This window comes from Molossus molossus, unplaced genomic scaffold (assembly GCF_014108415.1).
Source record: "Molossus molossus isolate mMolMol1 unplaced genomic scaffold, mMolMol1.p scaffold_m16_p_6, whole genome shotgun sequence".
NCBI lineage: Eukaryota > Metazoa > Chordata > Mammalia > Chiroptera > Molossidae > Molossus > Molossus molossus.
Window position 1 is genome coordinate 109,375,748 of NW_023425399.1, and position 116,647 is coordinate 109,492,394.

Below are 116,647 nucleotides of genomic sequence, written 5' to 3' on the forward strand. Positions count from 1 at the left end.
TCGAGTGGCTGCCACCCGCACAACCGACCAGGGCCGGGGACAAACTGCAACAGAGGTACGTGCCCTTAGCGGGAACCGAACCTGGGTCTCTCAGGACCGCAGGCCGATGCTCTAACCACTCAGCCAAACTGGCCAGGGCTCACATTTGTTTTTCAATTTTAAACTGTAAGTTTGATGGTCCTGGCCTTGCATGGGACCATGTGACCTGAAACTTACTGATTTCTATGGTATGAATACTCCTGTGGTGGATTTCAAGCTACCAACTCGGAGGCGGGAAGACAGGTGCACAGTTGGTTCTCGAGGGCACCTGACTTCAGCTCCCCATAACCAGGCTGGGAGTTACGACTTCACTGGACCAGGGAGGACAAAGCTGCTTCACATGATCTATTTTAGCCTCACAGACAATCCAGGAAGTAGATACACGTAACTGCCTTCTTTCAAGCCTTTATGAAGTACCTAAGAAATGTCTAGCACTGTGCTAACTGCAAGGGGAAAATGTAACTCTTTGAAGAGCTTATAATCTAAATGAGCTAAACAAGATTAATAGAATGCCTGAAATTTGGAGAAAACTCTTCAGATGGTAGCAGCAACTTAGTGCTAAAGAAACCCAAAGGTTGGATGGGGAGAGTTTAGGATTCTTCCTAGATTATAGGGGTTATGAACTAAATCTTAGTGGAAAGCCTGGCCAGTGTGGCTCAGTGGACTGAGCATTGTCCCACGGACTGAGAGGTTCAGGTTCGATTCCCGGTCAGGACACATGCCCGGGTTGTGAGCTTGATCCCCAGCAGGGGGCGTGCAGAAGGCAGCTGACCAATGTTTCTCTGTCTAAAAAATCAATTAAAAAAAAATCTTAATGGAAAAAATGTGACTTGCTCTAGCAGAGAAAAGAAAGGACACTCAGTGCATCAGAGTAACAGAATGACATAAACGAAGGTATGAAGGCAGCAAGCACGTGGCATCTGCTGGCTCACAAAGCTGACAACACCAGTGCCACGCTGGACACTCCACGTCCCTTCATTTGCAAGGTTGAGCGACAGTCATGGAAGCAACATTAGGGAGGTAGGCCCCCATTTCGTAACTAGACAAGTGGCAAGTGGCTACTAAACAGTACGTCACCGTAATAATCAAATACACGAATATATCAAATAGACTCATTCTGTTTTTCTGCACGTAGATGACGATGAATTCAGAAGTCAATTTCCTATAGAAATAATTCCTAATTAAGGTCCCCATAGTTTTCAGGCTGAAATGAAAAATGTCCAAAAACCACAGTATAGCTCATAAAGATGCCCAAGTAGGTTTTATTTGCTGGCTCAGAAAACAACTACCCAAATTTCATAATGGTCAAAGTCAAGGTAAAGTAAAGACAAAGAGCCGGGACATTCAGTTTCCTGTTTACCTGTCCATAAAGAACACATGGAAATGGCCTGTGTTGTACCATTCTAGAGTAAGTCTAAAATTATTACATTCCAGAAGTAGTTTCAGAACCAGAAATGCGGGAAATAGAGCTATGGCTAGGAGTGACAGGATACTGAGATAGTTCTCAAAGCACATGTTAAGAATCAAGTGTGATCAATTATCATCACACTATACTAACATACTATTTGCTCAGCTGTTTGATCAATTTAAGTAAAATACCTCCTCAAAAAAAATTCTGGATTCATAAAACTTCTGGATTTCAACTACTATATACTTATAACAATGAAATTATGTTGAGTCTCCTAATGACATAATAGCAATATTACACAATTCTGAAGCTGATAAAGTATATATACTATCTTATAAGACATCCATAAACAATGCATTGTTGGTCCACCAAGTTAATTCCCAACCCTCACATAAAAGTTGTTGAAAAAAGGATTTTCATGTACATTCTTAATAATTTAAAATTATTATTTTTTATTTAATCAATGTAGGTATTATTTTCTTATACAGAAGACCCCTCAAAAAAGAAGCATACATAGAACAGAGGCAATACTAGGTTATATCTATTTACTACACATAAGAACAGTATGGTTCAGGTCTATGATTTCCATTTAATATCAACAAAAACAATCTGTACAGAAAACCCTAAGGCAACCATATAGCATAACTTGTAAATGTGCAAATATACTTTTAAATGCAAGTCATTCCATAGTATTTGCATGGTAGAACTTCATAGTGACAAAGGCATCCATCTGATTCTAGCTAACTGAACAACCCTTTGCATATAGAGCCAATGCAAATGTACAAGGCACAACTTAGTGTTGGTGCTCAAGTGTATAACACACCCTCAGATTTTTTATTTGAAAATATTAAAATAACATAATGTCGTGTTTATATTTTATTATTGAATAAAACATCAGCTCATTTCTAAAGCTTCACAAAGCGTCACACAGATAACATATGCGGGGCAGGACACACTGTTCCCTGGACGCAAAAAGGTAAACGACCCTTGCTACCCTATATTAAAAAAATTATATATATGTATGTACACAGACACACCCACATCACGCACAAGACCCTACCCATAATCCAAAGGGAGGCCACTCTTCTTCGCACAGTTTCCCATTACAGTATTTTACAGCAGGATTATTTATAAAGGACATTTACTGACTACCAGTTTAGGTCAATCCAGCTACAAAAGTACACATTTGAAATAGACAATTTCCTTCTTCAAGATAGACAATGCCTAATTTAGAAAGTCTTTCTCTTAAGACTGCACAGTGAAAGGTATTATTTAGTTAAATATAAAAGCTTGCAGCTCTTAAAGAAATTTTAAAAATCTACACAAAGAAAAATATCAACCTATCAAAAAAATCAGAGCCTTGGCTAGAACCAAGTTCAAAATCTTTTAAGCCCAATCAGTGCTCTTTGTTGTTTTATTTCCCATCCCTGAGAGTAAAGATTCTATCATTTTTAATTCTTAATAAAGTACATAAATTTACATTGATGAAAATACTTAGAAATTTTACAAAATATGAAATAAGCCCTATTTTATTTTAGTAAAAAAAGAAAAGAAGATAAATGTTCTTTACAAAGACCACTATTCATAACGATTTAAAATATTTGTATCTCAATCAATTTAGTCCTCTTTTCACTGGGTAATTTCTTTTTGCCCGTCATGTATCACTCACTTCCTCAGAGCCATTAAAAAAAATTTTTTTTTTATTGATTTTAGAGACAGAGAAAGGGAGAGGAAGAAACATCGATGAGAGAGAACATCAATTGGCCACTTCCCGCACCCCCACTGGGGATCAGGCCCACAACCTGGGCATGTGCCCTGACCGGGAATCGAACCGGCGACCTCCTGGTGCCTGGGTCGATGCTCAACCAAGCCACACCAGACGGCTTCAGAGCCCGTTGTTTTATAATTTTGTTAATAAGAGCATGTAATAGGTAAGAGAGCACACAGACATGTACAATGCAGAGGAGCACTGACGTGAGCCCTGCCTCCCTGCACAGAAGGGTCACTGGAGGACGACCTGAGTGCCGCCCAGGAAAGGCGACGATGCCGACGACAGAGAGAACACACGTGGCAAACGTCTTCCTGGTCTTTGGTTTAGCCTTCTTGGCCAAAATCTTCTGAAAACTTCTTTAATTTCAGCAAGTCGTGTTCATTGACTGTGGGTTTTGTGCTAGCTAGTGACCGCAACATGTCCGCCTGCCAGAGAAGGGAGGGAGGAGTATCAGTGACAGATTCAATCACTGCATTATCATCACATTGCTGTCTTTCAACTAAGGTTAAATCGGAGTATTTGCAGGATACCATAAGCTACTGAGAATAAACTCTTATTCTTTTTCTTTCTTTTTATTGAGTTTTAGAGAGAGAGGAAGGAAGACGGAGAGAGAGATAGAAACATCAATAAGAGAGAACATTGATTGGCCGCCTCCTGCATGCCCCCCACTGGAGATCAGGCCCACAACCTGGGCATGTGCCCTGACCGGGAATCGAACCGGTGACCTCCTGGTGCCTGGATTGATGCTCAACCGCTGAGCCACACTGGCTGGGCTAAACTCTTATTCTTACAAAGAACCGCTTTGACCGTGTTATTCCTTTGCACAGAAACCTTCGATTGCTAGCCTGTGCTCATCACTGCCTTCAAGAGCCCCTCCCCCACCCAGCAGAGCAGTCCGCTCTCATAGCCTGAGGCTCAACACCTCCACAATATGCCCAACCTCTCTTCCAGTCTTAACAGTATCTTCTTAATAAGAGCGGTTTTCCAAGTGCAACTCAAAAATATACTCATTCACGTATACTTATGTGAAACAGAATACTATTTGATTAAAATCAACAAATCAGAATTTTTAACTATTAGTTAAAGTTAAGATAAAAATGATAAGAAAATAGGATAATATTAGGGATTCATTTAAAAATTAAGTTCTAGGCTATGGCTTTGTCTCCTATAAAAAAATAGTACGAAAATGGTCAAAAGAACCAAAATTAATAAATAAATCAAGGACTGAAACAAAAAAAAAAGAGTTTCTGAATAACTTCTCAGATAAGCACTATGATTAATTAACACAAATAAATGTGTGTGTGTACACACACTTATACATATATTTATATACATATACATGTTCACATATATCTTTATATCTATGTCTCCATATCATGTAAAAGTTTCTCCTGGGAAGTTAGTTTGTTCTGACATAAAGCTCTTTGAATATCTGTAACAGAGGCAGAAGATTTAAAAAACTGAGTGTTTATCAATAAGAAATATAAATATAACAAATGTACCTTTCCATTACAATAAGTTCCCTAAAAAGTTATATATCTTACAAAATAAAGCCTTATTATTTTAACTCCTTCAGTACAAATAGAAATTTAATATTAATTTTTATAATAAAAATTATTTCAGAATATTTTTTAGCACTGCAGTATTTAAATAAGTGACAGTATTAAATTAGTGTGCCTAATCATGCTAGCACTTTCTAGCTAGTCTTATATAACTGAAAATATTTATCTTTGACAAATTACAAAGATAAGTTTAAATAATTTTTTAAAAATAAAACAAAATATCGAACCATGGAGACAATCGGCTCCAGGAGCTTGTCGCCAGGGACATCCACCCACGTCATTTCAATGGCGCCCGGGTCCCCAGGAGAGCAGGGCGTTAACAGGTCATCCACTATGTTGTTAGGATCAGCTCGTGAAGGTCCTTGAACCTGGGATAAAGTGTAATTGAGAATATTTATTTGAACAAATTAAATAAATATTAAGATTTAGGCCATGATCAGGAAATTTCAACATATTCTATTATTTCATGTTTCATTAAGATGTTTACTTCTCAAAATAAACAGACTATACAATAAAAAGTGGTTATCTCTGGGTGACGAGATAGATTTTGTTTCATTTAAATTTTTTCTTGATCTTTTTCTATATTTTGAAATTTTTTACAATGATCAAAGAGGGAAAATGAATTAAGATAAAAAATTAAATAAAAAGAAAAAAGAAACAGTTACCTTTAGCTAAGATTTTTCTTTTTTTTCTAATGCTTATTAAGTGGTAATAACCCTTGAGAGCAAAATAGAAATACCTATTCTCACCTTGTCACTGTCTGTCTTTCCTCACAAACATTTCACTGCAGGGATTTCTGTGGTTTTTGACTGTTGTGCTTTATGACTTACCTTTGGGCCTAGATTAGCACTTTAGATACTTGATAAATAAACAAGCAAACTTGGTGACTGAGAGATGGGGAAAGGATGGAGCTGCAGAGAGATGCACTTCACCTTCATCCCTAACAGGGCGTGAACTCAGGGTCACGGAAGCTGTCCCTGCTGGTCTGCACTACAGACAATCAATGAGAAGTTCTGGGTGGGAAAGGAAATGCCAAAGGGAACTGAAGAAAACAATGGCTGTAGCATAACTTGATCCTAAGTTACTATATTCTCTCAGCAATGAGATGGCTAAAGAAGGGGAGATGAGCACTATTCACAGGTTAATGAGGTACCACGATGGGTGTTTTATGAGTAGGACTTCCCTTCACTCTCACGACAGCACTTTGAAGTGTTACCATCCCTATTCTACAGATGATAAAAGTGAACCTTAAACAATGTAGTAATTTGCTCAGAAGATATAACAAATTGTGGAGTCAGGCTTCAAATTCAGGTTCTAATTCAAGGTCATCATTAAAAAATACTTATTTTTGCCCTGGCTGGTTTGGCTCAGCGGTTAGATCATCAGCCCGTGGACCAATGAGTCGCGGGTTCGATTCCGGTCAAGGGCACATACCTAGGTTGCGGTTTGTCCCTGGTCCTGGTCAGGGTTGTGTGAAAGGCAACCAGTCGGTGTGTCTCTCTCACATCAATGTTTCTCTCTCTCTCCCTCCCACTCTGTCTGAAGATAAATCGAAAAATATTCTCAGGTAAGGATTTAAAAAAAAAAGGAACATACAAATGTACCTCAGTCATGATATATTAGTCTTGTCATATGTTGCTGGACTACATGTGCTAATAGCTTTTCAGGATTTTCACATCTATGTTCCTGAGTAACATTGGACATTGCTGTCCTCAGCAAGAGGTCCAAATTACCTCCTCCACTGCTCCTTAAATTGCATATCCAAACACGCCATAGTCTTTTACCCACCTCCACCTCAACCATCTATGCTGAACTCTTCATGCAGAGAAAACAGTGCACTAGGTAGGGGCAGGAGAGCAGAATGTTGAGGCTTCAGATTCTGAAGTGCACCTTACCTGGGGGAAAATCACATTTCTGCCCCTATCTAGTTGCACCTTGGCAACCATGTTACCCTCCCAGTCCCAGTTTAATCATGCCCAGGTAATCTATGCCTCAGATTAACTATCAGCAGATGGCTGTATGTGCCTCTTGCAGTTTGGGTAAAGACCCAATGAAACTGTAAGATAAAAGAACATAGTGCTATGAGGTATCACCTCACAAATCATCAAACAAGTGTCGGTGACGGTGTGGAGAATAGAGGACTCTAGTACACTGCTGGTGGGAATGCAGACGGATGCAACTACCATGGAAAACAATATGGTGTTACCTCAAAAAATTAAAAATTGAACTTCCATTTGACCCAGTGATCCCACTTCTAGGAATATACCCTAAGAAGCCTGAAACACCAATCAGAAAAAATATATGGTCCCCCATGTTCATAGCAGCACTATTTACAATAGCTAAGATCTGTATCCATCAGTAGACGAATGGATAAAAAAGCTGTGGTACATATACGCAATGGAGTACTATGCAGCTAAGAAAGAAAGATCTTTTATCCTTTGAGATGACACGGAGGGACCTGGAGAGTATTATCCTAAGTGAAACAAGCCAAGCAGAGAAAGACAAATATCACATGATCTCACTTATTGGTGGAATATAATGAACATAACAATCTGAGGAACAGGGTAGACCCAGAGACTTGGAAGTGGGGTACAGACTGACAATCCTCAGAAGAGGGGGTGGGGGGGAGATAAACCACAGAACTTATATGCATGGACACATAACCAATGGACATGGACAACAAAGCTGGGACGGGGTGGGGGTGGGGAAGGGGAGGAGGCTGTCAATGGGGACAAAAGGAGAAACATCTGTAACAAAAATAAATAACACACACACACACACACACACATATTTTTTAAAGAGTTAACTGAAAAAAAAAAAAGAACATAGTGCTGCCCCGGCCAGTGTGGCTCAGTGGTGAAAGCATGGGCCTATGCACTGAGGGTCTTGGGTTCGATTCCTGGTCAAGGGAATGTACCTGAATTGCAGGTTTGACCCCAGACCTGGCTGAGGTACATGCAGGAGTAACTAATCAATGAGTCTCTCCCACATCAATGTTTCTCTCTCTCCCCTCCCACTTCCTTCATTCCCTTCCACTCTCTCTAAAAAAACCAATGGAAGAAACATCCTTGGGTGAAGATTAACAATAACAAAAAATAAACACAGTGCCAGGCCTGTCAATATTTAAACAACATTAGCTATTATTATTTTCATTGTGTTAATGAGGTACAAATACAGCTTCTGCTCTCAGATTTTCTACTTACAGAGAGGTAACTATATATTTAAGTTTCTACACTTACATCAAATAAGTGCTTCAAAAATCATCACCCAGAAAATTTTAAAATACTTTTAGACTATTAGTAATGGCTAATTAATAAACAAATTTTATGGAAAAAAATGTTCATTGCTACAGTATTTTTTTTTTTTTTTATCCTCACCCGAGGACATTTTTCCATTTTTTGTACAGATAGAGTGGGAGGGAGAGAGAGGAAGAGATAGAGAGAGAGAAACATCGATGTGAAAGGGACACATCTAGTGGCTGCCACCGCACGACCAACCAGGGCCGGGGACAAACTGCAACCGAAGTACGTGCCCTTAGTGGGAACCGAACCCGGGTCTCTCTGGACCGCAGGCCGACGCTCTAACCGCTGAGCCAAACTGGCCAGGGCTGCTACAGTATTTTTAAAAAATTTTATTATTAAGGTGACATTGGTTAATAAGCTTAGTAAGTTTCAAGTGTACAATTCTACAATGCATTATCTATATAATGCACTGTGATTCAGTACCCAAAGTCAAGTCTCCTTTGAGAACTTATTTTCAATGAAATGGAAGCATGTCTATTATGTAAATCCACTTATTTATTATACAAAACTAAAGCCTTCCTAAAATTCTTTGAAGACAAATCTATGATGGTCTTGGAATTTGGTTTTAAACACACGAGAGGCTGGATAAAAGTCCCTTACCTTTTTAAAATGGGTGGCCGACTGTACTTTCCTGACAGGCTGCATGAGTGCGTCTCGCACAATGACACTTATGTCTGCCCCCGAGTAGCCCTCCGTCTTCTTCCCGAGCTCTCGGAAGTCCGTTTCCGTCAGAGTGTTCTGAGTGGTCCCCAAGTGCAGTTTGAACATTGCGGCTCGGGCATGGGCCTCTGGCAGAGGAATATAAATCCGTTTCTCAAATCTTAAAGTGAAAAAAAAAAAAAAGTTGCAGTAAGAATATTACTACATATATTTCATTTCTATTGAAAATTAGAATATTTTCAAGAACAAACAAGATATTTAGATATTCTCATTTGTACCAAGTTAAGTTGAATAAGTTAAAGGCCCATATGTGCCAGAGTTAAACATATATTTAGGTTAAATGAAGTTAAAATGTCCAGGACACAAAACAAATAAAACCAGAATAGCCAGGGAAGTGGCTGAAATGGGTTAGTCTTTCTCACATGGTTTCTGGGTTATCTCGCCACAGTGTTTATATGTCTGGAATTCAGGACATGACATGTCCTCCAGGACTACAGTTTCCCACAGAATTATATGCGGAACTTCAGATCAGAAGATTAGTACAATCAACACCATGAAATAAGAGATGACAAAATAACTCTCTAAATTCAAAATAGGAAACTTAGTCAAAATATGTCAGAATAAATATATATTTATTACACAAAATGTCCACTTTATTATAATGGGTATCCAGAACAAGTAATTCTACTGTATTATAATTCAAGCCCATGTTTTAGTAACAATAATTTTGCTTGCCCTCTTAGGATCTCCATATCTGCGGACAGGAGGAAAGCAATGAGAAAGATGTGAGAGGTCTGTGAAGACACTTTCCCTCAGGTCATGCTCTGTGGCAGTGAGAGGAGTCTGGAAATTTGCATCATCTCTAGAGACGCCTTCAGAGTTAGTCCATCTTCAAAAACAACTAGTACGTTTCCTTTCTTGGTACTGGGTGGTAATCTAGCATCCTGGCAAACCAAGTGGACAGGATCAGGCAGCAGTAAAGGAATGAAACAGGGAACTGCAGAGCAGTAAGAACCATCAGAGTGGACACCTTTCCTGTAGTTCAAGTTTCATATGCAATTTAAAAATTACAGACATATGTTTTTTTAACTGAAAATACATCTTGGTTATCATTTAACTTATGACTGTTATTTTGCTAAAATTTTATATGAAGGTCCTTCACTGAAATATCAAACTACATATTTATAAATTTCTGAAGCACCAGTGGCTACTAAGTTTAATCAAAACTAAAGGTGTTAGATATTACCTTTCCCAACATGAAAGATGCCAGTGTGTGAAAATCTTGTATCTTCAGTATGTATAGGAAACAAGCAAACACACACCTGCCTCTCTTCCCCCAAGGCAGGGGGACAACAGGGTTAGGGCACATCAAAAAAGATTCTGAAACGTATCAGAATGACCCCTCACAGGACAGAATGGGAATTAGTATTCACTTGTTACAAATGTAATTAGAAATAAGATATTTACAGCTGCATCATACCTTCGCCTAATGGCAGAATCCAGAACCCAGGGTATATTTGTAGCTCCCAGAACCAAAATTCCCTCATTGTCCACACCAACACCTGCATCAAAATAGGTAATATTTTCAATAATTTGTCATTTAGTGTTCGTGAAACCTTATCCCTATGGCCTGTTAACAATGTGATGCTTTAATATCAAAGTATCTCATTTTGAGAGTCTCTCTCTGAAAAAAACTGTACTTAATCATCAAATTACTAAAACATGATACAAATATTCCCAAGAGTCAAATCTCCTAGGCTGTAGACAAACACTATTAATATTCTTTTCAAAATATTTCTTGGGAGATTTCATTTCAAGTCCACATATTCCTTCTACTGATCCTGCCCCAGATACAAGTGAATATGTGGATCCTTCACTGACTACTCCAGCGAGTCCTGCACAAGGATCACAACCAGACGAAAGGCAATCGGAATGAAACACGGCACAATAAGCAGCCTGTCAGAATGAACACATTCTGCTGGAGCATTCTGTGTTTTGATCTAATAACGGCTGCACCCCAAGCAGGAAGTACTGCAGAAGTCAGCGCCAGCACCTTGCATCTGGACCAGGAACTCCGTCTTAATCCTGCGCGCTGCTTCACTCTCGTTTTCGCTCCTCGAGCCGCACAGAGAATCGATCTCATCGACGAAGATAATGGAAGGTTTATTCTCTCTGGCAAGCTGGAATAAGTTCTTAACTAGCCTGAAAATAAACAGCAGCTTTCAGATTCTAAAAATAGTATACGACACATGGCATAAAAGTCGGAAACAATATACAGTAAGGACAGGAACTCTATAGATTAAAAAACCTTATCACGTCGTGGTCCAGAAAATAAGAATGCTCCATGTGGATAATGCATTTCATGATTTACTAAACTATATACACATATTATCTTTCCACAATGAAATAAATTCCAAACTGGGGACTGATTTGACAGAGAAATGAACACCTGTATGATGTCACTCCTCTGAATGTCTATTACTGATGTAAGAAACCTATTCCTTTGTAGAGTCCTATAGTGACTACCAGGCAAAGAAACACTCAGAACCCAAGTCCATTTATTACTCACTTTTCGCTTTCACCCAGCCACTTAGAAACCAGGTGGGAGGAATGTATCGAGAAGAAGGTGGAGTTGTTTGCTTCTGTGGCTACAGCTTTGGCTAAATAGGACTTTCCTGTTCCAGGAGGCCCAAATAAGAGGATTCCCCTCCAAGGTGTTCTCTTACCTAAAATTTGCATAAGAAAAACAACAAGAGAATTTCAAAACTTGATTTCAGTGATCACAGACATCATCCATCCTGAAGAATACTGTGAGGAGGTTTATATTCTAAAGCTACTAATAACTTTTTTTAATAAATCAAAGGTAAATCTTAAATGTATTTTATCTGCTTTTAGAGACCCTTTGTCAAAGGTGAATATAACCCTTCCAACAGGAAGTCCATTTGCTCGCTCACTCATTCATTCAACCACTATGATTACAAACGACGATGTGCAGACAGAGAAGTACGAATACAAAAGGATCTTTGCCCTCCAGGGGCTCATGGTCTAGTGGGGAAAGGAGTTCAGTTAAAAGGCACTTCTGACCAGGTACCGGGTACACTGCTTGGTATCAGAATACTGTCTGAGAAACTATATCCACAGGGGAAAAGCAGCTGAAAATATTTTCTTTTAAATATTTATGACCTTTGGAGCATAGAACTACAGTTTGGTCGACCCCTTGTGAAGTTCTGCTCAATCCTGATTCCAGCAGGAAGCACAGGTTATTATTATAGGTAGCATACTCTCACTCAAATAGGTGGGTAATGATAGGGGAATCTACCCTTAAATCCTAGTTTTCCCAAAATATAACATGTGAACCAATCAGCCCCTTGTATCTCAATTTTGCCAGTGAGAAATTATAATGCTGCCTAAAATAAATCAGGCTGGGCTACACCTGGCAATAAAATATCAAGTATACATTGAAAAATGCTAAGTGCAAATTGTGGACGGGCACAGTGTCCACAAAGGAATGATATGCAGACGACTAATGGCAAAACTAAATATTGTTATATTTGTTTCAAAAGCCTCAACTTTTACTTGAATTCTCTTTTCCTGTTTTAATGTCTGCAACATGTTAGTGTTCCTTAAGTGTAGCACCTAAGACATTGGTGGCATTTAAAGTGCCTTTAGGTGGAATACAAACACTTTTTATTTAAATGATTATCTTTTTAATGTGTATTAGACAAACAGTAAAATTTCCATTTGTGGTAAACACAAAGCAGTCTTTTAAAATAAAATGACTAAGTAAAATAAGATGATTTAAAAGTTCAAATATGGGCAAAACAATCTACGGTGTTCCGAGTAGAGAGTGATTATGGCTGGGGAGGGAAGAGGCAGAGGGATTTCCGGGTTACAGGTTGACCTTTTTGATCTGGTTGACGATTACGCTGGTATATTTACTTATTGATAATTTATGAAGCTGAACATTTTCAGGTTCCTGCATGTCTCTGTATATCTATGCTGTGCTTTCATTAAGATCTGCTCTCGAAGTGAGTGATTTAAAGAAAAGTATTTTTTATATAATGGCACGAGTATGAAAATAATTCATGAAGATGATACATAAATGACTCACGTTTGAGAAGCGCTGGTATAAGTAAAACAAAATGAGGTCAACTCAACTGCAAGTGTACCTCTCTAGGACTGTGATGTCAACTTCTATACTGTTAGTTCCATGTTCCTGAGTGAGGCTGTAAGTCGCACCGCGAAGCTCGGTGACGACGGTGGCCCACGTGCTCTCTGCTCGTCATCACTGCTCTACATGACATCACTTCCCAACCTGTTCAGTTTGAGGCCAACACCACAGATTTGCTCTCTACGTAAACCAGCTTGTTTAAAAAAAACAGAAAACCTCTGTGTCACTGTTAGACTATGGGTATAGCCAAATCACAAACACAGGCTACCAGTCACAAAAAGGACAACAAGAAACGGTCTGGCACAGACGACTCGCCCACTGCTGGGGCTGTAACTTCAACCATCCCGGATGGCGGGTCAGCAACATCCTCCCAGTCGACAGGCTGCCCCCACGCCACTAGGGGATGCGCACTTTACCTGAAAATGGTGAATAATTCTTACTCCTCTTTTTAAGAAGTGAAAACACTCCTATAAAACTAGTATATGTCCATTACAAAAAAACTCAAAAAAGTATTTCAGATGAAAGTCAAAAGAAAAAGTAAAAATCACCCATCTTATTTACGTCAATCCATCTACACCTACTTCTCAGCACACACGTTTATTTAACAAACATGGAATCATGCTACATGTATTTTATAACTTGTGTTTTGATCTTTATAAGAATAAACGTGGACGTTCTCCACGTAACTGCAACGCAGATCTAAGATTCTGAATGCGGACGTTCACTCTGTGTGATGAGTGCACAGCGTCCCACTGCGGGTGATTTACCCTATGCCCCACTGGCTGACATTTAGATTATTTTGCAGCATGTATATTAAAAATGCATATGTATATAAAATAAATACTTTTGTATAAAGGCATAACACCGCCTCAGAGTTTATCTAAGGTAGTAACTCATGGCATGGTGACAAGAATTCACTCTACTCTCTTAGTCATCAATGTGGTTTTGAAAAATCATAAAAGAAAATTACTAAAAAGTCACCTCACCTGTAAAAAGATGAGGAAATTTAATAGGCAATATCACAGCCTCTTTAAGTGCTTCTTTGGCTCCTTCAAGACCAGCAACATCACTCCATTTCACATCAGGTCGCTCCATAATAATGGCACCTAAAAATATTATGTCATCTTTAAATTGAGGAAGACTATTTCATCAAATTTAGAAGACAGCATGAAATAATGATGTTAAAGAAATATATTATAAAATTGTCTGGATAAAGTTAAGGTCCTAAAAATCTCTTTGAAAGAGCGTGATGAGGAAGTAGCTGGGAGCAGGGAGTGGTCAGCAGGAGTCAGGTCCTGGGGTGGATGGCGAGATAACCCAGGTTGAGTCACTTTCCTATGACCGTTTCCTCACTGCGAAATGAACATACCATCATCTGTCCAAACTACTCAGACAGGCTAGTGTAAGGGTCAAATGACATAATAAATATCAGAGCACTTGGAAAAGCACCAAACATTACATTACAGCACTAATTCTGGAGTACCGGAAGTACTCGCTCAACGGGGGTTCATCTACTATTTCTCTTTTTAACCAAACAACCACACACACACAAAAATGGTGATCTAATACTCTCCTTTAACCACAGAAAGAAAATACACTTAACAAACGGAACTGAAGGTAGACAGACAGATGGACAGACAGACAGAAGAGATGGGAGGGGGAGGGAAATAAGAGAAGTGGATAATGATGGGGAGAGAAAATACACTCTTGTAGATTTGCAATCCTTTCCTGAGATATGCCAAATTTTTGATTTGGCTTCTACACAGACCTATTTATAATTTGTACCATTAACAAGGTTATTTAAATAATTTAGTTTTTGAACATCATATATTCGAAAGCCATAGCAATTATTGCAGTAAGAGTCAACAAAATATTTCTTTTAATATAGGTATTGGCAAAACTTTTTAGTTTATCTTTCATCAAAAGCTTTTCCAGTTTTCCAGGATATAGAAAGTGCTCAACGACAAGCCACTGAACAGTCTGTTCCAAGTGACGTGCAGCTGAGTAGGTTCAGTAATACACCACCACTTACACAATCTGCTGTTTGCCAAGGAAGTTAGTTTTATGGTTATTTCTTCTCATGAGGAAATACCTATTATTCTAGGAGTAGTTATCCTCTGCAACTTCCCTAAATTATGAAAATCTTTAGCGATAGATTAAAATTAAATAAAACCACAAACACTTTTTGCATTCTAAAAGTTCAGACTAAGTATGAATTAAGAAAGCCAACTCACTTTTTCCTTTTCTGTTCTATTCAGATTAGTAATCCTACATGAGGAAATGATTTACGTCATCAGATAGGAAGGGGCTGTGTTAAACAAAAATAAGTTTACTTTATATATAAGTTTCATGCCATGTATTCCCTAAACATGCCATAATTAATCTTCACATTTAATACTTTTTTCTTAAAGTTTAAAGGTGGCTTTGGAATATTCAGTGATAAAAATGTATTTTTATTTTATTTTATTTTTTATCCTCACCCGAGGACATTTTTCCATTTTTTGTTCAGATAGAGTGGGAGGGAGAGAGAGAGAAACATCGATGTAAAAGGGACACATCGAGTGGCTGCCACCCACACGACCAACCAGGGCCGGGGACAAACCCTTAGCGGGAACCGACGGGTCTCTCCGGACCGCAGGCCGACGCTCTAACCACTGGGAAAACTGGACAGGGCTCATTACTGATTTTTAAAGAAAAATTCTCAATTAAAAACTGAGTTGTATCATTTTCAAAACTAAAGATACAATCCAATTTTTACCTGGGGTGAGTGGGCAGGACTGAAGAGAGGGAAAACAAACCAAACCCCCAAAAAAAACACAGAAAAAAGCTTTCGCCTTACAACTGAAAGGTCACTGGGCACGGACCACGGGGCTGCCCAGCCAAACTCACTGGGTCTGAAGTGTGTCCCCGCTTGCCCTGCACAGTGGGTGGCAGTGAAGACTCAGCCTGTCTTCGGACTACATCTACCACTGAGGTTCTAGGCATACAAAAATATCCTCATTAACTGTAGTGTTAAGATACTCTCCTTATAGTATCCTTCTACACATCCAGTGGAGCTGAGAGACAGATAAAGTATTACCAAAATGGAGAGACTGTTCACCAATCACTAACCAAGCTGAGCCTATATAATGAAAATATGTCCCAGTTATGCATTCAAATGCAAGATTCGCAAGATTCAAATGAACAATACATAAAATTCAGCTTGAAAAATCACTAACATATTAAAAAACAATCTAATCTGAGTAACTAAAGAAGCCAGCAATGAAATAGATTATTATATACAGAGCTATCATTTATTGAGTTCCTAGAATTTATTAAATATAATATTAGGCAGTTTTTACATTGTCAGAAATCTTTTACTAGCCCTGAAAGGAAAATATTATTCATTTCTATTTTAGAGCTGGGCTCTCAGACTCTGAGATGTTAGGGAACTTGACCAAGATTTAAGTAGCCGACCTGGGGTGGAATCCAGATCTGAAGGGAGCCAAAATCCACACTCCCCCCATCATGCCATTAGACTATAGTCGAGGAGAATTAAAGGGTTTGCTTCTGTGTGGAAGGTAAAAATGAAAGTGGAAAGAGAAAAATAAGGGTCGGGGCTGAAACAGAATGAAAAAGCAGATGAGGAAGAGCAGGTAGGAACATAAAATAAACCATCGATAAATAAACTACAGCAATAGCAATAAAAGCCAAGTGTAAGACCTCATTCTTTCTGTTCCTCTGATTTGGTAGTATGCTATTGGTCTAAATGTCACCTTCTCTAACGGGGCAAAGAAGACAAAATGAAAGAGAGTAAGTCAACTGACAGGCTTTTTAAGGCAGATAAAAAACAAACAAACAAACAATATTTTTACTGCATTAAAAATAAAACCACCAGAGACCCCAAAGAGAAAAACCCTGTGGAAACCAGCATGTGATCACTGGGAATGAAAGCCAGTTCTTCAACTGCATTTAAATGATGGGCGGGGAATTCAAATAGACAATTCACTATGAGATTTTTAAATAAGAGAGTAAATTTAAAAATGAAATCTAAAGCAACCTTGAAGTTGATTCTGTAGTTTCTTTGTTTCAGGATCATCAGATTCTCCTTCCCCATCACTGTCATTCCTAATAAAAAGAATTTAATATATTCAAATGATCATTCATTGCTACCAAAATAAGGCAAAAATGAAGAAAAGATTAACATATTTGTAAGTAGTAAAATAAGACATTTACGTTACAAGTTATGCTTATTTTATTACTTTTAAGATCATATTAAATAAACTACTAAGCAGGCATATCATCTATCAATGTGGAACCATGAACAGGAAAGGGGCAAATAGATCAGAATGAAGTCTGGAACTAGCTTCCAAGGCCTATGATGTACCTATGCATGTGCTAATTCACAAATGCATGCCCCACACCCAGCCCACAAAGGGTTTTGGATGACTTACAGGAGAGTTGTAAACAATAATAAAGACACCAGAAACAGGCAAATTATGTATTAGAACAAGAAGCCATGACTAGGAGGAAAACCCCCAATATTCATTATTTAAGGTACAAATCTCTATAACCCTTAATCTGTGGGTTCCGAAGGATAAATAAATTTTCTGATGAAAATGAACTAAGTTCCAGGAACAAGCAGATTAACCTAGAGATTTCATAACCAAGAATTTACTCTCAGGAAATAATTTAAAATAAGTTATAAGGATAATCATGCCCACACGGTTTGCAATCGGGAAAACAGAATTACATATGTTCCATTAATTATAGAAATTAGCACAGGATAGAATACATTGCAATCTTGATAAAAATGACATTGTCAAAACAGTTTACTGGAAAGATGCTCATGATACATGTTCAGTGAAAAGGCAATAAAGTGCCCGGCCAGTGTGGCTCAGTGGTTGAGTGCACCAAGTTGAGTGACCCATGCACCAAGAGGTCACCAGTTTGATTCCTGGTCAGGGCACATGCCCAGGTTGTGGGCCAAATCCCCAGCAGGGGGCATGCAGGAGGCAGCCAATCGATGTTCTCTCATCGATGTTTCTGTCTCCCTTTCTCTTCCTCTCTCTCTGGAATCAATAAAGAAACACTGCCCTTTCTAGGCTCCCTTGCAGCTAGGTTTCTACATGAGACCAGAGTTTCTCCAAGGGGGAGGTGGGGTCTGCATGAAGGTCACTCCTGCAGGTGAAAGCACCGGCTTTGCTGAGGGAGCTGTGGTGGAGGTCTTACTCCCGCTCCCTGGCATCGGAAGGGGAGTTGGCAGCAGTGGATCCCTGCCAGAATGACCCTGGTGGAGCCGGGCATTTCTCCCAGCTATATGGAATCCAATCTTGATTCCCTGGCCCCTAAATTCTGTGAGGTAATACACTCTGATAAACCCCTTAAATTAGCTAAAGTGGGTCCTGCTGTCCAATTCAGAGCTGGCACCCCTTGCCAGGCAGCCATCTCAGCAGAGAGCATTACACAGCATCTTCAAGCAAGACCGAAGAGCCCCAACTCTCAGGGAGGAAAGGGCGTTTCTGCGGGGGAGGGAGTGTCAGGGTGAGTCGGGGGTCCTGGCTCTTGAAGTCAACTGAATTCTTCTCAACAGTTTCACTTCAAGTTTGGAGTCCCAGTCTTCCATAAATGCCCCACCTTTTACATAAGAAACCCGGTGAAGTTGAGTCTGTGTTGAAATTTAATAATCCACAAGATCAGTGGGGTCTGACTTTAGTTATGTCAGTGCTACAGCTGCAGAAGGTAAAATATCCTTCAGTGTTCCAGAAAACCCCTGGTTCCCTGACCATGTCTTGAACAGAGAATATAAAACCTTGAGCTTATCATTTTCTTCAAACTCTCCCATGTAGTTTGAAGCAGCAAGTTAACTCTAGTTCTTATATTGCTCATGTCCTTCAAACTGGACTATGGTAGTAGCCCCCAAGCCCCCAAAGCACTGCCTTCAAGGTGCTTCATTCCTGGTCACCACAGGGGCCTGGCTAAGTAACCTGTGCCCCTGCAAACCATGAACTATGAGTATCACATCCTCTAACCCTAACCAGAACCTCCAGCCTGCAGCCCCAACAGGCCAAATAACCCCATCCCAGAATCTCGTTTTCTTAGTGTGTTTTCTCATCTGGAACCACTTCCGGTACCAATTAATAGAATGGTCAGGGGATGTGAAGAGAACACGTTCCCACTGCTCAGCGCAGAGCTTGGCATGAACATACTGAATAATAAACTGCATCTGTAAGTGATTCATCTCCCATCTGGGAAGACATTTCAAAACTGGGTTTAGATGTTTATAAATTATGCTGTGTTGACTTCTTTACAATGACAAAATAAAATAAAATCTAAAGCAAATTCACATCAAAAATTTTTACATGAGCCCTGGCCAGTTTGGTTTAGCGGTTAGAGCATCGGCCTGCGGTCCCGAGAGACCTGGGTTCGGTTCCCACTGGGGGTGCGTACCTCGGTTGCAGTTTGTCCCTGGCCCTGGTTGGTTGTGCGGGTGGCAGCCACTTGATGTGTCCCTTTCACATCGATGTTTCTCTCTCTCTCTCTGTTCCTCTCTCTCTCTCTCCCACTCTACCTGAACAAAAAATGGAAAAATGTCCTCAGGTGAGGATAAAAAAAAATTTTTACATGAGATATCAAACAAATTATTCACATTATTGGAGTCATTTTTCATTTTTTCCATGTGCTTAGTACAGACTGAGAGTCAATAATACTAATCAAAGATTTAATTCACAGATCATTCCTATAATTTTAAATTTCAATGTTACACAATGGCCAGAGATAAAGAACATAATGCCTACAAATGCTTTTTCCTATTACTACCAAGTGGTCATGAAGGGTCATTTGAGGTACATCATGCCCTGAACTTGGTCAATGAGGGGTTGGGAAACATCCTATGTACAGGACCAGACAGTAAATATTTTAGGAATTATGGATCATACAGTCTCTGCTGCAACTATTCAAACTTTTTGGTAGAGCACAAAAGCAGCCATAGACAACAGGCAAATGATTGGGGGAAGCTCTGTTCCAATAAAACTTTATTTATAAAAACAGGCTGTAGGTCAGATTTGGCCCAGGAGCAACTGTTTGCCAACACCTAGTTTAAACAAAAGAAATTTATTTCACAGAAAAAAATTTTTTAAATCCTCACCCGAGGATACTTTTCCATTTATCTTCCGATTGAGTGAGAGGTGGAGAGAGAGAGAGAGAGAGAAACATCGACGTGAGAGAGACACATTGACTGGTTGCCTCCTGCAAGACTCAGACCAGGGCTAAGCACTGGACCACAACTAAAGTGCATGCCCTTGACTGGAATCAAACCCGCGACTCTTTGGTTCTCAGGCTGACGCTTTAATCACTGAGCCACACTGGCCAAGGCTTCACAGATAAAATTTAATTTAATCTTCTAATTAGTTACAATAAAATCTAACACTCTAAAATACATACCCCTTCTCGTCAGCTGGACTCGGATGTCCCTCTTTCACGGGCTTCTGTGGTTTTTTCTCTTTCTTTTTCAGGTATTCCTTTAGTTTTTCTGCTCTATCAAGATATTCTGTACACTTTGCCCTGATACTTTGCTTGGCTTTATCACCCTGTGCTTCATCTATTAAAGGGAAATGAGAGATCGTCCCATTAGTGTTATACCCAGATACGGTCAAGCTCTTAGATATCCTTCTAAACAAGGACAATCTATTTTGGGGGAGGAAGATCATCTCTAGCTGGTTGTAACCAAGGATTATCAATCTTTTCTATTCCTTCAGCAAAGTCAGAGGCCAACAGTGGGTCTGAGTCAGAAAGATCTGAGCAAGGCACTAGGATGTTTTAAGTTAATGTTGGATAATAAGAGATTATTTAACAGTCTGTGGGTTTCATACTCCCGACATTCTGTGCAGCTAGCTGAACGCAGCTTATGTCATACACACCAGTTATAAGGCAAACAGAAGTAAAGCCATATCGACCATTTCCATTAATGCCTACGTAAGCTTTATTTCAGAGTATAACAGAGTATACATATAGTAATTTTACTACATATACGCAGACCTCTGTGAGAGCTATCTGAAAAGTAGACTTCAGCAATATACGCAATTCATGGGATTAGCCCCACATCTTATATGTTAGAATTCATTCTTAGTTTCACTTTAATTTGACAGAAAAATCTCCAAAGTTAAATGGGAAGTTTAAAAGCTAAAATTTTTTATTTAAAAACAACTTAAAGTTGACCAGAAAGATGTTTTCTTTAACATCTTACTATACCCATGTTCAGCATTAGGTTTCACAGTCGAAGCAGGAGTCTGTGCCCTGTCCCCCCGCTGCTGCATCCCGGGGCCTACAAAGGGCCTGGCACACGGCGAACACCCACTATTCGGAAAATGCACAAAAAAGTTTCCCAGCCTAAGTTTAAAACAGCGTATTTTCAAAGAGATGGCTCGAATATAAGAAGGTTCAGATTACATAATCTGGGTATATTAAAATAAAAACGTATTTCCACTGACTATGACATTTTCATATGTTCAGGCATGCAAAGTAATAACTATAATAGCTGTGCAGATTTGTTAGCTGAGTATCTAAAACCTGTCTAGATGCATACTAGAAAGCTAGTAGGCTGTGTGTGGATGCAAATTGACGGTTTAGAATTTTCTGGCATTGTATTACAATTTTCATAAATGAAATATAATAAATATTTTTTTCTTTTAGTATTTTTAAATACAGAAACCAGGCCTTACATTTAACTACGTGGAGAAAATACTGCACAGCGTGCTGGTAGAGTTGAAGGGCTTCCTCATAGTTCCCAGCTTTGTCTTCCTGGGCTGCTTTGCTAGCAAGATCTATCGCTTTCTGTTTGAAGAGAAACAAATTCATACCATCAAAATCATACCACCAAAATCAAAGCATAAGTGTAAGTTTGAAATAATCATATGAAAAGTTGTTTTTTTAAATATAAAAACATCCTTAAAACAAATCTTTTTTTCTAAATCACAAAAACATTTTCTTACAAATTATAACTATTTATAAAATGCAAATTAAATGTTATATGGGTTAATGCTATCTGAATACAAGTTTATTTAGTATCAATCACTAAGATTTGCACACAATTTGCACTCAATGAAAGTTAAGGTTAAGGCTAGTACAGAATAATCAAAAAATAATCTGAAAACTCTCAAAATCAAATATCGCTTTATCTAAAGCATATAACAGTCAAATGTAAATGGGTAAAACCCCTTCAGAAGCAATGGGGCAATGAAGCATCAAGAATCAAAAAAATACCCACATCTTTAACCCAGTAATTAACTAAAGGACAGTAACCAGAAAGGTCTTTTGAAAAACAAAAACAAACCTTAGTAACTAAAATTTTAAACAGCAAAAAGATGCCACACAATGGAAAATTATAGAATGATTAAAATAATACTAAGAAACATTTGTAACAACATGGAAGGTATTTATAATTAAAGTTTTTTGGAAAGATACAAGTTCAACTGTTTCAAACAACCAAAAGAAAACAAGCACAGGAAAAAATCGGGAAGGAAATTAACAACTTATCTTTGATAAAACTTAATTTTTCATTTTCTACTTCCACATCTTCTAAAAATGGCCATAATGTACACAGACTACTTTAGAAGTATTTAAAACAAAACTCCCCAAAATAAATCCATACAAATAATGTCCAAGTGAGTGACAACAATGCAAAAGCAAGTAAATGGTAGAACAACAAGCTTTTCAAGAAATGGTGTGAGAGCAACTGGATACACATAAGCGAGCGAGAGTGAGAGAGAGAGAGAGAGAGAGAGCGCGCGCACGTGCTTCAACCTAACCACCACACTTCAGACAAAAATTAACTCAACATAGATTATAAATATAAATTAACTCAACATAGATTATAAATATAAAATGTAAAACTATAAAATCTTAGTTCTCAGATGACACCAAAGCACAATATCTAAAAGGAAAAAATAAATATTTTCATCAAACTTAAAAACTTTCGGTCTGTAAAAGATCCTGTTCAAGGATGAAAAGACAAGCTACAGACTGGGAGAAATATTTGCAAACCACATACCCAGTAAAAGACTAGTATCCAGAATATATAAAGAACTCTCAAAACTCAACAGTTAAAAAAAGAATCCAAGTAGAAAATGGGGTAAAGACAAGAGACATTTCACCAAAGAGGATATACAGATGTAAGCATACGATTAAATGTTCAACATCATTAGCCATTAGGGAAATTCAAATTAAAACCACAATGAGATGTCACTGCACATCTATCAGAATGGCTACAATAAAAGTTACTGACAATACCAACTGGCGGTGAGGAGACAGAGAAATTGTGGTGAGCATATGGAGAAATTGACCACTCACATATTACAGGTAGGATGTAAAATGACAAAGTCACTCTGGGAAACTGTTTTTTACAAATCTAAATATGTAAAACTACCATATGAACCAGCAACTGCACTCCTGGGCATTTCTTCCAGAGAAATGAAGACTTTGTTCATGCAGAAACTTGAACATGAATGTATCAGATGTTCATCAACAATGGCATGGTAAACAAACTGTGATACACTCGGCCCTGGTTTATCACGGTTAATCAGTTCCAGACTCTACCGCGGTAAACGAATTTCTGCAAAGTAGGATTCTTCATTTATACAGTCGTCCCTCACCACTTCTGCGGCTTCACTCTATGGCGGTTTTTCCAAATATAGTCTAGTATTTGGAAAAAACCACGATAGAGTGAAGCTGCGAAAGTCGAAGCGTGAGGTGGCGAGGGACAACTGAACACCACCACCATGGAGTGTTACCCAGTACCAAGAAGGAAGGAACTACTGATACAGGGATTGGGGGGTGGGAGAGAGGACTGGTTACAAAGGTCAGGAAGGACACCCTATGGATCGAACTGCTCTGAATCACAACAGTCACGTGAACCTACATGTGAAGGTACTCTGCACATACACAAATGCACACTAGTACTAGACCGGGGAAACTGAACACGACTGGTGGCATGTATCAGTGCGACCATCCTGGCTACTACACTTTTACAAGATGCCACCATGTGAGGCAATGGGTAGAGAGTACACGGGATCCCTGTATTATTTCTCACAGTGAGTGTGACATCTAAAATTATGTCAAAAGGAAATTTTCATTAAACTATCTTTAATTTTTAAAAATATGCACACACATATAAGCATGGTTTATTAAAACATTCCAACTGGATTAACTTAGGTAGTACAACTGTATTCAATAGAAATAAGAGTTAGCAGAGAAAACATGATCCTGGTTATACTGTATTAAAAATAAGCATATAATTCACATAAGAAAAAATTATTCAAACAGCCCCCAAATCAATCACACATAAGAGTACTGCACTCTGAAGCAGCTGCTCCTGGACTGCAGAGAAGGGATGAAAGCTGTCAGTGGGAGAAGAGGCCTTCCCTGGGCACATGCGCCCCGTGCTGTAGCAGGAGGAACCTAAATCATATGCTTGAGAACTGACAGAATGTAGAAGTCATGTTTCACAGCTCAGCTAGCCTGAACATAAAGCTAAATTTTCAAAAGTTTGGTAAACGAGGCAGGAGGTAAAGGGTAGAGTCGTAGCACGTGGTCACCTGGTGGGCCCATGTGCCGGGTCATGGAAAAATGCATCAGGAAGGTGCAGTGGCTGAGCCATGTGCAGAGATAAGTTCTTTCTTATTCTGGCTGTAATTTTCTTCTCATGTTATTTTGAATCACTGTGCCACTCACCAGTTCAGTCACGCAATCCCCTCCTTCGCGGTCAGCCCTCTTTTAGGCTGACCTTTGTTAAAGTAAAACGTTACAATCAGAATTTAATAACCTAGCTCCAAATATGGTGCCCATGACTTTAAACCAGCCGTTCTCTAATGACGGACGTGTATCTGCACTGCCCAATATAGGAACCGCTAGACACATATGGCTTCTGAGCACCTGTGGTTAGCGTGACTGAGTTTCAATGTCCTTGAAGTAAATTTAAACAGCCACATGTAGCTCCTGTACTGGACACCACACGCCAACCCTTTACCCGAGGATGAGGATTTGAGATGATACATATCTGTTCTCTCTGCTGAATGCCCCACTTCACCCATTCCTGTTAGCATTTTTCCTTTGAAATGAAGTTAACTGTGTGGTTCGGGAGTGCTAGTAATTCTTTCGGAATATAACCTGACCATCTTCCTCGCTCCCACCCTGGTTCGATCCTACCGTCCAGTCTCCTCGGCTTCCACCCTTGCCACCTCCAGTCCACAGAGCAGCCAGTGCAGGGCGCCCTTAGATGGATTCCCACCGCGGCCAAGGAACCCAGTGCTGGGTCATGATCTACAAGAACTAAAGGCCCTGGCCCTGGCTCCATCTGGGCCCACCTGCAATGCTGCGGTCCTCCTTCCTCCTTCGCTCTGCAGCCCGGCCGCCAGGCACTGCTGATCCCCCCAGAATGCTCTTCCCTGCTCTTCCCCAGACCGACACCTGAGGGTCTCTTTCAGTCAGTTCCAATGGCATCCCTCAGAGAGGCCCTCCCTGTTCTCCTATCCAAGCGCACGCTCCTCTTTCAGCCCCTCACCCCTGCACTCCTACCCCGTCACCGTTTAGCATTATATTTACCTGGACCCCTCTCACTGGCTGTCTCCTCAGTGTACAGGTAAAATGAAGTCTGTGATGGCAGGGACTTCATCTGGAGCTCCGCTCCCCCGCCCCCGAGCCTAGAACACATGGATGCTCAATAAAATTGTTGAATAAATGGGGGGAAAATCCCCCATCACGTTCTCAGAATCTTCCTTTTGGTAATTCCACGTGTCACCTACAACAATTTCTCTCCACTCCACACTGCTGTCCGCAGGCGACAGCCCTCCGCCAGAAATCCTCCTTTGACACTGAAACGCCCTTCGGCTTAGCTGTCTCTGCTCCTTTGGGGCCAGCATCTCAGAGTAGCCTCTACTCGTGCCAGTTCCTTCTCCACCACTTACCCTTCCGCTCAGCCGGTCTGGGCTCCTGCCCCTCATCACATCAACACAACGGCTCCCGCAAGGTCTCTGTGATGCCAGATCCAAAGGCCGGCTGCATCGCCAACGTGACTGCGACATCTAGCACTCCCTTCCTGAACACAGCCTCTGCGGAGCTCCGGGGAGCCACCTGCCAGGTCTTCCTCCTACTCTGCCGCTCCCACTCTATCTCCTTTGCTGATTCTTCCTCTGGCACCAGATGCTAAATTCAGAATTCCTGGGGGGGGGGGGGGGAGGGTTTGGGCGGGGCTCACTTCTCTCTGATTACTCCCTATGTAATCTGTTTTTGATCATTTAAGCTGATTATCTTTATGCTGATGACTCCCAAATTTATTCAATTTTAAAACACATCACTCTTCTGTTTAAAACTCTTCCAGTGGCCCTGGCCTTTGTGGCTCAGCTGGCTGGAGTGTCAACCTGTACACCAAAAGCTGGCGGGTTCAATTACTGATCAGGGCACATACCCAGGTTGGGAGTTCAACCCCAGGCCGGGGCGTGAGGGAGGCAGCGGATCAAAGTTTCTCTTTCATATCGACGTTTCTCTTTCTCTCTCTCCCACTTCCTCTCTCTGAAATCACTTAAAAAGTAAAATCCTTCCAGTGGCTCATCCCTGTGCATGTGGGTTTCGTGTTTCTGCCTGACTTGTCCCACTGAACAGAAACTCCATGAGGATGGGAGTTCATCTACTGAGTTCACTCTTTCATATTCCAGAGTCTAGCACAGAAGCTGGCAAGAGACTGAGTGAAAACGTTACCCCAGGGCGAGCCAGGATCCAGTCCTCAGTACTGAAGTATAGGGTTGGGAACCTCTGGGGCTGTCCTTTTCAGATCAGGAGACCATGACGTGTCCACGCTAGAAAACCCTGGGACACTGGGTAAATTCTAGCATCACCTATCTCAGGAGGAAAGATGTCCCAGCCCGTGTGTCAAGGCTAATTCTTTCCCCTGTGTTCTTGAGCTCATCCCCACCTGCCTTCTGGGACATTTATTCCACCAATGACATGTCACTCGACTCCTCAAACGCAAACACCCGGCTACTAGGTTCCCCTGAAGCTACTATCTCACTACCTTTTCATCTCCACAGCCAAGTCCCAAGGAGAACCCCAAGTTCATCTCGGTTTCTTAAGTCCTCCCACATCAATGATTCCTGCTCCCTGAATGCCAACTGTCTCCCTCCCCACCCTCCCCTCAGCAGCATTTAACCCTAGTAACAGACCCCAGACATGGCCTCCTCTGGCCCCATGGTACCCTCTCTCCTGCTTTTACTCTGGACTATGTTAAGGATCCTTTTTCAGGAGCACCTTCTCTCTTCTTAAAGTGCTGCTATTCCTCAGGGTTTCTCCCCTGGTCCTGTTTCCCTCATTCCATGAACTCTCTAGACACCCCCGCCCCCCACACACACACACTACCACCTGCGTGCCAGCAACTCCCAAATCCACACCTTCAGCCCAGTCCTCTCTCTCCAGCTCTACACACACGTCTCCAACTGCTCACTGGACATTTATTCTCGATGCATGTCAAACTCAAGAAGTTCAGGACCACCCTGGTCCCAAACATGCCCCTCGTCCTGTAATCCCAGAACCAATTCCTACCCACTCAGATCTCCTGGAAAAACACTTGGCCTCCCCCTCCTCCCTCGCTTTCTGAAAGAAGAACCATGCCTGGCTCTTCGTCTTCAATTTGTGTCTGACTAATCCCTTCTTCTTTATTCTAACAGGAAATATACTTCTTCAGGTGTCCGTATCTCCCACCACACAGAACCCTGCCTAACTGGCTCCCTGCCCCAGGCTTGCTACCAGACAAGTTGTGCCCTATACACCTGATAGTTTCACCCTAAAACAAAAACCTGAGCCTATTACCATCTAGACCTGGATGAGGATCAGTCACCTATGTGACATGGTCTACTTAGGCTCGTCCTCCCACCTTGCACTCAGTTCCAGTCATACCTAATTATGGGGACAACCCAGACAACTCAGACTCCATGCCTCCGAGCACTCTCCACCTGGAAAACCTGATCCAACTGTCTGCCTGTAAACTCCAGCTTCTCCTGGACCCGGCAGTCAAGGTCCTCCTGCAGCAAAGCCCTTCCCAGCACACCAGGTGGCCTATTCCTGTGCTTCCTCTAGATTTCTCTGCCTCCTAGACAGACTTCCAGTGATCACACAGTATCCTAGCAGTCACTTTACATGTCTGTTTTCACATCAACATATAAGCCCTTGGAAGTCAAGAATGATATATTTATTTCTTTTATGATTCCCCAAGACTTAGCAAAATAGCATGGCACAGTTGACACTCCAAGAAATATTCATACCTGAGTAAACTTTGCTCTATGCATACTTCATTACTTGCCATTTTTCCTGACCCTCTCCAAAGTTTATCACATTTATAGACTGAGGAAATGTTGTTTTTCTCTGCCTGGAACGAGTCCCACTTTCCTGTCCAAGGATGCATAAACTTGTAATGACAAAAGCACAAACTTGTAAGCAGACAGACCTGGATTCAAAACTATCTTCAACATTAATTAACTGTATGCCTTTGGGAAAACTGAACCTGATATGTTTCGATTACTTATACTGTGAAATTGGAATAATATTCACCTTGAAGAGCTGTTTTGAGGATTAAATGAGATCACATCAAACACCAAGTGGACAATTAGTGTCACTTTATCTAAGCTCATGATTATCTCCTCTGTGGAACGTTTCCCATCTGTCCTTAAGTGTTAGACGTGCCTTCCTTTCTGCCCTCCCACACTAACCTCTAATTCTATTATACTATTTACTGTATTCTTTTATAATTTTTCTTTAGTTATCTGCATTCGTCCATTAGATTATAAGTATACGGCTACAGGGATTTTTGCCTTGTCTGGTGGGAAAGTTATTCGTTATTTGAGTATTTTTTATCCATGTTTCCTAGGTTAGGAGGTTGAAAGGTTTGAATGAGAAAGCGCATCTGTGAACCAACCACTAATAGGATTATAACTCAGTCCCCCTCCCTGTTTAATAGTAACAATGCTTTTAAAGTGGATCGATCTCCAGCTGACTTAAGAACATCCAACAATCCAATTTAAATAACACAAACTGATTATAGAATGAAACTGCGTATTTTCCAAAAGAAAAACACTGTCAATGCATAAATTAAAATCATGTTATAGAATGCCCAAATCACATGCAAAGTCTGACAAATGAAGACCTGGTGGAATAAAACTAGTTAACTGACAAACCAAAAGGTATGATGACAAGACGGGCATTTTAAAATAAACCATCTTCCATGCTCAAAGAACAATATGTACTTTCATCAAATGACCATATTTTATACAAGTACATTTACTAAACACTATCAATAAATGAAGATTGTTCTATTTTAGTTTAATGCAATCTTTTTGTTTTTTAATCCTCACCCAAAGGTATTTTTTCCACTGATTTTCAGAGCAAATGGGAGGGAGAGGGAGAGAGAGAGAAACATAGATGTGAGAGAGACACATCCATTGGTTGCCTCCCGCATGTACACGGACCAGGGTTGGGGATGAACCAGCCCTTGACCAGGAATCTAACTGGGATCCTTCAGTCCACAGGCCGACGCTCTAACCACTGTGCAATGCTGGCCAGGACAGTTGAATGAAATCTTGCTGGAAAAGATACAGGAACCAACATGTGACTTATTCTTTGTTCTAAGAAATAAGTTGTAGCTATGATTTTAATATTTCACAAAAGATATGTTCATTTTCATAATCTTTCTGGTCCATTTTCAAGACAGAAGTCTCAAGCAAGCCCCTTCCCCCTCTACTCTTTTCTGTGGAATTGTGGCCTCTATTTATTTAAAATATGTTTTTATAGACTTTTAGAGAGAGGAAAGGAGAGGGAGAGGAGAAAGAAACATGGGTCAGAAACATGGATCAGCAGCCTCCGCAGCCTCCTACACGCCCAGTACTGGAGATGTAGTCCACAACGGGGGCATGTGCCCTGACCAGGAATCAAACTGGTGACATGGGTCCATGCTCAACCACTGAGCCATACCGGAGGGCTGGCTTCTATTTAAATGGGTCTACTTTTTGAGGTCTTTCTTCAGGATCAATGATCCTGCGTTCAGTAGGTCCTCCATTGGCCTGTACCAGGCGCTCAATAAATGCCCATTTAACCAGCTACTGCAAGACCAAGACAAGTATTCAATATAAGTATTTCATTTTCTTTTGTCCCCAAATGACCTAGTGGACTGGGGTATCCTCGATGCCAAGTCACATTCTAAACCCTACTGAAGCCTCAGATCCATTCTGAAGATGGGAGACAGTTTTCAGAAATTTCTCCATGTCCAATCCACAGAGGTCCAACGATTTAGTCGAAAACTTTAGATTTCATGATTTGTGTGTGAAATACCGCGATCACTTCGGCAGGGGTGAGGCGGTGGAGCCACAGAGTAACTAAAAAACATCCCCGATCTTACGGTGCTACATTTTGGGAGCCACAGAAGAATGCACACCAACGCCCGTGCTCAGGGAACCCACGGGTTCCTCGGAGTCCAGTTCTGCTCTCTCGTTCCCATCCCCCTGCCAGCCCGAAACGGGCCCTGCCGGCCCCGCTGGAGGAGCTGCCGAGAGCTGGGACCGCCCCACTGTCAACGGGTCCAGAGCAGGCAGGGCTTTGCAAACAGGACGCGCTTCCCACGCTCGCTGACCCTGATGGAAGCGTCCGTCCACCGTTCTGCCCAGTTCGGTTCGCATTCGGCTGGTGTGAAGGCAAAAGAAAAGCCTCAACTTAAGCCAAGAGTCTCAGAAAGCAGGGCGCTCGGGAGACCCCGGAAGCGGGCAGAAAGCACGGACTCGCCCACCTGCGGCTGGGCACCGCCCTCCTCCCAGAGCGCACCGGGGGCGCGGCCGCTTCTTCCCTCCCCCCCCCCCCCCCGGCTCCCGCTCCCCAGGGGCAGGGAGGCCGGTGATACCTGGAGGTTGGACGAAGTGGATGCCATGGCGGAGACCCGAAGCGGTTCCCTGGGGAGGAACGAAGGCACAGGACCAACAGCGGCGACGTCGAGCCCCGCCTGGTGTAACCCCAAAAGAGTGCGCAGGCTGATGACTCCCCGACCCCTAGCAGCACCCTCCCTTCCGGACGGGATCCTAATCTACACAGAGCTCCAAGAGCCGCCGGACCCTCCTCACAAAACTTCCGCAATCCCGAGCCCCTCCGGGCTCTCGTCCCGCCTCTCGCCCGGGCACTTCCGCTTTCGTCATCATCACGCGCGCTGCCCAGCTCTCAGTCCTCTAGGTCTCGCCTCCGCCCGCGGCATCGCGAGACCGGGAGGGGCGTCCTCGCGACCAGCCGAGGTTTGGCGGAAGTCAGGCCCAGCGCGGGCGCAGTGCGACTCCGGCGGGTTTAATTCTCTTCTTTTTTCCGGAAGCCTTGCGCTTGAAGATGAGTTATTGGCTCTGGCTCCTTCCACCCCTCGTCGTGGAGCATCCTCCATCCCTCTAGAGCTTTGAGGTGAAAAAAGCCTCCCCGTCTCCAAAACCCCCGGTTGTGGACTGTGGGGCCTCATTCCTTCTGACGCCCCCCCCGTAAAGTGGGGGTGACTGTAGTGCCTGCCTCGGGGTTGTGAAGAATGCGAGTCGGGCTCAGCCAGGAGCAGATGCAGGGGCGGGCGAGCGTGAGGATGCGAGTGCGTGTTCTTGCTGGCACTTCACCCCTCCCCCAGCGGCATTTTCCAGATGTTTCTGCCGCGGTGCAGGGGCCTTGAGCCCGGGCAGCTGCATGGCCGCTGCCCTCGGCCTGCGCGCTGCTGAACGCTCGTCTTGTGACCTGGTAGAGCGGATGCTGCTGCTGTCAACGGGGTTAACAGCGCGACAGGTTAAGGGCTTTGTAGGAGAGCACAAGACCTTGCCTGTGCCTTTCTGTTGCTTGCAGTCACAGTCCAATTTTTCTTCTTCTTCCTTTCATGGTTAAGTGTGGGGGTTCAGAACCGGGCACCCGAAGATGTGTCACTGGGGTGTGCAGATTGTGTCAGCTAAAGGCAACTGGAGTGGAAGGCTTAAGAGAAACCAATGCCCCTCCCTTACTAGCTGGAAGAACTTGAATTAGGGGCCTGGTCCGTACGAAGCAATTATCAGAGGTAACATCTTTTGACCTATCTACAGGGCAGGGCATGCGTCTACTTACTAAATATCTGCTGTTCTTGCCCTTTGGGTCTCCTCATCCCCAGCTCAGAATGTCATGTATGTACTCATGTCCCCTTTCTGTCTCTGACCCTCCCGTGCACGGGGGAGGGGCCTGTCTCCGACTCTCAGGTGCAGGGTTCCCATGCATAGGTATGCATTAAATGTGGTTATTTTCTCTTGCTAATTGGCCTCGTGTCTATTTGGTTATTAGACCAGCCCAAAAGAAACGTAAGGGTAGAGGGTAGTTTCTTCCCCCACGTAAGCTCAAAGGAAAGGGAATAGATGTTTAATCACTTCATTATATTTCCCATGCACTCCCCAATTCTTTCAAATCACCTGCCATCTCCTAAGTAATTAAAGCACTTTCTCCCCCTTGATATGTAATACTGTGAACTACCCAGTTTTAGAAATCTCACTTGTATAGAGTTCTGTATTCCTTCTCTATCTCCTTCACTGTCTCCCCTTCTTACTCCTGTCTATGTGCAGAATTTCCTCCAGTCTGATGTTGTCTTCTCCCTCAGCAGTGCATCTCTGCTCACCTATCCCCAACCTGGCCTTCGGGTATCAACACAATAGAAACAGCTTCAAATCTAGATCTCTGTGCCCATCTGTCCTATGCCCTGCATTTACTTCTAACTCCAGAGATCTCAAAACAAACAAACAAACCAAAAAACAGGTTTTTCCCACACATTTGAAGCCAAATTATCTTCTACCCCCAAACTTTTTTCCCCCGGGTCCCTCCTAAGAATGATGTCACCAAATCTCCATCATCCAGACTCAAAACTCCAAGCTCAGAGCTTTGTCTCCACCTGCCAGAGCTCCTTTCCACCCTCGGTTCCCTTCCCCGTACAGATAGAGACTGACTCCGGTCCCTAGATCGTTAATGTGCAAAAGACACAATAAATATTAAACCATTTAATGGAGCTGCTTAAAATAAGTTGCTGATTCCTTATTAACTGTCAAATTAACTTGATTTTGCCTGGAGATGCAATCATACTCCAGTTTACCTTTCAATTCATTCCCTCAACAGTCACTGAACGCCCACGAGACACAAGTCTACTAGGCATGAGGAAAGCTATGAAGACTAATAACCTGCAGCCTTTGCTGTTTATGAGTTACAATTTAATGGAAGACACAGACACATACCAGTAAAAAGAGTTCATTGAATCTGTAACTAACTACATAAATAAGTAAATGAGAGAGTTCATTGAGATATTGGATACCATTATGTGCCAGGCTATTTTAACTGCCAAATGCGAACCAAACAATCACAAATCTCTCTTGTATCAGCAACAGTAAGTCATACTGAGGTCATGTATCCCCTAACACACAATGAGAAGGGTCAGTAGGCTGGTGGGTGACATTTGTGGATTAGTTTGCAACAGGGTGTCCGGTCCAGCCCATCCAGGACTGAACCCATCTCCCTCACACCATCTTAAAGGAAATGAATCATGTGAAAGCCCTCACAGCATACCAGCCACTATGTCCACCCAGGAGCCAGGTCTCTGCTTGCTGAATCACCAGCTTCCTCCCTGTCCTGAAACACAACCACGAGGAAGGTGACAGGCAGACAATGCTGATCATGTGAAGGAAGTGACTCAGGCAGGAAACCTGTTCTCCACCGGGGCAGCACACCATTCTGAACAACTCTGGAGGTCCAGTCCTGTCTCCCTTATTGCTGTTTGTTTTACTCCTTTGACGCCACAGAGAGCTTCTGGACTGATAAGTGGGTTTGAGAACTGACCCGTCAACTGTCGGTCAGCCTTGCAATGGAGGGCGTGTTGACGGAAGCAGCCATCCGTCATTGTTGATGACCTCCGGGCAAGTGTGATGTACCTCATCAGCACAGAAGAAAAGATGAGGTCCCTGCCCTCAAGATGTTTGTAGCCTAACCCCATCACCCCCAGACTGTGAATACCAAGAACACGGTAATGCACCTACAAGAGTCGATTTCAAACATCTTTCCCCGCTCTTGCTCAATCCAGGTCTTTTCCTTTGTAGGTGCATAAACTTACATCTTCAAGCATTTTCAAAAAGGTATCGTGTCAGAAAAAAAAAAATGAATTGGTTGTGATTTTGTGTAGAACACATAATTACTAGCAACGTATTTAGTGAATGACACTATGGCAAATTCTGAGTAATGCATGGGACTAAGAATCTGGGGGGAGGGGGTGTGGGACAGGGGGACAGGACTTGGGAGCCCTGAGTACAAGATCAGCCTGGCCATCTTAAGACTGAATATCAGCTGGCAATTTTCTTCTTTTGATATATCAGTTTCCCTATTTAGTATTTAAAAACAGATTTGAAAATGATGTATCTCAATGGTGAAATGAAAAACCCTAATTCACCAAACCTAAAAAATGTTTCATTGGAAGCTGCGGTTTCAATGCTTGAGGTCAATCTTTTAACTAGGAAAGACATTTAATACTCCCGTTACTACTCTATTTGTTGGACTTTGGAATCAAATCATGTGGGATGGAATTCTTACTTATATGTGTAAATAGGTGTAAACCCTGGGACTCTTAGAAGACACAATACAGTTGATGACACACTTGTACTTGAACTAATCAATACAGGCACACTCATTTTATTGCATTTCACAGTTGTTTTTTAAACAAATTGAAAGCAAGACCCTCCACCAGCAAAAAGATTATTACTTGCTTTATTGCAATACTCACTTTGTGGCAGTAGTCTGGAACCAAACCTGCAAAATCTCTGAAGCCTGCCTGTTACACTTTATATATGTTTTTATTGATTTTTTAGAGAGAGAAACATCAATGTGAGAGAAACATTGATCATTGATTAGCTGCCTCCTACATGCCTCCTACTGGGGATTGAGCCTGCAATCCGGGCATGTGCCCTGACGGAATCAAACCTGGACCTCTCAGTCCATGAGACCACACTCATTCCACTAAGCCACACAGGCCAGGTAGCCTGTTAAGCTTTTTAATCATGCAACCAACTGGTGTAGCTCCTGTTAGATATGTAGCCCCTGACTCTGATGTTTAAATGTATCCAAATGAGAAGTCAAACAAGGCCTCTGCTAGAACTTCTAATATAGTTGGAAAAAGCAAGCAGTTGCAAACAGAAAGCTGTCTTGACTGTGAACATGAATGACAAATACAATGTATGCCTTATGAGTTAAAAACAAGTGGTGAGAAATGTTGGCTACACCGATCATGGAAAAGATTGGGGCTGCGTTGTGTCTAGAGAGGAAACTTCAGAGACAGCGAAGGAACTTCCATGTGTTCATATAAAGACACTCTGTGCTACTGAGGAGAGTTTTCCTTTCATATTATTCAAATTATAATTACAAAATGGAAGTCTTGAAAGCTCAAGTGTGTATTCATAATCTTGGCCAAAGTCCATGTTGGAAGATGAAGGATACATTAAAAACCATGGCCAATTCAATTATTTAATTTCACTGTATTAAAGCTCAAGGTTGCCAAATGATCTCATTACCAAATTATATCCTAAGGTCATGCTGCGAAAATGGGATAGTGTATGCCAGACAAACGACTCCCAAGGGCAACTCCTGGCCAATGATACCTTTGAAGTTGCAAAATAGCTGTGTTTTTCATTGGAAAATTCCATCCTCCACCCCTGGTAGTCTTGGAGAGTTCCTTGGCTTACCTCACCTAGTGCAACAAAGCACTGGGCTAAACATTGATCACGTAGAGGACACTTAGTGACATGTGAATGACAACTAGTAGCAGTCTCAAAAGCAATTTTGTAATACATTTTATAAAGAGGCAACCTGGCCCAGCTGTTGTGGCTCAGTGGTTGAGCATCGACCCATGCACCAAGAGGTCACCGGTTCGATTCCCAGTCAGGGCATATGCCCAGGTTGTGGGCCAAATCCCCAATGGGGGGCATGCAGAAGGTGGCCAATTGATGTTCTCTCTCACCAATGTTTCTGTCTCTATCTCCCTCTCTGTTCCTCTCTCTCTCGAATCAATAAAGAGAAAAAAATTTTTTTTTTTAAATTAAGAGGCAATCTGAGTTTATAAAAGTCATGCAGAGAAGGCAGCAAATTGTGGTGTCAATGACACGGGCCTTCCACGTATCATTATGATCAGGTGTTCACAGGTCGTTACAACATTCTCATAAGAGATGTCATGCTTGGGGAAATTGTAAATAAAGACATGAAAAGACTGAAATGCTCAGCTTTCATTCTTTATATTTTTTAGGACCTATTTTGAAAATGGTGAGTTTTGTAGAAGCAAAAAATTCAGGTTCCCTCTTGAAAGAGAAAGTGTACTACCCCTATCAAGGCAAGGGATACCCCCAAAGAAAGTGGTTTTATTGTGCCAGTGAGAAATTCCAGGAAAGGGATATTATAAAAGCCCCTAAGGGGTAGATTTAGGTCAGGAGAAATATATACCTTGGAGAGAGATGGAGACATTAACTTATTTAGAAGTTGGCTCTCTTCAAAGACCCCGGACTGTAAAGTATCATGTAATTGATCCAAGTGGACAATGTGTCAATTAACAAATCTAAATTGAGTTGACCATTATGCGAAAGACATCCAACCTTCCAAGCTCCTTCTACATTTTCCGAATGAAAAAGGCCAGCATTGTGCATTCATTGTTAACTAAAGGGTATTACAACACAAATATATTCTAAAAGTGCCAACAGGGGTGTTGTAATTTCACCGTGTTGTGTCTGCACGTTGCAGCGTGGTGGAAAGGGCTTTCTCTGGGAGTCTTGACATCCTAGGTTCTAATCTCGACTCTCCCACTCCACAGCTTCATGGCCCTTCTTAGAGAGCTAAGAGAGGAGTTTAGATAAAACACTGTGTGATTTCATCAGAAGAGCCCAGTTCTATACTCAAGCAATGCAGGTACCTTGCTTTTTGACCTTAGGAATGTCATTAGCTGCTCGTGTCTTTCATTTGCTTGTCTGGGAAGGGGATGAGCTAGGTCACCTCTGAAATTTCTCACTGCTTTAAACCAACGCCTTGCAGAAAGGCATAATTACATTACTTAAATTTACTGTTGATGCTTACATTGCTTTTCTGTTTTGATGCCGGATTGTGGAGGCACTATTGTATAACAAAGTATTCGAGATGCTGAAATGAGACCCAAGGACGGGCACTTAACTGCTCTGAAACAGTTTTATCTTTAAAACTGGACTAATAATCCCTGCTTTACAAGGTTACTGCAAAGATGAGAGATAGTGAACTACGATGTCTGGCCCAGAGTGGACCTTCAATACATGGTGGTGCTTTTTATTTTTACCTCTACGGATGACTTAGTGCCAAGGTGTAGCATTATTCCTCTGGGAATATAAAACAGACTTCATAACAATCTACAGTTTCTAAGGCATCACTGTGGCAGACACAGCATAATGCCATCTTTTGTAATGTAGATGGCGATCAAGTCTGACATGTTAGGAAAACTTACTAATGGACTCCAGTCCATTACTCTGCGAAGGTATTGGATGATGCCTTTGTAACGTCTTACACTCCGATCGTACAGTTAACTCCGACACCTAATGCCCGTGGTTTGCACAGGTAGCCGGGGCAGCTGTGCAGACCCCGCATCCACTGGAGGGGCAGAAACACAGACAGGATGCGGCGTCGTCTCAGCTTGGCATTGTCCTTATCTGTTCTTCTCAGTCTCCGCCTTTTCATCACGGCCCCTGGCACGGTGTGTCCCCACTGTCCCAGGCTTCTGCATCTTCGCCGCATCTGGATGCTATCGGATGCTTCCTCTTTCTCTCTGGCAAATGCAGACCAGCACGCAGGTTCCTGCCAGCTGCGGCCTCTTCCTTCCTTCTGTCGTTTGCACCCACAGCAACCACCATAAGGTGCAAAGTTGGAAACCCTTTACATTGTACACCGCAACGCTTGATTCTGGAATCAACTTCGACTTCATTAATTTATCCTCTTCGTTGTTCTTGGACTTGGGACTCACAAGGGGGCATTGATCTGTGGTGTGTTCAGCTTCGTGGCCTTTCTTAGAGAGTTAAGACTGGTTGAGATAAAATGCTGTGTGATTTAATCAGAAGAACCCAGTTCTACCCTCTAGCTGCCTTGCTTTTTGACCCTAGGAAGTTACTAGCTGCTCTTGTCTTTAGTTTTCTTGTCCAGGGCGGGATGGGCTAGGTCATTTCTGAAATCTCTTGCTGCATTCAGCCAAAAAATGCTTTGACTGTCTGGCTGGCAGCTGCCTGGATAAGGCACGAACTCTGATCTCAAAGAGCGTAGATTCCATTCCTGTGTCGAGAGAGGGGCAGGGAGGAGCAGTGGATGGTCCTGGAGACAGTGTGAGCCGAGCGTTCCCGGCCCCAGGGGCTGCAGGAAGAAGACGTTGCTGGGGGCTGGCTGGCTGCTAAGTGGAAGGACTCCTGAGCTGGCTGGAGAGAGGCTGGGGCCCGGTGTGGGCAGGACGCTGCCCACCGTGCGCTCGGTGCAGATTCTTCTGCAGAGAAGTGTCACAGACCTTTCTCATTTCCCGGTCAGTTCGTCAGCGTATCCCTGTCGTGGACATTCCTTATAGCTTTCCACAGGGAAGGGAAGTGGGCGTCAGGTACTGGATGTGTGCACTTGGCCAGACCACATGTCATGTTAATTCCGGTTACCACTGATATCAAGGTCATTGTGACCATGGGAACCATGTTATTGGGAGGGAGCAGCCCCTTGAGAAGTGTGAGACACCCCCTCTCCATCTGCTCCGTGCGTGTGTGTGTGTGTGTGTGTGTGTGTGTGAGACAGGTGGGATGGGGTCATGTTTATTTCTACATTTTATTGATTTTATATAGAAATTTATTCACAAATTTATTCACATACTTAGGTGAATAAAATCAAATGTAGTAGATCTGTAGATGTCCTAACTCTGTTATTTCTGAACTATTTCTATGATTAATGGAAAGACTCAGAAAAAGATACTTTTAAAAAGATACTTTTAAAAAGATACTTTAAAAGAAATCTTGTCAACTGTATTAATGCAGAAAGCAGAAGATTGTGTCTGGGGCGTTTGGTAGGCCAGCTCACAGTCCCCTCTTTCTTATTCAGGGGACCGGGTGTTTCAGTTTTGTGTGGTTGCTGGGACAAGCCCCCCAAACTTGCTCAGCAACAGAAAGGGATCCTCTCGCAGCTCTCGGGGACGGAAGTGCCCAGTCAGTGCCCGAGGCTCCCGCCTCCTCGCTTCTGCTGGTGCCCGGAATGCTCTGCGTTCCTGTCTGTACGGGTGACTCCGGTCTCCGTCTCCGTTGTCACACTGTGCTCTCCTGTGTCTCAGCCTCTGGGGACAGCAGCCAGCTTGGCGTTAGGGTCCACCCAAACCCAGTGTGATCTCACCTTAATTCTATTTTTATTGAGATGTAATTGACATATAACACTATATTAGTTTCAGGTGTGCAACATGGTCATTTGCTATGTATATATATTGGGAAATGGGATAAACCACAGTAAGTATAATTGTCACCCATCACCACACACAGTTATGGTTTTTTTCCTTGTATACCTCATCTTGACTTGGTTACACTTGCAAAGACCCTATTTCCAAATAAGGTCCCGTTCACAGGTACTGGCGGTTAGGACTTGAACATGTCTATTTTGGGAGAACACAGTTCAACCACAGCACCCAGATCGCCCAAGCACAGGAGGGAGGCAGGACCCTCAGTGTGGAGACTGGGGAGGGGAGGCGGTCTCTCTGGGTCACAGAGCATGAACTCACAGCTTGGGTGTTCTTGTCTGAATTTCTGAATCCTGCATAAGTGGCCCAGAGTTTTAGGGAGAGTGTAGTTGGACCCCACAGCCTGGCCCTGGGTGTGGCGGTGAGGTGGGTGGCAGAGTGGGGTGATTTCTGCCCTCCCTTGGTTCCTACCTGATTCCTGACCTCGATTCTCGGGCCTTCCTAGTTCTGTCGTTGTCCCAAGAGCCTCTCAGCTAATTCCCTCTCCTTTGTTTAAATTAGACACAGTCCGGTTTTCTTGTCTGCAAGAGAAACCTCTGAGTAATGGCAATATCGAATTAAACTAATTTATTACTCACATATAACCAGAAGTTTCCAAAGAGCAGCAGAACCTGAGGACAATGAGCTTCCAAAGAGTAACTGCCATTGAGGACATTAATTATGACAGGACATTAAATATTGACTACCAAGTCACCCTTTTGTTGTAAATATTTTATACAAATGACAAAGGATAAGGCTCTTTTATAGATAAAGTAGTTAGTTACATCAGGAAGTTTTGGAATTTTACTCTTTAGTATCTAAAGGCCCAAAAGGGGCATTCAAATTATTTAAATTTTTAATTAAAAGAGTTTTAGGAAAAAAAATTAAAAGAGGAGCAATTCAAATATTATTTCTTCTTTTGAGTATTTTTGGTCTAGTAAAGCTGTTCCCAAATAGCAGTTCCATCTTCTAATTTTAAGGAAAGTCTTCCACTCAATATGAGTTCATTAATTTTCTTATTTCAATCAATCTGTTACTTAATTATCAATGTTATGAGGAATTTATATTCCACTGTTTTTTCAGTCCTAAGTGTGGTAAGGGCTCCCTCTCCTGGCTAATCTGAGAAACTACAGTTCTTTGCTAATGTAGCTGTCTCACAGGGATTCAAAAAGAAGCAGTTACTTTTTCTTTTTTTAAAATTAATTAATTAATTTTTTATTAATTAATTTTTGTTACAGATGTTCCTCCTTCCCCCCCCCACTGATTCCCCCTCCCCCTCCCTCAGTTACTTTTTCTTATACCCTCCACCCCCTTGAAAATGATCAGAGGTAGTAGTAGCCTCAGGGAAGGAAGAAGGGACACAGGGTAGGAAATCCGCTGTGAAGTAAATATTGGCCTACAGGTCTCTAGAGTAGAGCTCTTGATTGAAAAATGCTTCTCTACAGAATAATGCTGTTCAATAAAAATAATAATGCAAGGCACAAGTGTGAGCCACAAATGTCATTTCAAATTTCCCCGTGGACACATTAAAACAAAACAAGCACGATGATTATAAGTATGTATCTTTGTTTAACCCAATATATCCAGCATATTATCACTTCAGCATGTAATCAATCTAAAAACATGAATGAGTTATTTTACATTCCTTTCTTGCGCCAAGTCTTTGAAATCCGGAATGTACTTTCCACGTGTCGCACCTTCCAATTCAACTAGTCACATTTCAGGTGCTCAGTGGCCCCTCGGTACCAGTGGGTGTTTCTTAAATAGTGGGACTAGTGGAACTCCAGAAGCGAGGACAGGACAGAGGCATGTGTCATTAGCGGTGTTGTAATTTGCACTTCATAGCATCGCACAGTGATGTAAAATCCATTGGGAAAAGGATCATTACACATGACTAGATTGGCTTGCAGGAGCCTAGAGGTTCAGGTTTTTTGGAATCATTGTTGGTGGAGTGTAACTTTGTACAGGGTTTTGGAGAGTGCTTGGATGTTTCATACCCAGAGCTTTGCAACACTTAGACCTTCTGGGCAAACACTGCTGGGAACGTAGCAGGGAATCTGAGCATGACTGTCGGACAGTCGGTAACGGCCCTTCGTCTCTCCAGCTAGTTCTGGCAAGTCGGCCTTGAGGATGGCTGCTGTCCTCCAGGGGAGAGCCAAACCAGGGCCCACGGGTCTGACCAGAGTGATGGGCACCTGCTTTGTCTGAGCCCAGGAATAGCAGACGTACTTTGACACTGGCGGTCATACACTTAGCTGGCTCCCCACCCCCCCTTCTGGTGGGGTCTGAGGCTGGGGGTAGCTAGTTAAACATAAGATGCATACATAAAATTGAACTAATGAATGAGCATGTATAATTTAATTAAAATAAGTATAAAACTAAACAGATTAAATTCATTATTGATTATGAAGGTCTTTGTCATCAAGGGCATTAAAACATTTTTTTCTTTATTGATTTTAGAGAGAGAGGAAGGGAGAGGGAGAGAGAGATAGAAACATTGATGAGAGAGAACATCTATTGGCTGCCTCCTGCATGCCCCCCACTGGGGATTGGGCCCACAACCTGGGCATGTGTCCTGACCAGGAATCAAACTGGGACCTCTCAGTCCGTGGGACAATGCTCAATCCACTGAGCCACACAGCTGGGCTTCTTTGTTTATGTATATAGAGTGGAAGGGAGGGAGGGAGGGAGGGAGAGAGAGAGGGAGAGAAACATCCATGTGAGAGACACACATTGATTAGTTGACTCTCACAAGACCCTAACTGGGGCTGGGGGTCGAACCTGCAACCCAGGTACGTGCCCTTGACTGGAAATTGAACCTCTGACCCTTTGATCTGCGGGCTGACTCTCTAACCGCTGAGCCAAACCTGCCAGGGCAAAATGCAACTTTTTAAAAAAATCTGCACTCGTGGACATTTTTGCATTTATCTTCAGATAGAGCAGGAGGGAGAGAGGGAGAAAAAGAGAGACATGGATGTGAGAGAGGCATATCGACTGTTTGCCACCCACACAACCTCAACTGGGGCTGGGGACAAACTGCAACCGAGGTACGTGCCCTTAGAGGGAACCAAGCCCAGGACTCTCTGGACCGCGGGCCAATGCTCTAACCGCTGAGCCAAACTGGCCAGGGCAACATTTAGGCTACATTCAGTAATCTGGAGAGGGCATTCCTGATTTAAAACTGTTGCACTTAGAACACACTCAGTCATATTCCCGATTATCATTTGGGTGCTATTCATTTCCTGGGGAGATGTTAGGAGCTGATGGTTTTGCATCCCTGCCACATGAGTCCTCGAAAGGGGGTGGCAGCATCACGTTCTGATGCCCCCACCCCATGTCTACACACTCGGATTGCCATGTTCCTTGTAGGGTTGCCACAGCCTGGAAACCTTGGGGACAACTTGTCCTTAGGCCGCACTGTCCCCGGGGCCTCCTCCAGGACTGGACTGTTCTTGAATTTGGACACTTACAAGGGGCTTTGTCATGCGCACTTTCTCATGTCACTTCCATCCAGACGTGCCCAGGGCCTGGCAGAGTGTGGCTCCCACAGCCAGCATTGCCTTCTTGCTTCCTTCCCCAAACCGCCCTCCTCCTCCGTGCCACACGCCAGGGTCTTTCACTTCACCAGAGTGGGAGCGGCCTAGGGGAACCTGGTCTCCTATGAGCCCCTCCTTCCTCGTCCTCTGTGCCTACTCCTTCCCATGTGATTGCTCACGGATTCTGGTCGTACTGGGGCTGGTGGGCGGCCTGAGCACCGAGGAGAGGTGCATACGGAGGGTGGGAGCCCCCCAGTAACATCTCACAAGACACCCGCGGTGTTCCCGAGAGAACAGGGATCGCAGTGGCCCAGTGTGGACGGTGGTGGGTGTGGGAGCCCGAGACTTGATCAGGACGGAGAAGCGAGCCGGGGAAGACGCGGGCTCTCAGGTTTGCAGCAGGAATCACTGAGGGTAGGCACAGCGTTGGAATCGGGGAGCTGGGGGGGGGGGGTCGCTAGTGCAGGTGAAGGAATCGGACCAGAGGGAGTAATCTACAGTCCAGGAACCATTCAGACCGCGGTTCTAAAACAATCGCCTGACGTTTTAAACATATATTTGCTGTGATTGGAAACAAGATAGTTTATTTCTTAGGCATTAAAACTTTCTCTTTTTTTGACCTTAAGTAAATGCTTAGACGTTTGACAATGCAATACATTAAAAGCACGTGGTAGCTTATAGAAACATCACACCCGCAACACGCCCAGTGTGTCTGAGTGGGTCACCCTAGTGTCTTCAGAGGCTGCCGTCACAGGGAGGCAGCGATGGTGTCCTCTTTGACAGTAACCTCCAGGGGGCGACAGAAAGTGAGAAAATCGGTCCCCAGGAAACGGTTTGCTCTGCTCCGGGTCCTTCAGATGTGACTGTGTCTCTGCAAATGGGAGGTGTCTGTGGGATTCCCTCTCACCTCCTCCGTCCTCAGCCTCCCCGAAGTTTCGGTTCAGGAGCCCATTCCTGGGGTGACCATAAGTGTTCTCCACATTCCTCCCCCGTCCTTCCTCAGAGTGTTGACCTGAAATCCGGTGAGCACAGGGCTTGCCCCACGCCCTGATGAGACATTCTTGTCCAATGTGTCACAGAGGGCCGTGCATTTCTAGAAACTGGGACCTGGAGATTGTCTCCAGGGCCTGCCCGGGCAGGCCTCCTCCCTGGGACAGGGCCACTGGGAGAGCGCCGGGCCGCGGAGAGCCCACGAATCACATCGCACCCTGAAGCCACTAGCTCCTCTTCGGGGGCGGAGGGTGGTGCTCCTCCTAGGGGAGCAGCCGAGGGGGCTGACGGAGGCGAGAGAGGGAGGAAGGCCTGGGCAGAGAGGGCAGACCCTGAGGGTGAGTCGTTTGGGACCATTAGGGAAAATTGAATTTGACTAAGGGAAAATTCTGAATTACGGAATACTTGAAACATATATTATTTAAAAATATTATATATAGTAAGTGCATATGGTTATTAGTCAACTATATGAGAGATATTTTTAGTCCTACATTATATATTAATAGATATAGAAAAGCTAAGTTATTTTGAACTTTTAAGCAAAAACCAATCACAGCTCTCTGTATGCATGAGAATACATTTTAAGTTAGGAAAGTCAAAATCAATGGAGATATTTGACGTATTACTGATATGAAAGTAAAATTATTGCTCATTAAAACGCAAACTGCTCTGAGGTCTCTGGAAGGCCACGCGAGGGGTGTTCTCCTTTCCAGAGCGCGACTTGAACTCGCAGGTCTGCAGGGATATAGTATTCCGCTGTTATCAGACCGGCGCAGCTGCAGCTGGTCTGGAGGTGGACTTGTGCCCGGGGCCAGGTCAACCAGGACATTTCCCGGAGGGTTTTCTGAGTGGACCTGGCAGGAGAGAGCAGGGTGTTCTCTGGTGAGGACATGTCACGTGTGGCTGAAGCGGCTCGAGTCCGGGTCCCGTCTGCCGGGAGGCCACCTGCAAGCAGCCGGAGGTGAGGCCGGCAGGCAGCAGACACAGACGAGATGCGGCAGAAAATGATCCGAAGGGCCCCCGTCCCCTCCGCTCTGGCCCTGCCACCACTTGGCTGAGACGAACCTGTACCACCCCCTTTTCAATTTAGTTTTCAGGCAAGTTTGCTTTTCTGTCATTTGCCACCCAGAGGATTTGCCCAATCTAATAATACACATTAGCATTATTTCTCTGGCGGAGGAAGGAGAAATGAAATATTCCAGGCACACCCGCAGACATGGCCCAACGACCAACCATCCAAAGGGTGTATTCAGGACACAGGGCATTCCCTTCGGTCAACTTGCCAAAAGCTGCAGGATCAGTTCACTGAAAAAGTATTCTTGAATACTGTAAATTCAATGAGTATATGTGTGTACATATATGTGTGTGTGTGTGTATTTGTGTGTATATACGAGTTTCTATGTGCATGTAATTGTGTGTCTGTATGTCCGTACACATGTATATGTAATCTTAATGGCTATATTAGTGAATATATTCTTCTGGACTAAGTGTGTTATTTTTAGGCTTTTTCTCTCCCTGAGCTAGAGAACAAGTTCAAAAGAGGCAGGGAAGGTCAGGCATCCCAACACATTAGCTTGCACCCCCCCCCCCCCATTGACTAGGTATCTGTGTCTCCTACTCTGTCTTTCATGTTGCGATGACAAGTCAATTGGTTTAGGAATGTCCTCATCCTGGAGGCAGATTTCGGAGCCGCTGTCATGCAGTTTGTCCTTTACACCTGAATGACGGAGGTGGTGGCAGTCTCCGTGAGCGAGCTCCACATTTCAGACACTCGAAGCGATGGACAAAAAGGTCCTCTTTTCTCGGAGTGGGGCTCAGAGAACTGTCTTTTCCACCAGATTCAGGAAGCCATTGTCACCCCTCCTGGTCTTGAATTTTTTTTTATCCTCACCCGAGGACATTTTTCCATTTTTTGTTTAGATAGAGTGGGAGGGAGAGAGAAGGAGAGAGAGAGAAACATCGACGTGAAAGGGACACATCGAGTGGCTGCCACCTGCATGACCCAACCAGGGCCGGGGACAAACTGCAACCGAGGTACATGCCCTTAGCGGGAACCGAACCCGGGTCTCTCCGGACCGCAGGCCAACGCTCAAACCACTGAGCCAAACTGGCCAGGGCTTGAATTTTAATATACATTCTAATTATCTAGAAAAGTTGTTTAAAATGGAGATGAGAGGACTCTCCCCAGAAATTCTGACCCAATAGGCGTAGGGTGGGGCCCTGCCCTAGAATTCTTGTTTTACAATCAACCCTGGTGAGTGTGTTGAGTCAGATTCCTAGATCACAGCTGGAGAACACACCTATCCAGTGATCCTCAACCCTGGCTGCTGTTGAGAATTTCCGGGGAGATTTTGAAAATACCGATGCCTGGGCCCCATCCCAGATCCATGACATGGGAATTTCTGGGGGTCGAACTTGGGAACCATCTGTGGTAACTGCTCCCAGGCCCCTCAGATGTGTGGCTTGAACCAGGAGAACCCTTGGTGGACAGCTGGCATTTCATGGCACACCGGGGCAGTGGGGTTAGCTTCCAGCGTAAGGTGTTCATTAAAGGCTGATACCAATTCTATGCGTTTGGTATAATTATTCCCAGTTTATAGATGAAAAAACTGAGGCTCAGAAAAGTCGTACGATTAATCTGAGGCTATCTATTTTATGAAAGTTGGAACCAGCATTGGATTCTGGGGCCTAAGACCTAACAAGTCTTGCTGTCTCCTTCCACAGAGAAATGCTATGAAAAACAAGAACAAATTGGATTCGGTTTTAGAATTCAAACGAACTGATGATCAAAATGCCTTTGTGTAGGCATAGCTAATATTTTACAAGCTGAGGTAGATCACATGCATGTCGTGTGATGAATGATTAACCCATTGGACACGATCTTTTCCATTTCTGACTTACTGGAGTCTCGGTCGTGAGAAAAACCACGAGGTCTTGTTTTCCCCTTATCTACCAATAATCCCACTCCCTGTGGCCAGAGACCCCTTCCACGAAGCACCAGCTCCTCCCAGACAGGGCTGCCTGCTGCTTCTCTCAGTTCAATATTGTTTTGAATCTCAGTGCAACAGTAATTCACATATAAACATCGAAAGAGAATAAATTCTTATCTCTCATCCCCTTATCTGCAGTGTTTCAGGTCTGATCCGACACAATTTCCGGGGAGGAGTGGCCCACGGCAGTGATCTGTCCTCTGCACCTCGCAGGTGAGGTCACTGGAGCCAGACCAATGGGCTGGGCCGTGACTTGGGCAGATTCCTGCTTACTCACCAGGAGAGCTCCCAGTAGCCTGGGGCACTGGACACTGCCATTAGCTGCCCCACCCACTGCTCCATTAACTCCTGTATTGGGGGGGGGGGCTCTGCATATTGCTCTTTTCAATTCCGTATGGGACTCTCACGGATTTTCTGCATCCATAGGGTTTGATTAGGTGCATTTTTCCAAGTAGTTTACAACACTAAACAGATAGGATGAGACTGGAGATATGATTCACCCCACAGTCTCCAGCTGTGCTTTCAAAACATAATGGACAGGCAGAGGACAGACACTCCCACTCCAAAAGGAAGACAGGAAAGAAGAAAGGGTGATGGGTTCCAGCAAGCTCAACACCTAGTACGGTGAATTTCATCCAGCTGTGAAGGCTTATAAATAACAAAAAAAATTACTTTGTACTGTTCCGGAGTCTGGACGTTCAAGCGCCGGCAGATTTGGGGTTTGGTGAGGGCCTGCTTTCTGGTCCACAGATGGCTGTCTTTTGACTGTGTCTCCACGTGACGGGCAGGGCCAGGAGCTCTGTGGGAGCTTTGATAAAGCAGCCATTCATTCATGAGGGCTCCACACTCATGACCTGAGCACCTCCTCATACCATCACATTGGGCATTAGGTTTTAGCATATGACTTGGCGGGGGCGAGGGGGGCTGGGGGAGGGGGCATATTTAGATGCAGTCCATGGCAACTGGTTCACTCCAGGTCTTCTGCGTGTGGCAGACAATTCCGATACACACAATGTTTTTTCTTCATCACTCTAGGATTTTCTTTCACACGTGAACGTTATTTAGTCCTATGAATTGCTGCACATTTTGGCTCCAGGTAAGATTATCCAAAGGTACCACAACCCTTGGTGAAAATCACAGCTTACACAAAGGGGGTTTGGGGTGTCACCAAACCTTCTAGAACAGAGAGATACTGAGAACCTCCGAGTAATCACAATAGCTGCCTCCTCCTCTCTTACACGTGCTTAGAGTTGATTTATGACATCATTCTCTCACAACTGTTCAACATTCTAACCACAGCCCCGTAGAAGATGAGGCCGAGATTTTGTTTCACGTATGGGTTCAACTCCATACGTAATCATTTGTATTTGTCTCAGAGAATTCTGTAAAAACTTACGGCCACCTGCATACGGGATTACTGTAGGTATGTGTTCTAGCTTTACACAATTAAAACATTTTTATAGCACATTTAGGTATTATGTTGATCAAAATCATAATTAGTAATTGTAATACAGAAGTTTTTATCGAGAATATTTCTTGAAAGGCAAGAGCATTGGTTTCCCTTCTTGTCACTTGTGCTCTGGGGGCTTAAAAAATTACAAAACTACTATATGTGTTAACTGAAGTACATCTGGAGCTATAAGAAAATGAAGAGAAAACAGAAATATTCTATAAAGAGTGAATCCTCTTGACCTTCCTAAAATTGCCTTGCTTTCGTTGCTGTCCCCTGAGTAATCAGCCAGTTTCCAGAGCTGCCCTCGGACACTTCTGTGGGGTAAGAAGAGCAGGAATGGGGGCTGGAAAAGGAAGCTGGACTCCTCCTGAGCTGGACTCGGGATGGACATGACCAGCCTCTGAGTTGGCCACACCCCGATTTGGTTCACTGGAGTCTTCGGACCCTGATCCCTAGACTTTCCTGGTTTCTTCTGGACGAGGTGGGACCCCTTAATGCTTTCTAAGGCCAGTTCTGGGGTGCTACTAATTTGAATATTCTATATTTAAATTTTATATTCTCAGGTTTGAAGATGTTGCAGTCTCAGGTTTCAGTTGTTTGGTTTGATGTTCCGAATTCAATTGCGTTGCTGGTCACAGCTCAGGTTAGAAAATGCCACCTACTTTAAAATTGCTCAAATGGATTGTTTTTTAACTTTTCAGACTCAGAAAAATTACAACACTAAGACATAGAATTCCACTGTATTCCTCACCCAAACTTCCCAAATGTCACTGCTTTCTCTGATTCCTCAGTTCTTCCTCTTCTTTTTCTCTACCACTCGGGACAGTCCCAGACATGCTGCTCCGTCGTCTAATTATTTCCACATACATTTCCTCAAAACAAGGACAATTTATATATTCATAGTAGAGTGATCAAAATCAGGGACTTACCACTGATATAATACTGTTATTGAATCCACAGACCTCTTTTTAAATGTTCCCAGTTGTCCCGATGTCTTCATGATGTCTCAAAAGGAGCTGAAAAAGGAAGTATTTTCCCCTCCTTCCTTCTTTTTTTCTGGTTCAGGATCCAATATAGAATCACACATTTGTTTCGTTAGCTGACTGAATTTTTATAAACCCACTTAATTGAGATATAATAAAATTTACCCACTCTTGAGTGTATAGTTTTAAGCTTTCTTTTTTTAATCTTCACCTGAGGATATTTTTCTATTTCTCTTCAGATAGAGTGGGAGAGAGGGATAGAGAGAGAAACATTGACTGGTTGCCTCCTGCACAACCAGGACCAGGGCAGGGGACTGAACCGCAACCGAGGTACGTGCCCTTGACCGGAATCAAACCCACGACTTTCTAATCCACAGGCTGATCCTCTAACCACTGAGCAACCAGCCATGGCTACAGTTTTAAGTGTATATGTTTTGACAAATGCATGCTTCCATGTCTTCACCACTACAATAAAGATATGAAGTGTCCCAGCACCCCAAAAGGTTCTCTTTGCTTCTTCCCCATCAATGCCCCATGCCTGGTTCCAGGCAACCACTGATCTCTGTCATTAGAGTTTAGATTTATCTTTTCGATAGTTTTGTGCAAGGGAAATACTATCGTATGTACACGTTTGGTATCCAGCTCGGTTATGTTTTGAGTTTCATCCATGTTGCTGCACGTTTTTATTGTTCATTAAAAAAAATTACATAATAGTATTCCTTTGCATTAATATTCTGAAATGTGTTTACTTATCTACTGATGCGCATTTGGGTTGTTTCCTTTTGTTTGTTTGCTATTACAAATAAAACCGTTATGAATATTTTTATACAAGGCTTTGTGTGGATATATGTTTTCATTTCTCTTGGATGCAATTTCTGGATCACATGCTGAGTGTATATTTTTCTTCATAAGAAATGGCCAAATTGTTTTCCAAAGTAACTATGACATTTCACTTCCCAGGAGCAACGTCTGAGAGGCCCCTGTCTTCACATTCTTGCCAACTTTGATGTGCCCCGTTCTTTTAAGTGGAGCAATCCTATAGTTGTACAGTGCTATCTCATGTGGTTTCAATCCATATTTCTCTGATAATCAATGATGTTGAATATCAGCTGATTTGCTTTTCAAACGTGCACACAAACAGGAACAAGACAAGGATGCCCACTTTTGCCACTCTTATTTAACATAGTACTGGAAGTCTTAGCCACAGCAATCAGACAGAAAGAAAAAAATAAAAGGGATCCAAATGGGAAAGGAGGAAGTGAAACTGTCATTATTCGCAGATGACATGATACTATACGTAGAAAACCCCAAAGACTCCATCAAAAATTCACTAGACTTAATAAATAAATTTGGCAAAGTAGCAGGATACAAAATTAATGTCAAGAAATTGATGGCATTCTTACACACCAATGATGAACTCACAGAAAAAGAAACTAAGAAAACAATCTTATTTACCACCGTGGCAAAAAAATTAAGATACCTAGGAATAAACTTAACCAAAGAAATAAAGGACCTATTCGCAGAAAACAACAGGTCATTGGAAAAAGAAACAGAGGAAGGTATAAAAAAGTAGAAGCACATACCTTGTTCATGGATTGGAATAATTAACATCATTAAAATGTCCATACTACTCAAAGCAATCTATAGATTCAGTGCAATCCCCATCAAAATACCAATGACATACTTCACAGAACTAGAACAAATACTTCAAAAGTTCATATGGAACCAAAAAAGACCTTGAATAGCCACAGCAATCTTGAAAAAGAAGAACAAAGTTAGAGGGATCACATTACCAGATTTCAGGTTATACTACAAAGCCACTGTAATCAAAACAGCCTGGTACTGGCACAAGAACAGGTATATAGATCAGTGGAACAGAACAGAGAACCCAAGTTAATATGCTCAATTAATATTTGACAAAGGTGGCAAGAGCATACAGTGGAGCAAAAACAGCCTCTTTAATAAATGGTGTTGGGAAAACTAGACAGCTACATGCAAAAAATAAAAATAAATAAATAAAATAAAACTAGCCCATCAACTCACACCATACACAAAAATAAACTCAAAATGGATAAAAGACTTAAATGTGACTCATGAATTTATAAAAATCCTAGAAGAAACTGTAGGCAACAAAATTTCAGACATCATATGCAGCAGAATTTTCATTGATAACATCACCTAAGGCAACAGAAACAAAGGAGAAAATGAACACATGGGACTACATCAAACTCAAAAGCGTCTGCACAGCAAAAGATACAATCATCAAAATGGAAAGGTAACCCACTGTATGGGAGACCATAATTGCCAATGATATATCAGATAAGGGGTTAATTTCCAAAATATATAGAGTGCTCATACAACTCAACAAAAGGAAAACAAAGAACCCAATTAAGAAATGGGCAGAGGAACTAAATAGACACCTCTCCAAACAGGACATACAAATGGCTAAGAGACATATGAAGAAATGCTCAACATCACTGATCCTCAGAGAGATGAAAATTAAAACAACAATGAGGTATCACTTTACACCTGTCAGAATGGCCACCATCAACAAATCATCAAACAACAAGTGTTGGCGAGGGTGTGGAGAAAAGGGGACTCTAGTGCACTGCTGGTGAGAATGCAGACTGGTGCAGCCACTGAGGAAAACAATATGGTGTTACCTCAAAAAATTAAAAATTGAACTTCCATTTGACCCAGTGATCCCACTTCTAGGAATATACCCTAAGAAACCTGAAACACCAATCAGAAAGAATATATGTACCCCCATGTTCATAGCAGCACTATTTACAATAATAGCTAAGATCTGGAAACAGCCCAAATGTCCATCAGTAGACGAATGGATAAAAAAGCGATGGTACATATACACAATGGAGTACTATGCAGCTGTAAGAAAGAAAGATCTCTTATCCTTTGAGACTACATGGAGGGACCTGGAAAGGATTATCCTAAGTGAAACAAGTCTAACAGAGAAAGACAAGTATCATGATCTTACTTATTTGTGGAATATAATGAACATAACAGTCTGAGGAATGGGGTAGTCCCAGAAACGTGGAAGTGGGGTACAGATTGACAATCCCCAAAAGGGGGTTTGTGGGGGAGAGAGAAACCACAGAACTTATATGCATGTATGCATGAACAATGGACACAGACAACAAAGCTGGGGACAGAGCGGGGAGGCAGGTGGGGAATCAGTGGGGGAAAGAGAAGAAACATCTGTAACAAAAGTAAATTAATTAATTAATAAAAAATAATAAATAAATAAATTCACCTGAATGAGAACAATTCATACAAAAAATACATAAAATGTGCACGCAGTACGAATAATTTTTATCATGCACATACAGCATGCTAAGCTATGTTTGAGCAGTTACTTGTATTAATGCCTTTCATTCTCACAACAGTGCTGAGATAGGTACAACTATCGTTCCTGTCTTACAGATGAGGAAACTGAGGCACAGAAGGGCTGAGCAATTGGCCTGAGCTCACATATAGAAGTGTGAAGCCAGCATCTAAACCCAAGTTGGACAGTGTGGTGGTTACCAGAGGGAAAGGGGGGAGAGGGGAGATAACAAAGGGTAAAGGGAGTCAAATATATATGGTGATGGAAGAAGACTCGATTTTGGGCGACAAACAATGCTATATACTGATGATGTATTATAGAATCATTCACCTGAAACCTGTATAATTCTATTAACTGATGTCACCCTGATACATTTAATAAAATTAAAAAAAAAAAAAAAGTAAACCCGAGTTGAGAGCCAGGCTCTCAACTGATATACAATTTTATATTGATAAGTAATGTCTACTGGGAGTCTGATGCTCTTTATTAACTAATTCTAGCGTTTCCCTTGCATCTGGTTCTCTTCTCTTCCCTCCCCCTGTCTGGTTCTGATCACTCTGATGCCACTCACCCCTGAAGTCTTCCTCAACTGCTACAATGGTCTGTCTTCAAAATTAATTAATTATGTCTAGCAGCCTCCCTGGCTTTTTGTAGCAAGAGGTGGCATACTTTTCCCTCTTTTTAATTTTTAAATTCTCTTTATTTATTTATTTAAAATTTTTTTTCTTTATTGTTATTTTTTTTTAGAGAGAGAGGAAGGGAGATGGAGAGAGAGATAGAAACATCAATGAGAACATTGATTGGTCTCCTCCTGCACGCCCCCCACTGGGGATCAGGCCCACAACCTGGGCATGTGCCCTGACTGGGAATTGAACTGGTGACCTCTTGGTGCAAGGGTCAATGCTCAACCACTGAGCTACACCAGCTGGACAAAATTCTCTTTCTTTTTAAACTTTCATTATAGAACATTTCAAATATACTCAGGAGTAGAGAAAATATTACAATAAACAGTGATTTTAACTATAAAAATATTAGTACAGATCTCTAATTGAGGAGAATTAAAAGAAAATTGTAACCCTTATATCAGACTCACACCTGAAAAAAATTACATCTGTTTCTTAATATCATCAAAATTCAGTGTTCACATCTCCTTGGTTTTGTCATCATTATTTTTATTTACAATGTATGTGAAGCATGATCCAAATAATTGTGATTATTTGAGATCTCATAAATCTGATTGAATTGATAGGTGTCCCTGGAACTCATTTGGTTTCTGCAGTTTCATTGTTGAATAAAATTGGTCACATGCTTATAGAGTTTCTGGATTTTGCTGACCGAATCTCTATAGTATAATTTAAAGTTCTCTATTTTCTTATATCCTGAAATTTGTGGTAAAATCTGGAAGCTTTGTTATATTCAGGTCTGATTATTTGGTTAGACTGTTTCAAAGGAGATGCTGTAAAATTCCGTCAGAAAAGACACAATGTCCAACTGTGTCTTTTTTGTGATGGTATCAGCCATTGGTGATCATAGCCCAGATGGGTTTAGTTATTAAGGGTTGTAAATGGTGTTTTATTTATTTATTTTTTGTATTATTTTTAGAGAGAGGAAAGAGGGAGAGAGAGAGAGAAAGATCAATGAGACAGAACATCGACTGGCTACCTCCTGCATGCCCCTCACTGGGGATCGGGCCCACAACCTGGGCATGTGCCCTGACCGGGAATTGAACTGGCGACCTCTTGGTGCAGGGGTCGACGCTCAACCACTGAGCCACACTGGCCGGGCTATAAATGGTGTTTTAATCCTACCATTTTTCTTTGTTTATTGGCTGGAATACATCTGTACAGAGAAAATTGTTATGAACTATTTGGTTATCTGAGATTTTCATAGGGAAGAGCAAGTTAATGTTGGATTCTTTCCCTTTTACATTCGCTTTCAAAACAGTAAGTTGGTTAGGAGAGCAGAAGATTGCAACTATAGCCTCTGTTGGCTCATTTGCCACGAATTCACCAAACAAACTCTTAGCCCAATCTCATCTTCAGTTTTTCTGAAAAACACGCCACGGCAAATGGGAAATTTGTCATCTTTTGCCAGACAATGAGCATAAAGAATAATGGGGCATTTTGCATCTTCAAAGCACTTTGGGGCTAATTATTTCTCCCATCTCCCCAAGAAGTAGGTGGTATTAATTAACCTCATTTTAAAGATAAGAAAGTGGAGACTGCAAGAAGCCATGAGAGCAACTTGCCCCAGGCTAAGAGGGCGTCACCTTGCAGGATGAGGATATAATTTACGTATGGCTCAATTTTACATTTCATGCCGAAGCAGAGAGCTACAGGGTCAGCCAGAGAAAAAGGGGGTTCAAGGGTTCAAGACCATTGGCTCAACCCTGACACTGTGAGTTGTGCAGTGTGAGTGTGTCTAAATTTGAGGATGCTCTGTGCCACGGGGTTTATCAATGAAGTGTTTGATATTGTGAGGCCTGACACACGGGAGGTGATGAGCATGTGCATATTGGCTGACTAGAAACAATTAATGTGCCACATTTTGCTACAAGAGATGTCCCTGTCATGTGACAAGGACAGAAACCTCTCCACTAGATCCAAACTCTTCAATTCCTGTTCACCAGGCAGCTGGAAGGTGACCGTCGTTTTCCTCTACATTAAAGCTATGCAGAGTGTGTGGTTACCTCCTGTATAAAGCAAAGACAGTATTTGCATTTGTGTTTGAGTATGTTCTGTTCATGCTGACAAATCACATGTAATTGTGAGCCCGATTCAAGAAATGATATAATTCTGGGGACTCTGTCCTCAACACCAGGGTTGGCACTGGTGGATTTTTCCTTGGGGAGTGTTGAAGTTAAAATAATCCCAACACTTGGGATCTGGAACATACAAAATTTGTGTTCTCCATCCAGACCCACTGCCCCAGCAACCTCTAATTGCTCCGACAATGGAAGCTCACCTCATCAGCACAAATTGCTGTCCCTGGTATGAGAGTCGGGGAGAAGCAAGTTAAAATGGGTGATTTTCAAAAGGAGGCAACCCAGAGTTCTTTTTTCCCCTAAGGTTAGATTTATCTTATTATTCACCTAACAACACTCCTAACCTAAAACCCATCTGTGAGCTTCATGGTGACTCGGTAAGTAGCTTCTCCTTGAAAAGAACCGCTGATACCATCCATATACTGCAGACTTTCAATTCAGGAATTCATTGCTACATGCTGTAATTTTTTTGGGTGATAAATCTGTTTAATTTGTATCTCATATTTCTTTTCTATTTAATTCTCAAGTCAATGTGCCAATAAACCTATTTATAGGCTTTTTTTTTTTTTTTTTTTAAATTAAGGAACTGCATACCTCTTTAGCTTCTTCTCCTTCCTGCTTTGAAGTCTGGGTGTCAGCTATTTCAAGGAATCCTTGCATTCTCTTGGGCTGGTAAAGAGAAAGGAGGAGGGATCTGGCCATTCTCACACCACCTCCTCCTACTCCAGATCTACTCCAAGACTTGTTCCACTTTTCTCCGGCTCCTCCTCCTCCGGCTAATGATACCTTCCTGTGAAGTCGTGGCTGGTATCAGTAGGTAAACAGCAGTTTGCTTATCAAATCCTGGAACACAAAGGCCTTGGAAAAAGTAGGTTGAAGACTAATATCAAAGGGGTCTGATTTTACACAGAGATGATGATTACATCATCTTTCAATACTAACCAGTGTTGAGCTGACAATGTAATTTGGTTCAGGTGCAAAAATCCTGGCTCCATGGCAGAGGGGCACGTGGGAGACCCCATCTCAGAGGGCAGCCAGACTGTGGGCCGGCGAAGGCCCTTCCTCAGCACGGGCTGGGGTGGAGCTTGACTCAACCTAGTGAGTTAGGAGAGCGGTTGGTGTTTGTGGGGAGTCCTGGGACCGTTCCTTCAAGATCTCCTTTGCACAGAAAACTGATAATTAATGTCCAAGGAATTATGTTTGATTTATTTGTTTCCTTCCATTCTTGAGCTATATTTAGAGCTCCATATTTATTTGTTAACTTAAAAAATTAACTTAATTAATTAATTAATTAATAGTTTTAATCCTCACCGGAGAGTATTTTTATATTTATCTTCAGACAGAGTGGGAGGGGGGGAGAGAGAGAGAGAGAGAGAGAGAGAGAGAGAGAGAGAGAGAGAAACATCGATGTGAGAGAAACACATCGATTGGTTGCCACCCACACAACCCCAACCAGGGCCGGGGAAGAACTGCAACCGAGGTATGTGCCCTTGGCCAGAATCGAACCCGGGACTCTCTGGTCCACAGGACGACGCTCTAACTGCTGAGCCAAACCAGCCAGGGCAATTTAATTTATTTCTAAGCAGTGGAAAGTAGGGTGCTGTTTGGAGTTTGAGTTCTGGGTGTGAGGTCAACTTCATCTCTTCCTAGCATTCCTTACACTTCAGATGTCACTTTGCTCATTTGTGAAATTAGAATCACAATACATCACTGACTTGAAAGAGGTGATATCCATAAATTCGCTTTGGGCAAAAGGCTAGGTATGCCATAAAAACCTATAAATTGCTTTATAAGTTGTCACAGTGATAGTAATGATATGTCCATCATTTAATATGAAATATTAAATATACACTCCCTTCTTCAAAGTCTTCATCCCCCTTTTACGAATCTCAAATATTACTTTTATTCTTGTTTTAAAATTTGTTCTTTTGCTGATGCTCTGCTGTTTGCAAGACACCCAGACATTCTAAATGGAGAAAGTGGAAACCACACAGAACTTGGGGGGGTGTGTGTGTGTGCATGAGATACAACCAAACATTCTTAATTCCTCTTAAAGACTATCAATTTTTTCTCCAATTCAAAAAAAGAATCTACCTCTTTTCCCTCCATATCTACTATATAGACAAAGCTAATCTCACTGAGGTTTTTAGCCTCATTACAGTTTTTAGAGTCAAAATCACCATAGCTAACATTTTTGGACATTTGTTGTTGGAAGGTGCAGTTCTAAGTATTTTCCATGTGATTTATCATTTCCTGCTCATTCTCACCCTATGAAGAGTTGCTCATGCCACCCCATTTTACAGATGAGGTGAATGAGGCAAAGTGAGAGAGTAATTTGCTTAAGGCTTTGGAGTCAGTAAACAGTAGAGCAGGGGACCAGCCAGTTTCATGCCTGAATCAAGACTAACATTGGACAGTCTGTGTCAGTGTGGAACCTGCAGAAACCTGTGATTTCTGTGGAAATCAAGTGTCATCTGTGGGCAGCCAGTTCTGAACCACTGGAAGGAATTCGGATTCTTGGGCCTAGACGGATGGAATCACATCTCTGGGGTTGGGCCTGGGAGTGTGCAGTTCGACTGTACCTCCGTCCCCTCCAATCTCCAGCCCTCGTGTGCTGCTACACGATGGTGCAGCATGAGTGTTTTGGTATAACTGGATACAAAGAAAACATTGATTTACTTACTATAATTTTTAAATTAAATATATCGGGGTGACATTGGTTAATAAGATTATGTAGGTTTCAAGGGTACATTTCTATGATACATGATCTTCATATTGCATTGTGTGCCCACCACCCAGAGTCAACAGTCAACTCTTCTTCCGTCACCAAGTGTTTGACCCCCTTTATCCCTCACTACCCCACCCCTCTGTGCCTCTAGTAACCACCATACTGTTGTCCGTGTCTATGAGTTTTTGTTTGTTTGTCTTGTTTGTTCATTTGTTGCTTTCAGTTTTATATCCCACATACGAGTGAAATCATGTGGGATATAAATGATTGAATTTTCTGTCTGACTTGTTACGCTTAACATTGATATTCTCAAGATCCATCTGTGTTGTCTCAAATGGAAGTATTTCAACTTTTATCATGGCTTACTATAATTTTTAATTATTTACATATAAAAACATTAAAATAACACCTTTCTTAGAAGAGGACACCAGTTGCGTTCATAACAATGATTGTTTGCACCTGCTGTTGCTACACATCTGCCTTCTGCTCCTGGGTATCTGCTCACGTGCCCTCTTACAAACCTCAGACATGTTTGTGTAACGCCTGATGTGCAAAACACTGTGAGGGCTGCGGGAAGGGGACTGGGGATGTCCAGATAGTGAAACGCGGTCCCTGCTCGCCACGTGACTGAGGGAAGACGGGCTCAGATGATGTGACAGTGGGGGCGGCGAAAGGGAGCCCATGCAGATAAAAAAATGTCATCTCAAGTTCCCACGTGGGGGACGTGGAGCTGCAATAAGCAACCCCTCAAGTCCTCCAGGTCTGGGGAAAGCGAAGCCTCTGGATAGAAAGTGTCCTTTAGATCCGGTCTCAGGACGTGGAGACCAGGATTCAGAGCTCTCTTCTGAAGAGTCTCACATGCTCTTCATGCACAGTGTAGCTTAATTCATACGTTTGATTCAGAACCGCCTGGCATGGAGCTGAATGAAGTCCTACAACTACGAGATTAAGCAGCAGCCACACTGAGACTGGTAGGAGGGCGGAGGCGGAGGGGCTGGTCCCACACCCACCTGTGGCGGATAAAAATCAGGAGGACACCTTGGCTGGGAAGGTCCTCCCTGAGGACTGAGGGGTCCCCGTCCCACACCAGGCGCCCCGCTCAGGGTTCCAGTGCCAGGAAGAGAGTCCCCATCACTTCTGGCTGTAAATCCAGTGGGAAGTGAGGCTGAGGGAGGCTGAGGCTGTGGGAGCCCCAGGCAGCTCCTCCTAAAGGGCCCGCGCACGGACTTACTCGAACTTGCTCCCTCTGAGTTCGGAGGGGATGCAGCATGAAGGGCACCAGAGAACTGGGAAGAACTGAGCTGTTTGGCCTTGGGACAGGGCTGGAGGGGCGGCTTTCTCCTGGACGGACATGCTGACTGAGGCTGATGATCCTTCGGTGAGCCCTACCCTCACAGGGCAGGCAAACTGCTGCCATATCTGGGACTCCAGCAACCTGGCTCACACTGGTAGCCCCGCCCTGGTGATTTCCTGAGGCCCCGCCCCACCTAACTTTCGGGCCCACCCAAGCTGTTTCCAAAGGCTTTACCATAGGATTGGCCTGTCTTGGATCCTGCTTCAGAGTTTCCTAAAATCTCTCAAACAAGCAGCATCTGGTCTCAGCAAGCCCCATACCCCTCTTTAAGTGGCCCCAGGCCTGGCACTAGGAGCAGCCAGCCTTGGTTCATAACTTGGCTTTTCCTGCGCAACTCCAAGCCCAGCAAAGAAGCAGCCATCTGCAGATCACTTTGTAGCTTATGCTGGGTGGCCGGATAGAACATAGGCAGTGGCTGACCTTGCCCCAGGGCCAGCACACCCAGTGGACAGCTTCAGATCACATCAGAACACTACCCAACCATCTCCACAAGTGACACACTCAATGAGTGGACTCAGTGGGTACCAGAGCCCTGATGAAGTAAGTCTTGCTCTGTGTGGTGGGCCCTACACAGCTGATCCTCCAAGGTAATCAGAGGCCAGTGGTCAGTGCGCACAGCCAGTCCTTGCAGCTGATCAGCCTGAGTTAATCCCTTCCATTGACATGCCAACAGCAATCAAGACTCAAATACAACAGAAGGGTGTACAGTCCACACTAGAGGTGCACCTTGAGGGCCCAGCTGGGGTGATCAGGGAGGCTGTGCTATTGGATCCTACAGGATACCTACAACAGTAGGCCACCCTACAAAGCCTAGGAGACATAGCAACTCTGCCTAATACACAGAAACAATCACAGGGAAGCAGCCAAAATGAGGAGACAAAGAAACATGTCCCAAATAAAAAAAAAGAACAAAACTCCAGGAAAGGAACTAAACAAAATGGAGATAAGCAATCAATCAGATGCAGAGTTCAGAAAACAGGTTATAAGGTTGCTAAAGGAACTTGGTGAGACATTCAAGTGACTTAGTGAGAACTTCAAGGAACTTAAGGAGACCTCCAAGGAACTTAGTGAGAACATCAACAATATAAAAAAAGACCCGTCAGAAATTAAGGATGCACTAACTGAAATAAAGAATAATTTACAGGGAATTAATAGTAGAGTAAGTAAAGCCAAGAAGCAAACCATCAATTTGGAATATAAGGAAGCAAAAAACACCCAATCAGAATAGCAAAAAGAAAAAAGAATCCAAAAAAATGAGGCTAGTGTAAGGAGCCTCTGGGACAACTTCAAGCATGCCAACATTCGCATCATAGGGGTGCCTGAAGGAGAAGAGAGAGAGTAAGAAATTGAAAACCTATTTAAAACAATGATGACAGAAAACTTCCCTAACTTAGTGAAGGAAACAGACATACAAGTCCAGGAAGCACAGAGTCCCAAACAAGTTGAACCCAAAGAGGTCCACACCAAGATACATCATCATCGAAATGCCAAAGTTTAAAGATAAAGAGAATCTTAAAAGCAGTGAGAGAAAAGCAGTTTGTTACTTACAAAGGAGCTCCCATAAGACTGTCAGCTGATTTCTCAAAAGAAATTTGCAGGCCAGAAAGAAGTGGCAAGAAATATTCAAGGTGATGAAAAGCAGTGACCTATAACCAAGATTACTCTATCTTGCAAAGCTATCATTTAGAATCGATGGCCATATCAAGAGTTTCCCAGACAAGGAAAAGGTAAATGAGTTCACCACCACCAAACCGGTATTACATGAAATGTTGAAGGGTCTTCTTGGAGGCGAAGAAGAACAAAAATATGAACAATAAAACGGCAATTAATACATATCTACCAACAATTGAATCTACAAACAAAATGAGGAAGCCAAGCAGAAAAAGACTCGTAGATACAGAGAACTTTTTGTTGCTTGCCAGACGGGTGAAAAAAATGAAGGGATTAAGAAGTACAACTAGGTTGTTAGACCGATGAACCTCCAAAGGAAGGGGGAGGGAGGGCGGGATGAGATAAACCAAAGAACTTCTATGCATATGTGCATAACCAATGGGCACCAATAATCTTGTGGGGAAGGCAGGAGGGGGATGGGATTGGGGAGGAGGGGGTCAATGGGGAAAAAGGGAGAAACATCTGTAATACATTCAACAATAAAAATGAGTTAAGAAAAAACAAATTTGCACACTGCTTCCTCTCCTCCCAAATATCTTGGAAGCTTTTGAAAATTTTCTGCTTTCCCAAGAGAAGCCAGTTGACTTCATGTGTCTGAGATGTGAACATTCCTACAGCTCCTCTCTCATAGGTCCTGCTCCATGGGGAACTGATGCTTACGAGAAGAAAGGAGTTCTTCTCATATTCCACTCGATATATTCCATCATCCACATGACACGGCTACATTTAATTTCAGATTAAACACAACAGTATGATGTTTAATACAGGCATGTAGAGTAGTTGTTCCAAGCCCGCCCTGGCTTTAAATATGGAATCTGTGGCCCCCATTATCAACCTGTGACCTGGGGGAAGCTACTCACTAACCCTGAACATCTATAGTTATTTCCTTTTCATTTATAAAATGGAATACAAGTAGGACTTATGTAAAATGGTTATCACAAGTTATGCAATCAAAAGGTCTTATATCACTTAATCCGCACACAAGGTACTGGGGGCTTAAGTTTCACTGTCTGGAAACAAGGGGTTTGGGCTTGGGGATGGTCAAGGTTCCCTCAGAGCTGAGCGTCGGCTCCTCCTTGACACACTGTGGTTGCATCATGTAGCCAGGCAGAGATCAAGGCCACCCCTGACTCAGCACGTGGGCTGGTGGGAGGCGGGAGGAGGGAGAAAGGGTCAGGCCTGCTCCAGCTTGTACCTCCCTCCTGGGGCAGGGATGCTCCCCACCAGCACCGCCTCTAGCTCCCGGCTCCCTGGCCTGGCTCATCTCGGGTGGGTTTGGGGCTGGTTGCTGTCTTGGGTGTGACCTCAGCTTCTGCTGGGCTACTTTGAGTTCCTAGACCTCACTGAGGGACACTCTGGCATTTCTCCTTCTTAAGAGACATACCTTTAAGTTATGTAGCCCTTTATTAGCTACTAAAACAGCAGGTGTCTTGTACAGTGCAGGTAGTAATTGATGACAACTGGAGATTTATTATGCAAAGCCTCAGTTGTGGCAGACGGCTTTTTGAAAGTAACTTGTCAAGAAATAGAACTTTCTAATCATGAGAAATAATATATGATGACTGTAGAAAATTAGGACGATACAGGGCACTACAGAAAATAAATTAAAATCACCTTTAATTTCACCAGCCAGAAATAACTATTGTTATGATTTTAAGCATTTTTTGAGGTCTTCTAAGTATATACACACATGTAATTTTTTAAAATTAATTTATTTTTGTTACAGATGTTCTTCCCACATATGTAATTTTTAAAAAATATGTTTTTATTGATTTTTTAGAGAGAGAGGAAGGGAGAGAGAGATAGAAACATCAATGTGAGAGAGAAACATTGATCAGCTGCCTCCTGCATGCCCCCTACTGGGGATCGAGCCCACAACCCAGGCATGTGCCCTGACCGGGAATCGAATGGGACCTCTCAGTCCAAGGGACGATGTTCAACCCACTGAGCCACACCAGCTGGGCCACATCTATAATTTTTAATGCAAAATCAAGGAACCCTTAAGTGCATTACAGCAAGAAACAGAAGTCCCTAAATGTACACACACATTGATATATTTCTTAACCTCCTGAGACATAACTTAATCTTGTGAGCATTGCTCTTTCTTTATTGTTTGTAGAGTTGTCTTAGTTTTTTATTCTCCTCTTAGGTTTGCTTCCTAGTAGAAAATTACATGTCAGTTACTTTCCATAACAGGTTATCATTTATTATAAAATTTCTTCCAGACAGAGTGTTGGGTTTCTTAAACACCAGAAGTTGATGAGACCAGGAGCATGATGGCCTGTTAGGTTGCTGAATTCTTGAAAAGGATGTAGTTAGGGTGAGGGATTGTAAATCTGAGGCTTTGAAACATATATTTTTTTTCCGCCTCAGAAATGTGAAGGTAAAGTTGCCTCCACATGTGAAGAGTGAAGAGGAGATAGTAGTTCTCAGGGTCTAGATAGGAGCCCTTATTGTATCATTTCTGTGACTCGCTGGACATGTGCAAGATTCTTATCCCTCCGCTGTATGGGAGCTTTGTCATACACATCGGAGGGACTCGTCCTTATCAGTGGGGAGAAAAACACGTGATGAGTTGTAGGTTTCGGGGGAGGGTGCTCAAGATTTTGTAGCTGAAATTTATCTTCTTGGAGAGAGAGAGAGAGAGAGAGGGAGGGAGAGAGAGGGAGAGAGACTGTGAATGATTCTAAGCATGCTATAACAAAGCCCCTTTGAATTGTTCCTGGGAGTGGCTGGGTGTGTCAACCCTCAGCTGCAATGCTGAGTAATCAAGTTATAATGTTTGCAACGTTTCAACCTATAGGTAAGAAAAAGCCCCAACAGAACAGTCTCCAAGGTTATTAAATATTTGGGCTGACGATTACTTTCGTTGAACTAGAGGAAATTATTGTTTGATACATTTGTATGATGAATGAACGGATAATTCATTCTTTAAGCTATATGTCTTCCCTCCAAGAAACAAACAAAAACAAACAAAAACCAAAAACCCTACTTTTTAAAAAATATACAGACCGTAACATGGTTTCTGTGGCAAATAAGAGAGAAAAAAAAGATAGATTATTTTAGGAATTATGGAACAAACGCTTCTTCCCACAAACAGGCATTTCATTTCCTACTAAATATCTTTTAGAGAGACATTTCTTTCCGGCAGTTGGACCTATGTGCGGGCTCCTTGGAACTGCCGATTTCCTGTTGGGGGGTGTTTCTGTCCGGGGTGTTAGAGGCAATTCAGCCGTCCAAAGGGAGAGAGGCTGAAGTGCTCCGATTTGAGTGCAAGTCTCTTGAAGTCGTCGGATCACAGTGGCAAGCATGCAGCAGGGACTCAATGAATGATTTCAGTGAGCTAGATGCGAACATCCTGCCCCAGCCTCTTGGCCATTTTGCTGCTCCCCGGGGCTGCACTGTGGGAGGAAGAGTCAGCGTGGTGATTGTCACCACCGCTACTGGGGACGCATGCGAGGTGCTGGGCATTTTATATCGACTGCCTCTTCAGGCATCTATGTGCCCCATTTTACAGGTCAGCGAACTGAGGCTTGAGAGAATTAGCACTTTGTCTAAGATTTACGAAGCCCTGAGAGTTAGAGTCAGTTTCCAAGTTTATGACTTGGCCCCGAAACTCACGGTCCCCATGCAGCGGGATGGTCTGATTTTTGAGAGGTACCCCACCCACATCACTCTTGTGCCTTTCTTGCCTCCACTGCTGCCCGAAATTCTACTTTTGGGGGTTAACTCACTTAGTTCATGACTTTGGTTCTGGTTAATAATAAAATGCCTAGGGCCTGGGGGGAGGAAAGCTGTTTGTCGATCTTAGTTTAGCAAAGTGAGTTGCTGTCATTCATGCAGTCAACAAGCATTTGGTGTCTAGTCAACCAAGTGCTGGTGTTGCAATAAGGAATGAGGCTTGATCCTTACCTTTAAGATGCTTGTGTTCAGATAGAGGAGATCGTACAAGACACAGATTATTTCGAAAAATTCTTGTAAATGAACAGTAGAGAATAGTAGCAAAGCACAGCAGAGAAGGAACTGGCTCAGTGTGAGTTCCTTTCCTGACAGCATATTTGGCGGGAAGGGAGGAGGAGGAAGTCCCACGGAATGATGGAGCTTTGGGAAGCCCGGACAGCTGGTGCATGAGCACAGAGCAGTCTGCACGGAGACTCAGGGCAGGGCTGTGCAAACCAAATCCATATTGTCTGGGTAACCCCATCAAACACCTTTTCTTATCAATTTGGTATTCTTTATTTTGCTACGTATAATTTATTTAATGGATGCAACCTCTTTCTTGTGGGACCACCTTTTCCTTTAATAGGTAGCCACCTCTTTGGCATCTAACAGAATGAGCTACTGCAATTTACATGAGAAGATGGAGGTTAGGGTGCTCTTCGTGGCACGACCATATCTGAGAAGTGTGAATTATTTACAAGCATCACACATGCCTTTTATTTCTTATAATATCACCTCCCGGTCCCACGTGGGTTACTGGAATTGCCCTTATATTTGGATGACTGGATGAGCGAGGCAGGATTTACCACGACTCCTTCCTGCCTGAGCATGTTGGAGGCCTTTGGAAGCTGTGCAGGCGACAGCAGCTCCAGCCTGAATAATTTCTTCAATTGTGGAGAAGCTGCCAAGAGACGTGAGTAAGAGCTGAGCGTGCAGAAGTGGGAGGGACGAGAGCGCGCAGGGGCGTGGCCACAGCGGGAGTGGCCCTGGCTTCAGGTGAAGGAGCCGGGCTCTGACCACACAGCTGCTCCCAACCGGGTCCATCCGAGCCTCGCTTTCCTCCGCCCTTGCCGTGTGCTGTCCAGGATCCCTGTAGCTCCAGGTAAGCGAGGTGGGGGCAGCAGGGCCAGTGGTCCCCTTTCCAGGGCACTTAAACCAACAGAGGTGTTGGAGCTGATTCAAGATGGTGAACAAAGTCGACTTAATGGGTTGTTTTCAAGGGTAGGCTGTGGGCTTTGGGACTGTTCCCCCTCCCCTCCCCCAGGGGCAGCGTCGCCAGCTCTCAGGCCTTTGGGAACCAGGGTGTCAGGTAGGGAGAGAAATCACTTAGCCACGCAAGGTAATAACATGAAGAAATAGCATGGCTGGGAGTGACGGCCAGAGGAGAAAGTTTTTCTGGGCACACTTTTAGCAGGATGTCGGGATTAAGAATGCATTTTGCAATGTTTATTTCAGAAAGGGCTTGGTGCTCAAAACTTGGAGAAAGTGGCAATGCAGTGAGTGAGTGTCTGGCTCACCTCCCTGGTTAGTTTTGTGTGCTTGAGATTCAGACTTCAAAATTGCTCTTCTTTTTGGCATTTTAAAGCATCAAGTCAGTAGTCAGTTTTCATTTACTTGAAACTGCATTCTTTTGGGCAGAAAGTATCCTCCCTCCCAGCTTCTGGGTTTTAGGATACTCGAAACAAGTGACAGATTTCAGATATGTATTCTTGGGCAACTTTGCAAACAAGTTGGCCCGCAGTTCCTTTATATGGTTGCTACTGAGTTTCTTTTTTTATAGTTGCTAGCTACCGCTGTTATGGCTTCAGCGGGTTGGAGATCAACTCAACAGGTGTGGATTCAGAGCTGAGGGGTCTTAGACCTGTGTCATCTCAGCCCCTCATTCTGCCGAGTAGGGGCTGCAGCTCGCAGAGGTGACGTGGTGTTCCAAGTCACCCCGCTTTTCAGTGGCCAGGGCAGTAGAATTCCCGCCTCAAACTCACTGCTTTCGGGTGTTTCCACGACACCAAGGGAATTCTTAACAGCCTGTCAGCCCCCACGTCGCTCTAAAGGTTTTGAAGAGAATGAGGTGGGCCTCAAAGCTCAGTCCCCGCCGGGAGGTGAAGGAGGGCTGGGCTCCTGGATGGGTGGAGGGGTGGACGGGACGCTGCCTGAAGAAAGGAGTCTCCCAGAGGATGACTCAGCAGGGCTGCTCTCCGCTGCTCACCGCCTTGAATTCCGCCACTTCAGTCCCTCCGGTGGTGGGTTGGCTCGGAGGTTGCAGCCTCAGCAACTGTGGTCGTACTGGCGTGGCCAGGCTGGCCCTGCTCTGCTGGTCGGCAGCCGTGGGATGGCTCCGTGGTCCAGATCGGGCTTCTGAAGGGACAGGAGCAGATGTGACGCCGAGGACTATTGGAGCAAAGCGCAGGCTCCCTTGCCGTTGAACATGGGGCGCGGCCCTTACTGCCGACAGCATCGTGGTGCTTTTCTGAGGACGGCGGTCTTCTCAGATGCTCCTCCTTCCGTCACTTCATTCGATCCCGATGTTCTTTCACAACGCACGTTTCCTAACCTGGCCCGGGTTTTGTCCCCCTCGAAGTGAGACTGGGGACAGCCCGGCTGTATTTTCAGGCCTTCCGTGGCACTTATGCTAGCGGGCAAAGCCTCTCAAGGCCACTGCCTAAGGACTGACCACACCAAGTGCTTAAGATTTTTTTCACCGCGTTTTCCTTCCTCTGTCCCACCAGGCAGGTTAGGGTGGATGGTAACCGCAGTCACCGGACACAGCGGAAGGCGTGTAAGGAGAAAGCCGCACCCGGCTGCGTGTGTGCCTGCGCGTACACGTGTGTAGAGGGTGTGGTGGATGGGCTACAGGTGGGCAGAACATACATTGTTCAACACACAACACGGTGGAGAAGGAAGGGGGAAATGTCAGGACAACAAATGTGAGCCAGGACTGTCCCAGGCAAAGCGGGACATATGGTCAACCTGTCCATATGGCATCTCATCTCACCCAAGCGGCCTGCAGGCAACAGGTTTGAGGGGCAGGGGCTGAGATGCACTAGAGACTTGGAGCCTCTCTGCAGGGGCCCGTGACCAGCCGGAGTCTGGAGAAGCCGGCCGCCTGGCCCTCCCCGCGCTCTGGTGCAGGTCCCTCCGCTCACCTGCGATCGAGTCAGCCCCTGATTGAGTCCGCTCTCTGCGGCCCGCATTCTCCTGCACAGCTAACCCCCCCTTGTCTTAGGGACCCCCGTTAGTGTGACTTACTTAGACGTCACTGTCTCTGAGGTGACTTCACTGAGATTTCTACGAGAAGTAAGGTCTCGCTCCTAAGGGTTCCCGTGGCAACTTGTGCCTCCCGTGAAAATGCCCACGACTCATTATACACATCCTGGCACTAGGCTGAGGCCTCCGTGGAGGGAGGGCCCGTGTCGGGCTCACCTCTGACGTCTTCGCGCGTGACTCAGTGCCTGATGTCCGGTGCTCAGGGAGCGCTCACTGAAGGAAAGCAACAGAGCGTTCATAACTTGCAACCTTGGTGGTGGAAAAAGAGCCAGAGATTCTTCAGGGAGGAGAATAAGAGAGAAACGTTTGTGTTGATTAAAAAAAAAAAATACATGCCAACTATGTAGGACACGTGGGAGTTTTGGAACTCCTGGAGACTTGTGAGAGAAAAAACTTCAGTGAAGACACAGCCGCGGAGGAAGAAGGTGAGGTGTGGTTGGGTGCACCGGGCTGGGTGCTGGGAGAGGTGGACGCCAGGGCTGGTTCTACCACTCTCACTCCCTGCGTGGGAGGCCTGGAGAATCACTTACTTCATCACTGTTCATCTCACTTTTCCCATCTGTAAAATGCAGCGATGGAGCCAGACTAGATCCCTGCCAAGATCCTGTTCCACTTGAAAGGTTTATGCTTTTAGGACATATTGCAAAAACCAGGCAGCTGAGTGATAAATTCTCCTAGCCTCTGTTGCTCCTTTCGTGGCACGTGTATTACTACTTAATTTCCATCTCGTGTTTCTCGGGCTGAAAAACAAAAAAAGAGCCTTTTCAACTTTTAAGTGACCAAAACCATGCGGTGTTTTCTACGTTGGAGCTGAAAACAAAATTCTCTTTATTTGTCATAATCATTCGAAGGTTTTCATGAAGACCAAATAAGTTATCTCTAGTAAAGTGATAATAAAATGAAGGACATCTGGGGCGATTTAGAACTCTGAACAGAAGTTGTTGGATATGTAAATGTACTCTGTAGCTCTTGCTCATGTCTACTCTTCTACCGATCATTTTTATAGCATTTGCTACTAAAGTGGTCCAGGTAGAAACCCGATGCTTTTTCCTGTGTGTGTTGCTCACATTGCTAAGCTCTGTTTAAATGCTATGCTTGCCTTGCAGCGTGGGAGGTGGCCACCGGCTGTGGCCCAAGTCATCCTTTGAACTACCTTAGCCTAGATAAGCTTTGCAGCGTTTTTGGGTCACTTGGGATCAATCACTGGGCGACTGATCAGATTTATCAGGCAATATCTGATCGATCACTTAGCTGGTGATCATTTGCTCCTACAGCGATTTCCATGTCCAGACCTTTCCTGATACCTTTGTCAAGCATCAAACCAACACACTGTTGTTGTCGCTGGGACCTCAGCTATTAAAGGCTGCTTGACCTTCCTCCACCTGAAGGAGAATTTTCTGAGAAAGGAGAGAGTCAGCACATGGATGGGAAGGCAGGCTGTTGGACTCATGCACTGAGGACTGTCATGCAAAGGAAGCGACTCTGAAAGGAGGGTCTGCCACTCACGGGACCGAATCTGAGCCTTGAATTGCAACACAGTGTTAACTATGTTGTGTGCTTCATGTACTACAGCCACCGGGAGCTTGCATTTAAATAGAGCTTAGACGAAATGTATCTCAAAATGATATAATGAGTGAGAGAATAATGCTTCAGCGGGAACATGAACATTTCCTTACCTTTTGATACACTTGAGGAGTTCCCGATCAAACCCCCTCAGCAGATTACTCCGAAGTCTTAAACACAGGTTTTCTACACAAAGGAAGCCAAACTTTAAAAGTAAAGTTTGTTATCGATTATGCAAAACTATTCGACTCGCTCTTCTTGGAGGGTAGTAAATGCATTGTTGATGGTTGGAATCCCAGCAATCAGGTTGTTGAAGCCTAGAGAGGTTTGCAGGGATCTGAGTGGAGGCTTCTCCCTTTGGTGCAGAACCAGCTCCGTTAGGCTGTTCAGGTTGGTGGAGAGAGAGCTCATGCTGTTTTAGTTGTAGACAAACTCAGCATTATCAATGTTAAATTTGCTGCTGCGGAAAGGACTCCCCAAATCTTTCGTGAACTTCCTGTTTATTTCTTCGTGGCTCCCATTTCTGCTCATTGCCCTCCGTACACCCCATGTCGGTCCCGGCGCCGGGGAGCACAGCTGTCTCTCGGCTCCTTACCCCACCCCACAAGAAAGAATAGGTTGTGGGCCTCAGAAAAGTGTGAGGTCCCACCCTGACTTGAGGTTCCCTTGTAACAGGATTGTAACGAGAACACTGACTTGAGTTCACCTACTGTGCGTGTCAGGGACATAAAGTCAATGAACTTGCTTTTCCAGACACCAACATATAGTGTAATCTTATGAGTCCATCCTACACACAAGCCCTATGTCCCATAGAAGAAAGAATTCTGAAGAAATATTTGAAGACTAGGGGCTCATTCCTTGATTTTATTCTCACATCTCCACATTTTGAATGTGTTCAAGGGTAAGGTGCAAAATTGAGATTCAATTCATGCATCTGACCCTAACACGTCCTTGGGTCCTGGTTGAAGGAAGTACGCTGTCCTGAGTGGTGACGCTTCATCTGATACCGGGGAGCATGTCTCACCTGATGACCGTCAAGGTCAAGTTCACTCTCCGCTCTGTGCACGTGACTGCACAGACCGGGCTGCCCTGGGGGGAAGCCACGCGCCTTCATCCATGCGCCGGTCACTCGGGGTGTTACTGTCAATCTGTCTTCCTTAGGAATGTGCTTCCCTGTCCAGGCAGAGCCTGGACAGTCCCTGCAGCTCAGCTGGGCTTCTAGAAAGAGCTGTGCCCTGACTGCTCAAGTTCTCCCAGCCCCTTCAACTTGGTCGCTAACTGCAGCCCCAGATCGGTGGGACTTTCGTTAGAAAAGCAGTTCTCAAGCTTTAGATATCTCAGGACCCCTTTACATTTCAAATGACCGAGGATCTTTTTATTTTGTTTATAAAAAAATGTCAGTAATATCAATCAGTATTTACCAAATTAGAAATTAAAACTGGAGCCCAGCCATTGTGGCTCAGTGGTTGAGCGTCGACCTGTGCACCAAGAGGTCGCCGGTTTGATTCCCGGTCAGGGCACATGCCCAGGTTGTGGGCCCGATCCCCAGTGGGGGGCATGCAGGAGGCGGCCAGTCCATGTTTCCATCTCTCTCTCTCCCTCCCCCTTCTTCTCTCTCTAAAATCAATAAAAAGAAAAAAAACTGGAAAAAGTTTGAAAAATTTATCTACTAATTAATTAAAATAATACGGTTATCATTACCTTTTAGTGAATAGTTATTTACTAATTTGAAATGTTTATTTTACTAATTTTTTAAAATAATCATGTTGCCATTACACATTAGCACGGATAACGTGTTTTTATGAAAAAATAACTGTTTTCTTAAGTAAAACCATGTAGGGAGAAGAGAAGCACTTTCTTTTTTTGTCGTTGAATATATTACAGATGCCCCCCTTTTCCCCAATGAACCCCCAAGAGGAGCACTCTTCCATTTCCGCAGATCTCTGGACTATTTGGTTTGCTAGAGCCACACCGCAGCCTTGGGAAATTGCCCCTGTATTTGTGAGAGGTGGAGAGTGAAGGGGCAGATGGTGTCTGAGTATCCTCATGTCTGAGCATCCTCATGTCTGAGCATCCTCATGTCTGAGCATCCTCATGTCTGAGCATCCTCATGTCTGAGCATCCTGATGTCTGAGCATCCTCATGTCTGAACATCCTCATGTCTGAGCATCCTCATGTCTGAGCATCCTCATGTCTGAGCATCCTGATGTCTGAGCATCCTCATGTCTGAGCATCCTCATGTCTGAGCATCCTGATGTCTGAGCATCCTGATGTCTGAGCATCCTCATGTCTGAGCATCCTGATGTCTGAGCATCCTCATGTCTGAGCATCCTCATGTCTGAACATCCTCATGTCTGAGCATCCTCATGTCTGAGTATCCTTATGAAAATAGTTGACCTCACGGCCCCCTGCAAGGGCGAGGGGGGTCCAGGCCAGCACCTCGAGGCCCCGCATCAGGGGGAGAGTTCTCAGACAGGCTGAGGCCCACCCGTGCTCTTTCCACTTAACCAGCTTCCCTGTTTTCAGCCGACGCTGCCCTCTCTTTCCTTTAACTCCACAGTGCTTGCTGGTTCACTTCTTTTCTGCATATCTGCCCAGAGAGTTTGCAAACTCAGAGAAGAAGGGACTTGACTGGTCCTTATAATACCGTGTACAGGGTCTTCCAACATGTATTAACATGGAAAACAACAACCGCTCTGCATTCAGTATCGCCGTGTGCCGGGCGCCGGCAGAGGCAGAACCCACTCCGCTGGCCCCCAGCGCTGCCTTAGCAACTGGTACGAACCGGGCGACTTAACAGTGGAAATGCACTCCCCACGGTTCCGGAGGCCAGAACCTGAAATCGAGGTCGCAGCAGGGCCGTGCACCCTCTGTGAGCCCCGGAGGAGATGCTGTTTCTTGCCTCTCTTAGCTTCTGGGTTGCCCGTGATCCTTGGCTTGTGGAAACCTCACTCCAAAGTCTGCCGGTCATCACGTGTGTCTTCACTGTCATCTTCTCTCCATGCAGTCTGTCTCTGTCTCCCGCTCTCTCTGATAAGGACACCTGTCATGTTGGGTTAGAGCAACCCCAGTGACCTCACCCTGATGAAATCTGCAAAGACCCTGTTTCTGCATAAGGTCCCATTCACTGGTCCCCAGGGGTGGGATTCAAACATATCTTTTGGGGGGACACAAATTCAACCCGTAACTCTTAACTAATTATTAGACTGAACCACACAAAACTGCTGTGAGTTGACTGGTTTTTGAGGCATGGAAATGTCAGTTTTGAATGCTTGAACCCAAATCCGAATGGAAACACTGTGCATAAATAAAACCAGTGGATTCTGATCGGGGCTGCCGGCGGCTTTGACCACTTGCTAAGGAAGAGGTGTGCTCCCCGGGGTCCTGACAATGGCCATTGTGGCCGAGTACGCCTGGATTTGATGATTCGGCCAGAGCTGTACCCACTGAGGACCTGGCATGCTGGACCGTTCAGACCTGAGGACATTTGATCAGAATTTTTTTCCTTACTGGTTCTTTTTATTTTTCATCCTCACCTGAGGACATTTTTGCATTTATCTTCAGACAGAGCAGAAGGGAGAGAGGGAGGAAGAGAGAGAGGAGAGAAACAGCGATGTGAGAGAGACACATCAAGTGGCTGCCACCCCAGCCTGGGCCAGGGACAAACTGCAACCGAGGTACATGCCCTTAGCGGGACCCGAACCCGGGTCTCTCCGGTCCGTGGGCCGACGCTCTAACCGCTGAGCCAAACCGGCCGGGGCTCCTCACTGGTTCTTTACATTGCATTTGGTGCACAGTTCCTTCCTCTCTTCTACCCGAGACCATCGCCTGTCTCCATGGACTTCTTCCCTGGTGGGCAGAATGCGGGTGAGCAGACCTTAAGGACCCTTGTGCTTTGTTGCAGGACCACGATGGACGCCCTGCGACTTGCAAACTCTGCCTTTGCAGTTGACCTGTTCAAGAAACTGTGCGAAAAGGAGCCAGCCGGCAATGTCCTCTTCTCTCCCATCTGTCTGTCCACCTCTCTGTCACTTGTTCAAGTCGGAGCCAAAGGTGACACAGCCAGTGAACTGGGACAGGTAAGCCCCGCACTTGTTTCTGCCTGGAGCGGGACAGAGCATCCGAACCTGTGGGCGATGTTAAGGGAGGATGAAGGGGCCTGTGTGGCCAGAGGTGCTCAGGATCGAGAGTCGTGCCACTTCTAACACTCTCTCAGTCTGTTTCTAAATGTGAAAGAAAGTTCATTTATCTGCCCTGCAACCCAGACACCATGTGTGATGGAGAACCTGGGGCTCTGCTCAGGAATCACAAGCTCTCCACTCATGAGTGACCCTTAGCCAGCCAGCCGGCATATTTCCCCGTGTTACCCTGGAAGAGTCAATCCAGGGGTGTTTAAGAAATGTTCCACTGCAAACACTCCGGCCAGAAAGAGTATAAATCTACAGCCCTGCCTTGTGCACTACACGTACATACAGCATCATCTTCATGAGTTTTTATTGCGGTATAATGAACATTCAACATTATATTTGTTTCAGGTATACAACATAATGTCTTGATAAGTGTACATATTACAAAATGATCACCACAGTAAGTCTAGTTTGCATCTGTCATCGTACATAGTTACAGAATTTCTTTTTCTTGTGATGAGAAGTTTTAAGATCTACTCTCTTAACTTTCAAATCTGCAACAAGGCCCTGGCTGGTTTGGTTCAGCAGTTAGAGCCTCGGCCCATGGACCAGAGAGTCCCGGGTTTGGTTCCTGCTAAGGGCACACACCTCGGTTGCAATTTGTCCCCAACCCCGGTTGGGGTCGTGCAGGTGGTAGCCAGTCGATGTGTCTCACATCAATGTTTCTCTCTCTCTCTTACTCACTCTCTCCTTTCCGCTCTATCTGAAGATAAATGCAAGAATGTCCTCAGGTGAGGATTAAAAAAACGCAAAACAACAAGTATTATTAACTGTAGTTATCATGCTATAAATTGCATCCCCAGGCCTTATTTCATAACCGGAAGTGTGTACCTTTCTACCCCCTCCACCCGTTTCGCCCACCCCACCCCCCTTTACTTTTAGAAAGTATGTGAATGCTCTCCCCACTCCATCCACCCTGAGTCTTGCGTTGATCTTCCCAGGTTCAACAGCATCGTTCTTTCCGTGAGCTCCTAGCGTTTAAAAAGGGAGCATCTTCTTGCATCTATAAATCCCCAGAGAGCGTGAGCCGCGACGGGTTCTCTGGGTCGTGATAAGTGAAGAGCGCACACTTGAACTTGAGGGCACGTGAAGGAGAACCGTCAGCTGTGGGAAGAGGAGCTGTGTGTTCTCACCCACCCTGCTCTGTCAGCCCCACCCCTAGTCCCTACCCCTCTCCGCTACCTCGTTTCTCATCTCCCACTAGATGGGGGACAGAAAAGACGACTTCCTGGGAGAGAGTCTGCCCCTCAATAGTAATAACAGTAAGGGTCACGTACACGTAATTGTTCCCCCAGCAGGACTTTCCTGGGTTCTTGCATTTCCTGGTCCCTTCACCTGTCAGCAGGCTGAGAGGTACACGTGGCTTTGCCCCAGCCCATGTGACCCTGCAATACCGAGGCTGTGGGACTCAGGGGCTCAGTGAGCCCGCTTGGTGACGTCACCTGAGGTGTGGCCTCCAGGCGCAGAGGTGTGGCCTCCAGGTGGGCTGGGGGAGGGGCGAGAATCGCTTTGTGCTGACATCAGTACCAAGCTCCGTGAGGCCAGGAGAAAAGTTAGGAACGGACTAACAGGATTACGCCCTCCTGAAGAGGACATCCTCGTTTTAAACGGCTTAGAATATCACTGAAAGAATAATTATTAACATTTCGAATTCATCTGATGTTTTAGGTGTTTTACCTAGAATGTCTGTAATCCTCATCACAACTCAGAAGAGCAGGTGTTCCCAGTCCAGGTTACAGAGAGAAAAGTGAAACCAGGTTGTATTTCTGCAGGATACGCGCTGGGGCGCAAAGCCAGGTCGCCTGACTCGCGCCCACTCAGGGCAGCCCGCCGCTAGGGTAGCTGCTACCCCCGTGAATTACACATCAGCCCACCTGGCGCTTGTCAGAGGAACTGAAGGGATTAGATAGACCCTGGCTGGAGACACCTCTAACCTGAATCTGATACCTGCCTAACGATGGTCTCTTTTGCTATTAATCTCTCTCTTCTTGTGTCTAAATTGGATGGAAATTGTAACCCAGCTTCACCCTTCTCCAAGTTTGGAAAGCTTCTGTAGGACCATCAGAGGCATCATTTTAGAAAAAAATTAAAAAAGGGCAAATTTTTTATATACTCAAGTGCAGAGAAGAGTATCTTTGTGGCAGTGTCTCTCAGTGGGGACAATCCCCGCTCCACTTCCTGAGGACATTTAGCAGTGTCCACAGACATTTTTGGTCGCCACAAATCGTACCAGGTAGGTCGGAGATGCTGCTGGGCACCCTGCAATACCCAGGATAGCACCCCCCACCTCCACCCCAGCAACAGAGCACCCTGCCCGAAACGTCAGCGTGTAGGTTGAGAGGCCTTGCTCCACGGGACAACGGAGCGGGGAGGACTGCACCCCTCGGGCCAGGTCCGATTCCAAGTCCACCGCACTGGGAAGACACATGCTTCGTAGGTCACGGCTGTTCTCTGACTTCACAGGTCCTTCACTTTGAAAACGTCAAAGACGTGCCCTTTGGATTTCAGACAGTAACGTCGGACGTAAACAAACTGAGTTCCTTCTACTCGCTGAAACTGATCAAGCGGCTCTATGTAGACAAATCTCTGAACCCTTCCGCAGTAAGTGGTTGAATTCCATTAACAAGACTTAACTTTCCCCCGGGGTTGGCATTGTCACATGGTCATACTCATAGCTTTTGTTTTTCCCACTAAAACTCACTTCTAGAATGCTTGTTTATGATTAGAGGCTAATTAAAGCCAACCAGTCCTAGCAGAGCGGGTGAATATAGCAGGATTGGGTTGCAGTCACATCTAGTTCAAAACACGGAGGAGTTTGTGGTCCTCCCTGTTCCCCCTCAAACTCTCGAACATCCTCCTCCTCGTAGCTTCCTCATTCAGAGGAACAGGATGGAGAGGCTACTAGCGTGTCTCCGAGGGTGCAGGAGAGCTCAGCCTTCACCCGTTTCTCCTTCAACAGCAGGGGCCAAGGCCGGGGACAACCTCATCGTTCATGCACACGGCGTTCTCTTAGTTTTCTCAACATCAATAGGAAAAATAATAACCGTATGAATCACCAGTGTTCATCAGTCAGGAATTGTTTTCGTTCGTTTTGCTAGACTGGGCACGAGGGTGTCTAAACAGTTAGTTCTGGGTGTTTAATTCCAGCCATTTCTTGAAGGAATCATATAAAGAACATTGTGGTGCCCTTAACTTTGATCCCAGAGTGTAACATAATATTAAAAAAAATCTGTATTTGAAGCACATAGCGACATCCTAGACTACGCAGAAGTTCATTGTCTCCGTTAGTAACACAGAGTGGATTTAATCTGTGCTTGGGTGGGCGGTATTTTAAGCTTTCTAAATCGAAAGGGTAGACTACCAGTGACATGTTTCACCATAGGTTTCAATTCGCCACCGAGTTCAGATTTTGAAAGTGCATTCATAACAATAGATGCGTAAAAGTCCTGTTAGAACCACGAAGCAACCTGACGGTGGGACTACAGACTGGACGCACTTTGTGACTTTGTGACCTGGATGCTTTCAGGAGTTCGTCGGCTCCACGAAGAGACCCTACGCCAAGGAGCTGGAAACGGTTGACTTCAAAGATAAGCTGGAAGAGACCAAAGGTCAGATCAACAGCTCCATTAAGGATCTCACAGATGGCAAGTATCTTCACCTAGTCTGCTCACTTATGCACGCGAATCTTCCTGCCAAGCGAAAAACTGAGCAGCTAGAGGATTCCTGAGATGTTTTCAGTACAGCAGTGAAATTCTTGCACATTGAGTCATTTCTAGACCTTTCCTCCATCACCCTCTCGCTGGGCAGAGAAGCCGGGTGCTCGGGTGTGTCTGGTCCACGTGCCTCGCCCCCCCAGCGAGCCCCCCGCGCGCTCCTGGGGCCTCTGCTGTGCTGCTAACAAGCATGGCTTTGGGCCCGTCTCAAGTCCAGTTTTTCAATCTGGACACGAAGGGCTGAGACTGTAACTTGATGATCCCCGAGGCCACTTTTAGCTCAAACATTTTACACGTTTATTACTAAAAGGGGGATAGAGAGTCTTAGGCAATCAAATATACGAATAGAAAGAAAAGAAAACAAACAGTAATGGACGGAAACGTGTCCTCAGCCCTGTAGCCTCCCGGCCAGCCGGCCCTCGGACAGCCCCTGGCCTCTTCCGCAGCGTCTGCCCGGTCCGGCCTCTGGCTCAGAGCTTCCCCCGGCCTCCCCTTCCCCCGAGTGCTCCCTCCATTCACATTCTGCGAGTTGTCCTTGCTAGAGAAGAGTTGGAAGTCAGATGATTTTGAGAGCAGGTCAGTGTCCATGTCCCTGTTCCCAGGAACATACTTATATTTACGCAGGAGGGGACTTGTTGGGACACAGCACCGAATTGTGAAGACGGGAACAGTAGTGATGGATTTTTCAGGCACCTCTGCCTTCTGCTGAGGGGTACGCCCTGGGGCAGAGACACATCCTTCCCGTAGGAGTGGCCAGAGCCGCCCTGTCACTGTGAGGGCTCAGGAATGATAGTGTCCACTCCATAACCGAGGAGGACATGGAAAATCGTGGCCTTGGAGTCTTCAAGACCTCAGATTCAAACCCGTGCACCGCCACTTGTTAAGTGAGGTGTTCGGATGCAGAGCCTCAATGTACTGAACTGTGAAAGGGGCATATGCTACCTAATTTGCTTTCCACGTGGTTGTTGTAAGGAGGAAGTTAGATAATATGTGCTAATCAATAATGTATGATGGACAAGATAATAGATGTACTCAGATACGTATGCGCGCGCACACACACACACACACACATATATATTTGTTACTGAAATAAAGCAACAAAAACTGCTCTAACAGGTTAAACCCAATTATAAGCAAAAAGAAGCTCCTGTATAAATTGCTATGTAACAGTTTTGCTTTTAGAATTTTTAAATAACAGTATTTTCCCTCTAAGGGCCTTTGTTTTAAAATGTTTGTAAGTTTTAGCCTGGCCGATGTGGCGCAGTGGATTGAGCATGGTCCCATGGACTGAGAGGTTCCGGTCTGATTCGCAGTCAGGGCACATGCCCGGTTTCGGGCTCATCCAGGTAGGGGGCGTGCAGGAGGCGGCCGATTGATGGTTCTCTCTCCCATCAATGTTTCTATCTCCCTCTCCCTTCCTCTGTCTCTAAAAAATTCAGTAAAAACTTGCTCTGGCCAGTTTGGCTCAGCGGTTAGAGCATCGGCCTGCGGTCTGGAGAGACCCGGGTTCGGTTCCCGCTAAGGGCACGTACCTCGGTGGCAGTTTGTCCCCGGCCCTGGTTGGTCGTGCGGGTGGCAACCACTCGATGTGTCCCTTCACGTCGATGTTTCTCTCTCTCTCTCCCTTCCTCTCTCTCCTTCCCACTCTATCTGTACAAAAATGGAAAAATATCCTCGGGTGAGGATAAAAAAAAACAAACAAAAAACTTAAAAACTTATTTAACAAAATAACATCTTCATAAATTTTAGGTTACAACCGGGGAAGCTAGTTCAGTGAAAAGACCTCTGAAGTGCAGGCGGGAGTCGAGGCTTCAGTTGAACTCGGCCCCTCCCAGCCCGCCCACTTGCCTGGCCTGCGGGTTCCTCAACGACCGACTGCACAGTCAGCGGCTCCCGCCCTGGCAGCGGCCACCTGGTGTGCGGGTCCCGGTGCAATGCGAAGCTGAAGCTGCAGGGCCCCCTCCTTAAACATGTACTAACGTTTAGTCCTTTTTAAAAAAATCTTTATTGTTGAATGTATTACAGATGTTCCTCATTTTCCTCCCATTGACCCCCTCCTCCCCACTCCCGCTCCCTCCTGCCTTTTCCCCACACTGTTGTCTGTGCCCATTGGTTATGCATATAAGTTCTTGGGTTTATTTCTTCCCACCTCCCAACCCCCTTCCCTTTGAGGTTTGTCAGTTTAGCAACCAATTTGTACTTCTTAATCCCTTCACCTTTTTCATCCATTCCTCCAACCTCCCTTCCATCTGGCAACTAACACAATGTTCTCTGTATCTATGAGAATGTTTCTGTTCTGCCTGTTCATTTTGTTTGTAGATTCAGTTGTCTATAGATATGTATTCATTGCCATTTTGTTTGTTCATATATTTTATCTTTTTCTTCAAAAAGACCCTTCATCACTTCATATAATAATGGTTTGGTGGTGATGAACTCCTTTAACTTTTTCTTGTCTGGGAAAGTTTTTATATGGCCATCGATTCTAAATGACAGCTTTGCAGGATAGAGTAATCTTGGTTGTAGGTTCTTGGTTTTCATCACTCTGAATATTTCTTGCCACTCCCTTCTGGCCTGCAAAGTTTCTTTTGAGAAATCAGCTGACAGTCTTATGGGAACACCCTTGTAGGTAACTGCTTTTCTCTTGCTGCTTTTAAGATTCTTTCTTTGTCTTGAACCTTTTGCATTTTTTTTTTTTTTTTGGTACGTGCCCCTAGCGGGAACTGAACCCCGGACTCTCTGGACCGCAGGCCGATGCTCCAACCGCTGAGCCAAACCGGCCAGGGCTGCATTTTGATGATGATGTCTCTTGGTGTGGGCCTCTTGGGGTTCATCTTGTTTGGGACTCTCTGTGCTTCCTGGACTTGTATGTCTGTTTCCTTCACCAAGTTAGGGAAGTTTTCTGCCATTATCGTTTCAAATAGGTTTTCAATTTCTTGTTCTCTCTCTTCTCCTTCTGGCACCCCCAAGTTATGAATGTTGGCACGCTTGAAGTTGTCCCAGAGGCTCCTTACACTATTCTAAGTTTTTTGAATTCTTTTTTCTTTTTGCTGTTCTGATTGGGTATTTTTTGCTTCCTTATATTCCAAATCAATGGTTTGCTTCTTGGCTTTACCTACTCTGCTATTGATTTCCTGTAAATTATTCTTTATTTCAGTTAGTGCCTCCTTCATTTCTAACTGGTCTAATTTTATGCTCTTGAGGCCCTCACTAGGTTCACTGAGGTTCTCACTAAGTCCATTGAGCATCCTTATAAACAGTATTTTGAACTCAACACCTGTTAGGTTGCTTATCTTTGTTTTGCTTAGTTTTTTTCTTGGGGTTTTGTTCTATTCTTTCATTTGGGACCTGTTTCTTTATCTCCTCTTTTTGGCTGCCTCCCTGTGTTTGTTTCTATGTATTACTTAATGAGAGGTATGGGGCTAGCTGAGACCAGATGCTGCTTGTTTGAAAGAATTTAGGAAAACCTGATTCAAGCCAGGCCAATCCTATGGTTAAGCAACTGGTAACAGCTTGGGTGGGCCTGAAAGTTGGGTGGGGCGGGGCCTCAGGGAATCACCAGGGCGGGGCAAACAGTGTGAGCCAGGTTGCTGGAGTCCCAGATGAGGTGGCTGTCTGCCGCCCCAGGCAAGGGCTCACCAAGGGAACAAAGGCCTCTGACAGAATGTTTGTCCCGGAGAAAGCCCCCTATCCAGCCCTTGCTCCAGTGCAAACAGCTCAGTTCTTCCCTGTGTGTCTCTGGCGCCCCTCGAGCTGCCTCCCCTCCAAGCTCAGAGGGAGAGAGTCAGATAAGTCCGTGCGCGGGCCCTTTAAGGAGCTGCCTGGGGCTCCAGCCACCTGAGTTTCTCTGAGCCTCAGTTCCCACTGGTTTTTCCAGCCAGAAATGATGGGGATTCTCTTCCTGGCACTGGGACCCTGAGCGGGGCACCTGGTGTGGGACGGGGACCCCTCAGTCCCCAGGAAGGACCTTCCCGCCGAGGTGTCCTCCTGATTTTTATCTGCCACACCTGGGTGTGGGACCAGCCCGTCCCCTCTGTCCTCCTACCAGTCTTGGTGTGGCTGCTGCTTTAATCCCGTAGTTGTAGGACTTCCATTCAGCTTGATGCCAGGCAGTTCTGAAGGATGGTTGTTCTGTAGTTTAGTTGTAACTTTGATGTGGTTGTGGGAGGACGCGATACCGCGTTTACCTACCCGCCGTCTTCACTGACGTTTAGATGGCGACAGCGAAGCATTAAACCAGGTCACACACAGGTCACAGGCCCCTGAAGTTAGGTCAACAAAAATCCTTTGCAAAAAACGTCAGTGCTATTCAAACCTGAGGACTTAATTTCGTGGGGGGGTTGACACCCCCTGCGCTGTTCTGCTGTTGGGGTCCAGCTCCGTGGTGATCGCAGCTGTGACAGGCGGGTCACCTGGGTGCACGCTGGCCGCAGCGTGGGGAGGGGTGGAGCGCGGCGGGCGGACAGGGGTGTGCTGTCCCGGTTCAGAGCTGTTTTCCCGCGGAGTGAGCTAGAGGGCTACTTGACCTCTCTGAGCCCGTTTCTTCCTCTACTGTGCAGTGGCGACAATGACCTTCGATACAGGATCACTGAGAGCAGATACACGTGCAAATGCCGAGCACATCACGCGTGTTCGCTCCAGAGCACAGGCCTCCAGCCCCGAATCCACCTTTGCTCGTGTGTCATCTCGGGCAGGTGACTTTGCACAGCCTCTGCTTCCTCATCTGTATACATGGAGAATACGTGTTAGCGAGTACACGAAGGTCCGGCACACGGTCCGGCACAGGAGGCGCGTGGGAGCTTGTCTTTCTTCCTCCTCCTGGCCTTTCTTTCCCTCCTTCCCCCTCCTTCTGCTCCCCAGGTGTCTGGTGCGTGCGGGGTGGCGAGATGCCAGGAGACAAGGAGTCCTTCCGAAGGAGGCGGCCTGGCTCTCACCCCTGGTGTGACTCCGGCAGGTGCTCACTCGCAGGTGTGGGTAGGCGTGTGCGCGACGGGCGTGTGCACAGCAGGCGTGGTTGGGAAGATTCACCCTGTGTGATCTGTGGTTTCCTGACACTGTTTACAGGCCACTTTGAGGACATTTTATCCGACAACAATGTGAATGACCAGACCAAAATCCTCGTGGTGAATGCTGCCTACTTCGTTGGAAAGTGGATGAAGAAATTTCCCGAATCGGAAACCAAAGAGTGCGCTTTCCGAGTCAACAAGGTATGCGGGGCGGCGTCTGCAAGGGCCCCACCTATCGATCTGGGAGTGACGGCGATGGAAGGGACCGCAGGCATGCACTCCCAGGAGGGACGTGAAGGCACGGGGCGGGGTGCTTCCCTGGTAGAAAAAGGACCAAACCCAGACTCTCCCCCAGAGTCTGAGCGTGGCGAGAGCTTCCAGCCAGTGGGGAAGGCTGAGTCGCCCACTGGAAATTGGCTACACATACTGGGGGCCGTTGGCAAGAAAGGCAGAGCAACCAGCCAAATCCTAACCTCAGAAGCCTTCGAATCATCCTGAAACCTGGGCCTCTTGAGCATCTTGGTGCCGGGTAACACCCCTCTGATCCGTTTCTCGTCTGTTCGTGGGAAGGAAAGGGCTCGGCTGCTGTGATGTGTGAGGGGCTGGTCGTGCAGGAAAAAGCACAGCTTACCCACCTGCTCTCCGGGCGTCTCATCCGGGAAGGATGAGAACCCGGTCTCAGGGAAGTCTCACTAGCGCTACTGAGTGGATACTGTGGTCACATCCCGTGTGGAAAAGAATTCGTGTGACTAGGTGAAGGACCTCTTCTAGAAAGGGACCCAGAGAACTGAGACTGGAAAACCGACCCATTTCATAGGGGACCTGGGCCACCCCGGGAGTCTCTGTGATGATGCGATTCGGTCTCTCCTGATAAGATGGGACTTGTGCTGAGAATGTGGACCGAATCCCACGCTTCAGGTCACCTGCAGGGGGCGGAGTTTCCTGGCAGCTGCGTTCACGCTGGTTCCCAGTTGCTGCCAGCACTCTGAGTACCTAGTATTCACCACTTCGTTTCTGCCGCGTGTAACAGCGCCTCCTTGACGCTACACCCCAGGGCGTAGCGGAGTTAGCTGGACTGGCCTTTGGCACTTCTTTGTACCCACAGAATTTTATTTTGATTCCCACATCCCCACCCCCATGTGCTTTCCATACTGAAATCTAATTATTTATTTATTTAGCTGATCCCTCCTGAGTGTGTGCTTTGTCAAGGCAGGGAGAGCGCCTCATTCATCTCGGTTTCTAACTCTTGGCCCAGGGCCCGGTCCCTTAGCAGGTGCTCAGCAAATGTTGGTTGAATGAGTGACCCACCCCGAAGGGTCAGTTTGAAAAAACAGTCAATAGCAGACAAAACCTGATGGGCCTTTGGGTCCACGGTGGGTCCCTACACGAGACCCGCTGGGCGTTGCCACTGGGAGGGGACCGTCCCTGCTGAGAGGGCCGCCTACCTTCTCAATATCCACGGGTCTTGGGGGCCGCCCACCCCCGACTTCTCAAACCTCCTGGCGGGGCAGGACTGGCCCTGAGCACAGATGCCAGGCACACGGCTGAGTCTTTGCTGTCTGTTCCTCACATGCAGGCCCTCGGGTTTTAACCACGGCTTTGAAATGTCGCCGGTCTCTCAGTGTTTCGCCTAACAAAGCAACAGTGACTCAAAGCTGTGTGGGGACACACCCTCCTTTATAAGGGAGAGGTCATACTTTTCCTCTGTTTCCCTTGAATTGCTTTCGTGAGCCCCTGAACTTTCTGAGTGAATTTACCGAGACTCTCTTCATGTCCTGTGGTGTCTCCTTCAGGGGCTACAGTAAATTGTTGAAGTTCTGTTATTAAAAGTTGAGTATAGTGCCTATTCTGACAAAGGTTCACACACACCACGCACACACCACACACACACCACACACACACACACCACACACATCACACCACACACACACACCATGCATACACCACACACACACCACACCACACACACACCACACACCACACCACACATCACACCACATACACACACCACACCACACATACACTACACACACCACAAACACCACACCCCACACACACTGCAGACACCACAAACACCCACACCATACACACACAGCACACCACACACACACACCACAGCACATACAGCACACACACACCACACACATACACACTACACACACCACACTTGCACACACCACACACACCACACCACACACACCACACCACACACACTGCAGACACCACAAACACCCACACCATACACACACAGCACACCACACACACACCACAGCACACACAGCACACACACACCACACACATACACACTACACACACCACACTTGCACACACCACACACACACCACACCACACACACCACACCACACACACTGCAGACACCACAAACACCCACACCATACACACACAGCACACCACACACACACCACACACATACACACTACACACACCACACTTGCACACACCACACACACACCACACCACACACACCACACCACACACACTGCAGACACCACAAATACCCACACCATACACACACACAGCACAGCACAAACACACCACAGCACACACAGCACACACACCACACACACCACACATACCACACACACACCACACACACACACACACACCCCAGACAAATTTATGTGTTGCTAACCTAAAAATAAAAAGTCCTAATTAGCTTAATTTCCCCCTCTTACAAATATTTGAGGTGTTTCATGAAATTATAACGAGAGTAAATTAATGTATGTGTGTGTGTGTGCGTGCATGTGGATATATGTCTATAGATGTGTGTGTGCGTATTTGTGTGTGCATGCGTGTATATGTATGTGTGCATGTGAAAGCATAAGTCATCCTCTTTCGTGGAGGGAGAGAAAGGATGTCTCTATAGCTGTGTGAACTAAAAAGCAAGCGGTCCAGCGGTCTCCTCTCGTTGCAGACGGACACCAAGCCAGTGCAGATGATGAATCTGGAAGCCACCTTCTGCATGGGCAACATTGACAGTGTCAACTGTAAGGTCATAGAGCTCCCCTTTCAAAACAAGCACCTCAGCATGCTCATCCTGCTGCCCAAGGACGTGGAGGACGAGTCCACAGGCCTGGAGAAGGTGAGGAGGAGCGGTGGGCAGTACCTACGTGCCCCCTGCCGTGGCAGAGCCGCGTGGCCGCAGCCCGCCTTGTACCTCACTTGCTTTGCCGTCTTCAAGGGTTCGTGGTTGTTTCTGGGCTTCCTCCTTACTGTTCAAAACAGCCAACATTTCTTCGGCACTTACAATGTGCCCGGAACTGTAAATTCCCTGTGTGCACTATCTCACTCCATCCTCACAACTGGCCTAGGAGTGGGGAACTCTCCCCACAGCCGTTCCCAGCGAGGGAACTGGGGCACAGGGGTCAGTACCTGCTCCATGCTCACATGACGCGTCAGTGGTTTGTAGAATCAGAATTTGACCCAGGAAATTGGAATCCGTGTTCTTAACTCTAGACTAGAGTTTCTGATCGTTAGCATCTTGCATCAACACAGTGCATTTGTTACACAATTGATAAGCCAATATTGATGCATGACTATCCACTCAAGTTCACAGTCTACATTAGGGTTCGCTCTGTGTTGTGCATCCTATGCGCTTTGAACAGTTCTTTTCACGTATACACACGTGTATGAGGTTTTGTGGTGCGCCATATTTCATACAGGTTGTCAGAGGCACAGGACTGGAACACGAGAGGTTTGACCTGCTTGTGAAGGACGGAGCGTCCCCTCTGCTGGTCAGCCTGGTCCTGGGCCCCTGTTCTTGCTCACCTCCCACCAGCCTCCCATCTCCCCTCTGCCTGGGCCTCAGCCTGCCCGGGGAGAAGGAGGGCATCTTTGAGGACCCAGGGGTCACCGCTGTATTTCCAGTCACACTTCAGTGACTCCCTCACTTTCTAGAGCTGATGTGATTGGTTCACATCTTACCTTTTAGCGTGGCTATCATCACGCTCGGGTCCCCACCCTGCCCCCTGAGTGCTCAGCCTGTCTCTGCTCCTCTGCTCCCAGCCTCTGGTCCCTCCCGCCCCACCCCCCTCCACTTACAGCACCTCCTGGTTCTTTTCCATATGAAAGTGCAGAACGAAAGGGGCTGGGTAAGATTTGCTCAGCGAGGAATTTTAAGATAAAACCATTTGCTGCTTCATTTTCTATCTCTCATTTAAATTTTTTAATAAAATACTTTGTCAAACCCAGTATTTCCAAAATACTATCGTTTCAACATGCAATTGCTGTAAAGATTATTAATGAGATGTTCTATGTCCTTTGTACTAAAGCTTGGAAACCTGTTGTGTATTTCACACGGAGAGTATTTCTCAGTCCTTACTGGTTACATTTCAGTGCTTCATAGCCACGTATTGGCCACATATTGGCCACTGTATTGGCCACGTATTGGACGGTACAGATAGGAAGGTTTCCTGTTATGACAGAGGAATATTTAGATTTTACACAGGTTAAGAACCTAAGCTGTTATTTTTTTCAGATTTGTTGAGGTATAATTAAACAAAATTGTAAAATACTTAAAGCATACAGCGGGATGATTTGATAAACATATAAGTTATAGAAGGGTTCCTCCCACTCAGTTTATTAGCACACCCACCATCTCATATCTGCATCTCTTTAGTCCCCCCCCCCCCCCGCTTTTTTTTTAAAAAAAACAACAACCAGCTGAAATGGATGCATTCATCCATTACCTATTCTCTTAAAGAGACATCATGGCCAGTTCAATTCTCATTCTAAGACAATTTACCTCAGCTCTATGTGAGCTATTGGATTTGAGGTCATGCCCAGTACAAGTATTCGGGTTGCCTGGTAGAGAATCCAAAGAAGCGTTCGAGAAATGTTATGTGTGAAATTCTTCTAATTTTGCATTTATTTCATTATTCTTTAGGCAACACTGTAATCCATGTATTTGTTTCTATAAAATACTCTATAGTTTAAGAACTGCCCTCATACATTTCGGGGCAAAGGGACCACAGCTGTAGGTGGGATGGGGACCAATGCTAGGTGAGAGATTTTTTTGTTTTTTGGTACGTGCCCCTAGCGGGAACTGAACCCGGGTCTCTCTGGTCCACGGGCCGACGCTCTAACCCCTGAGCAAAACCGGCCAGGGCTTGTTCCATTTTTGATGGTCCATCTGTACTGCTTTGAAACTGGGATCACCTGACACATGTTTCTCACCAAGCAGGGTCTTTTACCATAGGAACTAAAAAAATGTTTTTCCCTCTCCTTTTTGTCGTTTAGGTTGAAAAACAACTCAACTCAGAGACGCTTCTGCAGTGGACCAATCCCAGCACCATGGCCAATGCCAAAGTCAAACTCTCCATCCCGAAGTTTAAGGTGGAAAAGAGGATCGATCCCAAGGCCAGCCTGGAGAACCTGGGGCTGAAAAGTGCCTTTGACACGAACACATCTGACTTCTCTGGAATGTCAGAAGCCAAGGGAGCGGCGCTGTCGGATGTCGTTCACCGAGTGTGCTTAGAGATCACCGAAGATGGTGGGGATTCCATAGAGGTGCCGGGGTCGCGCATCCTTCAACACAAGGATGAGTTCAGGGCTGACCACCCATTCATTTACATTGTCAGGCACAACAAAACTCGAAACATCATTTTCTTTGGCAAGTTCTGTTCGCCTTAAGTGGCAGAGCCCAGGTTGAGCCCCCCTCCCCCGACCTTTCTGCAAACTCTGCACCCAGAGAGTCCCTTTCTAAATATGATAAATTGCTACTGTTGCTGGAGGAGAGCGCGGAGATGCGTTGTCACATGTACCCCTCACTCGGATAGGCCCTCGCTCCCAGTGTTGCCTTCTGTGCCCCTTCCCCACCGCCGGAGACAATGCTTTGAATGGAAAGGAATGTGCATTCATCAGTTGTCGCGCTGTCTAGGGTTATGGGCAGAAATGAGACTCGTTCACAAAGGAAATTCCTATACGGAGGATCTGTAGGATGTTATGCCCAGAGTTCTGCCTTCCTTCACTGGGATGCAGAACGTTCTAGACATTCTCACTTCCCCGAAAGACGGAGGGAGCTGTGGTTCATGGGTCGGGCAGCTTCCTGGTTTCAGGAGGAATATGAGCACACGTGCAGGCTGCTATGGGCCCACAGATCTTTATGCCAAACCCCTTGGGACAAACGTTTTCTCCAAACTCTGACTTTTGAGACCTTTAGAAAGACAATACGTTGCACAAACGGTCCATTTTGGAAGTCCATAGAAAGAGTCTGAAAGAACACCCTTTGTAGAAGTCCATCCCTTGATATTTCTGCATAAAATGTAGAACATTGATACTAAGTGGGTAAAGACTCTAAGTGGCCCCTAAATGTCAGGCTTTGCTGTGAGTGCTGGGCTGCCACCTTGTGAACCAGCTTTGTTTTCCGAACGGTTTGAGACTTTGGAACGTTGGCTAAGGAACTGCAGACGGAGCGCAGCTGACGGGCAGCCCCTCATGGGGAGGCTCAGACCTAACGCTCAGTTCATTTTCACTTTTGATAGAATGGCCACCTGGTCGTTTGGTTGGGGACAGAACGCGGGCTGGGGCTTGAACTGACTCAACAAGGTTTTGGAAGTTTGAGAACCAGGGCCTTAAAAAGCACAGGGACTCTCACGGTAGCCAATAAAGAATTTTATGAGTGTTGAAGGAACTTCTCTCTTTGTCTGATGTGACAGTGGGGGAGGGAACCGACGTCTGTAGAAAATATAACTAAGCTGTTGAAGGGCTCAGCCTGATTTGACATATTTTTCCAAGCCTGAGGGTTTCATTACCATAGATAGCTAGTCAGTTACGTGCATTAAAAATACTTTTTAAAGTTGATCTGATAAGTTATCTATGTTACAAGTTCATGCATTGATTCTCTATCAGAAGAGCACATTTACTGAAGATTTTGTGACAATTCATCCTCATCTCTTCCTTGTAAATAGGTTCAACTTTTTTTCTTGCTCCTAAGGGTCAATATTAAATTTCTGTTATGCTGTTGACAATAAAATATTATTAAATTACATGTCTTGTTTTTTTCCCCCATAAAGTTAGATTTGCTGTTTTGAAATAGAACCAAGCCATCTATTTATAAAAGCATCCCTGTACATGGGGAGGGGGAAGTGGATGTAGGGTAAGAAGGAGTAAGAATAATTACTGCCCCATCCCCTTGTCTTCCTTTCTCTGTGCCCACCAGCCCGTGCTTCCTCCTCCCATCCCCTTTCATCCTGGGGTGAAGGCCCATGGGAGTCTGGAAGGACTTTCAGATATATCCACGTCTATCACGAAATGGAGGCCTCTGGGCCCAGCCTCAAGATGTAATTTTATTGAGTAAGTTGTATATGCTTAAAATATTTTTTTATTAAGTACATTTTCCTCATGTACATTTGTTTTAAAATACTTATGGTGTCCCTGAACCGAAGATTCAACAGCCCCGTTCCTGTCCCCAGTGTGCCTAAATAGAATGTGTCCCCCTTGCAATAAGTGTTGAGCATCCAAAGTGACAAATGCCCCACATTCTACAAAGAAAGGACCCTTTGTGCACATGGCCGGGAGTGGCCCAAACCAGGACATCCCACTCTCGGCTCTGTACCCCCTTTTCTGGGCTATGAAATAGGACGGAGGGGGGACTGAAAGGCTTAGTGAGTATTTGAGGAGGAGGGATTAGTGTGTCTTTAGGCCAAGTGTTCATGGAGCCTAAAGCCTTCCCTGGGGATTAGGAAGCACTGACATGTTTTACGAACTCTTGCTTGGGATAGTCTAATCCAGTGGTTTTCGAGCAAGGCCAACTCTGCCCCCTAGGGGACATTTCTGTAATAACTGGGGGCAGTGTGCAACCCCATCTAGTGGGTAGAAGCCATGAATTTTGCTAAACACCGTATAATGCCCGGGACAGGAATAATCACACAGTGCCAACAGTGAGAGGCTGAGAAACCGAGGGCTCCACTACCTCAGGGACAGGTGCTGGCGGGAGGGGTCCCTGAAGCAGAGCAAGGAGAACAGCCTAGCGGGGAAGTAGAGGCGGGTCCCTGATTGCTGTCACTGCAGAGAGAGGTGGAGGCAGCCAGACATGGTGATTCTGAGACTCTGCTCAAAAGGTTTGCCCAGTGAGGAAGTGGGGTCTCCAAGGATCCCACAGAAACACCCCACGGAGAGAAGTTCACGTTTGGCATCTCTCATTTGGGATACTGAATTCCAACTGCACCAGTCAAGTAAGGTCCTTCCTTCCCTGGCCCCAAAAGTCAGGCGCTGTGGAAGGAGAGGAAGAGCAAGGTGGTGAATGGTGAGGAAGCCACCTCCCCTTCCGTTCCCCTGGGGGTTGGTGAGCCCGAACCAGACCCCAGCTGAGGTGGACGAAGATGCTCTCAATCAAGAGAAAGATGTCGTGATTTACAAGAATCTGGGCTCTTTCATTTATGACACTGTCTTTGTTGATATAAGAAAGTAACTGGAGGGCATTTAATTTAGGGGATTGGGCCCTGGGGATGGGGCCCTGCAGCAGAGTGGGCTCAGACGGGCACGGGGAACAGAGACCCAGCTGTGCATTCCTAGCGCCCTGCCAGTGCCGCTCACCCGTGAACTGGTTACAATGCCATCATCTCATGTGCTGCTCACAGCGCCTGTATGAGGAGGAAAGCACCACCCGTCTTATAAACGAGGCTACGGAGACGCAGAATAGAGACAGGATCTGCTCGAGGTCACAGAGCTAATGGAAGCTGATGGCCAGGTTTGACCTCAGCCCACTGAGCCCAGAGCCAGAGCTCTGCCCACTGGACATGATGCCACCGAATGCGCCTGGAGGAATTCCTCTTTCCTCCATACTTTCTCCAGTTTGGAATTCCCGAAGATTCGCCTCATTCTGGCAGTCCATTTTTGTCAACCAACATCTCCCTAGCTGCAATTGGCCCCATTAGGTCCAATGATAGAGCCTCTTTCGTGGGCCAGGTGTTGTGTGTGAAGGTGCTTTACGGATGTTACCGCATTTTTAAATTCTTACAATAACCCTAGAGTTAGGGGCTACTTTATGTATTCATCTCTTTCATGAGGATGTGTGGGCTCAAAGGAGTTGAAAAAGGACCCAAACTGGTAAACAGCAGGGTTTGGCCGCAGCTGGTCTGACCCCAAAGCCCACACTCACAGCATGGTGACTCCCGGCCTTTGGACCATGCATTGGGGCAGGCTTCCCTGGATGGCTTCGCCTACTCTTGCATCATGTGGGCCTCCTGGCCACCCAGTGCTGCCAAAGCAATCAATCTGTCCCTGTCCTTCAGGAAAACAACAGAAAACGAAACGTCTGGGCCCTGTGCTTGTCCCCAGCAGGACACCAGGAGCAGCAGAACCTCTGTCTTGCCCTGAGGCACTGCCCGGCTACCTGGCCGTCACTAGGGGGACCAGACGTCTGCCTCAGGTGGCCCGGCCCAGAGCTCAGAGGAGGACGTGGGAGTTTAGAAGGGCCTGGAGCCGCAGAACCCCGTGGACGGACAGAGAGGGTGTGTGCTCGTGGGTGAGGAGGAAAAACGAGGTCACGCACAGGGGGTTCAGTGGTGGTGGGACCTCAGGGAAAGCAGGGGCTCAGACTGGGGTCCTGGCAGCGCGATGGGCCCTGGTGTTCGGTGTTAACATTAGAGCTGCCTCTATTTATTTATTTATTTAAATATGTTTTTATTGATTTTTTTAGATAGAGAGATAAAAACGATGTGAGAGAGACACATCCATTGACTGCCTCCTGCATGCCCCCTACTGGGGATCGAGCCTGCAACCCAGGCATGTGCCCTGACCAGGAATCGAACCGGGACCTCTCAGTCCATGGGACCACACCGGCTGGGCCAGAGCTGTAAATGGTATAAAAAATTGAGCTATAAAAATATTACATCTAGAGAGTATGTGAAAATGGAGGCAGAGTGAATAGAAGCTTCACAGACAATTTCCCAGGACCAAAGGGGAATTACAACTAAAATAAAGACAAATCCTCAGAAAAAAGCAACAGCAAAGCAGCAGGACAGGACCATATAACCAGGGACGCTGGTAGGATCAGCAGAGGTGTGATAGGGTGGCGGGCTGGGAGCCCACAGACAGCAGCAGTCTTAGCTGTGAGCAGCGACTTTGGGGAATAAAGACCAAGCTCACTCCACAGCTCACAGAGCCAGGACAGAGCACTAAAATAGCCACAGCCACTCACCTGGGGGCTCCAGCAGAGGGAGGGCAGACGGGGCTGGAACTCTGGGGGGACACCCCGGATTTGGAGGGCACTCAGAGTTTCGCTGAGTTGCGGCCACAAAGGACAATGGCCAGTGTGCTCCTACCCTGAGCTGTGGGGGAAAGCAGCAGCCCCCTCTCCTGGAGATTCACCCTTTCCCAGGTGAGGCAAAGAAATGCAAATTGAGGCTCATTGACAACCAGCATCTATCCCACCCTCTGGAAATCCTCTTATGCAGAACACCAGGGCTACATTCCAAGGCCCTGAGTAACTGAGACTACTGGCCTCCAGGAAAAAGCTGAAGGATAACTGAACCTTTCCTGGGCTTGCATATCTACCCAGGAAAGTAAGACTTGACAGTGGTGTTTAACGTGGGCCCACCCAGGCTCATCCAAACCCAGTAGAGAAGCCACAAACAGCAGAACACCAACACCCACAGGGAAAATTTGGCAGGCTCCAAAACCCATTGAGATAGTCAAAATGGTAAAACAAGGAAACAAATGCCAAAAGAAAGAACAAGAGAACTCCATCGAAGATGAGATACACAAAATGCAGTTTGGCAAATTATCAGAGGTAGAGTTCAGAGCCATGATCTTGAGGAAGCTCAACAGCATGAGTAAGGACATCAGGACCATGAGTAAAGATATAGAACATTGAAAACCAACCAAGTGGAAATGAAGAATGACATAGCAGAAATTAAGAACAAGTTGGAAGGACTAACTAGCAGAGTAGAGGAAGCTGAGGACCAGATCAGTGAATTAGAAGACAGGGTAGAAAAATCAACCAATCAGAAAACCAAAAGGAAAAAACAATTTAAAAACAGGAAGATTGCTTAAGAGAACTGTGGGACAACTGGAAACATAATAACATTCACATCATAGGAGTCCCCAAAGGGGAAGAAAATGAGCAAGGGTTAGAGACTATGTTTGAAGAAACAGTGACAGAAAACTTTCCTAACTTGGTGAAGAAAGAAGGCATTCAAGTTCAAGAAGCACAGAGAGCCCCAAGTAAGAAGAACCCAACAGGCCCACACCAAGACACATAGTAATTAAAATGCCAAAAATTAAAGACAAAGAGATAATCCTAAAGGCAGCAAGAGATAAGCAACAGGTTACCTACAAAGCAGACCCCATAAAGCTCTCAGTTGACTTCTCAATAGAAACACTGCAGGACAGAAGGGAGTGGCAGGAAGTAATCAAGGTCATAAAACACAAGGATCTGAATCCAAGACTACTCTATCCAGCAAGACTATCATTCAAAATAGAAGGTCAAATAAAGAGCTTTCCAGACCAAAAAAAAAAAAAAAAAAAAAAAGGCTAAGCGAATGTATTAGCACCAAATCAGCACTGCAAGATATGCTAAAAGGACTGCTGTAATTAGTAGAAGAAACAGGGAGAAAAATATAACCACACTAAACAAAAATGGCAATAAATAAGTACATATCAATTATTACCTTAAATGTGAATGGTTTGAATGCTCTGATAAAAAGACACAGAGTAGCTGACTGAATAAGAAAGCATGACTCACATATATGTTATTTACAAGAGACGCACCTCACAACAAAAGACTCACATAGGTTGAAAGTGAAGGGATGGAAAAAAATCTTCCAAGCAAACAGAAAGGAAAAAAGCGGGGGTAGCAATACTCATATCTGATAATTTAGACTTCAAAATGAAGACCATAATTAGAGACAAAGAAGGCTACTGCATAATATTGAAAGCATCTATCCAACAGGAAGATATAACCTTGGTAAACATATATGCACCCAACATAGGAGCACAAATATATCTTAAAAATCTTCTGGAGGACTTCAAAGGAGAAATCAATAGCAATACAATCATAGCAGGGAACTTCAACATCCCACTGACATCACTGGATAGATCTTCTAGACAAAACATTAACAAGGAAACATAGACTCTAAATGAAGCACTAAATCAAATGGATTTAATAGATATCTACAGAGAATTACACCCCAAAACTACAGAATTCACATTCTTGTAAAGTGCACATGGGACATTCTCAAAGATGGACCACATGTTAGGGCACAAACTAAGGCTCTACAAGTTCAAGAAGATTGAAATCATATCAAGCATCTTCTCAGATCACAATGGCATGAAACGAGAAATCAACTGCAACAAGAACATACAAAGACATTTGAAATCATGGAAGCTAAATAGCATGTTATTGAACAATGAATGGGTTACTAAGGAGATCAAGGAAGAAAGTAAAAACTTCCTGGTTTCCAGGAAGTTTTTGCTTTCTTACCTCAAGAAGCAAGAAAAATTTCTAATAGACTATGTAACCTCATAACTTAAAGAACTAGAAAGCAAACAAGAAGAAAACCCCAGAGCAAATAGAAGGAAGGAAATAGTAAAGATCAGAGCAGAAATAAATGACATAGAGACCAAAAAAACAATTCAAAGGATCAATGAAACAAAGAGCTGGTTCTTTAAAAAGATAAACAAGGTTGATGGACCCTTAGCTAGACTCACCAAGACACAAAGAGAGAGAACCCAAATACACAAAATCAGAAATGAAAGAGGAGAAATAATAACTGACACCACAGAAATACAAAGGACTGTTAACAAATATTATGAACAATTACACGACAACAAATTTGACAATCTAAGTGAAATGGACAAATTTCTAGAAACACATAGTCTCCCAAAACTAGACCGGAAAGAGATAGAAAACTTGAACAGACCAATAACAACAAAAAAATTGAAGATATAATCAAGACTCTCCCAGCAAACAAAAGCCCAGGCCCGGATGGCTTCATGGGGGAATTTTACCAAACATTCAAAGAAGAACTACTACCCATTCTCCTCAAACTATTCCAAAAAATTCAAGAAGAAGGAAGACTTCCAAACTCGTGTTATGAGGCCAGCATAATTCTAATTTCAAAACCAGAAGAAGACACTACAAAGAAAGAAAACTACAGGCCAGGATCCCTGATGAACATAGATGCCAAAATCCTGAACAAAATACTAGCAAATCAAATCCAGCAATACATCAAAAAAATTATTCACCATGACCAAGTGGGATTCATCCCAGGGATGCAAGGCTGATATAATATTCACAAATCAATAAATGTGATACACCACATAAACAAAATGAAAAATAAAAATCATATGATCATATCAATAGATGCTGAAAAAGCATTTGACAAAATCCAGCACCCATTTCTGATAAAAATGCTCAGCAATATGGGAATAGAGGGATCATATCTTGACATAATAAAGGCCATATATGAAAGACCTACAGCCAACATCATACTCAGTGGGCAAAAACTAAACACATTTCCCTTAAAAAGAGGAAAAAGACAAGGATGCCCACTTTCACCACTCTTATTTAAAGTAGTACTGGAAGTCTTAGCCACAGAAATCAGACAGAAAGAAAAAATAAAAGGGATCCAAATTGGAAAGGAGGAAGTGAAAATGGCATTATTTGCAGATGACATGATACTATACGTAGAAAGCCCCAAAGGCTCCATCAAAAATTCACTAGACTTAATAAGTGAATTTGGCAAAGTAGCAGGATACAAAATTAACGTCAAGAAATTGACGGCATTCTTATACACCAATAATAAACTCACAGAAAGAGAAACTAAAAAAACAATCCCATTTACCATCACAGCAAAATAATTAAGATACGTAGGAATAAACTTAACAAAAAAAATAAAGGACCTATTCACAGAAAACTACAGGTCATTGAAAAAAGAAATAGAGGAAGATATAAAAAAGTGGAAGCACGTACCTTGTTTATGGATTGGCAGAATTAACATCATTAAAATGCCCATATTACCCAAAGCAATATATAGATTCAATGCAATCCCCATCAAAATACTAATGACATACTTCACAGAACTAGAACAAATACTTCAAAAGTTCATATGGAACCAAAAAAGACCTTGTATAGCCACAGCAATCTTGAGAAAGAAGAACAAAGTTGGAGGGATCACATTACCAGATTTCAGGTTATACTACAAAGCCACTGTAATCAAAACAGCCTGGTACTGGCACAAGAACAGGCATATAGACCAGTGGAACAGAACAGAGAACCCAGAAATGGACTCAAGGCAATATGCTCAATTAATATTTGACAAAGGTGGCAAGAACATACAGTGGAGTAAAGACAGCCTCTTTAATAAATGGTGTTGGAAGAATTGGACAGCTACATGCAAAAAAATGAAACTAGACCATCATAAGAATAAACTTACACCATACACAAGAATAAACTCAAAATGGATGAAAGACTTAAATGTGACTCTTGAATCCATAAAAATCCTAGAAGAAAATGTAGGCAACAAAATTTCAGACATCATATGGAGCAGAATTTTCACTGATACATCACCTAAGGCAACAGAAACAAAGGAGAGAATAAACACATGGGACTACATCAAACTCAAAAGCTTCTGCACAGCAAAAGAAACAACCACCTAAATGAAAAGGCAACCCACTGTATGGGAGACCATAATTGCCAATGATATATCAGATAAGGGGTTAATTTTTAATATATATAGAGTGCTCATACAACTCAACAAAAGGAAGACAAAGAACCCAATTAAAAAATGGGCAGAGGAACTAAATAGACACCCCTCCAAACAGGACATACAAATGGCTAAGAGACACATGAGCAAATGCTCAACATCACTGTTCCTCAGAGAGATGCAGATTAAAACAACAATGAGTTATCACCTCACACCTGTCAGAATGGCCGCCATCAACAAATCATCAAACAACAAGTACTGGTGAGGGTGTGGAGAAAAGGGGACTCTCGTACACTGCTGGTGGGAATGCAGACTGGTGCAGCCACTGTGGAAAACAATATGGTGTTACCTCAAAAAATTAAAAATTGAACTTCCATTTGACCCAGTGATCCCACTTCTAGGAATATACCCTAAGAAGCCTGAAATACCAATCAGAAAGAATATATGTACCCCCATGTTTGTAGCAGCACTATTTACAATAGCTAAGATCTGGAAACAGCCCAAGTGTCCATTAGTAGACGAATGGATAAAAAAGCAGTGGTACATATACACAATGGAGTACTATGCAGCTGTAAGAAAGAAAGATCTCTTATCCTTTGAGAAGACATGGAAGGACCTAGAAAGTATTATCCTAAGGGAAGGAAGCCAAACAGAGAAAGACAAGTATCATATGATCTCACTTATTTGTGGAATATAATGAACATAACAGTCTGAGGAATGGGGTTGTCCCAGAGACGGGGAAGTGGGGTACAGACTGACAATCCACAGAAGAGGACGTGGTGGGGGAGAGATAAACCACAGAACTTGTATGTATGAACAGTGGACAGGGACAACAAAGCTGGGGATAGGGCGGGAAGGGTGGTGGAGGGGGGAATCAGTGGGGGAAAAAGGAGAAACATCTGTAGCAAAAATAAATTAATTAAGAAAATCAAAAAGAAAAAAATATTACATCTATCTATATGTATGTGCACACACACACAGACGTACTTCAGATTGGGATTACTGATCATACATGATACTGCCAAAGTGTTCTCCAAAGTAGTTTTCCTTAATATTATTATTGATTATTACCACTGTTTATATTTATCATAGATCATTATTTATCATTTTATCTTTTATTATTATTAAATCATCATTCACAATTTTGTAATTATTATTTTAGAATAATTTTTGGTAAGGATTGATTTTACAAGGAAGCGTGACCCGTTATGGACGCAGTTTCCACCGCGGCCCTAGAGGGCCTGGTGGAGGGGAAGGGAACAGAGCGAGAGGAGGAAGGAAGCTGCTCAGCCCACATGGCTGAGCTGTGTGGTCAGGATTTAACCCCCAACACCGGCTTCGGAGCCCACACTTCCAGTCTCTCTGTATTTCATGACATGAAACTCTTTTACTTGGTGAATTGAACCATTTACCTTCAAGGGCAGATTTTCTTCTGTTTATGTTAAGAATGAAATATTCTGTTAAATACAAGACAATGAAGGTGGATAAAGATAAACAAATCTCAGCTAAATATTTATAGAATAAGCAAACTTTCGAGGAGTGTTCACTTTTCGAACATTTTTGGGTTCGCCTAATACTTTTTCGCAAGTCTGAGCCTTTTCTTTGGGGGTCCTCCTCAGTCGTCTGTGTGCTGTGTGCTCCTCTCTCCAGCTCTGACGGCTTCGCTCTTGGTGTCGGGTCTTTGACCCGAGCCGGCCTCTGCAGCTTTCCCGCCCTCCACCCCACCCCGCGGATGTGAGAGACTTAGTAGGCGGGCGTTTCCCTGATCAGTGGCTTCCTCCCGGTCACTGTCCTCCACCTGGACCATACCACCTGCCCCAGTTTGTGGGGGCTTTCAGGGGAGGGGATCATAGTGTCCTACTGACAGTAAACGACTGTCTTGACCCACGTTCCAGAACGGAAGGAGTAGATGGCCTCATTCTCCATTAGAAATAAGACAGACTCAGCGAGTCCCTGGACTGTCTCACCGCCTTTGAGGACGCTTGCCAGGCCCTGTGGCCTGGATGGAGCCCCCCTTGCCTGTCCCATAAGCCCATAGAGCAGCGAGTTGAAGGGTGGTTGCCAGGGGCTGGGAGGAGGGGAAAATGGGCGGTTGTGGTTCAATGGAAATAAAGTTTCAGTTGTGCAAGATGGATACGTTCTAGACGCTTGTGCCTCTACTTCACAAGATAATATTGTGCACTTAAAAATGGGTTAAGAGGGTAGATCTTATGTTAAGATTTCTTACCACAATTAAAAAAGAAGTAGATAGAATGTAGGAGCTAATAAGCAGATGAGAAATGGGTCACACTTATGAAGACATAACTACCCGGGAGAGGGCTGGTGCACAGGGCACTCTGTGCAAATGCTGGGCCTCGTGACCGCTGGGACTAGCGCAACGAGCACCCTGCTTGCTGTAGGACTAGTTGAGACCCAGCTTTCGCCCTTGCCTCCTCCTCAGTCAACCCGCAGACCCAAAGGGGTCATTCAACTCCAGCTCTCGTTCCATCACTTCTTGAGGAGGACGCATGAGTGAAGGGAGTGTTATGTCTAAGAACCAAAGCTTGAGCGTGGTGGGAGCTGGGCACTTTGCACCCTGCACCCGAATGAACATGCCTTCTTTCCTGTTTCAGGAGGCTGGTGCTGCTTGCGGAGTTTGATCAAACACCAAAGGCAGGTTGTGGGTGCTGGGATGAGCTGTTTGCCCCTGCCCTTAGTTCTTCTTCTTTGCTGACTTAGGGGAAAGCAGGAACTGAGTGGGCAGGGTAATTAGGTCAACGGCTTTCCAGGTGGAGAACAGGTTTTCCCATCCTTGGGGAGGGCCCACTGCCAAGCTGCTAGAGAGAGAGAGAGTCAGCCTCTCAGCTGGTGAACGTGAGCTCATCCTGGGCATCTTCCTCTCTGCCGTAACATTCATCCGAGTGGGAGCAACCAATGATGGAGTTATAATGGGCAGTGAACAAACTTGACATTGCTGTTTTCAACTATCTTAAGCATGTCAGGCTCAATAATTAATTATTTCTTCATTAAATAAAATTATATAGGCCATCCAATAGGCAAAGCTGTCAGCCCAACCTATTATGGAATGACCTAACTAGACTATCATACCCTATCTCCATCTTGTCCACAAAGTTATCAGGAAAATTTTCATCAGCCTAATCTTTCATTTATTCATTCATTCATCGGACAAACGTGTTAGACAGCAGCCAAACTGCGGGAGACGGAAAAGGTGAATTAGACACAAAGGCCTCGGTCATGCAGCAGATGAGCGGAAATCAGCTACGAGGAGGTAACTTGTGTGCACGGACCTCAGCTCAGCCAGAGGGACCCTCCAGGTCTGGACTGAATCTTCAGGGAGGGTCGGCATTCCCTGGTGGAGAAACAAGGAGAGCACAGTGTATGTATGCACAGCAGAGAAACATGGGCCGGGCCTGGTTGCTGGGTGGAGTGTGTGTGAGGGATTCATGAGAACGGAAGCTGCTTATTTCTCTTAGCCTAACGTCCTCAAGGTCCATCCATGTCACAAAATGCAGAATTTCTGTGTTTTTTTTTTTTCTGTTGTTGTTAATCCTCATTCAAGGGTATTTTTCCATTGATGTTTAGATATGGTCAAGGGAGGGAGGAGGAGGAGAGAGAAAAATATCCATCGATTGGTTGCCTCCCACACACACCAATCAGAGCCAGGAATCGAACCTGCAGTCCAGCATGTGTCATTGATGGGGAATTAAACTCCAAACCCAATGCTCTAACCGCTGAACCAAACCAGCCAGGGCGGATCTCCTTTTTATGAGCGGATAATATTCCACTGCACACATAGCTTATGTATATACCATATTTGGAAGTGTCATTTTTCATTGAGATATCATGTGACTGTTTTCCTAAATTAAGGAACTCATTTTCAATTCTGAGTTTTTTGTGCACAGAGGTCAAGCGAAGCGATGGCTATGGATGTGTTGGTTCCCTTAGAAGAATGCCCCCAACAACTAGTGACACTTTTATATCACTGTCATGAGCTATTTCAAGTGGAAAATCATTTACGTTCATTTTGATAATGGTTCCCTTTTTCTTTTGTCTGGTTCATAAAGCTTTTAGAATTTCAGTCCATCATATGAAAAACGTCTGCCATTATTGTGAATTCAATAGTAAATTTAGTTAAAAGGTTTAACATTAAAGATAAAATTGTTTATTTTTATAGCAATAAGATAAAAAAAAAAAACTTTGGCGAGTTCAGTGTTATAATGAAAATAATTTTCTTTTCTAAGTGAAAACCCTAGTGAAATAGCAATAGACTTGGAAAAGGTTGTGGTGTGCATAAAACTCATAGTTGTGTCCAAATATTCTGTCACCCTACCAAAATAGAAGTTGCAGTGTAAAAACTTATAAACTTTTCACTGTGCACACAGAGTGACCACAGAACACTTGTGGAGCTATCATCAGTCGGGTTTTAGAAATGCTTGGATCTTCGAAGCACTATGCTGTAAACCAACCCATGTCCTATAGTAGTCTCAAGGTTCTGTTCTTGTTTTGGGTAAATGGACCCTTTACCTTTTGGTTGCATTTCATTCACTATCAGTTGAAAGTCTCCAAGAGCACCGTAAAAACTTTTGGTGCTTTTAGCTATTTGCAACGATTGATAACAAAACTCGCAGACAGGAAGACATTTTAAATTGATGACTAAAAAAGAAAAGGGGAAATTGACCAAATTTAAGAACCAGAGTTGCTCAAATGCACACAGATTTAAATTCGAAATACTATAACTGCGCTTTAGAATAGCTCAACTTGTGGGAAGGATCTTCTGAAAGAACTTAAAAAAAATTGGATGCATCTATGTTTCTGACCAGGGTAGAATAAAACGAAGGCCCTTATTTTTGCATAATCTAAATGTGGTGAAGTGTTCTAAAGCGTCAGGAATAGAGAGAGCTTGTTTGACAAGATGTGGCTTGTTAGCAGGAGGGGGTGGGAGCACGGAGGACAGGGGTCAATGGGGGAAAAGGGGGACATCTGCAATACTTTCAACAGAACAAACAAAAAGATGTGGCTTGTTGAAGAAATGGTCTCTGAAGGGAGGCAAAGAGGCTGTACCTGTGACAGGATCAAAGCTGGATTGTTATTACTATTTTCAATTTATCTTTATTATTGAAAGTATTACAGATGTCTCCCTTTTCCCCCCACTGACCCCCTCTACCCCACTTCTGGCCACCCCAGGCCTTCACTGCACTGTTGTCTATGTCCATGGGCTATTCCCCCCACCCCCCTCTGGCCAGATCCATTGGTTTGTGAAGCTGAATTATTTAAGTATTGAAACACAGAAACTTTGAATCGAGAATAACCCTCATGCAGCAGAATTTACTATGAGCTTAACCGGGCGCTTCAGCGCCTCTAGAGAAACTATTTTCTTAATAATTTCAACTTTATTAAATATAAAATGCAACTGTAAAGATAATTTCTGGCAGTTTTATGAAAGAATTAAAAATAATACATCATATTGCAAAATGACATTCTTCAGAAAAATGCTAGTTGCACAGATTTAGAGACTAGTACTAAGACTGTTTCAATTGTTCAACTATAATTATTTTGCTCATGCCTGTCACAGTTTTAATGCTTAATCCACTTAAGGACATTTTTTTCCTTTTTCACATTTTACTTAATGTGCACAGATACATGCTATTTATTTATTTTTTGATTTATCTTTATTGTTGAAAGTATTACAGATGTCCCTCTTTCTTTCTCCATTGAAATCCCCCTCCCCATTCCCACCCCGCTGTTCATCACACTGTTGCCTGTGTCCATGGGTTATGCATATATGCTCTTCCCCCTCCCCCCCGCCCCCTTTCCCTCTGAGGTTCATCAGTCTGTTCCCTACTTCCGTCTCTGGAACTATTTTGTTCGACAGCTTATTTTGTTCATTATGTTTCACAAATACGTGAGATCATGTGATACTTGTCTTTATTTCAGAAAATAATTTTATATTGGAAAATAGTTTTTGTATAGAACTATTTTAAAGGTCTACCAATAAAATAACACCAGTTTGCAAGTCAAGTGAAGGTTTCGTATACCCGTGTCATCCGTCCCTACATCTCTATCTACCGACAGCCTCTATGTCTGCCTACATGCTTCACTATTTTGACACCCTTTCACTTTCAAAGTGGCCTGGTTTGGCAGATTATTATCTGGTCACTCTTTATAAAAGACAACCTGAGCCCTGGCTGGTTTGCGAATGGTTGGAGCATCGGCTGGCAGACCAAAGTCACGGGTTTGATTCTGGCCAAGGGCACGGGCCTTGGTTGTGGTTCATCCCAGCCTTGGTTAGAGTTGTGTAGGAGGCGGCCACTCGATGTGTCCCTCTCACATTGATGTTCCTCTCTCTCCCTCTCTCCTTCCCCTCCCCCATTTCTCCCTCCGCGCTCCCGCTCCGCCTCCTCCCTCCTCTCTCCCCTCCGCCTCCCCCCTCCGCTCTCCCCTCCGCCTCCCCCCTCCGCCTCCTCCCTCCTCTCTCCCCTCCGCCTCCCCCCTCCGCTCTCCCCTCCGCCTCCCCCCTCCGCTCTCCCCTCCGCCTCCCCCCTCCGCTCTCCCCTCCGCCTCCCCCCTCCGCTCTCCCCTCCGCCTCCCCCCTCCGCCTCCCCCCTCCGCTCTCCCCTCCGCCTCCCCCCTCCGCTCTCCCCTCCGCCTCCCCCCTCCGCTCTCCCCTCCGCCTCCCCCCTCCGCTCTCCGCTCCGTCTCCCCCCTCCTCTCTCCCCTCCGCCTCCCCCCTCCGCTCTCCGCTCCGCCTCCCCCTCCGCTCTCCCCTCCGCCTCCCCCCCTCCGCTCTCCCCTCCGCCTCCCCCCTCCTCTCTCCGCTCCGCCTCCCCCCTCCTCTCTCCGCTCCGCCTCCCCCCTCCTCTCTCCCCTCCGCCTCCTCCCTCCTCTCTCCGCTCCGCCTCCCCCCTCCGCCTCCCCCCTCCGCTCCCCGCTCGCCTCCCCCCTCCCGCCTCCCCCTCCGCCTCCCCCTCCGCCTCCCCTCGCCTCCCCCTCCGCCTCCCCCTCCGCTCTCCCCTCCGCCTCCCCCTCCGCTCTCCCCTCCCGCCTCCCCCCTCCCTCTCCCTCCGCCTCCCCCCTCCGCTCTCCGCTCCGCCTCCCCCCTCCTCTCTCCGCTCCGCCTCCTCCCTCCTCTCTCCGCTCCGCCTCCTCCCTCCTCTCTCCGCTCCGCCTCCCCCCTCCGCCTCCCCCCTCCGCTCTCCCCTCCGCCTCCCCCCTCCGCCTCCCCCCTCCTCTCTCCCCTCCGCCTCCCCCCTCCGCCTCCCCCCTCCTCTCCCCCCTCCGCCTCCCCCCTCCGCCTCCCCCCTCCGCTCTCCGCTCCGCCTCCTCCCTCCTCTCTCCGCTCCGCCTCCCCCCTCCTCTCTCCGCTCCGCCTCCTCCCTCCTCTCTCCGCTCCGCCTCCTCCCTCCTCTCTCCGCTCCGCCTCCCCCTCCGCTCCCCCCTCCGCCTCCCCGCTCCGCTCCCCCCTCCGCCTCCCCCCTCCGCTCTCCCCTCCGCCTCCCCCCTCCGCCTCCCCTCCGCCTCCCCCCTCCGCTCCCCCCTCCGCCTCCCCCCTCCGCTCCCCCCTCCGCCTCCCCCCTCCGCTCTCCCCTTCGCCTCCCCCCTCCTCTCTCCCCTCCGCCTCCTCCCTCCTCTCTCCCCTCCGCCTCCTCCCTCCTCTCTCCGCTCCGCCTCCCCCCTCCGCTCTCCCCTCCGCCTCCCCCCTCCGCTCTCCCCTCGCCTCCCCCCTCCGCTCTCCCCCTCCGCCCCTCCCCCTCTCCGCTCCCCTCCGCTCCCCCTCCCCTCTCCCCTCCCTCCCCCTCCGCCTCCCCCCCTCCGCTCTCCGCTCCGTCTCCCCCCTCCTCTCTCCCCTCCGCCTCCCCCCTCCGCTCTCCCCTCCGCTCCCGCTCCCCCTCCCTCTCCCCCTCCTCCCCTCCCCCTCCGCTCCCTCCCCCCTCCGCCTCCCCTCCGCCTCCCCCCTCCGCTCTCCGCTCCGCCTCTCCGCCTCCCCCCTCCGCCTCTCCCCCTCCCGCCTCCCCCCGCCTCTCCCCCCCTCGCCCCCCCCTCCCTCTCCCCCTCCGCCTCCCCCCTCCTCCCCCCTCCGCCCTCCCCCGCTCCCCCTCTCCTCCCTCCTCCGCCTCCCCTCCCCTCCCCTCCGCCTTCTCCTCTCTCCCCTCCGCCTCCCCCCTCCGCTCTCCCCTCCGCCTCCCCCCTCCGCTCTCCCCTCCCCCCTCCCTCCTCCCCTCCCGCCTCCCCCCTCCGCTCTCCCCCCCCTCCCCCCTCCGCTCTCCCCTCCGCCCCCCCTCCGCCTCCCCCCTCCGCTCTCCCCTCCGCCTCCCCCCTCCGCCTCCCCCCTCCCTCCCTCCGCCCTCCCCCTCCGCCTCCCCCCTCCGCCTCCCGCCCTCCCCCCTCCGCCTCCCCCCTCCGCCCCCCCTCCGCTCTCCCCTCCGCCTCCCCCCTCCGCTCTCCCCTCCGCCTCCCCCCTCCGCCTCCCCCCTCCGCTCTCCCCTCCGCCTCCCCCCCTCCGCTCCGCCTCCCCCCTCCGCTCTCCCCTCCGCCTCCCCCCTCCGCCTCCCCCCTCCTCTCTCCGCTCCGCCTCCCCCCTCCTCTCTCCCCTCCGCCTCCCCCCTCCTCTCTCTCCCCCTCCCCCCCTCTCTCCCTCCGCTCCTCCCCTCCTCCCCTCCGCCCCCCTCCCCGCCTCCCCCCTCCTCTCTCCGCTCCGCCTCCCCCTCCCTCTCCCCTCCCCTCCCCCTCCGCTCCCCATCCGCCTCCCTCCTCTATCCGCTCGCCTCCCCCCTCCGCCTCCCCCCTCCGCTCTCCCCTCCGCCTCCCCCTCCGCTCCCCCCCTCCGCTCCCCCCTCCGCCTCCCCGCTCCGCTCCCCCCTCCGCTCCCCCCCTCCGCCTCCCCCCTCCGCTCTCCCCTCCGCCCCCCCTCCGCCTCCCCCCTCCTCCCTCTCCCCTCCGCCTCCCCCTACCGCTCTCCCCCCTCCGCCTCCCCCCTCCGCCTCCCCCCTCCGCTCTCCCCCTCCGCCTCCCCCCTCCGCTCTCCCCTCCCCCCCCCCTCCGCTCTCCCCTCCGCCTCCCCCCCTCCGCCTCCTCCCTCCTCTCGCCGCCCTCCTCCCCCCTCCTCTCTCCCTCCGCCTCCCCCCTCCTCCTCCCCTCCCCTCCCCCCTCCTCCTCTCCCCCCCCTCCGCCTCCTCTCGCTCCGCCTCCCCCCTCCGCCTCCCCCCCCTCCGCTCTCCCTCCTCCGCCTCCCCCTCCCTCCGCTCTCCCGCTCCGCCGCCTCCCCCCGCTCTCCCCTCCCCTCCCCCCTCTCTCCCCTCCGCCTCCCCCCCTCCTCCTCCCCCCTCCGCTCCCCTCCCCTCCCCGCCTCCCCCCTCCGCCTCCCCCCTCCGCTCTCCCTCCGCCTCCCCCTCCGCTCTCCCCCCTCCGCCTCCCCCCCCCCCGCTCCCGCCTCCCCCCCTCCGCTCTCCGCTCCGCCTCCCCCCTCCGCTCTCCGCTCCGCCTCCCCCCTCCGCTCTCCTCCCCCCCCCCGCCTCCCCCCTCCCTATCCCTCCGCCTCCCCCCTCCTCTCTCCCCTCCGCCTCCCCCCTCCTCTCTCCCCTCCGCCACCCCCCTCCTCTCCCTCCCCTCCCCCTCCGCTCTCCCCTCCGCCTCCCCCCTCCGCTCTCCTCTCTCCCCTCCGCCTCCCCCCTCCTCTCTCCCCTCCGCCTCCCCCCTCCTCTCTCCCCTCCGCCCCCTCCTCTCTCCCCTCCGCCTCCCCCTCCGCTCCCCCTCCCTCTCTCCCGCCCGTCCCCCCTCCGCTCCGCGTCCGCCTCCCCCCTCCGCTCCCCTCCGCCTCCCCCCTCCGCTCCCCCCCTCCGCCTCCCCCCTCCTCGCTCTCTCCCCTCCGCCTCCCCCCGCCCTCCTCCCTCCCCCCCCTCCGCCGCCCCTCCGCCTCCCCGCTCCGCCTCTCCGCTCTCCCCTCCGCCTCCCCCCTCCGCTCTCCCCCGCCTCCCCCCCCTCCCCCCTCCGCCTCCCCCTCCTCTCCCCCCTCCTCTCCCCCCTCCGCCTCCCCCCTCCGCCTCCCCCTCCGCCTCCCCCCTCCGCCTCCCCCCTCCGCTTCCCCCCTCCGCTCTCCCCTCCGCCTCCCCCCTCCTCTCTCCCCTCCACGCCTCCCCCCCCTCCCCTCTCCTCCGCCCCCTCCGCCGCCCCCCTCCGCTCTCCCCTCCTCCTCCGCTCCCCCTCCGCCTCCCCCGCTCCCCCCTCCGCTCCCCCTCCGCCTCCCCCCTCCGCCCCCCCTCCCCCTCTCCCTCCGCCTCCCCCCGCCTCCCCCTCCGCTCCCCTCCGCCTCCCCCTCCCCGCTCTCCCCTCCCTCCCCCTCCTCTCTCCCCTCCGCCTCCCCCCCTCTCTCCGCTCTCCCCCTCCCCCCCCCTCCCTCCCCCCCCTCCGCCTCCCCCCTCCGCCTCCCCCTCCGCCTCCCCTCCCTCTCCGCTCCCCCCCCCCTCCTCTCTCCCCTCCGCCTCCCCCCTCCCTCCCCCCTCCGCCTCCCGTCCTCTCTCTCCCCTCCGCCGCCCCCCTCCGCTCCCCCCCTCCGCCGCCCCCTCCGCTCTCTCTCCGCTCCGCCTCCCCCCTCCGCCTCCCCCCTCCGCTCTCCCCTCCGCCTCCCCCCTCCTCTCTCCGCTCCGCCTCCCCCCTCCTCTCTCCGCTCCGCCTCCCCCTCCGCTCCCCCCTCCGCCTCCTCCCTCCGCTCTCCCCTCCGCCTCCCCCTCCGCCCTCCTCTCCCCCCCTCCTCTCCCCTCGCTCTCTCCGCTCCGCCTTCTCCCTCCTCTCTCCCCTCCGCCTCCCTCCTCTCTCCCCTCCGCCTTCTCCCTCCTCTCTCCCCTCCGCCTTCTCCCTCCTCTCTCCCCTCCGCCTTCTCCCTCCTCTCTCCCACTCTATCTGAAGATAAATGGAAAAATACCCTTGGGTGAGAATTAAAAAAATCATAATAATAAAAAATAAAAAATGGTTCTCCCTGAAGTTGTTGGGGATGATGGAAAGGGAAGGGAAGTCGTGTGGGATAGTTGAAGTACTGCCAGGAAAAGGCCTTGGTCATGTCCATTCTCCTTCACCCACACGCTGGCCTCGGGCGAGGCGTTCTTGGGATCTCAGCCCTGGCCCCACAGAGGGGTCGTTCCATGTTTGGGGGACACCAAGGCTGCAATAAGGAAACAGCACTGAAAAGTTGCGTTGCGGGTGGGGATTCACTGGGGGAAGATTCGGGAAGCAGAGGTGTCTGGGAATCCACAGAGGCCTGGGGAAGGCATCGGATACTCTGCAGGGCAGGGAACAGAGATTTGATCGGAACCCTGTGTGGGTCCTAAGGAGCAGGAGGCCCCAGGGACACCTGGGTCACAAGTTCCTGGGTCTGAGAGCTTTCTATGGGCTACGGCACAGAGGACTACAGTGCAATGAGCTTGGCTGCTGACTAGCCAGGTGCCTAGCCCAGCTCTGTCACTGGAGAACGGGCTTGACTTGCCAGGGAACCAGACAGTCCTAGTGGCCCAGCTTCTGAGAAACACTACCGCTGAGGTTCACTCACTCCAACTCAAGGTGACAGTCAAGCAAAGCAATCGCTCTTCTCTCAGCTGTTCACCCCACTTTCCACTAGATGGCGCTGTTTGTCACACTATAACAATGGGGCTCCTGGTCCCCAACTTTAAGACACAAAATTCGGCAGTGCGTTAGACCTCTTGACCCTGTTTTTCTGGGGATTTTCTTAAAGTGCTTTGGTCCCCTGCTGCCGAGACACGACACTGCCGTCTCCCTCTGCCTGCCTCTGAAATATTAACATTCTATTCTGGGAGGGCTTCGGTTACTAGCCCAAAGGTCATCTCCCCAGTCTCCCTTCTGCATTCCAGCTGCGTAGCCAGCTGCCCAGTGCTACCCACCCGTGACACGGACACCCCAAGCTGGACTCGCCTGCTCTTTCTTTGTGTGTGCCCCCCAGAAGTCTGAACTGGATGGGCATCCTTTTCCACAACAGTTTTCCTCCTTCACCCCACACAACATCCTGATAGCCCTCGAAGTCCCCCGCTTCCCCACTGCTACTGTGCTGATGCAAACTCCATGGTCTCTTCTCTGGGTAATCAACACAGACCCCCAAATTGCCTCCTGTGTTTTCCATCTCCCATTCTCATATGGTAGACACACAGGCACATGATATGCACACACATTTGCATACGTGTATACATATATATTCTTATGTCAAGAGATGTTGATAAATAAATTATGTGAATATATATACTTGTTTATTTATACATTGTTTGCTCCTCATCACATTGTCAGGTCCAGGAGGGCAGAGACCCTGTCCCTTCTGTTGTGTGCCGAATCTCCAGGGCCCTCAACAGCTTTATAGTGCTTAGTTAGTATTGGTGGAATGGATCAGTTCACTGCTGAACTAATAATTGTGGCCAGAGGAATGCTGTACATTGGTTATCCTAGATATTGGTTGTATATGCTACTTAGAAGGCTGGGGGTGCTCTGGGAGACATCATCAAACATTACTTTGCACCCTCCTTGCTCTGATGACAAATATGAAGTCTGTTTTCAGGGTAATATTAGGTGTGGGTGAATTAGGCATTCATCTGTCTCAGGAGTGATCTGACAGTTGAATTGAGGACACTCAGAATCTTTTTATCTTCCGAATCTTTTTCTGGCACAGTGCCCTGCATTCCAGTGATCGCCCACTCCTTGTGGGACTCCTGTAATGTCAAGTCATTTTAAAGCATTATCTAATGGGAGCAGCAGCCCATTAGCTACATAAGCATGGGCTGGTTTATCTGAGCATTTCTTTATCACTCTGATGTTTTGAAGATGCTCATTTAGATGAGGGCGTATATACAATGAACTTGAATAAGCTGGGAGGGGTGTGTGAGAAAGCTGGGCATTTGGAAGTTTGTCAGGATCCTTGAAAATGAGTTAAGTCATTTATTTTCAAGAATAGGTGGGGCAGAGAAGAAAACCTCCTATTCTGTAATTTTTTGTGGGTCTGGTTCTGCTCAGAAGATGGTGCTTTCAGAATCTGTGGATTAATGTATGTTATCAGTTCTGGGAATTTCTCAGCCACTGTCTCGCTTCTCTCAATTATTTTCTGCTTTTGGAAATTAAAATAGATATATAACTCTTATTCTATCTTCCATATTTATTAATCTTCCATACCATCTTCTTATATCTTTACACTGCATTCTCAGTTACTTTTTCATATCTACCTTTTATCTCACCAATTGTTTCTTCAGCTGTGTCTAATTTGTTTAAGCCTCTATTCAATTTTTAACTTTAATACTTATATATTTTAGCTCTAAAGTTTCTGTTTGGTTCCTTTTCAAATATGCCTCGTCATATATGATGGTCTTACTATGTGTTTATTTTTGGGATTCTTAAACTTAAAAAACAAAACAAAAACACGTCACACATGGTTATTTTATATCCTGTATGTGATGATTCCAATAGGTGAAAATATTGGGTTCTAAATCTGTTGTTTTGGTGTCTGCAGGCCTTCTTTCATGATGGCTCATTTCCTTGTGTTTCTGGTGATATTTTTTAGTTGGTTGCTATTACTCATGGGAAATACTGGATGCATTTATTCTCAAATGATTGCATTTCCCTTTGCTGAGAGCCAGGGGGTGCTACTGCTCTGTAATTGAGCCACAATCCTTTCAAAGCCCAGAGCTTTATGTGAATGTCTAGGGATCAGATTTCCCTCTTTTTTGGTTAATCCTTAACTGAGGATATTTTTTCATTGATTTTTTTTACACAGAGTGGAAAGGGAGGAGGGAGGGAGGGAGGGAGGGAGGGGGGAGAGAGAGAGTGAGAGAGAGAGAGAGAGAGAGAGAGAGAGACATTGATGTGAGAGGGACACGTTCACTGATTGCCTCCTGAATGACCCCGACCTGGGAATTGATCTTGAAACTGAAAAGAAACCTGTGATCCTTCAGTCTGTGGGCTGGTGCTCTAACCACTGAGCAGAACTGGCCAGGGAAGATTTTCCACTTTTTGAGTTTGATTAGCCTTTAAAGCTCAGATTTCAGCTCCCAAGTTATTTTAAAAAAAAAAAAACTGATTCTGAAACTGTGCTGTCCAATGTGATAGCCACTAGCCACAGGTGCTTAGCGACAGGAGGCACTTCCGGAGACCCAATAGCAGCCGTGACCTGCGCAGCCAGTGGAGCCAGACCTGAGGAGGGCGACGGGAGCTTAAGAAAGACACAGAGACGTTATACAGAGAAGAGTTGGGGCCAGGTGGGACACTGCCCTCTGGTGGAGAAACAGTGACCCACAGCTAGTTCAGCATGGTTATTATATGCAAAGATGAAGGAGGGGAAGCTCAAAAGCTTCATTGTCTTCAGACAAGAGATGTTTCTACTGGCTTCTGAGCCCAAGGTAAGGGCTGTCCATACATTCTTGCCCGTGGCACAGACTGTTCCTGGGTGAGTCTCGCAAGCACCGCAGGGTCAACAAGAGACCTTGGCTCCGCCGCCCTCCACAGAGAACCACGTGTAGCTAGAGGCAACTGCACTGGGCAGCAGAGATGCAGCATGTTATCACTGCACACATTTCTGATGCACAGGGCTCCGCTTGAACATCACTTCTGCCTCCCAGGAGGCCAACAATGCCTTAAACAGTACGCGTTACAGAAATGGGCTGTTTTGTAGAGAGAGGGACCTTCCTGCCAGAGGTGTGAGACGAAGACCTCCTGCATCTGCTCTGACACCAGTGCTATAGACAATGGAGAAATCAGCTGAGCTCTTTAAGAGGAGATAGGGTATGATCGTCCTGCTTATTGAGAACAATTACTAAGACAGCTCCAGGGCAAATGCATCAGAGGGGAGGAAAAGTAGAAGCAGGAAGTACAGCCAGGAAGTACAGCAGTGTCCCTGGTGGGAAAGGTTGAGGACTTGAACTAAGTCAGTGGGAGCAGAGATGGGGAGCTGAAAAGAAACATAAGCCCTGGCTGGTGTGGCTCAGTGGTCGAGCGTTGTCTCATGCACCGAGAGGTCACTGGTTTGATTCCCGGTCAGGGCACGTGCCCGGGTTGTGGGCTTGATCCCCAGTAGGGGGCGTGCAGGAGGCAGCTGATAGACATCTTTCTCATTGATGTCTCTCTCTCTCTCTCTCTCTCCCTCCCTTTCTCTCTAGACGCAATAAAACCATATTTTAAAAAAGAAAAGAAACATAATATTTAAATGAGTGTTCCCACTGACAGGGTATTTTGGACAGAAGAGAAAGAGGGAGAGGAGAGTCAAATCTGAGGCAGGTTCTGGTTGAGTCAGAAGCCAGATTGTGAGGCCATTAATCAGAGGAGGCACTACCAGAGAAGGGACAAATTTAGGGGAGCAAACCTCAGTTTGGGACATTTTGTGTTCAAGGTGCTCAGCCTCGCACGGCAGGGTTTGAGGTAGTCTTACCTAGAAAGATGCACAGGTCTCCCTGTACTGAGACAAGGGTGCCCCAGCCACCAAGCAGTCAGGAGAGGGCAGTGAAAACTTACTCTGAGCGCCCCTCCTGGGACGTGTGAGCTCCTTGGCACCAAGGAGAGCTGGGAGCCAGTGCCAGGACCCATTCTGCGATGAACACCGTCATCTCTTGCCTTCTACACACATTCATCTCGGATTTCACAGTTTCATCATGTTCAGTCTTTCTGGACCTCATGCTGCATCCGGTGTTATTCTGACTTACCCCCACAATTCAGGGTGGGGAGACCAGAATATTTGGTAGAAGGGCTCGCTATGGCCAGGGCACTGGGCTTTAGGGGGTAGGAGCAATGCTCCGCCCAAGAGCACCCCCTATTGTGTGAACATCATCTACAGGTGAGACCAGTGAGCTCCACCCACTTACCTGACATAGCTGGGGGAGCACCAGGCATGTGGGCTGGGACGGTGCCCATCCCGTGGAGCTTCCTTAGAACCTTCTCCAGGTTCAGCAAATGCACCTGAAAGGAAAACTCAGCGGACACAATCCCGAGACAATTGACGTCTGTTGAGAACATGCTTCGTGCCAGGTGTGTGCCAGGTGCTTCCTTTCGCGTTTATCTGTAGCACAAAACCCTATCGGGTCAGGACTGGTACCCCGATCCCCATGCCGGCCATCCCTTTCAGCGGGTCGTACCAGTGACTGCCTTCCGAGCTCTGCTCCGGATTCCAGCACCATTTGCCGCATCACCACATCTCGCTGATGCAGGTCACGGGTCTCGGATGTCCGTGAACGGAGTTTCCTGGCTGGAACCCCGTGGAAGGCTGGGTGTGGGTGGGCTTGTCTTAATTTGCTGTCCCGAGGGGCCTTATCGCTCATTCTAGGAATTCTACAAGCCTTGTGAGCACGAGAATCTACCGAGAGTCTTGTTAACATCAGCTTCCGAGTCCCCATCTCTCTGGGTTCTGATTTATTGTCTAAGGCGGGGCTCAGGAATAAGCAATTTGAAACAAGCACCCCAGGTCTTTCTGAAGCAGCTTCCGAGGCTCCCACATTGAGCAGCCGCGTTAGCCCCGCGGGGTGGGGCACCTCACAGACCCCTTGTCTAGGCCCCCAGCTTCCCGCTCCCTGCCTGTCTCTAGGAGGGAACTCTATCCCCAGCCCCTGGGGACTTCTGTCGTCCAGACCAACATCTTCCCACTTGCTCCAGAGGGCAATGTCATGACACCCTCGTTTCTTAGGTGAGACCCAGCCGTGGACGTGACCGAGGACCTGGGGGAGGCCGGACCTCACCCGCAGTGCAGGCCCAGGGGTGGTAGAAGTCTTTACTGTGGAGCAATCACAGCACCTGTCACCAGGATGGGACAAGAGGAACGAAGGGGCGCGCCCTCCCCGCCCTGGAGGATGAAGGAGGTTTCCCAGGCGCATCAGGGCGGGAGGAAGCTGTCCCTGGCTCTGACCAGTGAAAGGGCCAGGCGTGTCCGGGGCGCAGGGGAGCACGTGTGTGGAAAGGTGTGGAATGAGGCCCCGACCAGGGGTGGTCCTGGGTGGGAGGGGCCTGGACGGGTGCAGAGCGGCATGCTGAGGAAAAGGGGGGGCGGGCTGAGATGGGGGGACTCGGTAGGCGATGCGATGCTGGACCATCGCAGGGGTACAGAGGAAAGATGGTAAGGCCCAAAGCAGGGCAGCGTGGAAGGAAACCACCCCGAAGGACATAATGAACTTCGGTTTTGGATGTTGACAGCTGGCGGTGGGCCGGACGTCCGCGTCGTCACAGGCAATCACCTGGGAACGTTCTTCCGCCGGAGGAAAGGCCACCACGTCACCAGGCGAGCGCTGTGCCCGCGGGGTGCAGGGGTGGGCGGCGGTGGAGCCCACATCCGTGAGGGCCCAGCGAGGCAATAAAACGTACCACAGTGGATCGTTCAGAAACGGATCTTTGTCATCAGTGTGGGGCACAAAATTAGGATACTGGTTTCTTTCTCTATTCAAATTAAATGACTTTGTCGTTGGTCATCTTGCTTATGAGCTGAGTCTTCCTTCCCTTCTTCAGGTGCGCCCTCCCGTGATCATTTAAAACCCCGCAGGATGTTGGGGAATCTGATCACCGTACCGTCGAGGGAAACAAAACGAAAAGGCATCTCTGTCTGCAGAGGAGCTGCATGGGTCACCATGGCACTGGCCCTGTTTGAATACAGGCATCTGGGTGCCTAACGCGGTAGGTGACCTGGGCATGGAGGGCACGGCCAGGGTACTCTGTGGATAGGCTAAGCCTGTCCACTAAAGCAAAGCTCTTGGGTGACCTCAGCCTGCAGCGATCACGCCTGTGACAGTGTTTGGGGTAGGGTGGCGGATGTCTTTGTCCCGTGGTTCCCCTCAGTTGTGTAGACCACACCGGCACAGTCCGGACTCTCTCCAGTTACACTGCTGTTCTGCGGCTGTTGTTTGTTCATTTATACACACCCACAGCCATTTCTCCAAGGGATGTCCCAGAATAACCAGGTCTGGACCTGTCTTTGTACCCATACTTCCACGTCTCAGCCCATGAAGCAGAGGATGGCTCTCCTTCCCTTGGCTTAAGGCTTGGTTTTGTCTCTTGTCCCAGGACGAAGGATAATTCTCCACTCAGCTTGTCGGACATCAATCGAAACGATGTCAGCGAGAATCAGAAATTGCTGCCTCGCGATGCCCTCAAAATAGGTCTCACCTTCAACGAGCTGCCCTCAGCGCTTGGGATGAAGGTTTATCAGGTGACAGTCAATCAGCAAGTACACCGCGGGCTGCAGGTTATGTAACCCGTGGTGCTCACGACCCAGGCTCGCCCTCAAGGTGACAGGTGTGTAATTACGTGAAGAATGTCCTCCGAAGGGCCATCATTAGAACGGTATTTCTAAATGGAAGGAGTGGGTTAGCGAGAGGGTGAGTGAGCTGGTCAAGCCTAGGGAGGAGGTAGATTCGGGACAGTTCAGAAACTCAGATCCTACTTAATGAGCATTTACTGCCGAGAGCCTGTCACTCCCCCATACGTCATTTTTGTTATAAGAAACAGAATTCATACTTAGTACATGCTGCGTGGCCAGGAGAAACAACAAGCCTTTAAAATCCATAGGGTCCCCCGGGCATTATACACCTGAGTCTTCCACTATAAAACTGTAGCCTGGCCCAGCCCGTGTGGCTCAGTGGTTGAGCGTCGACCCACGCACCGAGAGATCGCCGGTTCGATTCCCAGTCAGGGCACATGCCCAGGTTGTGGGCCTGATCCTCAGTGGGGGGCATGCAGGAGGCAGCCAATTGATGTTTTCTCTCATCGATGTTTCTGTTTCTCTTTCCCTCTCCCTTCCTCTCTCTCTAAAATCAATAAAGAAAAAAAATTAAAAAAAAATTGTAGCCTGAAGAACATATAGGCTTGCCCCAGTGTGTGGAGGTCGGCCAGGGGGGGCAGCTGGGGTTTGCCAAACCCCAACTCTTGGGAGAGTTCCATCAGCGATTGTTGATAATAAATCCATGCACACAAAGAGATGAAGAGTTTCCTGAGGCCTTTACTTTTCTCCTCCTTCCTCCTCCATCCTGGGATCTTTAAGCTCGAATTCCTGGACACGTTCTCAAGTTCCAGTCGGCACATACATCCATGGTCTGGGCCAGCCTCACACGGAGGGGGACAAACCGCCTGAGACACAGGTCTCGGCTGCGGTCTCCGGCCTTGTTCAGGGTGGACCGCCACACGGTTCTTACTATTAAATTCAAGTACTTTTGCTTTTGTTTTGGACACTAGACAGGCATATACTTTTGGGGGCAGCGCAGATTTCCGAGGTAGGAAGACGTGGTGGGAATCACACTACTTAGAGTTCAGTGATCTTGGGCAATGTCCTTACCCTCTCTGAGTT

The 116,647-nt window shown here is 46.2% G+C and overlaps 2 protein-coding genes and 1 pseudogene across 3 annotated transcripts; 2 read left to right on the forward strand and 1 right to left on the reverse strand.

Moving 5' to 3' along the window:
* Positions 1 to 3,283: 3,283 nt before the first annotated feature.
* VPS4B (vacuolar protein sorting 4 homolog B) lies at positions 3,284 to 31,082 on the reverse strand. 2 transcript variants are annotated; one of them, XM_036245257.1, is made up of 11 exons: positions 28,198 to 28,369; positions 21,613 to 21,724; positions 20,336 to 20,492; positions 16,953 to 17,020; positions 13,900 to 14,019; positions 11,312 to 11,468; positions 10,796 to 10,944; positions 10,223 to 10,304; positions 8,683 to 8,902; positions 5,008 to 5,148; positions 3,284 to 3,643 (listed from the first exon to the last, which is right to left on the reverse strand). In XM_036245257.1, exons 1-11 carry the CDS (start codon positions 28,219 to 28,221, stop codon positions 3,542 to 3,544), a joined length of 1,332 nt encoding a protein of 443 aa, XP_036101150.1. In that variant the 5' UTR covers positions 28,222 to 28,369; the 3' UTR covers positions 3,284 to 3,541. The 2 variants fall into 2 exon arrangements, with proteins under 2 accessions (XP_036101150.1, XP_036101149.1); XM_036245256.1 differs by lacking the exon at positions 28,198 to 28,369 and adding an exon at positions 30,819 to 31,082 and having other exon boundaries at positions 3,285 to 3,643.
* Positions 31,083 to 65,985: 34,903 nt separating this feature from the next.
* SERPINB5 (serpin family B member 5) lies at positions 65,986 to 89,666 on the forward strand. Its single transcript, XM_036245069.1, has 7 exons — positions 65,986 to 66,062; positions 73,692 to 73,866; positions 76,438 to 76,575; positions 77,501 to 77,618; positions 82,749 to 82,891; positions 85,626 to 85,793; positions 87,950 to 89,666. The coding sequence occupies exons 2-7, from the start codon at positions 73,699 to 73,701 to the stop codon at positions 88,340 to 88,342; spliced, it is 1,128 nt and encodes a 375-aa protein (XP_036100962.1). The 5' UTR covers positions 65,986 to 66,062; positions 73,692 to 73,698; the 3' UTR covers positions 88,343 to 89,666.
* A 15,767-nt stretch (positions 89,667 to 105,433) lies between these two features.
* On the forward strand, positions 105,434 to 107,815 carry LOC118619285 (annotated as a pseudogene).
* The last annotated feature ends 8,832 nt before the right edge of the window (positions 107,816 to 116,647 follow it).

What these genes read in the sequence shown, in the direction of transcription:
- VPS4B (XM_036245256.1), bottom strand. Translation starts at nt 30,845, where the DNA reads ATGGCATCCACTTCGTCCAACCTCCAG. An exon ending in ACTACAGAATCAACTTCAAG is followed by an intron (nt 14,020 to 16,952) that starts GTTGCTTTAGAT and finishes TAATATTTTTAG; the next exon opens with GTGCCATTATTATGGAGCGA. An exon ending in GTTCCTGGTCCAGATGCAAG is followed by an intron (nt 10,305 to 10,795) that starts GTGCTGGCGCTG and finishes ATTTTGATGCAG; the next exon opens with GTGTTGGTGTGGACAATGAG.
- SERPINB5 (XM_036245069.1), top strand. Translation starts at nt 73,699, where the DNA reads ATGGACGCCCTGCGACTTGCAAACTCTGCCTTTGCAGTTGACCTGTTC. An exon ending in AATCTCTGAACCCTTCCGCA is followed by an intron (nt 76,576 to 77,500) that starts GTAAGTGGTTGA and finishes GGATGCTTTCAG; the next exon opens with GAGTTCGTCGGCTCCACGAA. An exon ending in CATTAAGGATCTCACAGATG is followed by an intron (nt 77,619 to 82,748) that starts GCAAGTATCTTC and finishes CACTGTTTACAG; the next exon opens with GCCACTTTGAGGACATTTTA.